The sequence below is a fragment of the Melitaea cinxia genome, chromosome 13 (assembly GCF_905220565.1).
Source record: "Melitaea cinxia chromosome 13, ilMelCinx1.1, whole genome shotgun sequence".
In the NCBI taxonomy this organism is placed as follows: domain Eukaryota; kingdom Metazoa; phylum Arthropoda; class Insecta; order Lepidoptera; family Nymphalidae; genus Melitaea; species Melitaea cinxia.
Window position 1 is genome coordinate 16201572 of NC_059406.1, and position 144179 is coordinate 16345750.

Below are 144179 nucleotides of genomic sequence, written 5' to 3' on the forward strand. Positions count from 1 at the left end.
GAAAACTGACTTCTATGAAAAAGTGGGGTAGACGAGATTTTTTTCATAATTGTTGTGAGATTGTTTAATGAGTTGCATACGAGTAATATTTGCTATACATACATTATACAAGATTGTAAACATTTGCGTTATGAAACTGTTCAACTTTGATTACAATAGAAATGTTTCGCCGACGTGCATTTCAATATTTTGCTAGCAACGTATGAGTTGTGCGAACAAATTTCGAAGAAAAATTTATTTATTCCCTTTCGTATTTCTCTGAATGCACCGTCGAAATAAAGTTTAGCTTTTGTGTATCGCATGTTTACATTTCAGTTGTATTTATTTGGGATAATATGAATAATTCTGGAATACAAAAATATCAATTTTTGTCAGTAATCTCACTAATAGCAAATGCGAAAGTTTTTGATGATGCATGGATGGATGGCTCTTTATTATCTACTCTTTCATACGATCTATATCTATATTAACAAATGTACGGAAATTATATAAAATATGTATATTATAATCATACTAAAAAATATATTAAAACAAAAAAAATATTGTAAACTAACTGAGGTAGGGCACAGCAGGAATTTCCTGCTCAAAATATGGAGCAGCCCGACTGGGGTAGTACCTCGACCTTATAGAAGATCACAGCAAAATAATACTGTTTTCAAGCAGTATTGTGTTCCTGTTGGTGAGTAAGGTGATCAGAGCTCCTGGGGGGGATTGGGGATTGGGTCGGCAACGCGCTTGCAATGCTTCTGGTGTTGCAGGCGTCTATAAGCTACGGTAATCGCTTACTATCAGGTGAGCCGTACGCTTGTTTGCCGACCTAGCGTTATAAAAAAAAAATTTGTAAATAAAACATGTATCTTTTATTTAAATTCGGTCAAATTGCAATAAATTCCAGTAACATAGTAATGGCTGGTAACACACTTCCACAAAATAATATATAAAAAAAAACAAAACCTCGAACCTCGCTTGAAATATTTCTCCATTACAATGAATAAGAGAGCCCATGATTAATGATTCGCGGCGGAATATTAACATAAATAATAAATTATCCTACAAGAAGGAAATTATAACTTCACTACGGACTATTTGTGAGGAAGTCGAGAAGTTTTTGTGCGAAATAATCCCTTTTATATAACTTTATTTGTTAGTTGTTTCTGGAGATTTTTAAATTAGGATTTTACGATTTCGCTATTAATTTTTATTTCTTGGTGTGCGATTTGAACTTTGTCCGAAATCGGTCCATCCAGTAAAAAGTTCTGGAGTCTATTACAAAAAAACCGTCGAATCGAGAACCTTCTCCCTTTTTTTGAAGTCAGTTAAAAAAGGTTTTTCGGGAATTTTTCACGTTGTGACTGATACGATTGTGTTGACCTAAGATTAGATTTGAAGACCGCAAATTTGATACAAGTGACAAATGCTGTTATTTTCTATAACTTTTATTTTATTTGGTTTTCTTTTCAAAAATAAATAAAACCAACAAAGTCCAAAACGATAAAACGCACAGATTTGAATGTTTTATGTATACAATTTATTTTCTTGATATTGTATGTAAGCGTTTTATTAATAGTTACATTATTAAGTGATCATAAATATAAAATAATAATAATAAAATAATAATAATAAAATAATAATACCGATTCACACTCAACGGCCGCCAGTAGGATTTTCTCCCGTGTTAGGGGTCCGGATACACATACAATACACAAGCACAAACGCCCAGACAACGACAAGATCTATATGGCTAATACAAATGTTTGTCGCGAGCGGGGATCAAACCCGCAACGGGCAACGCAACAGTGAGTGCTGTGACCGCTACGCTAACGCGTCGTCTAATGGTCGTTAATGGTTGATTGTTTTCTGTGAAGAAACAAAAATTATTTCCTGCAATGTCTTATTGAGTGTATGAACATTCGATAACGATCTTTACGCTCGGTAAATAATGTATCTACCCACCAGTTCTGGAGTAACGTGGCGACAAAACTTAACTCCTCTCCTATACCACTGCCCAAGTGATACAGTTACAGACTAAATAAGTTACTTTAAATAATAAATTATGTAACAAGTAACTTTACTTTTAAAAAAATCTTAGGACAATAATAGGTCGAAGGCAAAAATAAATCGAATGATTTCATCTATCACTTCCGTTAAATGGCAGTCTATTGTACGTAAGTCGTTATTGTTCCGTTTAATCGATTAATTTCAACGTGTACGTGATAACTGAAAATACAGACATAAAACTTCCGCTATTGTGTTGAAAACTTTTATGAGTGTACAATGCACGTTGACGTGTTCGATTTTTTTTTTTTGTAAATCTAGGTCAGCAAACAAGCTTAGGGCTCACCCGATGGTAAGTGATACCCTTAGCTTATAGACGCCTGAAACGCCAGAAGCATCGTAAGCGTGTTGATGACCCACAATCCCCCCAGGCGCTCTGGTAACCTCACCACAGGAACAGAACCCTGCTTGATAGCAGTATTATTTAACTGTGATCTTCTGTAGTCAGTCTGATTGACTGACTGACTGACTGACTGATCTTCTGTAAGGTCGAGGTACTTACACACTCGGGCTGCTCCACATTTTGAGCATGATATCTCCTATTGTGCCTTGCCTCATTTAATGTGTATTTATATGTTAGTTTGTGTTTGGTGAGGCATGAAAACTTTGACTTAATACAGTTCTTGAAACGCTTCTTCTGTAAATTATGATATATATATTTAACTGGTAGGGCACAGCAGGAATTTCCTGCTGACCATACAGAAGATCACAGCTAAATAATACTGTTTTCAAGCAGTGTTGTGTTTCTGTTGCTTAGTAAGGTGACCAGAGCTCCGGGGGGGGGGGGGGGGATTGAGTCGTCAACGCGCTTGCGATGGTTCTGGTGTTGTAGGCGTCTATGAGCTGCGGTAATCTCTTGTTAGCTGACCTAGTGATATAAAAAAATATATATATGATCCAATATTTTAAGACCACTTTTGTGAAATTATTTAAAAGTAATGTGATAAGAATGCTTCGCACTCATCGGTAATTAGTAAAATATTTTATATTTTTCGAGGGTCTAAAGACAAATATAACGCAAAAGCACAAACACCCAACCAGAACATTTGTGATGTGTACTATCGAACCCATGTGTTCATATCATCATCATATCGAACACATGAGTTCACGTTATTTTTGGCGTAAGCTTGTGGAGGCCTATGTCCAGCAGTGGACTGTATAGGCTGTAATGATGAATGATGATGATGACTATCGAACCCGCAACCGCTAGTTTACCCGTCAGTTGAGATCATTGAGATCACTGCATTAACGCATTGTAACTATAATATACTAAAACCAAATTGAAATGAAGAAGAAAAAATAAATTTATTATTGAATTTTATATAATAGAAAAAAAACCGTATGTCGTTAAACAGGCGTGTAATAAACAAAACATAATGAAAAAAAAAAAAAAATGTAAACAATTTCAAATAAATGTTACACATTGATATTGAGAGGCTCTGAAATCAATTTCATCGCTAAAATGTTCGCTTCGGGTTTTTCGAATACGTGTAGGTACGTGTACGAGACGTTTCCGACGTCGATGGCAAAAGAAACGGCGATTAAGTCAGCAAATAATAATAATAATAATTAAATAATAATAATAATTAAATTGCCTAAAATCGAAAAATAATCTGAATTACCTGTATACTGTACTGTGTGACATCTTCTAAATATAATTCTCATTTGAGAGACAAAGGTAGTGAGCTAAGAAAATGATGTAAGAATCGTACGATTTCTTTGTTTGTCAATACACCAGTCATGTAGGATATAATGCAAATTTTTTGTTAAATGACAGTACCTTTGTCCCGTCATTTAGCAAAAAGTAAAAATTGATAAAATAGGATATTTTTTTTTGTTTTTATCGCTTCTGCTTATAATTTACGATGCACGTAAAAACTATAAGATTATGACATAGCACTGCCCTCGTCAGCCGACAGGCTAATCAAATTTCTCCCTCACCTAAGTAGCGTGGTTTCGGTCAAAGTTTTTACCTGATTCGATCGAAATTTCATTAGTCTATGATAACCTATATCAGGTATCCGAAATACGCTTTGGTGTTCTATCTCTTTTATACTTAAGGAATTCGGCAGGGATAAAGAGGGATAGCTAGAGTACCATTAAATCTTTTTTTTTCGTACAGTGGGAATAATCTACTTAATGAAACTGGAACGACTGACAGTGTCGGTCTAGTGGCATGAAATTTTCAGGAGCTTGTTATATTTATTCATTACATCATTATTTTCACGAACTTTCTCCATTAGTTTTATTTTGTTTGAATTTTAAAACTCGTTTGAACCATAACTCTTAATCTGAGAAATAATTATGCGAAAACATATTTTTTCAATTTGATTCGTTTTGTGATGGCTATCACTTTTTTGTCGAAGACTATTTTAATCTTGATCTGCATTTTAAGTCCTCTACGGACTTTTTACTGTCTTTAGCATCTCAGGTTTAATCCACTGGCTTCCATCCAGCCTTTGTATCGTTAGATTTACTTCTCGAATTAAACCATTCGAGACAGATATATCAAGGTACTTTCATCGGACATTCTGCCGTAGTGGTGCGAGAAGTACCTTGATTCCGAAATCTTCAATTGTAATTGATTATACTTAATATGGAGCTACACTTTGAAATAATTCCAAACATTATATAATAATATTAATGAAGACGTGTTGGTGCAATGGTCACAGCACTGGTTTGTGGCTGTTGTATAACAAACATTTGTATTGGCCATACAGATGTTTGCCGTGGTCTGAGTGTTTGTGCAGTCTTTGTGGGTCTCCCCACTGTGCTTAAGCTTAAACCGTCGGGCCCGGTTGTTATTGTGTACACCTAATAGTGATCGTTACTCATAGTAGGGAATGTATCCGCCAACCCGCATAGGAGCAGCGTGGTCGATTAAGCTCTGATCCTACACGGGGAAAGAGGCCATGCCCAGCAGTGGGATATTACATTAATCGTAAGCGTATTATAAAATCAGTTATATATCATAAGCATATAACGTCTAGCGTTTTAAGTGTTTTACTTGAAAAGATAAGTCGATAAGGTAAAATAAAAATTTCGGAGGTTTAAGAAAAATATATCATAGGTATAAATACAAATCGCATGAATAATGTAGGATAGTCTTTCTTTGCACGACAAATCAACAATAGGCCATTGTTGGCGCCGCTTTCGATCAACCTCTGATTTAGTAAATAAAAACGTCAATAAGCGTTCCTGGCGATGTCTTGTGAAGCAATTTTTTGTCTTTGATATTGATAAATATATTTGTATCGCTTTTTTTTTTCGTCGTGACCTAAATAAAAAGCTTATTGCGACACAGGAATATCGGTGTTAGTGTGGGTTTTTGTGTATGTTGACTTATATATAACTATGTATTGGTATACCTTTATTTTTTTTTTATTTTAGGAAAAAATATGAAAGTAGCTCGAAAAGTTTTCACTACTAGTTATTACAAAGTGTGTGCATTTAAGAAGCATTGCAGAGTTTTATTTTAATATTTAAATATACAGACTAGCGCTTGACTGCGATGTCACCTGATGGTAAGTGAAAGTGCAACCTAAGATGGTGCGCGCTTACTCAGAAGATGCCTATTCACTCTTGCAGAAGAACACAGCTAAATAATATGGCTTTCAAGCAGTGTTGTGTTCCTGTGGTGATTAAGGTGCCCAGAGTTTCTGGAGGGGATTGGGATCGCAACGCGCTTGCGATGCATCTGGTGTTGCAGGCGTCTATAAGCTACGGTAATCGCTTACCATCAGGTGAGCCGTACGCTTGTTTGCCGACCTAGTAGTTTAAAAAAGAAAAAGATATTATATAATTTTAAATATAAATTTAATTTAATAAAATATCTCACTAAGTAGGCCTCAATGTCTCTTGAGTAAATCTAAAAACTTATGGCCATGTAAGAACTACCTAATTTTAGAGCTATAAACAAAACAGTACCATAAAACAAAAATTACAATAAAAGCAGGAACACTAAATCAAATTTGTAACTTAAAAGCAAAAGCTAAAACATAGCAACAATAGATTTGAAAGCGAACTTGCATCAACGAGATCAGAACACAAAACCGCATTGACTCGTATTGCCGTTTCAGTTTGACCGGTTTGTAAGCAAAGCGCAAGGGATAGCACAATATGGGGTGAACGCTTGACAGAGCACGTTCGACGCCGATATTGTCAATAGCAATGGAGAACAGGCGTATTGTGATCGCATGCATTCGCACAAGAGTTTGTACCATACAAACAAACAGTTGAAAAAGTTGGATAACTCGAAAAACTTAGATAACTCTAACTAACATACTCTGGCGATTCTATCCAAGTTTTCTCTTGTAGATTTTTCTACAAATATGAAAATCATAAGCGTAGGTAGTCGAAAATATAGTTAATTAAATACGCATTAACCCTTGAAACATCAACAAATATAAGATAAGCAAAACAGATATATAGCTGTATCTTTTTAACCGACGCGTTTCAAACCTCGTGTTTCCTTGCCAACTCTGTCGTCGATCAACATGCCTGAAAGGTGACCACGGCTATTTAGTTAGTATCATAGTTTACGCGTTGTGCCTGAGAGGTGCATGCTTATCATTTGCGTATCTTTTGAGATTTGTATGTGATTTTGTTTTTGTAACTTGTCACGTATGAAGAACGTCCTCCTTTCTTTAAAGTTGGCAAAAAGTGTTGTTAAGCACAACACTCAAGGACTAGACCAATTCTGATTTTTTTTTGTAAAAGGTTCGTATGGAATAAGAAAAAAAAAGTGTGTGTGTCAGCTCCGACGCACGACTGGAGTTTTCTCCTTCAGGTCGATTGTCCAAATAGGCACAAAAAAGGCTTACTAGCTTAAGAAAAAGATTAATACCATATCAAATGGCAAATAAACTAATCAAATAACGCCATCTATCGGAACTCTATTGGGTTAAGACAGATGGCGTTACGAGAAACGTAACGAGGTCATTCGTTCAGTAGATTTTACTCATCATATTTTTTTTCATACCGAGGGCTTTAAATGAATATCGATTCTTTAGGAGTAAACTAAAGATTGTTTAATTTAGAAAACATCACGAATTATTTAAACTTAACGCGTTTGACACTTCACAAGATAGGACGGTGTCTTTTGGGTTATCTAATAGTAAATGATAAACAATTGTATGTTCATGTAAGCGATCTAGATTAATGTAAAATGTGACCGAAGATCTGGTAGAAAAACTATACCGTATAATAAAAAGGTCATAAGCAATGATAAAGATAGTATACTGCACCATAGATATCTCGCAGTAGATTAAATAACTCGGATTTATTACGTGCTCTGAATGTCTAACGGATAAATAGTGAGCTCTGTACAACGAATACAAAATAGTCGTAGGCCAAATCCTCTAACATTGGGCTTTCACAACGTTCAACTATTGAATATGTAACATACAACAAAAATTAACTTCAAGAGATACATTGCCGGGTCACTTATAATTTGATACATCCACACGTCATACGATAGAAGCAATGGATGTTGTAATAAATGATGATGGGTATATATTTCCAAAACGCTATGTAAAATAATATATATGCTCGAGGGTAAACCGAAAAAATTAAATTAGCGAAGTTCCAGAATAAGTTGGTACGCGTCGAGATAAAAGTAAAGACAGAACGAAAAACGAAGACGATCACGCTTTGTTTGTTCCGATATTTTTTCCACATTATCCAGTTCTCGAAACGATTATATTAGAAGTTTTCGCGTTTCTGTTATTTATTTCATTTAGCCGGCTGTGATTGGAATACATTTGAGATGTTTTGAAACAATTGTATTGGCTGTTTTGTTTAATTTAACTCGAATAAAAAAGTTTATTTCCGATTTCGTGTATGAAATACTTTTAATTTGACTTGCCTGTTGGCGCAGTTCGTAGTACCTTTGGCGCTTTCTGCTCGAAAGGTTGTGGGTTCGATAAGTGGGAACCTAGAGTCTGGGTGTCATATAAATATTTATTTATATATTTATATATGTATTATTTATAAGTATGTTTATCGAAAAAAAAAATGTAGCTATACCAGTCGGCTATTACCTATAACACAAGCATTAAGTTGCTTACTTCAGGAACAGACGACCGTGTGTGTATTATGAAGATATTTATTTGTTTATTATCATACGTTGAATTTTTTTTTCTTGTAATATAGATTATGTTAATATGCATAATGTGACAGTAATGTACTGATGTACTTGTAGTCGTGGGTTCGATCTCTGAAAATGAAAAATTGTCTATTGCAGCTATATATGTAGATGTTCGGCGTTGACTGAGTTTGCCATTGTGTTGTGTGTGTACTTGACTTGTCAGGGACCTGACTCAAACCCTGACTCACATTGATAAATTGATATTCTACTAGGGAGCGACACATTAAGCGAATCATTTTATTATTTTTCGTTAATTAAAATTTACGTGTTACAGCAAATATATGTCGTGTTTTTATATATATTAAATAACAAATACATTTTATCTTTTTTTTTAAAGTAAACATTTCTAGACGGTAGTTATGGAACCTTGAGGCCACGAATATGCTGACGTACCAAATTCATGGAATCTTCCCAAGTGACCACTAGGCGACCACCTGGGGACCACCTGGCCATCACCCTACGATTTTCCCACATTAGCCGACTTCCCCGTATTAGTCTTTCAATGCCCCACCGCTTTAATTTCTAAATTTATTAATTGTAATATTATTTTGATCACTCTTTAGTCCCACTTCGACTAAAGCAGGCCTTAATTATAAGATTTAGTTATAAGATAATTAGTGTATTAATATACATATAATTAATAATTATTGGTTTTTTTTTCAACCTCCTGACTGCTGCAAACGTAATTCGGTTATACATATGTTCAAGTGTTGCAAAAAAATTTAAAAATATACAAAATAACGTAAAACATACTATCAATATTCGAAAGCCCTCAGCATCATGATAGCCGTGTCAGAGTAATTGTCACTAAACTTTTTTTTTATAGTGAACTCAGCGCTCGTAAATCATGGACGAATTTACAGCGAGCCTTGTAAACTATAGCTACGGTCGTTCTGACGTCCAGCAATGACGTAGAAGGATTATACTAGGTCTGGAAGCACTTGTTTCGTATTCTGTATTTATTAAGGTGTTTCTCTATCCTCATTAATTTATTATAATTGATGACAATCTTGTCGATGTAGATTTGTCGGATCAAATAATACCATTCGTTTCGTGTATTCTTTACTTTTATCTTCCTAAAACTTTAATCAGTCAAGTGACAGTCAGGTAAGTGACATTGAAAACAATTATGAATTATACGTAAAACGGGATATTTAACATGTTTAAGGCCTATCTTGATTTTTATTTTTGATAGTTAATTTAAGCGAAATAGCGAACTTGAAGTTCTAATAAACTGAGTTCTTAATATCTTAATTCTCTAATCCTAATTTCCAGAAAAAAATCTCTTTCGTCGTGTATTTTCTCATCGTAAAATACAATTAATATTGCTTTCAAATCAATTTGGGCACAAGAAAATTACGGAACTTGTGACATAAAATCAAATCCTCAGACATTTTATAGGTCTACGAATATCACTCGGTTGACAGAGTTTATTACGTTATATAAAACCTTCTTAAAATCTGAAATATTTTTTTTTTGTCTCCACGGGCTTGAGTGTATTAAACTTAGTTTAAGAGATAAAATAACAAATAAAATGAATATATGTTTTTAGTTTTTGATTAACTTGTTTAAAAACACTTATTTATAAGCCTGTCGTGATAACTGCTTACTTGGACAAACCGCCGCGTCGCTACATTATTACATATTTGTACCGTACCATATTATACCAATAACTAGAGTAATTACCAAAGTTTTGTAACTAATAAACGCTTGAAGATTTTAATAAATGTTCTTTTAGTGATCTTCTATATTTGCGTTTGTCCAGATATAACTCTTGGTCTTCGGGAAGTTCATTAACAAATGCGGGTATAATGGTTTTTAACATTCTAGCTCCGTAAAAATTTCTAGCATTCGGTACGACAATTATTTTTTGAGTGAAGTAAATGAAGATTAAAATTGACTAACACGGTAACTCTACACTCTTTACCAGTTATGAATTTTCAGTATTTTTGAGTTTAGAAGACCACTTTCCTTTTATGAATTATGGTCTCTTATACATGTTAGTTCCCTCTTAATTTAATTCTTACTGAAGAAATATTTGAGATTTTAAAGATTTTATGTAATATTAGTCAATATTTGATTATTTGTTCTTAACGGTTGATTTAAGCTTTAATCATTAAATTTTATAACGGATCAAGTACGTTTTATTTTCAAAAGGTTGTAAATAGTTAAAGTGAACCATCTCTAATAATTGTGTTTGATCACGACGAAACGAAAAAAAAAAACCGAGTTCGGTTTACATCGACAAGTAACAACTTAGGTAGTCGAACATAAAATCAACAAAATACTTATTATTACGGACAACTCAAAAAGAATTCATCAGATGTCGATCAACTTTAAATGGAAACGCATGACAAGTACCAGCTTTCGATTAAAAAAGAATCATCGAAGTCGTTTCATCCATTAATAACTCTGAGGTAACACACATAAAAATACAGTCAAATTGAGAACCTCCTCCTTTTTTGTAATAGGTTAGAATATTGGTATCAAAATACCTGTCGCTTCCATAGCTCCACATGTTCATGCCTTCAGCCCCGCTTGACCGGTCCGTCGTTAATCACCACTCGCCGTTGTTAACTCTGTTAACTGTGTTAACACGAATACCGTCCGTGTGTTTAACGTGTCGAGATCATCGCTTCGCAGTTCCGCTTCTATATTACCGTTTTATTACCCGCCGTCAGATTTTGTTAACTTTATAAAATTACCTTCAGCATGTTTCCATTGGCGATGACTTGTGAAATTGCTTCACATTTTTGGTTTCTACGTTCTTACGTGGTACAATGTTTATAGACAACTTCATCCCACCAAAAACATTTTCATGTAAAATGTTGCCAAGACGAGATCATATGGCTCGCACTGTCAAAAAGTTATCAGATCTCATGTAGAGCCAAGCTTCTAACTCTACACGCCCTAACTCTACAAGCCGTAACTTCACAAACTCTACACCTTAGTCAAAATATGTGGCTTGGCCGTTTCGCTACCGTCACGTGGGTGTAAGGTGAAAAATGTTTTCACTGTTTTTTGCTTTTCTGTCATACAATAGTTCTATTAAAGAAAAAATAAAAAGAAGAAGAATAATTGATATACATATAATACAAATAAAAATAAAAAGAGAAAATATATTTATATAAATGAGACAGGAAAGTCGTCATCTACAACATCGGCAGCCGGTAGTAACGAAACGGCCAAGCCACATATTTTGACTAAGGTGTAGAGTTTGTGAAGTTACGGCTTGTAGAGTTAGGGCGTGTAGAGTTAGAAGCTTGGCTCTACATGAGATCTGATAACTTTTTGACAGTGCGAGCCATATGATCTCGTCTTGGCAACATTTTACATGAAAATGTTTTTGGTGGGATTTCACTTCTTTTTGTAAGTTGCTTATGACAATATCATAGTTGCATTTTGCCTCCGACACATTTTATACCATAAATATCATCCAATCTTCACCATATTCGGTTTAAGCACGCTGTTTTTGATTTTATGTTGAACTGATATGCAAACGGTGATCTCCGCCAAAACTTAAATACCAAAATTACAAAATGTAAATTTTCGACATAAACTAATAACCGATTTTTATTTTTTTATGTATTTTATTATTATTATTAATAACAAGGAGTCCCTATATCAATTTTCAGACCTCTAGCATCAAAATTTGCGGAAGTCTCATACAAATTTCCATCTCCTAGTTTAAGGGGTTGGGGGGTAAAAGTTCCAAGTTTTAGAATTTTTTTGTTGTTTGTGTACTAATACTAGCTTACATACCAAGTTTCAGCTTTCTGGGACTTCAGGAAGTACTCTATGAATTTTGATGATCATCAGTGAGTGACGAAATCGGGGTTTTTTAGATATCAATAAAATCTAAAGTATAAGAGCTATGCAATTGAAACTTTATATGTTTTATAAGTTCACTATTGACATCATATCCCCAGAATTTTGTTTATCTAGTATAATCCAAACCCAAGTTATGAGGGTTCAAAAAAACGACGAAGCACTTCGAGAAAAGATAGGTAGTGCTTTTCGTTTTTTTTTTTTTTTTTTTTTTTTGTTTCGTCTTGGCGGGGGCACTACCGTGCCCCCAGATTTGGCAACATTTGTTATGTCAATTTATGTTCTGACACTGTTTAGTGGCATACTATATATCTATTAGACTAGCCCGTTGGCGCAGTTGACTAGCCCGTTGGCGCAGTTTGTAGTGACCCTGCTTTCTGCTCCGAGGGTTGTGGGTTCGATTCCCACCCCGAGTCTGGGTGTAATATAAATATTTATTTATATATTTATATATGTATTATTTATAAGTATATTTATCGAAAAAAAAATGTAGCTATATACTAGTCGGCTGTAACCTATAACACAAGCATTGGGTTGCTTACTTTAGGAACAGACGACCGTGTGTGTATTGTGTAAATATTTATTTATTTATTTATTTAAACTATTATGTTGGCAAACAAGCATAACACTACTTGACAGTAGTGATTTTCTATAAGGTTGAGATACTTCTTAAGTTGGGTTGCTGTAGATTTTGAGCAACACATTTTTAAGCTACCTTGAAACATGTTTTTAATTTGAGGGTGTTTAATTTGAGATGCTGAATAGAGATTACTTCTTTATTCAATAACGTTTTTTAAGTAAGTGTTAAGAAAAGTAAGCAAAATATATTCGTAAATCTTAAATGGAAAAATAGTGTAGTAGAAATTTAATAATAAAGAAACGGAAGCAGGACAAACTTGAAACTTTTAAAAGACATCAGAACCAAAGAAGTTTGGAATCGGGAAGAACAGTGAAAGTCAATGATACAAACACAATTAAAGTTTAAATAATGAACCCCTTTATTGCGACACGTAGAATTTGAAATAAGCCTGAATAAAACGATTAAAATACAAAACTTAGATCAGTTCGCTTTTCTACTAATGATGTGGTTCAAGGAACAAACGCTGAGTGGATAATTTTTTCTCAACAGAATCTTGATTCAGAAGATTGAAACAGAAGATTGATTCACCTTGTAACATTCCACTGCTGGGCATAGGTATCTTTCTCCACCTTAGGAGAAGGGTCGGATTCCACCACGTCCACTACTCAATTCACCACGCACGGGGATAGAAGCTAAATTATGAGAAAAGTATTTGATATCTACAGGAAAACTTTTAGTAAATGCTTAATCTTCTATAAGGAAATCGTCAGAACGTCAGTTGTCGACCCTATCCCCATTTCCCCCAGGAGCTCTGGTCACCTTGCTCACCAACAGAAACACAACACTGCTTGAAAACCGTATTATTTAGCTGTGGTCTTCTGTAAGGTCATAGTATTACCCTAGTCGGGCTGCTCCATATTTTGGACAAGAAATTTGGTGTATTGGTTTTAGGTAAATCAGTCTCCTCTGACTTAAGCCAGGCAGCTAGAGCTCCTTGAGACAATAACGCTGTTTGGCGAACTCCATCCCATCAATTTTATTGTATAAGTTCGCAAGTTTGCCCCGACTTGCCATTTCGCCGCGTCACTCGAACTGTCGAAGATGATCCTGCGGTAATCACAGACTGTCGATGTTCGAAATCTTATGTAATTAAATGTTAGGAACATGAAACGCTAATTTACTTAGTGAATTTCAAAATTACTTCGATATTAATTTTTATTTCGTATAAAACTCGTTTGTTCTCTAGTTACTTTATCTTCTTTCTACGGAGAAGTCTTGCCTGGCTTAATTTTTTTAACTAACCTTGCTGTACTGTGGTTTCTGTAAATATATACTTCAAAATTTAGCCTCAAATATGCAGCGTTTTCACTATTAACTAAAAAAAAATTAAAGAACCAATTATAATGATGAACTATTAAATGATTTACCCTGCAAACTGTCAAATATCGGCTAATATTTTGACAAAAACTTATATCTCACTTAAAACTCAGATAGAAAAAAAAAGGTAAAAAACCCTTTTCTTCTATTTTAAGAAGAGGTTTACAAATTTTTAAAGTATAACCAGTACAAAAAGTCAAGGAACAAATTCTTACACTCATACATACATATGTAAGTATAAGAGTATAAAAATCGATAACGTTTCTCGTAACATCGCACCGTTTAGATAAACCTTATTATACAAGTAATAATATTTAAGTAATTAAACAAATTGAAGCAAAGGGCGAAATATATAAAATTGTCTAATCCTATGACCTTAACCAAGACGTCAGAAAAAGCCGAGGCTTTAAGGATTAAGAAATCAAGAGTGTAGATGTGGAGGGTATAATCCGCGCTGATGGATCGCTGACCCCAATCTGTTTTTGCCTGAACCCTGTTTTTAACGTTGTGGACTCCTCCTTGGATTTCTTTTTATGGTGGCTTATTTGGAAGGCAAATGACGATGGCTCTTTAGAATTAAGGTTTTTTCTGTAATGTTTTATTGTTGCTGATTTAAATATCGTTTTAATGATAATTATTTATACTGTCGAGTTTTTATAAAAATAAAATAAAATAAAAAAACACTAAGTCTTAATACATTTAGTTTTTTTTATACTTTTACTTTTATATCTATGTTTGGTGTTCATGTTCCAGATTCTTTTTACATTTAGGCCCACATCTTAAAAATAATTTGACCAATGAAATATCATCAAAAAATGCTTTTATAAAGCCTACATCCACCAACCCGCATTGGAGCAGCGTGGTGGATTAATCTCTGATCCTTATCCTACATGGAGAAAGAGGCCTATGTCCAGCAGTGGGATTTTACAGGCTGAAGCGTAAGCTAAAAGCCTACATCTGTGTACGGAAGTATATTTCTATGATTCATTAACCGTCAACATCCCTTTAAAAAACATCACATCCCTTCACCACGGGATGTATTTATAATAAATGTCACAAATAGAATGAGAAATAAGGAAGCTCTTAATAAAGTAGAACATTTATACGTATATAAAAGGATAGTTGCCGTCGTAGAGAGCGAGGTGAAAGAGTTAGTAATTTATTTGGGTAATCGAGTAATTTGTCGTTGAAGATTGGAGCCATTTGTTCCCAGGTGAGTGCCTTCATTATACCCTGGAGTCGTCATGCGTGCTGTTCGGGTCATTATTTGTATGAGGGTTAGGAACATTTCCGTGGAGCATTTTATGTTCATGATGTTTTATATTTTTGAGCGGTAAATATGTTTTCTAATGCTATGTTGTTTAGATATTTTGATGTTAATTGTTTTGTAATTGGGTTAGTACCCAGCAATTTTGTAATATAGCTCGAAAATATTAGAATTTTTCTTTTGATATAAAATTTTTGAAAGAATATTAAATAAATATAATAAATACTATAAATAATAATTAAAATATTGAATAATATAATTAATATGAACTTTGGTCATTGACATGAACGATGACCGTTCATGTCAATGACCAAAGAACAAGACCTATTTCCCTCCGGCGCGGGGTAAGACAGGGGGATGTAATATCACTGAAACTGTTTACCACTGCGCTAGAGGATGTTTTTAAGACCTTGGATTGGGGGGAACGGGGCATCAACGTCAACGGTGAATTCATCTCTCACCTTCGTTTCGCCGACGATATTGTCATCTTTGCGGAGACGCTGGATGAGTTAGGCCAAATGCTGGCCGGCCTAAACGAGTCCTCCCGACGTGTCGGTCTCTGTATGAACTTGGATAAGACGAAAGTTATGTTTAACAACCAAGTCATACCGATACCGGTATCGGTCGATGGTACCCTTCTCGAAGTTGTTCAGGATTATATTTACCTAGGCCATACTATCCAACTAGGCCGCAACAACTTCGAGAAGGAGGCCGATAGGAGGATTCGGTTGGGCTGGGCGTCGTTTGGCAGACTCCGTCGAGTCTTCACTTCGAAGATTCCGCAATGCTTGAAGACAAAAGTTTTCGAGCAATGCGTCCTGCCTGTGTTAACATACGGAGCCGAGACGTGGACACTGACCAAAGAACGGGCTATGCTTGGGGTCTCTCTCAAAGACAGGATTAGAAATGAGACTATCCGCGGGAGAACGAAAGTAACCGACATAGCCCACAGAATTAGCAAGTTGAAGTTGCAGTGGGCTGGTCATCTGTGTCGCAGGACCGATGGCCGTTGGAGTAGACGGGTCCTAGAGTGGAGACCGCGTCTTGGCAAACGCAGTGTGGGACGTCCTCCGGCCCGTTGGACCGACGATCTACGTAAGATTGCCGGTGTAGGCTGGATGAGGATTGCGGAAGACCGGGATGTGTGGCGCGAACTTGGGGAGGCCTATGTCCAGCAGTGGACTGCGATAGGCTGAAGTGGAAGTGGATAATTAATATTGAATGGATTTTGGTGCATAATTAGTGACTTTATTTTTGATTAGCAACCAAAAGGTGACCAAAAATTTTGAAACAGTCTTGAATCATTCGTCATCTTGAAAGTTCCGATATTTCGGTAACGTTTCAAATACCACGGTCATTGGTAACTGTAACCGTATCCTAGTGAAACTAAAATTCCAACCCTAAACTTGTGACCGTATAAATAATTAAAACTAAGGGAATAACTCTTATACGTCGGCTTAGATTTAACTCATTAGCACTGTTTAGCCTATCAGGTAAAATGTTCTTCTATCAATAATCAACTTAGCTTATAATCACAAAATTGGACCTAGGAAGAATGACATTCATATCAGCAATTACAATTTACACCAAAGGAACCTTTAGCTTATTCGCGTCGTATCATTTCTTATCACGATGTATCACAAATGATGGATGGGTCGCAGGTGTGCGTAGTGATGTATCATCCTATCGCTTGTTTGGAGCTTTTGACTAATAATATAATAGCCTCTTGAAAAAAATAAATTTCAGATGATATCCTTGGAAGACAAAGTAGATGAGACAATGAATAAAACAACTGTTCATTATTACGCTTAGTTTAAATTTGAATTTGATTTTACGCTTAGTTTAAGTTATCAACTTTATTTAGTTAAAAATCATTTACAGGAGTTAATATGGAGGCTTTGATTTATATTTTTGGATGGGATCTATAAAATATAAAAGATTAGCGAACTTTGTCCGTTCATATTTTTTACACGATAAGTTATCACCAACATATCATATATTAAAACCTTCTCAAAAACACGCTGTATCTTATGGTATAAGTATTATTCCGATCGGTTCAGTAGTTTTCGCAGTATAACCAAAAAAAAAACGGCTCGCCATTTATTAGTAATACATATCAATAATCGGATTTCGGAACATTAAATTAGTATTTTAAAGCATCTCAAATTTTACAAATTAAAAGTTTCGCTTCAGCCTGTAATATCCCTACTGGGCCTCTTTCCCCATGTAGGAGAAGGATCAGAGCTTAATCCACCACGCTGCTCCAATGCGGGTTGGCGGATATATTCCCTACTATGAGTAACGATCGCTATCAGGTGTACATGATAACAATCGAGACAGACGGCTTAACGTGCTCTCCGAGGCACGGTGGGGAGACCTAAAAGGACTGCACAAACACCCAGACCACGGCAAACACCTGTATGGCCAATACAAATTTTTGTCAATAAAAGTTTATGTAATATATAAATTTAATACCAGACTACACCTTGGCTTGAAGATATCGTTACATTAGTCCAAAAGCTACAACGCGGTAATAGCACTAATGGACAAGCCTGAGAAGTGCTTTTGCGAGATTTCGCATCTAAAAGCTTAGATTCCAATCTCGTTATTAAGGAGAGGTTCTTGTATCGTAATTTGTAAATGCATAATGGTATCATTATTAATGCAAATTCAGTATAATATCTAATATATAAAATTCTCGTGTCACAGTTTTCGTTGCCATACTCCTCCGAAACGGCTTGACCGATTTTGATGAAATTTTTTGTGCTTATCCGATATCTATGAGAATCGGCCAACATCTATTTTTCATCCCCCTAAATGTTAGGGGTAGTCCACCCCTAAATTTTTTATTTATTTTTTAGACAAAATTTTTAATTTCTATTTTTTTATGATACAACATTAAAAAATACATACAACCCTAAATTTTCAACCCTCTACCATCAACCCCTATTTTTAATAGCGTTTAGCGGCAAGACAACGATTGCCGGGTCAGCTAGTAATATTATAGTTATGTAACTAAACATGTAAGTTTATTATACATCTACACCACCTACCCAATTTAGATAATAAGTTTCCTTTCTATGTATGGGTTGTCTGGAAGAAATGGCTAATTAGACATAAGTCCGCCCATTGTACTTCAGTGTCTGTAACTATCTTTATGCTTTTTTGTAATATATTTGTGGTGTACAATAAAGTGTAAAATAAATAAATAAATAAATAAATATGCTTAACAAACTCACACGATCGACTGTTATTAAGATATCCAACCTATTATTTTCAATAATAATATATTTTTTATACAACTCAAAAACTAACTTATTTAGACCCTAACCCCAATCTTACCAGGAGCTCTGGTCACCTTACTCACCACAGGAACAAAACACTGTTTGAAAGCAGTATTATTAACCGTGATCTTCTGTAAGGTCGAGGTAACTCCCCAGGAGGATTGCTCCAGATTTTGAGTAGGACATTTCCCGCTGTGCTCTACCTCGGTAACTATCCTACCTCATACTACAACCTATTGCAGATATATATAAACATATTACAGAATATGAGTAAGAAATATATGAAAATACTAGCTGACTCGGCAAACGGTGTCTTGCCGCTAAACGCTATTTAAAAATAGGGGTTTGTGGTAGAAGGGTGAAAATTTAGGATTGTATGTATTTTTCAACGCCAAATCACAGTAAAATAAAAAAAAAATTATCTAAAAATTAAAAAAAAAATATGAGTGGACTACCCTTAACATTTAGGGGGATGAAAAATAGATGTTGTTCGATTCTCAGACTTACCCAATATGCACACAAAATTTCATAAGAATCGGTCAAGCCGTTTCGGAGGAGTTTAACTACAAATACCGTGACACGAGAATTTTGTATATTAGATTTCAACAAATGCTTTTAATAGTTTTAACACCAGCAGGTAATAAGTCATCCCCAATACTGTATAACGGGAGAGTATGGAAACATTTCCGTGTTACATCTATTAGGCTATAGAGGCTTGGACTTTTTTTCGCCCCGGGTTTGTATCGATTAAGCCGAACTTATTTACTATGTAGTGAACATAGTTTAATGGACGATGAACGGTGGATGTAGTTACAAAAAAAAAGTCTATACTCAAAGCCTGAGGGCTTATTTTATTTGACTAGCCCATTTCCGCAATTGGTTGCGTAATATTTGTATTTATATATCTACTAGCTGTGCCCGTGACTTCGTCCGCGTGGTGTTTAATAAAAAAGTTATTGTTCGGTTCGCAGAGTTATAAAAAGAATTACAACAAAAGTAGCCTAAGTTACTCCTTATTACATCAGCTATCTGCCAGTGAAAACCTCGTCCAAATCGGTCCAGCCGTTTCAGACACAGAGAGACAAAAATTGTAAAAAATGCTATTTTGGTATATGTACCGTGTATACATACATATGCATGTAGTAAAAAGCGGTTATTGTAGTATAACAAACAGACACTCCAATTTTATTTATTTGTATAGATTACAATGAAACTACCATTCCGTATTATTATTTTTCAGCAACCATGGTCACGGGAGGACTAATTGGGAGGTTTTAAACATATAATATTTTTATTTAAAAATAGCTATAATTATCTGCTTTTACCTATAACACAAACATGAAGTTGCTTACCATAGGACTAGACGACCGTGTGTGTTGATATTAATTATATTTATTTGGTCGAGTCGTGATTTTCATTGGAGCAGTGTGGTAAATGAAGTTTCAAGCCTTCTTTTCCATAAGAAAGAGATATTTGGCCAACAGTAGGACGTTTACAGGTAGACTTAGATCCTTTCCATTAATTTTAATTCTTATGATTAAATAAGGATTCGATATTGTGATTTACAAAACACAAACATTTGATCAAATGTTTGTTGGAAAAAACTTTGAAATGAAAACTTTCAATAAAGGTTAAAACTCCTAAACCAACATTCGTCTAATAAACACATATTTGCCTAATTCAACGCTAGTGCTATTTGGCCGGAACGTATATGTACAGACTGCAGATCTGAGCTTCCACGCAAATGGACCACTTGCCATTTGTCCGCCCCGGGGAGACTTATTCTGATTTCAACTATTTGGTTTCAAGTTGAAAGTCTCGTTTTGAAGGTAGTTTTGATTGTTTTTAAAATTAAATTAAGAACAAATTCTTTATTTAAATTTATCGCTGCTTTTTTTAGTAGTAAAATACAAATCACACGTGGAAGGCAAAAATATAGTGGGGAGAGTGTGAAAGTATGAAAAAATATTTACATAAATAAGTTAATACTTAAAATATTTCTATTTTAGGATAAAACATTTTTATAAAAACATCAATAGCTCGAAATAAGTTTATCATCCTGAAAATGATAGAATCCTTAAACAAATTTATATCTCCCAATTAAATCGTGATTACAATAATTCTTAAATTTTAAGTCGAGAATAATAGGTGTATTCACAAAAAAATAGAAAATCGAATTAAATCAACAATACCTAACTCCTACAAATTTATTTATTTATTTACCAGATATATGTCGGTGAAGGATTGCACATAAAAAAGAAGTGTGAAATTAGTAATGCTGGTTATTATCTCATCACGTGTAATTTTGTTTATTTGATTTAATATACGAATTGTAGATTAATTCTTTATATACGACTCATCATTGGCCTTAGTCCGTCTATTGCAGACGATTTAGACAGAGTCAGACAGACACTATGCTGCCTAGGACACTCTTTAGGAAAACGCATAGTTAATATTTTAGGAAACTGTGTTAATATATACGGCTAGGTCGGTAAATAATCGTACGGTTAACCGGTGGTAAGCAGTCACCGTAGACTATAGAAGCCTGTAACACTAGAAGCATCGCAAGCGCGTTGCCGACCTTACCCTCAGGAGCTCTGGTCACCTTACTCACCACAGGAACATTATATACTTAAAGCTGTGCTATTTAGCTGTGATATAATTAATTCAGACCCAGAATAAGTCCACGAATCGTAGTCCGAGTAAATAGCAGGAGCGTGGGAGCGACACGGTGCACGCATTAGCGGAGGACCGCTACTAGCGAGCTAGTGCTTGTAAGAGGAGCGCTTCACTAACAGCGGGGAAAGCAGGTGGAATACGATTTGAACCTTTATTTAAGGAAACTGTGTTAATTTATTTATTTTATGGATGGCACACGGCAGTAAAAATTATAATACTCAATAATAATTGTGTTTGCTCGCTAACGAAAAAAACCGACTTCAATTACATCGACAAGTAACACAACGTAAAAAGACGAACCAAATTTTTAACAAACGCACTAGCCTCTGGGATTCCAGCATCAGATCCTGGTTTCTTTATCATGGTACACTTGGGGTATCTCCTTTCCAACGAAAAAGAATTATCAAAATCGGTTCATAACCGACGAAGTTATCCCCGAACATACATAAAAGAGATATACGGTCGTATTAAGTAACCTCCTCCTTTTTTAATTCGGTTAAAAAATAAGGTTAACATGTATTTTAATGTAAATACAATTACATGTTTCGTTTGATTGCAACGGATGCTAATAAAATAATCCGCTGTGAGCTCAAAGAGGGAATCGAAATCTCGATAAAAATTCCTTCACTATCCGAACGGTCATCGCTCACGTAAACTAATAATAATAAATTCGAGGTAAAGAAAACTCATTTACACGTATGTTACATAAAGCTGTAACCTCGTCCCGACCTCTGCGCGATTTTATCTCGTAAGACATAGTGAAGGCGATCTATCTCTCCGCAGCATCTCCCCTCCGTCTGCGGACATCCATCAAATCGCTGATTTAATATAGGGTCTGGTAAAGTCGGTTCCATATTAATATACTGACGGAGCAGAAATAATTTTTTTAATCCGGCTCAAGGTTCTGAGGACGGGGCTTTTGAAGAAGGCTTTATAATATTGAAATATACGAGTACCTAAAGCCTATGAGTATGAAGCCTAGATATATTATGTATTATTTATCATATATGTAGCTATATCAGCCAGGAGCTAACACACCGCCATTGCTAACCTTATGAGCTAACGAACTTGTTATAAGATATTTATTTATTTACAATCAAAATATACACGAAAAAAATTAAATTTTAATTAAATTAAGAAATAACAGCCATGGATTTCAATTACAATTACTTTTTATACAATAACTACTAATATGTAAATTTTTATGTTATTGTTCGGTACTGTTGTGAATATAGACATTGTAACTGTAGAATGCAAGATTTGATTTATGCTCACCTACTTTGTATAGGACTCATTAATAAATGTCCAATTTATTTTTGTATTTTCGAGATGACTATGGTTTCGACGGTACATAGTAAAATTCGTATGGATTTATGTGTGCGCATTCATTGTTGTAAAATCATTATTTAATAATTGTGGTGTCGGATAAAGAAATAAAATTAAAATTATGAATCTGAATCAAAATAAAAAACACTCACTTGAGACTACTTAGGCTTTAAAAGCACTTTATAATCGTCATTATAGATAAGTACATAAATAAATAAATGTGTTTAATATACGTACACTGTTTTCTAATGCTCTCAATTCTACTCATTATAATGAAACAACTGTTTCGGATTATAAACTATATAAATAAGTAGAAGGGAACCACGCTTAACGCAAGAATGGAACCAAAACCCCTGGGACAAAAAGGGTCACTTCAAAATGCGCCAACGAGCTATTCAGAAGTGTAGACTTTGGTCTAAAAATTGCATGATGCATGATGTGAAGAAAATTGCAGTCATGAATAAGATCTAGTCGATATTGTGTCACTAAATAACAAGAAAAATTAATAAATTAAGTGATTAATTAACAAAAATATCAATAAATATGTTTTATAAATGAAAATAAAGAGAAAAGTACAAAAGATTAAAAACGTAAAAACCCAACGGCACCAAGGTTCTCTGAGTGTCAAGTGAAGAGGGTTCAACACTTTAGCGTTGTTCGAGTTAATACGAGACGTCCAATCAATAAGGATTTCGCTTACTAAAGCCTAACTCAACTAAGTAATGCCGGCTTCTCCACACTCTGTTAAAAGACCATTCAGTTGGCACATTATTCGTCGGGACAAAAGAGATTCGGCCGTATGTACTCAGATAGTTGTTTATACCATGCGACACGATAGGAAAACTAAAATAAAAAAATTGTATTTGTTCGCAAACGAAAAAAAAAAACCGATTTCAATTACATCGACAAGTAATACAACGTAGGTAGACGAAAAAATAGTCAAGTAACGTTACGTACGCGTTATCAAGGACTACTCAAAAAGTTGTAATCAGATCTTGATGAAATTTAAATTTGACCACAACATGATAAATATCAGCTTTAGATTAAATTAAAAATAATCAAAATCGGTACACCCAGTACAAAAATTATGCGGTATAATACAATGTAGGTCGACGAAAAAATAGTCAAGTAAAAACGCATTATTAGATATAACTCGAAAAGCAGTTGTTAGATTTCAAATAAATTTAAATAGGACCAAATGACACGCACCACCTTTCGATTAAAAATAATTTTGTTGAAATCGGTCCACCCAGTCAAAAGTTCTAAAGTAGCATACACAAAAAAAATACAATCGAATTGAGAACATCCTCTTTTTTTGGAAGTCGGTTAAAAATATATATTTTTCTACTCTGATATTTCCATAGTTATAGAGGTCAATTACTATTATTATATTATTGTATTCTAATGTTTACGTGAATTTCACTCATTATAATTAAACAACTTTTTCAGATTTAATCGCTGTTTATTAAGTTTTTTAATTGCCCGACGTTTTGGATACTCCACAGCGACTATGGTCACGGGAGGCCTGATTAAAAAAACTTGATTTGAAATAAAAAAACTTGTTTCATTATAATTATTACACTAGTTATATCTATAAGCAATTGATATACGACAATTCTAGATACATACAAAAAGAATATTAACTAATGTCTTAACTGTGATTTATAAGGACAGTAACAATTTAATACAGTCAAATGAGATGATTAAAGCTGGAATTTTTAATTAAAAACGCTAGACAGCTAAATAGAGCCAAAAACTTTTAAGAAATTGTTTAGGTTTTATAACAGAATCAACATTAGGATTATATTCTAATTAAACTTCAAGTGATTAAGTCAGTCAGTTGTAAAAGGTTTGTCAACTTCACGTCACTCACTTTCAGCCTATCGCAGTCCACTTTTTTTTTTTTTGAAATTGTGGAGTGCTGTTGGCCCGGCCCTATCGGCCTTTACAGCGTCACCGGTGATAGGGGCCGGGTACTATAGACACCGGCCGCGAAGGAAGAAGGCCCTATGGGAGGGCTCGGGTCCACTGTCTCGCAGTCCACTGCTGCACGTAGGGCGCCCAAGCTAGCGCCGAACTTTCCGGTTCTTCGCTCTCCTCATCCAACTCCAGCCGGTGATCTTACGTAGATCGTCGGTCTTCGTGTAGAGAAAAACAAAATGCACATATAAAATGTAAAAATAAAATATTTATCACAAAAATCTTGTCGAATCAACATCGCATCGTCGATGGTAAAACGAATGAAGGTCGTAATACTTATTATTTCGCGCGGAGTGACAAATGGCGCGGAGATAAAACGCTCCGCTTGGGAGTTCCTTTATTTCAGTTCGGACGTCGCGGGCCGGCGCTGTGCCCATTAAAGTACAAGTTGTATCTGGATTATTTTAAAATCATATATTTAAGATTTATTTTAAAATATTTGGAAGCTATGTGGCTACGGCATGAAAGTATATAGCCACCCCCTCTCTTCCCGTGGGTGTCGTAAGGGATAATACAGTTCCACTACCACATTGGAACTTATAAAGCCGAATCGATGGTGGGATAACGATCCAATTGCTGGCTTTGAAATACACAGGCCGAAGACGGTCAGCAGCGTCTTCGGTGCGACAAAGCCAGCCCTGTGGTCGTTAACGACAACGAACAACGACGATTTGACGACGCGTTGGCGTAGCGGTCATAGCACTGGCTGTTGCGCTTGCGGTCGCGGTTTCAATTCCCGCTCACGACAGACATTTGTATCGGCCATATAGATGTTTGTCGTGGTCTGGGCGTTGTGCTTGTGTATTGTGTATTTCCGGACTCCCGACACAGGAGAAAATCCTACTGGAGGTCGTTGAGTATGAAGCGTACAAAAAAAACTCGCCTGCGCAGCGTGGTGACTTTGGGCAAAACACATGAGCTCACGTCATTTTTGGCGCGAACTTGTGGAGGCCTATGTCCAGCAGTGGACTTCACTAGGCTGAAATAGGCTGAAATGATGATGATGATATGTATTATTTAGATAATACAAATATAAATACAAATATACTCAGGCGGGAATTGAACATGAAATAACTAACACGATCAAAGGTGTTTGTATATTTCTTAGTTCTATTAACACTGAGATTCGTGATATCTATAATTTATGAAGTAACCAACCAGAGACATTAAAATGTCTACGAGGCAATTATCAAAATCTTCTCCTTACTAATAAAGAATAAAATATAATTTTATTTCTCACAAAGGAATTACAAGTTCAGTTTCGACTTCTATCCCCTCTCCCGAGGGAACTGTGCCAAATTTTGTGTTTAAAGAGTATTCAAATACTTTTTTTATTTATTGTCCTAGCTCGCTGATAAATCTGAACGAATTTTCAATTGTTTCAGCTTATTGCACAGCTAAAATACGTGAAAACGTTCAGGCAAAAAGATAAATAGAAAATGACACTTTTTTTTGTATCAAAATTGAAGCGAAAACCTGTTTAAAACATTTTATTATGAGATTTTTCCCATATAAACAAATCAAATTTTTGGGATGCGGAGAACAGGGTGTGAATTTCTCATCCGCCATCGCAAAGGGAGGATCCTCCGACTAGACAGGTGTTGTGTCTGGTGGGCTACCACCCCAACGATTGTTGTCGGGTTCTTGTGTATATACTTAACCCTTAATTACTCGCATGGGGTCAAACCATTATTGGATTAAAAAATGAAGCACTTGGCGCGGCCCGATTTCCCCCGCGTCCTCGCTAGCTTCATAACGCGGGTCTAAGTTTGTATTTTACTAGCGACCAAGTCACAGGAGTGGAAAGATGCGTCGCTGCACTCTTCAGCGGTGACCCCGTGCGAGTAATTACGTTACTTTTTTGGGAGAGGTAAGTTTTTTATTTTATGTATTTTTTTGTGTATTATGAATTATATTTGTGTTATTGTATGTTCAGTGAATAAATGTTTGTTATAAATATGTTTTTTTTTTCATCTTTATACAATGAAATTACCAAAAAATTCCGTTTTACTACGAGTTTTGTCTTTTTGTCAGAGTTAGTCATGGATAGGAGAGAACAGCAAATTGCGCAATGGTTGGTGGTTCTGATGAAGAAGAAGTGGGAGGGTCAGGTTTCATATGTTCAAAAAGCAAATAAAGCTGTTGTTTTGTTATCTTCCATGCATCATGTAGCTCATATCGACCCAGCCTCAACTGACAAGCAAAAACCTGAAATAATAACATTTTACAACAGCACTAATGGAGGAATGGACACCAATGATCACTTGTGTAGTACATTCAATGTAGGGAGGTGTACCAAACGGTGGCCGTTAGCCATTTCCTTCCATCTGATCAATGTTTCAGACATAAATGCACTTATTGTACATAGAGTAAATACCGAAAAATCACGTACTTACATGAGGCGTAATTTCTTGTGGCAATTGTCTGTTAAACTTATTTATAATAACCAAAAACGACAACTTGAAGTCAGAGCAACTCCTAAGGAGGTAAAAAAACAAAAAATACGAGTATTTACTATGATCTCAGTATACCTAAGTACAAATTGTTGATTATTGATAATAATTTTAGTTTAACTTGTTTTTATATAATTAGTTAGTAATTCATGTTATTACTTATAGATATTATAGAATAAACAAAGCACTTTAATAATAAAATAGTTTCATTTACTTGTATATTTCAAAATATATTAAAAACTACTTATACTGTTTGGGGTCATCTGTGACCCCATGCGAGCAGTAATGTAATATTCTTTGTGCGAGTAATTAAGGGTTAATCACTTTGATAACTTTGATAGCGCGATGTAGAATACGTCAGTTTTCTCTAGTTTATATGCCGCGTGATAGATGTCGCTACAAATTAATCTAATTTTCATATTACATAAGAAATTAACAAAATACTTAAAAACCTTCACTGATAATCTATAGACTAATTTCTAAACACGACACAGCAATAAATTAAGGGAATCCCGCGCGTCCTTACTAGTGCTAACTGATAGCGACCTATTAGACAACTTCTGCATAGTTGGTAACTCGCTAGCAAACATACTTCACTAACTGCGCTCAAAGCATCGTTTGAATTCCGATATGGAAAAATTATAGCCTTCAACATTTCTATTATATACTTATGGTATTAGTGAAAAATTATTAAACCACAGAACGAAACATATAACTTAATAGCTAATACACTTTTGTCTAAGATCTCCAACATCATCACTTCAGCCTATCGCAGTCCACTGTTGAACATAGGCCTCCACAATTCCGTGCCAAAAAACGGCGTGAACTTATGTGTTTTGCCACTCAGGGTAAGCGGGTTGGTGACCGCAGAGCTGGCTTTGTCGCACCGAAGACGCTGCTGCCCACCTTCGGTCTGTGTATTTTAAAAAAGATATACTTAATATAAGTTTGATGTTTTTCGTATTTATGAAGCATGATACGGAAACCTTGATCTAATGCTGCAACCAGGCTGGTCTGCAGACAACCCAAGTCTACGATAACTTACAACAGACATATCGTAATTGGATTTACTAGGTTAATTTCAATGCGTACTTTCCTTGCACGTTATGATCTTGCGATATGGTCACGTTGACCTGGTGACCACGCTGATACCCATATGGCCTAAAGAGAAACCAAATTGTTAAATTATTTTTTAATTTTAATAAAACTAATTTGTTACTGATTTAAGTTATATTTGTACATCATCATCATCGCCATCACTTCAGCCTACTGCAGTTCACTGCTAGACATCCACAAGTACGCGCCAAAAATGGCGTGAACTCATGTCACCATGCTGGGCAGGTGGGTTGGTGACCATAATTATTAATAATCGAAAAATAACTGTGGCACAATTTTGAAATAATTCTCATGAAACTGTTTTTTCTCTCTCTTTGTAAAAAATATTAGTATTTTGTAACTAAAACAACTACATCCTTCTCTAAGCGTGGAAATTTCCAAAAACACTGATCAAATTTTATTTGATTTTAAGTAAACCGTTTGTCAAAACTTTCGAAGACGTTATGATAATAGTTAGAAAGTTAGGACCAATAGCAAATAAAATAATAATTCTCCCATTACTTCAACGATTATTGTCTCATACTTTAGCAACAACCGTGACATAAATTCCGATGGTATCTTGAAAATAATAAAACATTGAAATGAATATAAGATGTTATCTATATATATAAAATTAATGTTTGTCGGTATGTCCTTTATAGAATCGTAAACAATGCATTAGATCATGTCATGATTTTCAGCAATGTGTTGTGTCAGTCAGTCAGTTCAGTATTGCAGTCCACTGTTGGACGTAGGCCTCCTCAAGTTTGCGCCAGACATCCCGGTTTCCCGCAATCGTCATCCAGCCTACACCGGCAATCTTACGTAGATCGTCAGTTCAACGGGCCGGAGGACGTCCCACACTGTGTTTGCCAAGACGCGGTTTCCACTCCAGGACTCGTCTGCTCCAACGGCCATGGGTCCTGCGACACAAATGACCAGCCCACTGGCACTTCAACTTGCTAATTCTGTGTGCTATGTCGCTTACTTTGGTTCTCTCGCGGATAGTCTCGTTTCTAAACCTATCTTCGAGAGAGACCCCAAGCATAGCCCGTTCCATTGCACGTTGAGCAACTTTAAGCTTGTGTTGTGTATGAGCCCACAAAGGTTTCTGAGTTGGTACGACCAAAAAAAAGCGTAGCAACGCGCGCAGGGTTCAGGTAGTATTTTATAAATATTCATTTCATAGAGTTTATATTTTACTAGCTGAACCGCAAACGTTGTTTTGCCATATATGTTATTAACCCCCAAAATTCCCCCCCTTATAACTGAGGGGCACGAAAAATAGATGTTGGCCGATTCTCGGACCTACCCGATATGCACACAAAATTTCATAAAAATCAGAACAGCCGATTTGGAGGAGTATTATAACTAACATTATGACACGAGAATTTTATATATAAGATTTTATTTTATATCAAGTAGGCAACACCAGCGCCATGCACATTTTATAACAAAATTATAAATTGCATGTGTTCAGTAAACAAGATATTTTGATATATTTTTAGAGGGTATTTTACAGTTGAACATGCCGCCAAAATTGTAACCTTCAGTTTTATATGTATATGGGGAAGTACCTCGACCTTACAGAAGACCACAGCTAAATAATATTGTTTTCAAGCAGTATTGTGTTCCTGTTGGTGAGTAAGGTGACCAGAGCTCCTGGGGGGATTGGGGATTGGGTCGGCAACGCGTTTGCGATGCTTCTGGTGTCGCAGGCGTCTATAAGCTACGGTAATCGCTTACCATCAGGTGAGCCGTACGCTTGTTTGCCGACCTAGTGACATAAAAAAAAAAAAAAAAAAAATATATATATATATATAAATATATTTCCATAGGCTTATAGTGCTCGTGCTTTTGTAATTCCAGTTTTTATTTTTATTAGTAATCGTTACTTGGTACTGCAGCTTACATTAAGAGAACTAATTATTTTATCTTTGTGTCCCTAATGCAGACGTGAGTCCACCGACCAAAATTGATATATTACATGCAAAAAGATATAAATTTTTTTCTTTTTTTTTTAAATATTGTTATTTTCTTATCTATGTTTATATATACGTAACCTTCAGTTTGTGTTACTTTTCTTTGTCTGTCTGCTTATATCTTTCAAAACTACAAAATAAGTTAGAATAGACTCGATACGATTCGAGTCTTTACTATAAACTATACTCTATACAAACTAGGAAAATAGACATTATTATTGTTAAATTCAGTTAGTTTGTAGTAAGTATATTATATATATTTATATTTGTGTAATAAGCATATCTGTATGTGTACCATCCTACTAATATTATAAACGCGAAAGTTTGTATGTATGGATGTATAGATGTATGGATGTATGGATGTATGGATGTATGGATGTATGGATGTATGGATGTATGGATGTATGGATGTATGGATGTATGGATGTATGGATGTATGGATGTATGGATGTATGGATGTATGGATGTATGGATGTATGGATGTATGGATGTATGGATGTATGGATGTATGGATGTATGGATGTATGGATGTATGGATGTATGGATGTATGGATGTATGGACGTATGGATGTTTCTTCCTCTTTCACGCAAAAACTACCGAATGGATTTAAATGAAAGCTTACAATAATATAGCTTATACATTAGATTAACACACAGGTTATAATCTTTAAAGATAGTGTGTGAATTGTCCAAAATATAACGATAATTGTCAAGTAAGTCGGAAAAAAGTCTGCCATCTGCGAGCTATTCTGGCGTACGCTGCAAAAACTGTAGAGTTTACCTATAATGTATAAGAGAAATGTTTATCTTAATTAGTCCTACAAAAAAGTCCGCGACAGCATATATCATATATCTTTTATGAGTAAGCAGTAAAAATTGATAATAATTATATTTCTAATGCACATTTGGTTGTAACAAATTGATTTTTATGTCACAGAACCAATTTGATGAATTTTGTTTTGGTATAAAGATAGATATTGAGAAGATAATAAGCTACTCGAAGTACTTACTAATCCTGCGCAGACGAAGTCGCGGGTACCAGCTAGTCCTATATATATTTGTTGAATGTTAGTAAAGAAGTAGTATTATTTCATCGCTCGGTTGCTTTAAACTCGCATCTCCAAAAGTTTATATGAATAAAAGTTAATAACTAGAAACAAAATAATAACAATAATTGGAAGAAATTGGTAAGACCGATTCAGTCAATTCATTTGTGGCGTATCCGATCGCGCACGTAAAACGCCGTACGTGTATCCGAACGCAACGCGGAAGTGAGTGGTCTCTATGACATGTCCGGGACCTTGGACTCTCTCGTGCCGCTCCGAACACGCAATTAATGCAAAATATTTTGTGGTTAACGAATAACCAAACATTATTTTATTTATTCTAATAGTGTATAAAGAACAACGACGGTTTGACGGTTTGCAACACAACAGACAATGTATGTCAGATTAGTTAATAACACCACTACCCTTGATACGTATAAAGGCGTTTTAATTACAATATTAATTGTCACTATCGCCACATTTAATAAGGTTTACCTCAAATTCCAGCATCAACAAATCCGGTCGATGCGTTTAATATAACGTGTAACGGGTTCAGTTTCCAATTATCGTTGCATTGCAGCCGCGTTGAATAGCCAGCTATTTGCACAACACACATTAGCCGGTAAATTAGAGACCATCTGTGCACCTGAGTTCAGATAATGGTCCGCGCGCTCAGCGCCGTAACAACTGCTCTATATTGCACACATACATTTGTTTGTTCACACCGTTAACAATAATACAATGAAGTTAAACTCACGCTTTGTTCTAACAATCACTTATGACTTGCATGAGTATTTATAGCTTGTTTAATTAACTATGCCCGCGGTTTTATCTGGTGTAAGCGACGCAATATTATCTGTGACCCACGTATAAGTAATCTGTCATATTTTTATATACATGTAAATTTGTATGTTGGTAATATTATAAATAATAGTGTAAGGTATATTGTAAGTCGTTATTGTAGTCATCCAGTAACCATCGCTGCGATCGGCACGTTTTAATTTAGTAATTTGTCAAATCTCATATCTGTCCTCAATAAATATATCCTCAACACAAGTGTTTTATATCCGTCCAAGATCAACCTTCTACATCTGGTATTTGAGATAAAAAGGGATACTAAAATACAGACCTTCCTCTTAGTCGCTTCCTTACGACACCCACGGGAAGAGAGGGGATGGCTGTATTCCAGACTGCCGTAGCCACACAGTGTGAGATAGTCTTATATATTTATTAATGCTAGTGGTCGAAATTCGGCCACAAATAATTTAAATTACAAATTAAAAAATTATTGAGGCTTTAATGAATTTATTATAGTTATATTTGACATTCAGTATAGACGAACTATAATCAATATTAATCTATAATCTATTCTCAATTTGACGTCAGATTTAACAATAAACAAAGCAGTATATATGCGTGTGTGTCAAATACGTGTATATTTTATGTATAATAAAAAAAAATAGTATTCTGCCCCCCCCCCCCCCCCTCCATATAAACTATAGGTGCGCGAAATTTAATACTCCTCAGTCTCGTAAAAAAAGTACGTTTTTGCTTAGATGTTGGAAAAATATCATAGACTAATATGCCTAATTGGAAACCTAAATTGAATATAACAATTTTTTATTACAACCTTTGCTTAATTTAGTTAATTATACGGTTAAAATTATTTGTAAGATTTTTATAAAGGAATCAAATTACTGTGCCTCGGGGATCTAATATTATTATAGCGTTCTTGAAATATTTTTATATTTAGTTTCTCTTGTAGAATTTTTTTTTGATGAATAATTAATATATTATTATAATAGGGATAAAATTATGAGCTTAATTTACTTTGAATGTCTGAATTAAAAATTTTATTTCATAAAAGATATTCGTCTAAGAAAGCTAAAGTTCGCTAAAGTTGGAGATTTTTTTTATAAAGTTTTTTTTGAATAAAATAAAAAAATATAAAATCTACATAAATAAAATGAATGTTGTAAAGCGCACAACTCGAGAATGGCTCGACTGATTCGGCTAATTTATTTTTTTGTATATTCCAAAAGGCCATGATTTTAATAAAAATAAAACAAAAATTGCTTTATTTTTACAGAACGAAGTCCGTCCGGGCACCTAATTTTATTATATTTCAATATGTGTAGTTAAACAAGTGGTTACTATTTAAGTAGAGTCCCACTCTGCTTAGGGATAATATTACCATTTTCTGATAAAGTGACAGATAAGGCATAGCAGGAAATATGCTCAAACTCTGGAGGAGCACTACTGGGGAAGTATCTGGACGTTACAGAAGATCACAGCCAAATAATACAGCTGTCAAGTGTTGTGTGTCTGTGGTGCGTAAGGTGACCAGAGCTACTGGGGAGGTTCGACGGAAGATACGGCAGCGCGCTTGCGATACTTCTCGTAGTGCAAGGTCGGCGGTAATCGCTTACCATCAGGTGAGCCGTACGATTGTTTACCGATAAAAAAAATAACATTTATCTGACATGAACTATTCAATGGATAAAAGTTCTAAAACGTTTTTTTTTTAAATTAACATTAACGGGCTTTAAAGTGCCCATGACTTTTATTAAACACCATGCATTATAACTATGCATATCCTATCGGCGATTTGTTATTCAAGATTACAGATCGACAGCCCTGTGGCGGTCTAGTAAATCTAGGACGTGATTACTTACATAAAAAATATTTTGAATCAATAAAAAAAAAAAAGTTACACACACTACCATGTATTTGACACACACAAGCGTATATACTCTTTTGTTTATTATCATCGAATAGTCTTTGAAAGAACCTTAATAATGTCCAAACTTATAATTTAAATTAATTTTCGTCGAATTACGACCACTGGGCGACCACAAGTTAGTATTAATGTATGCGGTAATGTCTTGAAACCCAAATCCTATTTGTTTTTTTTTCCTGTTTTCCCTCCGCAGTATTTTTTGTGAAGACGAGCAGATATACATTTTTATTATACAACAGGGGAGAGGCAGCTGGTCCTAAGTTGTAATTTATTTTTAAGCTATATAATATACGATTGTATATAATAAAACAAATCCCTGTAAACACAATATACCTATATCTAATATATAAAATTCTCGTGTCATGGTGTTAAACATTGAACAACTCCGAAACGGCTCGACCGATTTTAATAAAATTTTGTGGGCATATCGGGTAGGTCTGAGAATCGACCAACATCTATTTTTCATACCCCTAAGTTATAAGGGGGGGGGGGATTAAGCGGGTTAATAACATTAGTGGCAAAACAACCTTTGCGGGATCAGCTAGCTATATATATACATATACATATATATATATATATATATATATATATATATATACATATATATATATATATATATAAGTTTTTCACAGTGGAAGTTGACTACATAATTTAATACGTAGAGGTGGTTCAGAGTTCAAGAAATGAAATAAAATATACTATCTAAAAAAAAAAGGTTACTTTAGAATACAGTTAGTTGTGTACTAGCTTATTATAATAGCGGTATATATGAGCATGTAATAACCTAATATATAAAATTCTCGTGTCGCGGTGTTTGTAGTTAAACTCCTCCGAAACGGCTTGACCGATTCGCATGAAATTTTTATGAATATTGGGTAGGTCTGAGAATAGACCAACATCTATTTTTCATCCCCCTAAATTGTAAGGGGGGAGGGTGTAGAGGGTTAATAACATATATGGCAAAACAACGTTTGCGGGCTCAACTAGTTAATGTATATTAGTTGGTACAAAATCCAATTATTGTAATCGGAATGTTCTCATGTCGCTATTATAAATTATACCATTATAGGCGTATATGATATGTTACTAGCATTCAATATCTATGCTTATTTAATTTAGAATTTCATCATCATCATCATTTCAGCCTATCACAGTCCACTGCTGGACATAGGCCTCGACAAGTTCGCGGCAACAATGGCGTGAACTCATGTGTCCCATAGTCACCACGCTGGGCAGGCGGGTTGGTGACCGCAGGGCTGGCTTTGTCGCACCAGCAATTTAGAATTTAGTTTATTTGAACAGTTTAAGAACTGTTAAAATGGTACTGCTGAGTCATTTGACGGATTATTTTAATGAAGATAATCTTTCAAAGCGGAAGTAATGACATTAAATTAAAATACTTCGTAAGCGATACATAGTTAACTAATAAATTAAATAATACAACAAGTAAATGTGTGTTTGACATTTTTTTTTTTCGAATTAGAAACGGTAGTTTATTAAACATTAAATACATCAAAAATGACCCAAATCTTCACACGTGTATAAAGTGAATATAAATCTCGAATGCAGAGTATACAAGTTTGTCCAAACATGAAAAGCGCACTTGACCGCAGAAAAAAAAACTCGCAAAAAAATTTCCCTTGCGACGGACTCTTTTGACAACTGGCAACATTACTCCGCCATTTTGAGTCGTCGAGTCGGAATAATTTAATAGAGCAACGGCTTTTGAATTCCCTCCATTCCTGTTGCTTAACTTTCTGATGAAAAAAAAAAGAAAGAAAATTCACTGTAGCGTTTTAACTGTAATATTATTTCTCGAAAGCGGGACATAATTCACTTAACTTTTCGAGTGATCTATTTTGTCAATAGCGCGGCCATTTTGATTAACCATATTGAAATGGCCATTTTGTTTGTTAATTATTTCGTTCGAAATTTTCATTTTTTATTTTTCTTTTATCGTGAGGAAAATTCAACGTCCTCGTCGGCGTTAATTGAACTCTTGTCAAAATTATATTGGAACAATATCTTTTATATTACTAGAGACATCGCTACATTGTAAGTCATCATAAATTTGCCTGTAAGCCTATTTTATCATTAAACACGAAGTATTTCTTTATTAACTTCTATCTTAAACGATTATTTATCTCATTAAAACGATTTAAACGTTTATTTCAAGATTCATTTTTGTCTCTATTCTAAATTACGTGTACAACAAAATACCACGAACGGTTTTGCATTTTTCAGAAAAAAACCGTGTGGTGTCGTGGGGCACCAGATAGGAACAAGTTTCCTTATTATAAAAAAATATTTTAGGCTCTATTCGAGGTATAAAGTTAATAATCATTCGGGTATACAATTATTTATAAAAATATATAATAATAATTACGACAGCCACGGGAAGAGAGGGGGTGGCTATATTCTTACGTAACGTGTATACATCCATATGCATATAGTAAAAAGCGGTTACTTTAATATTACAAACAGACACTTCAATTTTATTTATTTGTATAGATGATAGCGCTTGTGAAAGATATATAAAAAGTTAGACAGCTACGTTCTTGATGAAAAAGCAACATTTTAAATAGTTTAATAGCTTACATCATGTCGGCCAGCTGTCCTTGTTTCTCTTGTAATCCAACTGTCAGTGTTCGCGCACATCCATCACGGCGCATTAGCGCGTCAGGTGCTGACCGAGCCAGGGAAACGGTTTTCGTAACTTTTACAAGAAATTAAACCAGACAAATTAGCCCCGATAGTACTTTGAGACTTCGTACGAAAATTGCTTTGGTGTCAGGAGGATCTTGAACAGATTGATAAGTGTTTAAATTTTTCGAATATTATAAAATATATCTAGTAAAGCTACGAACCCAAAAGGGAGGGAGGTGGAGGAGTGGGCGCTTGCTGCCGGACTATCCCTGCTCAATGTGGGGGCAGTCCAGACGTGCGTGCGTTGGTCGGGAGGTTCCGTGGTAGACGTCACGTTTGCCACGCCAGCTATCGCACGCAGAGTGGAGGGGTGGAGGGTGGAAACGGAGGTGGAGACTCTCTCGGACCATCGATACATAAGGTTCGAGGTGTCTCCAGCTCCCGTCCGTCCGGCGTCATCGTCGTCGTCAACGTTGTTCAGGGGGTGTAGCCAGTTTCCACGTTGGGCACTCTCCAAGCTCAACCGGGAACTGGCAGAGGAGGCCGCAATCGTCGGCCGCTGGAGTCTCCCGCCATTGCTGGAGTTTGGGGTGGATGAGGCGGCTAACCGGCTCTGCGACACATTTACCGCTGTCTGCAGAGCGGCCATGCCGCGCGCGAAGCGTCTACCCCAACGGCGGGCGCTCTACTGGTGGTCGGCTGAGATAGCCGGTCTCCGGGCCGCCTGCAACGGGGCCAGGAGGCAATATACTCGGAGCAGGCGGAGACGCCCCCAGGATGTGGACAGGGACGACAGGCTGCGCAGGATCTACGTGGAGAAAAAGAAGATCCTGCAGCAGGCCATATGCCGAGCCAAGGAGGAGGCCTGGCTGGAGTTAGTTGGGGGTCTAGAGAGAGACCCCTGGGGCCGACCGTATAATTGGGCGCGGAACAAGCTCCGCGCCCAGTCGGCCCCCATCAGCGAAACGCTCCAGCCGGAGCAACTGGGAAGGTTCGTCGGGGAACTCTTTCCCGACGAACCCGAGGGTTTCATGCCCCCCAGGATGGCTCGGCAGACGCCGGACGAGGAGGAGAGTGTTCCGCCACCCGTCACAGAGGCTGAAATGGAGGCAGCTCTGTCCCGCCTTCAGAGTAAGAAGAGGGCGCCGGGTCCAGACGGGGTGCACGGGAGAGTACTTGGGATCGCTCTCGGGCACCTCGGCGATAGCCTCCGGGAACTGTTTGACCGCTGCCTGCGGTCGGGCCAGTTCCCCAGGGCCTGGAAGGAGGGTCGGCTTTGCCTACTTCCTAAGGCAGGGCGGACCCCGGACTCGGCTTCGTCGGTGCGACCGGTAGTGTTGCTGAACGAAGCTGGGAAACTCTTGGAGAGAATAGTGGCTTCCCGGCTCGTTCAGCACCTGGAGGAGGGCTCGGGACCCGGACTCTCGGAATCCCAATTCGGGTTTCGAGCGCGCCGGTCGACCATCGACGCCCTCAAACGCCTACGGGCGGTGACGGGTGAAGCGGAACACAAGAGGGAGGTGGTGCTCGCGGTGTCGTTGGACATCGCGAACGCCTTCAACAGCCTCCCGCATGCAGTGATTCGGGAGGCACTCAAATTCTTCGGAGTACCCCCGTATCTAGGGAGGCTGCTGGAGGCGTACCTCTCCGATCGCAAAGTAGGCCTCGAAAATCGGTCGGGGTCCGTGGAGTGGCGGCGGGTCGGCTGCGGTGTCCCACAGGGATCGGTGCTGGGCCCGATCCTGTGGGACATCGGATACGACTGGGTCCTGCGAGGCCGTCTCCTCCCCGGGATGGGTGTCATTTGCTACGCGGATGACACTCTCGTTTACTCCCGGGGACGAGACTATAAGGAGGCGGCGCGGCTGGCTGAGGTCGGACTCGACCTCGTGATCAGCCGCATAAAGAGTTTGGGGCTTCGTGTCAGAATTGAAAAGACCGAAGCCCTCCTCTTTCGCGGGACCGGACGCAAGGGACCCCCACCGGGGGCTACCCTGCAGATCGGAGAGGGGAGGGTCAGGATGAGCTCCCAAATGAAATATTTGGGGCTCATCCTTGACGGAGGGTGGACCTTCGGTCCACACTTCGCTATGGTGGGACCGAAGGTCGTGAAGGTGGCGAGTGCACTGGGCAGACTCCTCCCGAACCTCGGAGGACCCAGCGCCGCCTGCAGGCAGCTATATTCCGGAGTCTGCCGGAGTATGGCGACGTACGGTGCCCCGGTTTGGGCGGATCGCCTCACTGCGAAGAATAAGGCCGCACTGCGGTCGGCGCAGAAGATCATCGCGGTGAGGGTGATTCGGGGGTATCGTACGGTATCGTGGGCTGCAGCTACTGCTCTAGCTGGCGACCCCCCGTGGGAGCTCGTGGCGGAGGTCCTTGCCGAGACCTACTCATACGTCTCGGGTAGGAGAGCTCTCGGTGAGAACCTCACGTTGGACGGGATCCTACGGGTGCGCCGGATGGGGCAAGAAGCATTAATGCGGAGGTGGGGGGAGGACCTGGTGGAGCAGCCGTATGGCACACGCGTAACGGCTGCCTTGCACCCGGTCCTTGAGCGGTGGATGCGCCGTAAGCGCAAACCCCTCACCTTCCGTCTGACGCAGGTTCTCACCGGGCACGGCTGCTTTGGTGAATACTTGTGTCGGACGGCCCAAAGGGAGCCGACGACTGAATGTCACGATTGTGGCGCGGCGGTGGACTCTGCCCAGCACACCCTCGAGGTGTGCCCGAGATGGGCGGCGCTACGTCGCGATCTGACGACAGTCCTCGGAGGGGACTTGTCACTGCCGAGCGTTATCACCGCGATGCTCGGTGACGACGAGTCCTGGAAGGCGATGGTCTCCTTCTGCGAGACAGTAATGTCCCAGAAGGAGAACGACGAGCGGATGAGAGAGGGGGCCGCCGACGAGGCCTCCGTCCGCAGGCGACGAACGGGGGTGCGTAGGAGGCGCTACTTAATGCGTCTCCAGTAACGCCCCTGTGCCCATGTCGGGCCGGGATGGGAACCCGGTCCTGCTAGACATGGCGTCGTCGGGATTGTTCAGAGGTGAGCCGGACAGTCCCATGGAGGAGAAGTCTGGTCTTTTCGCCGAGGCCAGCCTGTCGCTGGAGGGATCCTGTTGCCTGCAGTTCCGGGACCCTCCAATTAAAGCGGCTGAAGGCTCCCGCAGGGGTTTTGGTCGGTAGTGCACCCCCAAGTGCTAAGCCGACATATGGTCTAGGAATGCCTACCCGGGCATCCTGGATATCACCCGTAAATGGGTTACCCTGCGATATCAAAAAAAAAAAAAAAAAAAAAAAAATATCTAGTAAAGTTGTTATAGCGACGATAGCTAAAAAGATAATAAAGAAAATATAATTGAAATGAAAAAATATTCATTCTTCATGCAAGAATCTAATGAATGCACGTCAAAGCCGTCGGTCCCGGTTGTTATCATGTACACCTGATAGAGAACGTTACTGATAGTAGGGAATATATCCGCCAACCCGTCTTGGAGCAGCGTGGTGGATTAAGCTCTGATCCTTCTCCTACTTATGGAAAGAGGCCTATGCCCAGCAGTGGAATATTACAGACTGAAGCGTATATGTATTCGCGTTTGAACTGTTACATATTGTTGTCTGAAAAAACTAATAATTAGCCTCTTTCGTTTACTTTTTTGAATAGCCCGTTGGCGCAGTTGTAGTGACCATTCTTACTGCTACGGGGTTGTTAGTTCGATTCCCGCCTGAGACTGGATATATTATTCCTATGTATACTTATTTCTTAAAAAACAATCTGGTGTTGCATATAACACAAGCATTGAGTTGCTTATCATAAGAACAGACGACTGTTTATGATTGTTATAAGATATATATTATATTTATTATTATTCAATTATATTCTAAAATAACTATGAATCTGTTAATTCTATCAGCGAATTATGAAATAACTTCTAACTCAACGAAAAGTCATACCGAAAAAATAACAATAAAATAATTCGAGAATATTCTAGAGTTTTATTCAAAAAAGGCCCGTTAGAGTCGGAAGCCACGTCACCGGTTCTGTGGCCGCACTCGAATTTCAACATGGCTTTTATTTTTCACCAATATTTCCGACGTTCGTTAACCGACAGGTTTTACTTCCAGCAACGAATTGGCGCGTTTTACGTATGTCTGTATAAAAATCTTGTCATTGGCCGATATATCTCTACACGAAACAATTTGCATACTTTAAAAAAAAAGTTTAAAAATTTATCTGGAAGCGCTCGGATTTTGAATATGAAATTGCTACATATCACCTGGCTTCAGTACATGACTTTTCTATGTATGTATGTATATGTATGTATAGGTATGTATTCTATGTATTTTTATCCGACTGCAAAAGGAGATTAATGTTTTTCGTGTGTGTATTTGGATTTCTATGTTTTCCAATACAGCCTAATCGACTTGAAGGATTTTAACGTTTGAGTTGTCGTTAGATTCGTCTTAATGGTCCGAGACACAATGGATACATAAAAAAAACAAATTGACGGATTTTTGCACTTTCATTAAAAAAAAAATACAAAACCTATCATATTAAAGGACTTGATTAGCTGATTTCAGAAATATATCGCTACCCGTACATCCAACGTGGCGCTCTCAAGAGATCAAAAATACTTTTCAGTTAAAAATTGTCAATATTTTCATGTCATCACGCTGTCGCTGTGTAATTTAGTCATGCAAATTATCTCACAAAATTATAATTTAAAAAAAATATATATATCTGATTTAACATACTAACTACGGAATACTTGGAAGTTTCAAATTTCAATGTTCACGTACTCTTATAAATATTTAAATATAATTTACTAAATAAGCTTGCAAATAAATGAGTCGAGTGAAACATAACAATACTCGTAATTGTATAAGGAAGATTTATGTCTGAACATTTTTAAATAAAATAATCATCATTACAATAATTGTGTTTGCTCGCAAACGAAAAAAAAACCGACTTCAATTACATCGACAAGTAATACAACGTAGATCGACGAAAAAATAGTCAAGCAACTACGCGTTATCAAAGATTACTCAAAAAGTAGTTATCAGTCTCGATAAAATTTATATGTGACCACATAATAAACATCGGCTTTCGATTAAATTAAAAATTATCAAAATCGGTACACCCAGTAAAAATTTTCGGATTTTCGAGAGTTTCCCTCAATTTCTCTGGGATACCATCATCAGATCCTGGTTTCCTTATCACGGTACCAAACAAGGGATATCCCCTTTCCAACAAAAAAAGAATTATCAAAATCGGTACATCCAGTATAAAGTTATGCGGTATAATACAACGTAGGTCGACGAAAAAAGCGTCAAGTAAAAACGCATTATTAGATATAACTCGAAAAGTAGTTGTTAGATCTCAAATAAATTTAAATGGGAACAATTGGCACACACCACCTTTCGATTAAAACAAAATTTGCCGAAATCGGTCTACCCGGTCAAAAGTTCTGATGTAACATACATTAAAAAAAAAAAAAATACAGTCGAATTGAGAACCTCCTCCTTTTTTGGAAGTCGGTTAAAAATCGACAAGTAATACAACTTAGGTCAACGAAAACATAGTCAAGTAAATACGCATTATAATAGATATAACTCGAAAAGTACTTGAAAGATCTCGATTAAATTTAAATGGGATCACATAACAAGCACCACCTTCCGAATAGAAAGAACCATAGAAATTGATCCACCCAAACATACATACAAGAAAAATACAATCGAATTGAGAGCCTCCTCCATTTTTGGTAGTCAATTAAATAGAATAAAGTATTCAATGTATTTGAAATGATCCCTTTTTTTATTTATTTTTTAATAAGCCAAATGCTAACAGAATGTTTGTACGAATAACATTTCTCGAACATGTTGATAATAGACGACAAATCGATGGCGTCTAACACATCCACTTTGATATTCAGGCACGTCTTCCTTCCCTGTATTCCGGTCACGAAATAAATCTTTGCCTTATTTATCATCCATTGTTTTTTTTTCATCTTAATTTCCTCGGCTTTTTGAATGCTTGATTTTCGAACAACCAATATTTTCGCGGTTTTCTCCGTCTGTTTTCCTGGTTAAATAAATTATAAATTTGAGGATCGTGAATTTGGAATAACCGTATGTTACGGGAATACAAAGAGGCTGTTTTTCCGTTAGGTGTAATACCGGGGTTCTGTATCCAAATCCTATTTTTCCTATATCTTTAAGTCCATTGTTACTCAGAGGTTTTTTTTCTAGCTGCGTTAGGTAGGTATTAAAAATTCACATGAAATCAGTTTATGTAACGTTAACATATTATAAAATAAAAACTTGTTTGTTTGTTTCGATAAGCGACTGAATTCCCAGAGAACGATTAATTTAATAACAAAACTACGTTTAAAAAACTGACTTCGAAAACTATAATTGTGTTTGATCGCAAACGAAAAAAAAAAATCGACTTCAATTACATCGACAATTAATACAACGTAGATAGACGAAAAAATAGTCAAGTCAATACGCGATATCAAAGATTAAATGGAACTACAATACAAGAATAAACTTTCGACTAAAACAAGAGTCATCAAAATCGTTAAGCCCAGCGGAAAATTATGCGGTATAACACAACGTACGTCGGCGAAAAACCAGTCAAATAAATACGCATTATTAAATATAACTAGAAAAGTACTTGTTAGGTTTCAATTCAGTATAAATGGGAGCGTATAAATAAATAATAAATAAATAAATATCTACACAATACACACACGGTCGTCTGTTCCTAAGGTAAGCAACTTAATGCTTGTGTTATCGATAACAGCCGACTGGTATAGTTACTTTTTTTTTCCGGTAAGCATGTTTATAAATAATACATATATGAATATATAAATAAATAGTTATATTACACCCAGACTCGGGACGGGAACCGAACCCACAACCCTCGGAGCAGAAAGCAGGGTCACAAACTGCGCCAACGCAGTTTCCAGTCAAAAAGGTAACATACATAAAAAAATACAATCGAATTGAGAACCTACTCCTTTTTTGGGAATCGGTTAAAACAAAAAAAAAAATAACTTCACAAAGATTTATTTTGAAACACGTCTTCTAATGCAACCCTACTTACTGCCTTTTATTATTATTTGTATGTGCTATCTACTGAATTACTAATAGGCTTAAAGTCGGTGCCAGGCGAAGAACATAATAAAACAGAAAAAATAATTGTTTAAAATTCCCTAATGTGTGGGTAACACAAAAATAAATAGTACGAATAACAAAACTGAATATTATAAACAGCTTAAATGAATACTGGTAAGTGTTACATAAATGAAATGACTACGCTTGGGTTGGTTATTTCTTGACAAAGTTATGGCAAGTGTGGCATTTGGGTTGGCGCCGTTTGTTTCGTAAACGTAGTTTTTTATTTTTTTGTTTTCAAATTTTTAGTGTATATTGTAACCTTTTTAGTGTGATGTCAGTGTGTTGGTTGTTTTGTAACTACATGACTTTCTAGATTAGGTCAGGTAGACTATAATAGGTTTCGTCGACTCCAAAAAGCCGTACACAAAGTATCGTGAAAATTGTATCGTCCAAGTGAACAAAAATAGTCATAAAATGAAAACTGCTGGGTCAAACTATCAAATTTTTATGGGACCAAATGGCAACTAATCCGCATCAAACAAATAACGAATCACGCGAATCGGATGAGAAATATTCAAATAATCGCACACCACTCCCCGTATTATTTTCACACCACGGACGTTATAGATAAATAAATAAATGCTTCACAATCAATGTCCAACAATATCAATTTCCCCTTTGTTGGGGGTCCGAACAGACACACAATACACAGCACTAATGCCCAGACAACGGTAAACATCTGTATGACCAATACAAATATTTGACATGTGCGGTAATCGGGGAGCCAGTGCTGTGACCGCTGCGTCAATTTGTCGCCAAATTATACATTTTATTGTTTCAAAGAAGTAAACTAATAAGTAAATAGCGATAGAGAGTGACAGATCTAGACAGAAAAAGCTATGCTGAAGATGGTATCAATGCTAAGCTGAAGAAGAATGATGATAGGGTTTTATACACACGTAAACAGTTTTTTTCAGCGGTTTAGGTCGTCTTTGGTAATGTCTAGTCGTTTGACAATTGATTCTCAGTGGCCAATCCAACTTGCTGTTGCAATAACGGTCATCCTGATCTCAATCAACTCACAAACTCAGGCCTTTAGTTTACAAGGAACTTCTACCTTCTACTTTCTTCAATCTCCCACGTGGAAAAAGAGGCATTTTGACTAGCCCGTTGGCGCAGTTTGTAGTGACCCTGCTTTCTGCTCCGAGGGTTGTGGGTTCGATTCCCACCCCGAGTCTGGGTGTAATATAAATATTTATTTATATATTTATATATGTATTATTTATAAGTATGTTTATCGAAAAAAAAATGTAGCTATATACCAGTCGGCTGTTACCTATAACACAAGCATTAAGTTGCTTACTTTAGGATCAGACGACCGTGTGTGTATTGTGTAGATATATTTATTTATTTATTTATTTATTTATTTATTTATTTATTATTACACAGAAGTGTGACGTTACAAGTTCAATCAATTAATCAATCGAAAAAATAGAGTCTAGTTTAATTGAAACCTATAAAAAATACACACAACAATATACGAATATCGAAACTCATCGATATCGACGAAATGAAATATCCGAATGAAAAAAATATACTCAACATGAAAGAGGCATCACTAATTAGAATGAAACACAATTAATCCGCTAACGAGCCGGAGTCGAAAATACTTGAATTCGTTCCGCTGTCGAGATCTTTGTTGTAACTTTTCAAATTATCCCCGCTCTGAATTTGATTGCCCTTTGCAAAAGTTTGCCGGGTATTATGGGGACACGGTTTCCCTTTTTTATAATCAGGAGTGTAAAAAGGATTTTATGTTCTCAAAGGACTTATTTTATTGGAAAAATAATTTTGGTTACTTTCTATCTACTTATTATTTATTGAAAAATTTGTATTTCTATTTTTTTTATGTCACTAGGTCGGCAAACAAGCGTACGGCTCACCTGATGGTAAGCGATTACCGTAGCTTATAGACGCCTGCAACACCAGAAGCATCGCAAGCGCGTGGCCGATCCAATCCCTAATCCCCCCAGGAGCTCTGGTCACCTTACTCACCAACAGGAACACAATACTGCTTGAAAACAGTATTATTTTGCTGTGATCTTCTGTAAGGTCGAGGTACTAACCCCAGTCGGGCTGCTCCATATTTTGAGCAGGAAATTCCTGCTGTGCCCTACCTCAGTTAAAAGTTCTATTATAGGACTTAGTATTTATGAGGACTGTCTTTGAGAAGTTTATAGTATCTACTAAATACGACACCCCTTTCCCTTCTAGTTTTCACGTAGTAATCTACGGTTTAAATCATTATTACCTAGTACAAAACAAAGTCGCTTCCCGCGGTCTGTATGCTTAGATCTTGAAAACTACGCAACGGATTTTGATGCGGTTTTCTTTGGTAAATAGAACGATTCCAGAGGAAGCTTTATACATGTAAGTATTATACATGCATGATATAGAGGAACACTGATGGTTTTTGCAACCGTGCGAAGCCGGGGCGGGTCACTAGTATTTTATATATGTTACATAAAAAAAATGAAAGATTATTTGAAGAATTCGAGACATTCATTTTCTTTGTATTGGTATATATTAATACGTTTGATAAAAAGACGTTAAACACTTTATCATTCAATTCAGCTGTAAAGATTAAAAGATTTTCTGACAAGATATTGACTGCGGGAGAAATATTTTTCAAGAAGTACGAGTAGCATTTGTTCTCCTACCAGCAGCGAAGCATGGTGAATTAAGGTTAAGGTAAGGTAAATTCTCTTCCGGGGTGAGGTGGCGAATGCTAGCGCGATCCTATCTCGCCTCGCCCGGACGACTGAGCACACGTGGTGGTTTTTTAGTCAGTAGGAGTCTGACATAACCCTCTGGCGCCCCCGCGCTGGAGGGTATCCATGATGGATTTTCGCCACGTAAAAAAAAAGGTAACTTCTCTTACATGCAGAAAGAAGCCTGATGCTCAGCAATGGGATGTTACAGTCTGAATAGATCGATCGAACTTTTAATGTACTCACTTCATACTGATATTTTTTACTTATAAATCAATTCTGTCATTAACAAGCCTTTACCGATAGATTGGATACAAAATATTTTCATGGAATAAATTAATATCGGAAAATATACATTTTTTAAAACCAGCTTTTCATTTGAAGCCTAAAAAAGGTAATAGAATTTGAATTTATAAAATCCATCACTTTTTTTTTGCTGTAACATTTACACGAAAATATATTTTGAGAACAAGAGGTTTTCACACGCATTTGATAATTTTTTTTACTATTTATATTAAATGCAAAACTCTTTGTATATTTTTTATTTAATCACACCAGAAGATCTACCAAAAAAAAAAAATAAAAATAAAAAAAAAAACAGTCACATTGTAGGATTTCGATAATAAACACTTTTTTGAGGTTTTTTTTATATTTGAGATATTATAATCTGGAGTAGCACAGGTTACTTTTTATTCCGTAAATACATCACCATGGATTACTACGTGAAATCGATGGCAACATCTAGTTAGTAACAAGTCTCGACATCGACACGATGTCTGAAATGATAGTTCAATTTTATTCAAGTTACATATTAATTAGAAAATGTCACTGCTCTCGAGCTCTAGCCGATATTGATGAAAACAGCGATAACTGTTATTCAATGTTATGTTCAGTAATAACGGGTGTGGGAACGTTCACGAGCGGTAGCGGTGTAATACTGACTAAAACTATAAAAAAAATACATTACTAGCAAACGCCATGAAAAAGAATTAAAAAGCTGGGTATATGCACAGAAGTGAAAATTGAATCAATAACCCCAAAAGTAGAAAGCAAGGTCACTCCAAACTGCGTCACTGGGCTAGCATAGTCACTTAAAAGCTACTCACATAGAATGTCATAATGTTAAAAGTTATAGATTGAATATTATATTAATCATTTATAATAATTACAGACTTCATACCGCTACATTTTTTTATTTGTTATTGTTTTTATTGATTTTTTTATACAAACTTTGGCCTGACATAACAAAATCAAACAAAAAAATCCAATTTAAATGCAGTTATTAGAAAATTATGCGCGTAAATACATTTTTAACCAACTTCAAAAAAGAGAAGGTTTTCGAATCAATATTATTTTTTATGAGTACTACCTCATATCTTTTTGAATGTTGCTTGCTATGTGGTCTCATTGAATTGAGCGATATGTGACAAAACAGTTTTTAAATGATTCCTAATATTGAGTATTCAACTGTCTTCAACTACTTGTATTACGAGTAAATATGTTTTCATATTATTACTTGTATAAATCATAGTCGTTTTTTTTGAAGTACAACTTCTTTACGCACGCTGGACTTTGGGAGTAAGCTAGTGAATGCGAGACGAGAGCGTTACAAAAAGTGTGATCGGGCAAAGCGAACGGAAGTTGAGAGGGAGATATTAGTTGCTAAAGATAGATAAAGAGAGAGTTACATTTCGTAAGTTTTACTTCAGTCGTGTGGTCTAAAACACACTCGTTCTTTTTTTTTTCTTAAATAGATGCTTCTTATTTAGTCCTCTGCCCAAAGGATGCCTGGAAGAGATCGCTGTATTAGCGATAAGGCCGCCTGTTGCAATTGATGCAAATTCTATTTTTATATATCATTTGTTATGCTGTTAAAACCTTGTAATAGTGTGCGAAAGTGTAAATAAATAAATAAATAAAATGCTTTTGCCCGCTTATCGGAGTCAATAAAATCTCACCCGAAATCTTGGAATATACTGCGACAGAAGACGTAGTTGTAATAACGGCAAATTGCCATCAAATAGTCGCCAGAGCAATTTGCCAGTCGCACGGAGCTCCGCTTTGTCTGACATTAACCCTTACATTGACCAAGTAAATTGAAATGTCCCTGCTTGCTATTATTTCGAATATAATATGTTATCTCAACAACCACTCTGCTGAAGTGGTGCGAGTGGTCGCCTAAAACACCGACACTGGCGGGTTTGATTCCCGCTCGAGATGGATATTTATATTTGTAAAAAAAAATTCCGGTTTGGATGTCTGTCCTTGTCCTCACCATGCCTTGAAAAGTACGTTAAGCTGTCGGTATTGTTATCATAAATACCCGATAGCAATTGTTTCTCATAGTAAAAAACATATAAGCCTAACCGCAGCATGATGGATTGAGCTCCAATCCTTCTCCTACACGGGGAAAGAGGCCTATTCAAACTAATAAATGTAATATTCTTAGTGCAAATATAAATCATAATAACACGAAAATTCCAAATGTAGAATCGACATCTTTTTTAGGGACACAAATAGACAAGTACCGTGATTGGAAGGTACATGTGAACAAAATGTGTGAGAAACTTGAGAAATTTTTCTACGTCTTAAAACGGCTTAGGAATGTGGCAACTGAGAAAGCGGCAATGCTGGCTTAACATGGCTATGTCTCATCAGGTCATTATGTGGAGCCGGTTACCTAGAAAGCTGTAAGCCACTCTTTAAATTTACGATACAGGCGTATATGTAAGGAAAAACATACATTTATTTAAAATTAATAATAGTTTACTTCGGACCAATTTTTCGTTACATATATATTTGGCCATATACAAAAAGAATGCTTCTCACCGTCCAAACTTTCCCTGAGCCTCAACAAATATTTCAAGATCAAAATTAGCCAATTCGGTCCAACCATTCTCGAGTTTTAGACTAACGAACAGCAATTTATTTTTATATACAGATTAGCTGACCCCACAAACGTTTCTTTGCCATTATTTTATTAACCTTCAATCCCCCCCCCCCCTTTTAACTTAGGGGAAAGAAAAATAGATGTGGGCCGATTATCAGACCTACCCGACATGCACACAAAATTTCATAATATATTATTAACCCTCTTAACCCCCCCCCCCCCTAACTTAGGGGTATGAAAAATAAATGTTGTTCGATTCTCAGACCTACCCGATATGCACACAAAATTTCATGAGAATCGGTCAAGCCATTTCAAAGGAGTTTAACTACAAACACCGCGACACGAGAATTTTAAATATTAGATTTTCAAATGTATGATTAATTACTTAGTGATAGTATTAAAGTTCGGAGGCAGTACATTAATACGAAAACATTAATAATATATTTTAATACAACGTAGGGGTTTAATAATGAACATAAAATTACAGCATAATAAAAATCTTTTAACTAAATGAATTCAATAAATCGAATATTCGAAATCGGTACATCAGTGTGAATTATCCGCATTAACAGCGTTATGCGGGATATCTGTCAATAAATTGCAACGAAATGACCGCGCCGAGCTATATTTATACCCAAAGTTCCGCTGCGAAATTACAAAATTGTCAACATACTCACCGAATTCTCTATTTGCACGTAACTTGTGTTATATATTGTCAATTATTTATCTATTGTCAATTATTGCCTACATTGAGTCTGCATCGAGGTATGGTACAGCACGACATATACTGATCATAATCTGGAGCAATAGGAAAATATCCCAACTTTACAGGAGATTACAGGCAACTATTGTTTTTAAGTAATGTTGTGTTCTTGTGATGAGAAAGGTAGCCAGAGCTTCTGGGGATAGTCAGGGGTAGGGTTGGCAACGTCCTTGCGAGGTCCTCAGTTGTTGCAGGAATAAAGACTACGACAAACCAGCAACATTCGTAGGCCTTACAAGAATTTTCCATGCTTTGGGCGTTTGTGCTCGTACTTCATATACTGTGTACTTTTGGACCCCCGATACAGAAGGAAATCCTTGGGATTCCGCAAAAATTGCATTAAAAGGCGTTCCAGATTTAAATTTATTTCTACAAATAACCGGCATACACGCAATACGATTTTATACGCACATGAAAATTAAGCAATTAACAATTATTCTTATTCAAAGTCGATCGAACGAAGCCAATTTCATTTCGATGGGAATATTTTTTCGTACAAATATACATTCAGCTCACTCCAATTATACGGACGTACGTTTTAATCTTCCAACGTAAACAAGAGTGGTTTTATTTATGTTTTTTTCTTGATTTTTTGATATTTTTATATTTTTGGAAAAATGACAGAAATATTTTTGAGGCACAAAATGTTTTCGTGCGTTATGTTGCAGTTAAGAAACTATTTATTATTTGTTAATTTAAACATAATTAAATAATAACATTAGACACTGTACACTACTAAAAACTAAGTTTATTTTAAGGGTGTTGCACTGGCCAGACAAAAATGGCTGTATGTGTACAGATGGTACCACATCAAATGAATCAAAACTTTAGAGATGATTCTGTTGTAAAATTTAAATCCCAATCAAACTTAAAACGTAGCGTTTAGTTGTTAAATAATAAAAAAACTTTAATCAGACATTATTTTCTAGTGCTTACACGAATTCCACTCATTATAAAAAAAATCGGATTTTATCGCGATTTATTAAGTGTTTTATGTACCCGACGTTTCGGATCCTTTACAGCAAGCAGAGGGTCGTCCCGTGACCATGGTTATCATAGTTTCATTATAATTTTTAATCAGCTTACAATTGTCGACAATTAATGAAAACATGCAAAGGAAAAGTACAGCTGAATGTAAAATATACATCTTTACGTTATTATACTTGACATCAGTTACAAAGGTGATGATTGGAAAGAAATCTTTAAACTAGTTTATAGATTAACTAACTTTATATGTGTACCAACGATAGGAGTCCAAGCAGACCTAAGGTCAGGTTGAATGGAGTGGAACAGAGCATAAAACATATTGGTGTAAGGATTTAGAAAGAGAAAGCCGTAGATAGATTGGGCTGAAGATGTATGTTCTTGATCAAGTTATAGTACATTCGCCGCTATAGCATTTTAGATGATGGCCTTTACACAAGACTACTGAAGCTTACTTGATAGATTCAACCTGGCACATCACACTACCTCGCATTAGTCTTTTTCTTTATGTAGGTTAAGAATCAATACTTGATCCACTATGCTGTTTATTTGTTGAATACATTTTCTACTATAAAAGATAAAATCCGGGAATTACAGATTTACGTGCTCTCCGAGGCACGATGGGGGAACCCAACTAAAGTTCATATTGCTAAAATAAATTTCGATATTTCATTAAAACAAAGAACGTAATTTGTCGATCGATACGTGTAATATCGTTGCCGCAGAGCTCACGTACCTCGGCTGTATATTGTAGAGTTATCAGTGTTGTATCTACAATATGCATTAAAGATAACAGGACTATAGTTATTTTATAATTGTGTTTGCTCACAACCGAAAAAAAAACGACTTCATTTACATCGATATATAATACAACGTAAGTAGACGAACAAATAAACAAGTAAATGAGTGTTATCAAAGATTATTCGAAAAAAATATCTATCGTATCTCAGTAAATGAAAGTACACGACAAGCATCAACTTTTGATTAAAATAAACATCATTAAAATCGGTGCGATCAGTAAAAAGTTATGCGGTATAATACAACGTAGGTTGACGAAAAAATAGTCAAGTAAAAACGTATTATTAGATATAACTCAAAAAGTACTTGTCAGATCTGAATTAAATTTAAATGGGACCATTATGGGAAACCATGGGAAAATATCAAACTCGGTCCACCCAGTCAAAAGCTCTCTATCATACGTACAAAAAAAAACAATGGAATAAAGAATTTCCCAATTTTATCCTCTTCCTATTTTGGAAGTCGGTTAATAAAGTATTGTTACAAAACGGAAGTGGTTGTGTTATTAAAATCGGATTATAGTTTGTAACGTTATACGTACATTATTAATAAATATACGTACATTATTAATAAATATGCTTAAATTTAATATTTTAAATACGTGAAATGATTTTTCTTTTAAAAAAAAAACATTAGTTTATTATAATTAAATGAAATGAAAATCTACAGTAATTTATGATACACTATTTTATCATAAATTATTTTTTTTTTCTACAAAAAAAAATAATAAATTCATCAACCGGCATTTATATATTCGCGCGGGTAACATTTTATCTTTTTCAAAAATTCAAATGAATCTTTTGTCTCGGCTTATAAAAACGGCAGTACTGGTCGCCGCCGCGTCATTCATTTTTGGAATTTTGTCTCAAGAAATAGTTAACGCACATCACACCTTTTATTACGGTCTCTATACGGTGGCTAATATATATTTAAGCATCGTAACCGTACTTTATAAAATTGTGTGATCCTTGCTTAGCGTTGTCTCGATTCAACAAATATTATAGTGTCAGTGTTTATCGCCCCCAAACTGGGTAAGTGGTATTTTTGTATAGCAGGCAATTTATGTAGTTAATGCAAGTAATCATGCCTATTGTAAAATATAATATTTGTATTCAGTAGCATAAATCTCATCTCAATTATGTTCTTAGATTTCATCTTTCAAGTCTACCCTCATTTTTAATATTTTTTATTATAATTGTATATTTAAATATAAGTTAACCTACTTTTAAAAAATAATTATCTCCGCTTCTGGCTTTATGATTCCACGGCACTACTGCTACAATTTAGGTGCTTTCTTTTATAACGCAGTGCCGTGGATGTTTGCAAATAGCGCTGGAACGCTTATTTTTATATTTTGATGGCGCGTTCCAGGGTTCGACGTTTGGCTCACCAATTTCGACGTTTGGCTCACCAATTTCGACGTTTGGGTCACCGATTACGACGTTTGGGTCACCAATTTCAGCAGTGTCACGGTTCCCCTGATCACGGATCCGGTGATATTCCCGGGAGTCGCGTGGCAGGATTCCACTATCGACCGGGGGCGGCAGGAACGGGTAATTCAAGACCCGGCGGAGTGCACTCTCGTCGTTGGGGTTAGGTGGAAACGTCGAATTTAATTATAATAAACTAATGTTTTTTTTTGTTTTAATTATTGAACAACGCCGAAGACTGGCCGGTGGAGAACTGGGATGTTAGAGCGAAACTGGGGTGGCCCATGTTCAGCATTGGACTGCCATGGGCTGAAAGGATCTATGGAATTGTGTGTAATAAAAAAAAAAACGAGTGTGATTGACACTAGGCCTGCACTGTGTCTTAGATATACGAAACACTATGAAAGAAAGAGAGAACGAAAATGTGCGCTCGCTCTCTCTTGCTCCGTTCGCCTTACCCGATCACTCTTTTTGTAACACTGTCGTCACGCATTCACCAGCTTACTACCCAAATTAAGCGTGCTTAAAGAAGTTTTACTTCAAAAATAGAGAGTAGTCAAGTATAAGAGTGACATTTACTGTATTACAAACATTTTTTATGTGATTGAATTACAAAGCTGTTTACCGTCGACTAGCCCTATAGAATTACCTTCCTATATGGTGTACCACATGATGTACACAACCAGAATCTAATTAAAACGGAAACAAACCAAAAGACTATTTACCTTTCAATATTTTAGAACGATTTCATTTCATCGTTTTAATTATATGTGAATAAATATTTTACCATTATAATTTTACTTGATATTCAGACTGTTTGGTTTTGGCAGTGCCTTGTCTGTTTTAGTGATGTCATGTATATTGAATGAATAAAATTATTATATGAATAATTTAAACTCATTCATTTTAGATGCATAAATTTTAATAGAGGTGAAGTAAAAATGATATCGTCAATATGAAAAAGGATAATTCATTTTTAAAGTATAATTACGGAGTTTCTTGACGATTCTTTTTGGTAGAATCTTTGCTCCCAATCGGCGGTAGCTTCACTTCAACTATGTTTAATTTAATAAAAAAAAAAAAAAAAAAAAATAATAATTTAAAAGTGTTTATTTTTTTATTGGAAAATACACCATGGAGATTCGAAGTGAATTATATGCTTTTTAGCGATAAGGCCGCCCTTTGTACCGAATGAATATATTGTTGAAAAAATTTCTTTCATTGCTATGTATTTATTTCTGTTTTTGGTGTATAAGATATATAGACTAGCCCGTTGGCGCAGTTTGTAGTGACCCTGCTTTCTGCTCCGAGGGTTGTGGGTTCGATTCCCACCCCGAGTCTGGGTGTAATATAAATATTTATTTATATATTTATATATGTATTATTTATAAGTATGTTTATCGAAAAAAAAAATATGTAGCTATATACCAGTCGGCTGTTACCTATAACACAAGCATTAAGTTGCTTACTTTAGGAACAGACGACCGTGTGTGTATCTATTGTTTAGATATTTATTTATTTATTTATTTATAATAAAGTGTATTATTTTTATTATTATTATATATTTTTCAAGGAAAACATAATGTGAGGTATTCTAAAAAGGTTATTTTTGTGATTGTTAGGACACAGCAGAAAACATCTGGTTCCAAATCAGGAGCGGTCTTATTGGGTAACTACTACAACAATAAAAATCAGAACCAATGTACAGAATATGCATATAGCAACGGCGAGAGGGTCAGCAAAGTACCTGTGATACTCCTGGTGATGCAAACGATGATAGGCTAAAATAACTATTAGGCGGAACGTACACTCATTAACTAGTGGTCTAAACAATGTACAGTTTTTAATGAAATATAGTTTTTTTAGCCTTTTCATTTATTAAAAATACATCCTAGTAACGAAATCCTACGATAAAGAAGTCACGTTAAATTTCAGAAATCAAACATTTTTTATTGTAAATTATATAACAAACATCAACATTTAGATACTTCAGTTAAATCTGAATTCCTCCAAAGAACACGTATATCTCGGCTTGTTGTTCATTTGTATTCATTTCTGTCCGTCCGTCACCCGTCGATGAAGATTGATGAGCGTTGCAATAAACACTTCCAACATACATTGATCTGTCGACTAACGTTTGAGTGAGGGTACAGAGGTTTGAAGGTTATCAAACAGTGAAACATGAGTAAGTACAATATAATTTATATACCTATCATGGCTTATGTAGTATCCCCAACTGCAGATGATGTAGTCATCCCTTGGGTAAGTAAAGGTTCAATATAGAAGAACTCTTTAATATGCCTATCATGGCTTATGTAGTATCCCCAACTGCAGATGATGTAGTCATCCCTTGGGTAAGTAAAGGTTCAATATAGAAGAACTCTTTAATATGCCTATCATGGCTTATGTAGTATCCCCAACTGCAGATGATGTAGTCATCCCTTGGGTAAGTAAAGGTTCAATATAGAAGAACTCTTTAATATGCCTATCATGGCTTATGTAGTATCCCCAACTGCTGATGATGTAGTCATCCCTTGGGTAAGTAAAGGTTCAATATAGAAGAACTCTTTAATATGCCTATCATGGCTTATGTAGTATCCCCAACTGCTGATGATGTAGTCATCCCTTGGGTAAGTAAAGGTTCTATTTAGAAGAACTCTATATATCTGTACATGACACATGTCAAAAATAAACAGCAGAAGGGTCCTTTATATAGGTAAATAGCAGGTCCCCCCTCTATTTAGGAAAAGTCAAACTTTTTCCTGTATCCACCAGAAGAAACAATGGTATCGTTAATCTGAATGTTTTTTTAATAAGAAGGATATATTCCAAAGGTTTTTTGTCGATTTCAAGATCTTTATTTTGATAATTCAGACGTTATAGATACTATAACCCTTAGTAATAAATTACAATATTTTGTTTTATTTGTTAAATGGGATTTTTATTATTTTTGTTCTTGCTTATTTTGAGTTCCAGTGCATAGTTCATAGTCACAAGTTCACTACATAATGTTGTAAATACGAAACGGAGAGAGAATTATTGATGAAACGATATAGTATAAATAAATTTGTTATGGGTACTTTTTTTTCTGTGTTAACAGAACCTTTGTCTGATGCAGCAAATTTGCTAGTTAATATGATCTTACATCATCAATGATTCTTTCTCCATTTCTTAGACATAGTGAGAATTAGGGTATGATGGGGCTGGCATGTCTGTGTAGACAAAAGTCCCTAAAAAAAAAATTAAAGAATTAAAAAAAAAAAAAAGTTCACTACATACATTATTCATCATCATCATTTCAGCCTATTGCAGTCCACTGCTGTACATAGGCCTCCACAAGTTCGCGCCAAAAATGGCGTGAACTCATGTGTGTTGCCCATAGTCACCACGCTGGGCAGGCGGGTTGGTGACCGTAGGGCTGGCTTTGTCGCACCGAAGACACTGCTGCCCGTCTTCGGCCTGTGTATTTCAAAGCCAGCAGTTAGATGGTTATCCCGCCATCGGTCGGTTTTATAAGTTTCAAGGTGGTATTTGTGTTATCCCTTAGTCGCCTCTTACGATACCCACGGTAAGAGACGAGGTGGCCATATTCTTTAATACCGTAGCTACACAGCCAAAATGTACAAAAAGCTTTAAAAGTACAGCAAGCATATCTACTATCTTCGTAAATCGATCGATGTTTTCTTATATTTTGTTTGAAATTTAATGCGGTGCAGTAGTTCGAAAGTAATGCGCGTAGTATTTCTATGATTAATTTATTTACAAAGATTGAGGGATGGCAAAAGCGAATGAAGTCAAGTAGGTAGCTAGTTAAATGTTAGTCCTATATATAGTACTAGCAGTGCCCGCGACTTCGTCAGCGTAGAATTCAACAAAAAGTTATTGTTCAGTTCGCAAAGTTATGAAATCAATCAATTTCTAAAATAAAACTCGTCTTAGTTACTCTTTATTACATCAGCTATCTGCCAGTGAAAGTCCTATCAAAATCGGCCCAGCTGTTTTAGAGATTAACCGGAACAAACAGACAGACAGACAGGCATACAGACAAAAAATTTAAAAGATATTATTTTGGTATATGTACCGTGTATACATACATATGCATTTAGTAAAAAGCGGTTATTTTAATATTACAAACAGACACTCCAATTTTATTTATTTGTAAAGATATATAGGTTTGGCTAATTTACTTAATTAAATAAAGCAAATGAAATCGTATACACCTATCTGTAAAGCAATACAGCGTATAATTTATTACAAACCAAACTCCGATTTGTATCAATCCAAACGCGTGCTGACGAAGATTCATGCGAATCCACGCGCTCTAACACACTGAATTATTGATTAAATTGCGAACAAATTGACCTATTTCGCGATAAACAGCTTTTACACGAATCGTTTGCGGATTGCGAGTTGCAAGGTTTAGGTAGATTCTGAAATTACATTAATTAATAAATAACATTAAATCAGCAGTTCGTATTTGAAATTAACGTAAATGAAACTTCTAATAAGACTAGAGCAATAGCTGTGGCAACTGACTTTTATAGTAGGAGTCCCAGATTCGATCACAGAACATGACAAATATTTATACAGATATACCGATGTTTGTCGTGCTCTGGGCATTTTGTGGGTTTCCAACAAAATTGAAAATTAAAAACATAACTTACTTTACTCGAGCAAACTTCGAAACTACTTTCGAATCATGATTTTACAAATTAAATTATTTTACAATTTTAATAAATAAATTATAGTTAAAATGTTGATACCACCGATTTGGAACGTAGATTCTGCAGAGGTGTACATAACTTATTGTAGCTGGTTTTGAATAACTTTTACTAATATTTTAACCATCCAACTGCTTCTGGCTTTGGAACACACAGGCCGAAGATGGGCAGTGGCGTCTTCGGTGCAACAAAGCCAGCCCCGCGGTCACCAACCCGTCTGCCCAGCGTGGTGACTATGGGCAACATACATGAGTTTACGCCATTTTTGGCGCGAGCTTGTGGAGGTCTATGTCCAGCAGCGGACTGTGATAAGCTGAAGTGAATATTTTATAAGCGAAAATTTGTGAGGATGGATCGATATTTGTTAATCTTTCACGCAAAAACTACTTAACAGATTTTAATGACACTTAATACTTAGATAGCTGGAAATTTAGTATAGCACATAAACTACTACTCATCCCTACATTACCACTGGATCGAAAATTACGCGGCTGAAACCGCATGAGGCAGTTAGTAAACGGGTAAATTAGAAACGAATTCGATTAGAAGATGCGTTATACTATATTCTTGTCAAAGCTAGTGTATTTGCTTCAAGTGGCCTACAATGCTTGCTTACAGAAACCACCACAAGGGCTATTGTCATGTTAAATACAATAAATTGAATGTGTAATTTGCAAAACTAACCGGAAACGTCTTGTAACAATTGATCTTATTTGACTTGATTGGATTTTGCATAATTGGGTTTAAGACGCTTCTTTTTAATTGGTATTTATAAAGCTTAAGTAAAAAATTACTATATTCAAGTCTTCAAAAACACTTCTGAATTGTTGTTTTTCAAAAAAAAAAAAAAAATGTAATTATAACCTAATATATAATTACCACAGTATATAACATAATATTTAATTACCACCGATTCGGTATTTAATTCTGCACAGAAGAATGGGCAAAAATCTCTGCAATAATTCTCTTAAAAAATACCCTGGTTCTGACCTGGACTGCCTGATTCGTCATCAATGAGTCTAATTATTGAAGGTACACTCATTAATTTTGGTGAGTATTGAGAAGTATTCGCTGAGTTAGGACACAACAGGAAATTTCCTGCTTAATATATAGAGCAGCCCTACTGAGGAAGTACCTCGACCTTACAGAAGATCATAGCCAAATAATACTGCTTTCAAGCAGTATTATGTTCCTGTTGATGAGAAAGGTGACCAGAGCTAGACAGAATTGGGGATAGGGTCAGCAACGCGCTTGCGATGCTTCTGGTGTTGCAGAGGTGAGCCGTACGCTTATTTGCCGACCAAATTATATATAAAAAAATATATTGAGCAAATAACAACTAAAAAGGAATTATTAGAAATTCTACTACCATTACGTATTCCACGACCAATGAAATAATTGTAGCACACGAAAGTGAACACATGAACTAAACTTCAATTATTTTTGTTTAGCCCGTTGATGCAGTTTGCAGTTTTCATGAGATCTGAAGATCTACGTTTCTATCGAAGTATTCAATTTTTAATTACACTTTGTTTTACAAGAACATTAACTTCGCAAGTTTCATAAAAGCGATAAAAGGAGCTTATAAAATATACAAATAATATTGGCTCGTAAGCACCGGCGGTGCCTTCGGCTAAACTAAGCATTTTCGAGCTAATGGATCCGAAGCTCCGCTTAAGAAACAATTTTTTCTCTTCGAAAGCGATTACACTTAAAAAGGACAGTAGGGCTGTCAACTCCAGCGCTGTTCAATTAGTTTCTTTTGTATTTTAGAAAGGGAATACGTAATTTGAGGAATTATAAAACTTTTTGAAGTTATACTTCTTTTGATGTGTTAGGGAAAAATGATGTGAGTAAATTTTGACAAAGCGCTCGCGCCAAAAATGGCGTAAACTCATGTATGTTGCCCATAGTCACCACGCTGGGCAGACGGGTTGGTGACCGCGGGGCTGGCTTTGTTGCACCGAAGACGCCACTGCCCATCTTCGGCCTGTGTGTTCCAAAGCCAGAAGCAGTTGGATGGTTAAAATATTAGTAAAAGTTATTCAAAACCAGCTACAATAAGTTATGTACACCTCTGCAGAATCTACGTTCCAAATCGGTGGTATCAACATTTTAACTATAATTTATTTATTAAAATTGTAAAATAATTTAATTTGTAAAATCATGATTCGAAAGTAGTTTCGAAGTTTGCTCGAGTAAAGTAAGTTATGTTTTTAATTTTCAATTTTGTTGGAAACCCACAAAATGCCCAGAGCACGACAAACATCGGTATATCTGTATAAATATTTGTCATGTTCTGTGATCGAATCTGGGACTCCTACTATAAAAGTCAGTTGCCACAGCTATTGCTCTAGTCTTATTAGAAGTTTCATTTACGTTAATTTCAAATACGAACTGCTGATTTAATGTTATTTATTAATTAATGTAATTTCAGAATCTACCTAAACCTTGCAACTCGCAATCCGCAAACGATTCGTGTAAAAGCTGTTTATCGCGAAATAGGTCAATTTGTTCGCAATTTAATCAATAATTCAGTGTGTTAGAGCGCGTGGATTCGCATGAATCTTCGTCAGCACGCGTTTGGATTGATACAAATCGGAGTTTGGTTTGTAATAAATTATACGCTGTATTGCTTTACAGATAGGTGTATACGATTTCATTTGCTTTATTTAATTAAATAAATTAGCCAAACCTATATCTTTACAAATAAATAAAATTGCAGTGTCTGTTTGTAATATTAAAATAACCGCTTTTAACTAAATGCATATGTATGTATACACGGTACATATACCAAAATAACATCTTTTACAATTTTTGTCTGTATGCCTGTCTGTCTGTCTGTTTGTTCCGGCTAATCTCTAAAACGGCTGGGCCGATTTTGATAGGACTTTCATTGGCAGATAGCTGATATAATAAGGAGTAACTTAGACTAGTTTTATTTTGGAAATTGATTTATTTTATAACTTTGCAAACTGAACAATAACTTTTTTGTTGAATTCCACGCGGACGAAAATGCTTTCCTGTGGCGCGCGAGTAAAGGCTTAAATAATCTGTGTAGACAGAGCGATTTTGATGTATTCAGTTCGGGTGTGGTGGTGGCGAGGCGATTATTGAACCAGAATTTCTTTGCATTGTTTAGTTGATATATGTATATGTAATATTTAAAAAAGGTTATGTAATAATATCTTGACGTGCAACTACTCTGTCCGCATGATATGTTAATTTATGTACTAGTTCTTATACGTGAAGACCTTTCATTAGCCAAATGTTGTTTAGTTCAATTTGCTATGTGTTGTTATTTGTGCTGTTGGTTTTCCGAATATTAAATAAATAAATAAATAAATATATATACGACTAAAATTTAACTAGCTACCCACTTGACTTCATTCGCTTTTGCCATCCCTCAATCTTTGTAAATAAATTAATCATAGAAATGCTACGCGCATTACTTTCGAACTACTGCATCGCATTAAATTTAAAACAAAATATAAGAAAATATCGATCGATTTACGAAGATAGTAGATATGCTGTACTTTTAAAACTTTCTGTATATTGTGGCTCTGTAGCCACACTATTAAAGAATATTGCCACCCCATCCACCCCAAGCCAGCCCTGCGGTCTCACCAAACCGCCTGCCCAGCGTAGTGACTATGGACAACACACGTGAGTTCACGCCATTTTCGGCGTGAAATTGTGGAGGCCTATGTCCAGCAGTGGACTGCAATAGGCTGAAATGATGTTGATGAATGATGTATGTAGTGTACTTGTGACTATGAACTATGGCACTGGAACTCAAAATAAGCAAGAACAAAAATAATAAAAATCCCATTTAACAAAACAAAATATTGTAACTTATTACTAAGGGTTATGGTATCTGTAACGTCTGAATTATCAAAACGAAGATCTTGAAATCGACAAAAAACCTTTGGAATATATCCTTCCTATTAAAAAACTTTCAGATTAACGATACCATTGTTCTTTTGGTGGATACAGGAGAAAGTTTAAGTTTTCCTAAATAGAGGGGGACCTGCTATAAGGGACCCTTCTGCTGTTTGTTTTTGACACGTTTCATGTAACAATGTCATCAAAGAGTTCTTCTAAATAGAATCTTTACTTACCCAAGGGATGACTACATCATCTGAAGTTGGGGATACTACATAAGCCATGATAGGCATATTAAAGAGTTCTTCTATATTGAACCTTTACTTACCCAAGGGATGACTACATCATCAGCAGTTGGGGATACTACATATTGGGGATACATACGATCGGTATATAAATTATATTGTACTTACTCACATTTCACTGTTTGATAACCTTCAAACCTCTGTACCCTCACTCAAACGTTAGTCGACAGATCAATAGGTATCCGTGGAAGTGTTTATTGCAATGCTCATCAATCTTCATCGACGGGTGACGGACGGACAGAAATGAATACAAATGAACAACAAGCCGAGATATACGTGTTCTTTGGAGGAATTCAGATTTAACTGAAGTATCTGGATGTTGATGTTATATAATTTATAATAAAAAATGTTTGATTCCTGAAATTTAACGTGACTTCTTTATCGTAGGATTTTGTTACTAGGATGTATTTTTAATAAATGAAAAGGCTAAAAAAACTATATTTCATTAAAAACTGTACATTGTTTAGACCACTAGTTAATGAGTGTACGTTCCGCCTAATAGTTATTTTAGCCTATCATCGTTTGCATCACCAGGAGTATCACAGGTACTTTGCTGACCCTCTCGCCGTTGCTATATGCATATTCTGTACATTGGTTCTGATTTTTATTGTTGTAGTAGTTACCCAATAAGACCGCTCCTGATTTGGAACCAGATGTTTTCTGCTGTGTCCTAACAATCACAAAAATAACCTTTTTAGAATACCTCACATTATGTTTTCCTTGAAAAATATATAATAATAATAAAAATAATACACTTTATTATAAATAAATAAATAAATAAATAAATAAATAAATATCTAAACAATAGATACACACACGGTCGTCTGTTCCTAAAGTAAGCAACTTAATGCTTGTGTTATAGGTAACAGTCGACTGGTATATAGCTACATATTTTTTTTTCGATAAACATACTTATAAATAATACATATATAAATATATAAATAAATATTTATATTACACCCAGACTCGGGGTGGGAATCGAACCCACAACCCTCGGAGCAGAAAGCAGGGTCACTACAAACTGCGCCAACGGGCTAGTCTATATATCTTATACACCAAAAACAGAAATAAATACATAGCAATGAAAGAATTTTTTTTAACAAAATATTCATTAGGTACAAAGGGTGGCCTTATCGCTAAAAAGCATATAATTCGCTTCGAATCTCCATTGTGTATTTTCCAATAAAAAATAAACACTTTTAAATTATTACTTTACAATCTTTTTTTTTATTTATTGAATTAAATATAGTTGAAGTGAAGCTACCGCCGATTGGTAGCAAAGATTCTGCCAAAAAGAATCGTCAAGAAACTCCGTAATTATACTTTAAAAAATGATTATCCTTCTTCACATTGACGATATCATTTTTACTTACCTCTATTAAAATTTATGCATCTAAAATGAATGAGTTTAAATTATTCATATAATAATTTTATTCATTCAATATACATGACATCACTAAAACAGACGAGGCACTGCCAAAACCAAACAGTCTGAATATCAAGTAAAATTATAATGGTAAAATATTTATTCACATATAATTAAAACGATGAAACGAAATGAAATCGTTCTAAAATATTGAAAGGTAAATAGTCTTTAATATTGGCTCGTAAGCACCGGCGGTGCCTTCGGCTAAACTAAGCATTTTCGAGCTAATGGATCCGAAGCTCCGCTTAAGAAACAATTTTTTCTCTTCGAAAGCGATTACACTTAAAAAGGACAGTAGGGCTGTCAACTCCAGCGCTGTTCAATTAGTTTCTTTTGTATTTTAGAAAGGGAATACGTAATTTGAGGAATTATAAAACTTTTTGAAGTTATACTTCTTTTGATGTGTTAGGGAAAAATGATGTGAGTAAATTTTGACAAAGCGCGCGCACCGTTACAAAAAACCGACACCCTAAAGTTAGCTAGTCAATGAAGAAGAAGTTAACAATGTGAATTTAGCTAGCCAATGAAGTATAACTTATTACGTGCATAAGTACACACATACTTTTTTTTCGTTTGTTATTATAAATCATTGGCGCAGTTTGCAGTGATACTTTCTGCTTCAGTGGTCTGGGATTCGATTCACGCCCTGAGTCTGAATGTAGTATAATGACAATCGCGATAACTTTCTTATAAGTAAAAGTGTTTTATAACACCCATTTAACTAACATTAATAAGTATGCAAGCATTTATACAAAAGTTTACAGGAATACCGTTCAAATTCTAAACATACTTAGATTTGGAAATCACATTTCTAACTCGATTCAACAAAGTGTAGGTAATAAAAATAAACATTCTATACATCAATTCAAGATCCGTATGATATCCTAGATATTCGGATACGATATCCGGATACTAGTGAAGCCGGTGTCAAGTTACCAGGTATAAATAAAGTTCCGGGCAAACTTACTCTGTAAGGCACGTCCTGAGTGGAGATTACGATACAAGTGTGTTTGGTACAAATTAAGAAATTATTTTTTATACAACTGAGGTCACAAACAAGTGTACACGCCACCTGATTGACAGGACTTGCATTGCCGACCTTACCCCTAACACTGCCAAACAGCTCTGGCTTTCTTACTTACCATAGGAATTAAAAAACTACTTAAGACCAATTTTATTTGGCTGTGGTCTACTGTAACATGAGGTACTTCCTTAACTGGGCTGCTCCATTTTCCTCCATTGGTCAAGCAAAATATGTCCTCGCCTCATTATTTCTAGTTTCATATTTCGCCTCCTATAGGTGCGACTTCATTGCCATCCTTTTTATTAGCCTGTAACGTAGTGTTCATAAGACGTCATTCATCTTAGACAATTTATGAGATGTTTGATTATTTCGTTAATTTTCATTGAAATTCTGAGATATCTGAGTTAGTATTCTCAGAAAATTGCCTGGGTTCACTTGGGATAAATCTATGGATGCCTGCAACACCAGAAGCATCGCAAACGCGTTGTCGACCCTGGAGGAAATAGGGGAATTCCCCCCAAGAGTTAAAAATTATTTTCAGGCCCCTTTTTACAAACGCGTGCTGTTGCATGCTTAGGGATGATGCGTGATTTCGATTAAGAAGGACAAACGATAAAAAAATTCGCCTCTGTTTCAATTATATTGTATCAGTGGAACGTTATTATATTCGCTACAGTTTGTCACTTATACCACGCACAAAACTCGAGATTACAAACACAACGCCCACCTTACATCTACTATTTATACCACTCACACATACACGCGATCAGTGAATTTAATTACGTTTGAGTTGTGCATGTGTGTATATATGTGTGTTTTTAAAATTCCAATGAATTCTTTTGAAGATTCTGTATTCAATTTACTACGTGATGTTTTTACTATTGGATATTCATTAAAATGTTGATTCATTGTCGTTGAGGAAATTAATGTTGTATTAAATTTATTCAAATTCAATGTATATTTTCCTTTTTGTATCACTTCAACCTGTAATAGCCCACTGCTGGGCATAGGCTTCTTTCCCCATGTGGGAGAAGGGTCAGAGCTTAGTTCTCCACGCTGCTCCAATGCGGGTTGGTGGATTCCTACTATGAGTAACGATCGCTATCAGGCGCACATGATAACAACTGGGATCGACTGTTTACCCATAAGGACTGCACAAACACCCAGATCACCGGAAACATCTGTGTGGCAATGTTTGTCATGTGAGGAAATCAAACCCGCAAAAGCCAAGCCAAGTGCAATAGACAAACCAGCGCTCTGGTCGTTGAGCTAACACGTCGCCGTTCTTTTTTGTATGTTCATTATTACTTCGATATGTGTTTGTGTGGATCAAGACTTTAAGAGTACATAATATTAGGGTATCCAATAATAAAAAGACTAGCTGCCGTGATTTTACTTGCACGAAATCAGCATAGTTTTTATATTTTTACTATTGTCCGCGAATTCGCTTTTGAAATATTTTTCATCAATGGTCATATTGATCGTAGCGTAACGTTAGATATTTTTTTGCCTTTACTAAAAAATAGGCTATCCAACTCCTTAGTTGTTAACGCTCATCAGCTCCGACATACAATTGGACTCTTACAAAATCAACTCATTAAAAACGGATTACCACGACATTTAAAATATTCCGTTAAATTAATCATATTATAAATAATTAATTTAATTTAACACTACTTTTAATTTGACACTTGCTATTTAATTTTAAAAGCAAAACATTAATTGACACTTGATATATAAATATTATGTTTTTATATATTTTGCGTACTGTGTGGCTACGGTACTAAAGAATATGGCCACCCCCTCTCTTCCCGTGGGTGTCGTAAGAGGCGACTGAGGGATAACACAGTTCCGCTACCACCTTGGAACTTAAAAAGCCGACCGGTGGCGGGATAACCATCCAACTGCTGGCTTTGAAATACACAGGCCGAAGATGGGCAGCAGCGTCTTCGGTGCGACAAAGCCAGCACTGCGGTCACCAACCCGCCTGCTCAGCGTGGTGACTATGGGCAAAATACATGAGTTCACGTTATTTTTGGCGTAAACTTGTGGAGGCCTATGTCCAGCAGTGGACTGTATAGGCTGTAATGATGATATATTTTGCATGATCTAAAAACACTATAAAGCATCACATTCCAGCGTATTTCCTCAGCGTTATTTCTAACGATTTCACTCTCCACATTTTCTTACACCGCTTATGGAGTAAACTTCATTAATATTACTAAATAAATCGATTTTTATAAAAAGATAACCAACAGGGACTGCGTATGCAAATAATGTGTATCGCGGAAAACTCTCACGGCAACACAACGGGGGAAAACGTTAAAAACATACAAACTAAAACTCAATTTCCCGCTGTTCATAACTTCCTGTTTCCAGTGGACGTAACGTTGTATAACACGGTATGTTTCACTCCGCCATACGTGAATATATTTCGAAATATTTTCTATGAAAATCCGCTTTGAAATCTACTGTTTCTTATATCTGTATTAATGTTATAAAAAGGAAAAAATTATGTGGTGTCATGGGACACCGGGTAGGAACGAAGTTCCTTCAGATAGTATAGAAGCAACACTATTTGAAAAAAAAAAATATATATATTTTCTAGTTCTTGATTTTTTAACATTTTGTTGATTGGTTTTTAATTAAGTAGATAAAAGTATTTAGGAAATTTAGTATTTTAGAAAATAACAAATAATTTTAAAATAAATAAATCAAACAAAATAATAATAATAATAATATTCAAACTATTAAGTGAAATAAAGAAACATATGGCTTTACTTATTTTTGTCGACAGTATAAAATTACATTAATAATTTAAAAAAGTTTACTAGTAATATTTTATACAGTCATAGTCATAGTCAGTTTCATATTATACAGTCGCGTGACTGATATTACGTCACTTCCGTTATATATTTTTCTTACGGTCTTAGTATCACATTTTTTTCAGTTAGGTCGCCCAGCCAAATGTCAAGCCTGCCGTAAGGAACTTCGTTCAAATAATTGTCATATCGTAATTAATAATGTTTATAGAGACTAAAATTCGTGAATAATTTTAGAAAATTGTTTAGCAGAATGCTACATTTTTTTAAAATCTAGGTCGGTAAACAAGCGTACGGCACACTTGCTGGTAAGCGATTACCGGAGCATATACACGCCTGCAATACCACAAGCATTGCAAGCGCCTAGCCGATCCTATTCCCAATCCCTCACTACACCTACAATCTCTTAGCACTACAGGAAAACAACACTGATTGAAAGCTTATTATTTAGCTGTGATCTTCTGTTAGGTCGAGGTACTTCCCCAGTCGGGCTGCTCTAGATCTGAACAGGATATATTCTACTGTGCTCCTCAGTTGAAAACGTTATCATAGGTATTTCAATAAGAGATAACACATCAAAAATTGTGTAACCCACGCAGGTAAAGCTGCGGGCGAAAAATTAGTTAATTATACTATAAAAAGTGGCTGAAGATTTTATACAGAACAGTTATGATATTATGTTAACATTACCTATTTAACTGAGCTATATATAAATATATATACATTTATACTACAAATAAATATACATATATATTTTTTTTCAAATTCGAAATATCCAACATTAATCATGTCTATTTAAAAAAATAAATTTACGAAACAAACAGTGCCATTAAAACTACGCTCATGCTATAAAGTTAAAAACATTTTTTTAATTTCCATCGCCAAAAATACAAAAATTTTAATTTAAACTTTCGTCAAAAACCGATAGTAATATTTCACTGTTAATATACTTTTTTTTTCACTCAACTCCGAAACGAAATTTTCCAGTTTAAAAAAAAAATACCCGCCGAGCTCGTCACAGATGTGTTCCCAGCTGAAATATCGCCGCCTGTCCCATAGTTTTATATTAAATTTCTCGTAATTTCAGTTGGAGCACCGCATTCGCCGTTTCAAGAGAATTCAACAGCGATGTAGACTTGTATTGCGTCTTGTATTGCGGTTATTACTATCTTGTATTATGTGTAATCTATCTTTTAATCAAAGTAGCTCAGACGCTTAAGTTCTTGACTTTTACCGTTATTGTTACGTTTATCGACTTATGGTTCTTAATAGTTTTAACTGATTTTGATAATTAATTTCTCGTCGATTTAAAACATAGCGGACATTCAAATTTTTAGAGAATTCTTTCTATAGAAAAGAAATTTCTATTATATTGATCATAATTTTATTACTATTTGATTTTTCTTATTCGAAGATAATATTTAGATAATATACTTTCCGTTGAATCTAGACTTATTGGAACGAAGTTTCTTATGGGGCGTTGTGGAGGGGTACCTTAGCCGGCAAAAAACGTCCGTAACGTAAAAAAAGCGTAAGATTTTTATTTTCTGCTCTCGTCGCCTCGGCAGTCTTGAAGGTGGGGACCTCTCCATCCTGTGGTTGCGCATAGACAGCGACGACCATCCCCGCGTCTATGCCTGCCTATATAGGTCCCACAGCGGTAACGACGAAACTGATCGACTCATGGAGCACATACAAATGGCTACAGACACCGTGCTACAACAGATCCCATCCGCAGAGATCGTGATACTTGGTGATTTCAACGCCCATCACACCGAGTGGCTCGGGTCGCGTACAACCGATCATGCGGGAAGATCTGTTTACGACTTTGCCTCAGCATATGATCTGACACAATTAGTAGCATCACCAACGCGTATCCCTGATGTGGAAGATCATACGCCTTCCCTGTTGGACCTTCTGCTGACGTCTCACCCGGACAACTATGTAGTTTCCGTGGACTCTCCACTTGGCTCGTCGGACCACTGTCTGGTCCGGAGTTCTGTGCCAGTCACACGCCCACCATGGCCCCGCTTTGCGGGCAGCCGACGCGTTTGGCACTATAGGTCAGCTGATTGGGATGGAATGCGGTCCTTCTTCGCATCCTACCCATGGGGGCGAATCTGCTTTTCGCTGGATGATCCAGACATCGTTGCTGATTCTGTCGCCGAAGTGGTTCTGCAAGCCATGGAACTTTTTATTCCGTTCTCTGCGGTGCCTATAGGCGGCAAATTCAAGCCCTGGTTTGGTCGACCTTGCAAAATAGCTGCACGCCATAAGCGGGAAAGCTACCGAGCTTGGGCTAATGCGTCGATGTCCCAGGATGTAAAGACCAGCGCATTAAAAAAGGAGTATAACTTTGCCTCCAGGTCCTTCAAAAGAGTCATCGCTGAGGCAAAAGCGGAGTACGTGGGCAGAATTGGGGAGAGATTGGTTCGACTTCCTTCGGGAACTCGTGCATTCTGGTCACTCGCCAAAGCTGTCCAAGGGAATTTTTGTAAGCCATCCCTACCATCATTGCACAGGAGGGACGACTCGTTGGCCCACACCGCGAAGGAGAAGGCCGATCTTTTAGGCTCTCTTTTTGCGTCCAACTCGACTTTGGATGATAGCGGAAAAATACCACCGACGATCCCTCGGTGTGATACAATAATGCCGGAAATAATTTTCCAACAGAGCTCCGTACGCAAAGCCCTTTTTTCGTTGGACATCAATAAATCGAGTGGGCCCGATGGCGTCCCTCCGTTAGTGCTACGAACTTGTGCTCCTGAGTTGGCACCAGTCCTCACGCGTCTTTTCCGGCACTCTTATTCATTAGGCGTTGTCCCACGCTCGTGGAAGATGGCTTTGGTGCACCCGATCCCTAAGAAAGGGGACCGCTCAGATCCGTCCAATTATAGACCAATTGCTATAACTTCCTTGTTCTCAAAGATTATGGAATCCTTAATCAACTGCCAGCTCCGACGGTATTTAGAGGAGCACCAGCTGATTAGCGATCGCCAATATGGCTTTCAACGGAGTCGCTCGGCTGGTGATCTTCTAATATTCTTAACTCACCGATGGGCGGAGGCGGTTGAGAGCAAGGGAGAAGCGCTGGCGGTTAGTTTGGATATAGCGAAGGCCTTCGATCGGGTGTGGCATAGGGCACTTCTAACAAAGCTACCATCCTATGGGCTTCCCGAGAAACTATGTAAATGGATCACCAGTTTTTTGACAGACAGGAACATCAAGGTCGTTGTTGACGGTGCATGCTCGGACCTCAAGTCTGTCAATGCTGGCGTTCCCCAAGGCTGTGTACTATCACCTACTTTGTTCCTCCTGCATATCAATGACCTGTTACAAACTAGTGGCATTCATTGTTATGCGGACGACAGCACCGGGGACGCCTTATACACAGGCCGTCCTAATATTTCTCGGGAACAAGTCGATGAGTGTCGGAACAAACTTGTGTCAGAAATCGAGTCTCTTTTAGCCAAAGTCTCGCAATGGGGACGACATAATCTGGTCCAGTTCAACCCCATTAAGACACAAGTTTGCGCGTTTACCGCAAAAAAATCACCCTTCGTCGTTCCTCTCGAATTTGAAGGCACTCCCCTAACAGCCTCAGCCAGTATTGGGATACTAGGCGTCGACATATCGAGCAATGTGCAATTTCGTGGTCATCTGGAAGGAAAGGCTAAACTAGCCTCGAAAAAACTTGGTGTGCTCAGTAGGGCGAAGCAGTATTTCATGCCCTGCCACCGCCTACAATTATATAAGGCACAGATCCGGCCCCACATGGAATACTGCTCTCACCTATGGGCTGGGGCGCCCTAGTACCAGCTCCTTCCATTTGACCGTGTTCAACGCCGAGCGGCTCGAATCGTTGGCGACAAGATTCTCTCCGATCGGCTCGATTCTTTGGCGCTGCGTAGAGATGTCGGGTCACTGTGCATCTTCTACCGTATTTACCACGGGGAGTGTTCTGAGGAATTGTTCGGACTAATACCTACAGCAGAATTCCACCACCGGACATCGCGTCAAAATTCAAAATTTCATCCACATCACCTCGATGTCTGGAAGTCTACGACAGCCCGATTTTTGCGCCATTTTCTGCCACGCACGACCCCTCTTTGGAACCAGCTACCACCTACGGTATTTCCGAACAAATACGACCTAGGGACCTTCAAAAGAAGAGCATATTCCTTTTTGAAAGGCCGGCAACGCGCCTGCTAATCCTTTGATGTAGCGGGTGTTTGTGGATGTTGTTTTCACTTACCATCAGGTGAGCCAACTGTCCGTTTGCCCCCTCTTCTATAAAAAAAAAAAAAAAAAAAAAAAAAAAAAAAAAAAAAAAAAAAAAAAAAAAATATTCTCATTATTATTTTTTATTTAACAGGTTTACCTACAGTTATTACATATTACATAAAAATCACACAATCAGCAAACTTAAATAACAAAATATTCAAAACTAGAAAAAAATGTTGTCATTTGACGGTACCAGACAATAATTAAATTACAAAAACGATGTCAAAGACTGTACATATATTTTAACACATTTTTACGATAGGAATAGATGGAGTTAGCGTGAAGGTCAACCAAAGCATTACATTTTATAGTCTATGTCATATATGTATGATAACTATAGTGTCTGTGTATAGTCTACGTGATGATTATTATTGAATTTTGCTATTATTATTATATCATTCGATAAAAACCCCAAGTATGTGCCCCAATAATTATTTTGTTTATACCTCAAATAGAACTTGAAATTAATATTTTATAATAAGGAATTTCGTTTCTATCTGGTGTCCCACGATAGCACACGGTTTTTTTTATATGATTTCATATAGTATACAGAATATATTTATTCAGAATCAACCCTGAAAAACATAGAAAAAGATTCGCAACAATTCAAAGTATTTCATGAAAAATTCTCGCTAAGATTAGGAACGAAGCAAGCGAACTCCATTCGAACGCACTCAAGCTAACACTTGAGATATTTACTCTAATTTTTCATTCTTAACCCTATGGGCGTTACAACTGCTCCTTAGCGGGGGCAAGGGGGTTATAACCATGTACTAATAATGTATTGTTAGGGCGATGAAGAACAGTAAAATAACAGTTTTTTTTTCTGAAACAAATCAATTAATTATTTATTTATTAAATATATTAATTTATTTACTAAACAATAGACGACAACTCAAAAACTACTCACCATCACTCATCATCATCACTACAGCCTATTGCAGAACACTGCTGGACATAGGCCTCCAAGTTCGCGCCAAAAATGGCGTGAACTTACGTGTGTTGCCAAATAGTCACCACGCTGGGCAGGCGGGTTGGTGACTGCAGGGCTGGCTTTGTCGCACCGAAGACACTGCTGCCCGTCTTCGGTCTGTGTATTTTAAAGCCAGCAGTTGGACGGTTATCCCGCCATCGATCGGCTTTATAAGTTCCAAGGTGGTAGTGAACTGTGTTATCCCTTAGTCGCCTCTTACGACACTCACGGAAGAGAGGAGGTGGCTGTATTCTTTAATGCCGTAACCACACAGCATAAAAACTACTCAAGATATAGATAATATTTAAATGTGACCACATGCCAAGCACCTGCTTTCAAATGTAAAAGAATAAACAAAATCAATACAGCCAGTCAAAAGTTATAAGGTTATTACACTTAAAAATATATTCGAATTAAGAACATTGTCCTTTTTTGAAATCTTTTGAAGTTATACTTCTTTTGGCACGTTAGGGAAAAATTATGAAAATAAATTTTAACGATGCGCGCGCACACCATCACAAAAAACCGACACCCTGAAGTTAGCTAGTCAACGAAGAAGTTGGCAACGTGAAGTTAGCTAGCCAATGAAGTATAACTTCTTACGTGCGTACATAAGTACACACACACACACACTTTTAAATATAAACACAATATTTTTGATAAATAATTCTTAATACATGCTTCAGCCTGTAATATCCCACTACTGGGCATAGGACTCTTTCCCTATGTAGGAGAATGATCAGAGCTTAATCCACCACGCTGCTCTTAATACATATTCGCAGTCATTTCATGTATTTTTACAAAAATACTAATTTTTTTGGTATAAATTGCACATTATTTTTAACATATTCTTTTAAATGGAGTGATTTTCTATTTTTCTTTATATAGTAGAATCTACGTTCTAAGTCAGCGGTAGCTTCACTTTTTACTCGAAAAAAATCAATTTTAATCAATAAACAAGTATTTTATTTATTTATTTATTAAGCTTTATTGCACACACAAAAAAGAAAATACATTTTAGAACGATTACATACAAAAAAACAAATAATGTATGCAAAGGCGGCCTTATCGCTAATAGCGATCTCTTCCCAACCTTTAATAAAAGTAGTATAAGAAAAATTTGTTGGTAGTAGTGCGCAATCAACAACGCAAGTTTAGTACATATAATTAAAATTAATTTACAATACATTAAAAACGGTATATACCTACATAAACATATAAACACATATTTATAATTTTTTATAATTAATAAGCGTTTCACACTCAACAGCCCACAGTAGGATTTTCTCCTGTATAAACTCCGGAACGAACTCTAACGTCCGGAAACACACACAATACACAAGCACAACGCCCAGATCACGACAAACATCTATATGACCGATACAAATGTCTGTCGTGAGCGGGAATCTAACCCGCGATCGCCAACGCGTCGTGATTTTCTATACTAATATTATAGAGGATAAATTTGATTTGATTGAGGTTTGTTATGCATTGAATAGGCTACGGTACTAATGATCCAATTTGAAAAAATTCTACCACTTTTGGGTACACTGTCCGCGGATACATAGGCTATATTATATTTTCAAAAAAAAAAAAACTAGGAAAAAATTATTTGAACTTTTTGTTAAATATCCATGCGACGTCGGGCTAGGATACTAGTAATTTATAAAATGACGAGTCAAAAGTGATTTTCAAGCCTAATAAGGTAACTTATTATTTTGATTTTGCCACGTGCACTGATGATGATGATGATGGTGAGCAAGTCTGGTGATTATAATTTAGAAAAACATTCAAAAATACGGAAGAAATATCATCAAAGGTAAGAAATAACCATCGGTCGCGTTGCCGTCACTCGCCTGTAACTTTTTAATTACTCGTACGTCACATTCCAGACTCGGTAATTCCTTGGTGAATATTTAATGTTATTTGAGCAAGCGAAAAGAATTTCATACTACCCTACAAAGGGCTGCTTTTTCAAAGTAATTTAGTAACAGTCCGATGGCCTTTAACAAAAATTTCCCTTTTTTGCTCGAGAACTTTAGAAGGATTAAATTTTATTTGAAATGGATATCCTTAAGGGCTTGGTAACAAGGAAAATGGATCCACAATATTTTTTCCCGTAAATAATATGTTTTTTAAAGATGCTACTTTAATGTCAAAGGGATCTTTATCATCTTCAGATACTCAATACTTAATATATATATTTACATCAGAGGTGATTTAAAACTTTTGGGTAACACTTTTTCATTACCTATCTATTTATGAAGTAAAACTTATTTACGCACGCTTGAATTTGGAATAAGCTGGTAAATGCGTGACGAGAGCGTTACGAAAAGTGTGATCGGGCGAGGTGAACTTTCTTTCTCCCTTTCTGTCATAGCCAGTTCATTCATTCAGTCAAATTCATTTTTTTTTTATTCTAGACTATCTGAATTTGAGACAGTCTTCATACATCTGTTAAGTGTGTGAAATAGTAATACACAAATCGCGAACGGCTGAGAAGGTCTTAAATAATAATAAAAAAAAAACAAAAACGAAAACCTCATTTATTTGTTACCAGTTATCAAAACTGCGTTAATTTGAGTAAAAAACGTACCTACTAAAATATTATGTAGCTAATAGCATTCGTCAATAAATTGTCTATCCAGCACAAAGATAAAATTCAAAACAGTAATGCCAACTTTTAGCTTTATAATATTAATATAGATATATGATAACATAAATATACTACATATTTAAAATGCTAAATTAAGTCTAAAATTGGTTTTAGCGTCACAAACTGAAATCAAGTCAAAACCGTGAATCGACTACGTAATAATGTGGGTATAATCCTGAACATTTTTATTTTCCGAGCACGCGCTTTGAGATATTAATTTTAAAAATAAAATATGAATTTTTATATTTTATCCCGTTACTTTTTTTAGTAAATTAAAATTATATTCAGAACAATTTGTTCCCTTTATTAAAACATTTTCGCATCTCTTAAAAAAATATTATTAATTTTAATGTCGCTCACGTAAATGACTGGTTATGATATGAGATCCGAGATTTAAAATGTATGCTGAAAGTATAAAAAGTAAAAAATAATATATTTTTTGTGACAAATTATGTAATAACTAACTGACCTGGCGAACTTCGTACTGCCTTAATTTTTTTCTTAAATATAATAATAATTATAGATATCAAAATAAAATAATTATAGATACAAAATTGGGAGACATTATTTAATAAAAATCAAACAAAAAAAAAAACGACTTCAAATTACATCAACAAGTATTGTACAATATACATTAGTAGGGATATTTCTAAAAATACTCGTCGGACCCAGCTGAAATTTAAAAATCGAGAACCGTGTTTTGCTGTTAAAAATTAAATAACGTAATTTAATGACGTTTTATTTTTGTAAAATAACTAAGGCGAGGGCACAGCAGGAAAGTTCCTGCTCAAAATATGATACCTTACAGAAGATCACAGCTAAATAATACTGTTTTCAAGTAGTTTTCCTGTTGGTGGGTAAGGTGACCAGAGGAATTGGGCATAGGGTCGGAAACGCGCTCATGCCCGCCATGCTTCTGTAGTTGCAGACGTCTATAACATACGGTAATCGCTTACCATCAGGTGAACCGTATGCTTGTTTGCCGTTATAGTTGTATAATAAAAGCAATGTAGTAATAACCCATCTAATGTACCTAGGAAAAATTTTAAGCCTATTAATTAAGTTTCCAATGTACAACACGAGCTAAAAAAATTCGATCACAAACCGAGCATTTTGTAATAAATAACCGCAATACGCGAATACCCCAAACGTTTTCATAACAAAAAAACTGCCTCATTTATATATAAATATATATAAAAATCCGGGTTTGGCGTCGCAGCAATAAAAGTTTATTGTAGCGTATGCCGCGATCATAAAAGGCTCTAGTCCTACCTTTTACGAAAAACTAGAACGAATAAAACATAGCACTCGTAATTCAATGTGTTGTTAGTAGCACCTTTTCGATTTTATTGAACCGTTTCATCTGAGATTCGACTTAGTCGTCGTAAAACGTTTGATCATTTAAAAAAAAACATGATTCTACAGATTATGTGAATAGTTTTGTAGAATATTGTCGGGTAGTTCTAAATTTGAATTAGTGACATTTGAGGTTCGACGTAGTCGCCATAAATATTTGATAATGTTATTTTTTTTTTAGTTTTACTAGATTTTTTAGTGGTTTTTGAAATTTCATCGCTCGAGATTTACATAGTCATGATTAAATATGCGATAGCTTTTTTGGAATCGATTTTCATATAAGGCTCCCGGTATGAAAACAATATGTGGAGTGAAATCTACTGAACGAATGACCATTTTTGTTAACGCCATCTATGAGAACGCAATAGATGTCGTTACGATGTTTTCTTCAAATAACGCCATCTATATCCGATAGATGGTGTTATTTGATTTGTTTATTTACCATTTGATATGGTATTAATCTTTTTCTTAGACAAATAAGCCTTTTTTGTGCCTATTTAGACAGTCGATCTGAAGTTCCAGTCGTGCGTCGGAGCTGACACACATACTTTTTTAACTCAGAAAGAAGAAAATCGTTAGTCGAGTATACGATAGTTTTAATAATTATGTTTAAGGTACAATTGTCAAGGTGTTCCGATTTCAAATTCATCTTGGAATTGGTTTTTTTTTTCAATTTCGACGATAGTAGAAAACCACATTGTTTTGTTTGAGAATGTAACGCGATAAGCTTTTTTTATGTAGCAACCAACCATATGTCAAAACTTTTAAATAGTGTTTTTCTTTTTTATGTAATTAGTTTTAAACTCAGTCTCTGTACACTGTTTTCCAAATAAATCAAAACAAAATAAAATAAAAGTAAATACATTTTTATCGACCTTTCTGGTGTATGTTTCGGGTGGTCGCGGGTTCAATTTCCGCTTGAGCTGGTATTTTAAGTATGAATATTTCATTTCCTTATATATAGTCCTGATAGTTATCACAAACCTTTTATAACGATTGTGACAGACAGGAACCTCGTAATCTAATTGAAGCTCTTTCTGTGTAATAAAATTCAGTTATATTTTATAAGGAATAAAAAAAATATTTTTTTTATTATTATTGAGGATATAATTATGACGGAAGGACGAGAACGAAACATAAAACGAAAAAAAAAGATTTTACGTAAATTTTAGACGTAATTGAATTAATTCGTTAACTTTTCGACGCGGTCATTAGTTTTCATCGGGAGCTGAGTGCCACCAATCAATACGAAGGTTTGACATCCTCTCACTGAAATTTTGTTTATTTCAATGTTATTTTCGTGACCTGTTTTTAGTGTACGTTAAAATAAAAGTTATTTACAAAAGAAATTATAAAAAAAAAACAAAAACAAAAATTTTCCATCTAATTAATCATTTTCAGAATAGTAATATTTTTTTTTAAAATTACAGTAACAAAATCCAACAGAACATCACTAGAAGAAACGGTCATACTATTACCAAATATTTTTAAACTAGCTACTGCCCGCGACTACGTCCGCATTGAATAGTTACTTGAAAAATAAAACCTCCGATTTTAAAACATTCTTCATTAGTGTTCCGTTCCTATTGATCGTGATGATATATAGCCTATAACCTCCTTGATAAATGGACTATCTAACACTTAAAGAATTTTTCAAATCGGACCAGTAGTTTCTGGGATTAACGCATTCAAACAAACAAACAAACAAACTCTTCAGCTTTATAATATTAGTATAGATACAGAATAAAAATTAGACCTGAGAGTTATTTGAAGGATTTTATTACCACTAGCACAAAGGTCATCTACAACTTAACAAAGTGAATTGTCAAAGAAAAACCGTGAATAACATAACAATATTAGGGGAGAGAAAAAATAAATTTTATATCATAAGGAAAAATGTCCATTACAAACAATTATTAAGAAAGATTTACGATACAGTCCTGACAATAGAGACGGAGCTCCACGCACCATTACACATAGTGTCCAGTATATTATTTATCCCTGGATCCCTAATCCCTTACTATCCTATGGTTCTTTATATGGGAGATTAATGGCCCAAGTCACTGGACCGGGACACCCTTGATAAGGAATCTATGGGATTCTAAACGCCATCTTAAGTTTCGCCAAATTGTTTTTGTAATGTATGGCACTTACAACGCACGTTCAAGGTTGTTTATTGGGCTTATAAATTTAAGTGGACGAGGATTACTTGATATGTTTAGGGTGTTGTATGTTGAATAAGAGGTGACAGTCTATTAATTCCCTTTGAAGTTTCTTTCCTGTAGGAAAAAATCGAGTGTGCTTTAGATCACTCGACTCAAGTATAGCTTCTGCACAATAGGCCTGCAATGTGTCTTAGATATATGTGACGTAGCTGGCTATGTGCTGTGTGGCTACGGCACTAAAGAATTTAGCCACCCCCTCTCTTCCCGTGGGTGTCGTAAGAGGCGACTAAGGGATAACAAGGTTCCACAACCACCTTGGAACTTAAGAAGCCGATCGATGGCGGGATAACCATGCAACTGCTGGCTTTGAAATACACAGGCCGAAGACGGGCAGCAGCGTCTTCGGTGCGACAAAGCCAGTACTGCGGTCACCAACCCGCCTGCCCAGCGTGGTGACTATGGGCAAAACACATGAGTTCACGTTATTTTTGGCGTAAACTTGTGGAGGCCTATGTCCATGTCGGACTGTATAGGCTGTAGTGATAGTGATAGCTGGCTATGAGAGAAAGAGAGGAAGAAAATGTATGCTCACAGCTCTCTCTTGCTCCATTAGTCTCACCTGATCACGCATTCACTAGCTTACTTCCCAAGTCAAGCGTATATAAAGAAGGTTATATCAAAAAGTTGGAATTTACAGGCTAAGTCCAATGGAGAACAAAATCCTACTATGTGACTTATAAAGACCAAGCGATGGCAAACATTGCTAAAAATCACTGTAATATGCCATTCCATAATGAAAGTCGAGCTTGCGATAGTGAGTTCCCAACTGGCGAATAATTAAAGAACCACAATAGGCCAGGATTTCTATGCAATTATGCGAATTTTACGTAACTTGCGAAAGATATTCACTATTTCTAGCTTATGCACAATTTTCACCGATTGCTTTGTGTTACATAATCACACGGCTGTTCTGCTGTAGAAGTGACAAATGCTCCGTTAATGTTGATAGCCGCAGTTTTCAAATCTAAAACGACGCGTAAATATATGGACGGACAGATGTCGCTAGTATAATATAATATATATGTATAAATAATTAAATAAATAATAATAATAGTAAATAAGTAATGTAAAAATGCTTAAAATGTTACGTTGTTAATGTTTATAAAATAATTTATTATATACTTCACATTATTTACATTTATATGTGATCGATAGTAACTGTCTCGGTTGCTTTTTATTTATAATATATTATTTATTATTTGTAGTTTGGTAAAATATTCTAATATTTAAGAAAACTTAGACTTATTTCTGTTTTATGGAATTATATTACTTACCTTTTTTAACAGTGAAGTTACTTATCAAATTTGACTGATTTTCTTCCAGACTATACAGCATTAAAATGCCAGTTAAATATTCACTAACTGATCTTGATCTTCACTAACTGAGGTAGGGCACAGCAGGAATTTCTTGCTCAAAATATGGAGCAGCCTGACTGGGGATGTACCTCGACCTTACAGAAGATCACAGCTAAATAATACTGCTTTCAAGCAGTATTGTGTTCCTTTTGGTGAGTAAGGTGACCAGAGCTCCTGGGGTATTGGGGATTGGGTCGGCAACGTGCTTGCGCTTCTGGTGTTGCAGGCGTCTATAAGCTACGGTAATCTCTTACCATCAGGTGAGCCTTGTTAGCCGAACTAGTGAATTAAAAAAAAAAAACTAACTTATATTTCCTTCTCAACTTCTGTTCACCTCGCCTGATCATACTCTTAGTTACGCTCTCGTCACGCATTCACCAGCTTACTACCCAAGATGAGCGTGTTTAAAGAAGTTTTACTTCAAAAACCGCGACTAAAGCGTATCAAAATTAATAGTCTCAAATCGTTTGTAACGAAAACAATACTATATTATGAGGATTTGTTAATGATATTTCACCGTAATTGTACCTAGTTCCAAGGGCTCCGTATAATCTAGAAGCAATTTATTAATAATTCATGTTTGTATTAATAAATAATTCATGTCAGCTTAACCGCTAAGCCTCGGAAGGATTTCCGCGGGATTATAGTACAAAGGTACAACCTATTTGGTTAATATTACTCATTGTGTAATGGAATCAGGAAACCTATATTGGTGGCACCAATTATTAGAAAGCTATATGAGGTTCCTTTTATTTTAGATCCAATTTTCATGTTCCCAGATAATTTATATATATTTTATTTAATTATAATGGTTTTATCGGATTAACTTCTTTATAATCGTTGTGATTTGAAAAACGAAATCCCAGCTCCTCGCTTGTCAAACAATGTCACACTTCATCGACACGACCCTCCCTTCAGGTGTGATGTAATTTATGGACGGCCCGAATTGATGTTTATTCAAGGGAAATAAAATCTTAAATTGTTATAATAAAACAGACATAACGCAAATTTCACAAAACTAAATAACAAAGAACTAGTTCTTAATATTGTTATAGTAGAAAGTTATAAGAGTACTTTACTTTTGTACTTTTTATTAAATTGTTAAAAAAGTTACGAACGAACGACAAGTGATCAACTTGTCTCGCGAGGTATTGGCATACGGATGTTAGTATGATGCCAAAAAATTTGCATCAACTTGCTGTAGTTTTTTCCCGCAACGCGCTCGATACTAATTACTGTCATGAACTGAATTAAAATAACCTCTAAGAGTCCTATTGGCGAGCCAAGACGTAATCGCCATGTTGTACGCCTGCGAATTTCAGCAGATAGATAGATAGATACTCTTTATTGTACACAACAACAATCAACACAATAACATATTACAAATAAAAAAATAAAATAAAAATAAAACAGTGTACAAAGGCGGTCTTATCGCTAGAGTAGCGATCTCTTCTAGACAACCTTTGGGCATATAGGACACAGCGTAGTGAAAAAGCGGTAGGGGAAGTGTATACAGAGAAGAGCAGATTCAGCCTGTAACATTCTACTGCTTGGCGTAGGTCTCTATCTCCAGGATTGGAGCTTAATCCACCACGCTGATCCATCGCGAGTTGGTGGATATAATCCCTACTACGAGTAACAATCGCTATCAGGTATTTGTGATAACGATCGGGACCGACAGCTTAACATGCTCCCCGTGGCGTGAATGGGATATCCACAAGGACAGACATCCACAATTGAAAGAAATATTTGTGTAAATATCCACCCCAAGCGGGAATTGAACCCGCAAACCGTCGGTATTATTAGGCGCTTACTCGTACCACTACACCAGAGAGACTATTTATAAATATTTATTAATTTATCAATTTGACTAAACTACGTAAACTAAATGATAACATAAGGGCTAAGCTCTTGTTTGCTCACAGAATCGGTAAAACGATTCAACGGGGAAACGCCACCAGAATTCTCGACAGTATTTTCCGCGGGCATGATACATATTATCGTAATTGTCTGTAAATAATTTTTAAATCTTTGAATCAAAGTTTTTATAATAAAGAATAAATCCTACATTTCAAGTACATACTATTTGAAATATGATAAATATTGATGATTCAGCAATATTTCTCCTCGTAGCTTGGTCACGGAAAAGAGCGCTGTCAGCTTTATTCAAAATAAAAGTCAAACCATAACTGCAAACGCGCAAGATCGTTGCAATAATCTAATGTATAGAGATTGAATGGCTTAGAGAGTTAACTGATGACTTTTTATTTGGTTTGGAACTACGAGTACTAGCAGTAATTCATCGTTTTATGTTCTGTGATCAAAAATAATAATAATAATCTTTATTGCCATGAAAACTATACAATGGTACTTATTTCGTTGGTGTTAATGGTTCTTTTTAAATTGCCTAAAAACTATTAAGTCTTAGAAAAAATTCTAATTCATACAGATATTACACACAAATACAGGCGCACACTCACCAAATACATTCGCACGTGCAGATAGCCTATCTCAGAGTGGTTGGGTGTCAAATAAGTTACTTTTTTTTAAACTGAGGTAAGGCACAGCGGTAAATTTCCTGCTCAAAATATGGAGCAGCCCGACTGGGGTAGTGCCTCGACCTTACAGAAGATCACAGCTAAATAATACCGTTGTGTTCCTGTTGGTGAGTAAGGTAACCAGAGCTCCTGGGAGAATTGGGGATAGGGTCGGCAACCCACTTGCGATGCTTCTGGTGTTGCAGACGTCTATAAGCTACGGTAATCGCTTACTATCAGGTGAGCCGTACGCTTGTTTGCCGACCTAGTTATTTAAAAAAAAGTTTGTGTGTTAACTCCGACTCACGACTGGAGTTTACTCCTACAGATTATCGACTATCTAAATAGGTACAGAAAAGGCTAACTAGTCTAAGAAAAAGATTAATACCATATACGAAATGGTAAATAAACTAATCAAATAACGCCACCTATCGGAACTCTATAGGGTTAAGATAGATGGCGTTACGAGAAACGTAACGAGGTCATTCGTTCAGTAGATTCTACTCCTCATATTTTTTTCATACCGGAGTCTTTATATGAAAATCGATTCATAAGGAAAAAACCTCCAAAAAAAACTTCTTGAAAAACGTATTCCTTAGCGCTAAAATTTAATTTCGCCAACTGATATCTATACCGACGCGTACAGCGGGCGAAAACTGAGGTCCATCGCGGAGCTGGAGCCGCGCCAAGTAATAATACCGGTATTTATCTCAGCTGTCTCTAACTAAAACGTCTACTTGCAGTTACAATTTGTTTAACTGTTTCTGAATGTGACGGTTATTAAAAATAATTTTTATCTTGTTGGTCGTCCTTATGCTAATTAATTCTTTGCCGATTAATCATTGTAATAAATAACATGTGCTGTGTATTTGTGATTAATTTTATGTAGTTTTGATGTTGCCTTAGGACTTTTAGCTGGATGTGTTGTATCTATGTTAATCCCTACTAATATTTTAAATGTGAATGTAAGTTTGTTTGTTACGCTTTCACGCGAAAATTACTCAACCGATCATCATGAAACTTTGTACACACATTCTTGATACATTTTATCAAAAAAAAAAAAAAAAAAATAATGCGAACGAAGCCGCGAGTAAAAGCTAGTACTTTAATAATAGCCATTATGTTTTGTTATTGGAAATGAAAATGTCTACATGCTTCACTCTCAATCGAATTTATAATCGTCGACAACGCAATATTTCCTTCCCTTAAATTATCAACAATTAGGGCTCAGCTGAAAATGTCCTGCTTAAAATTTGGACATCTTGATTGAGGTATTCCTCAATCTTATGGAAGGCTTTAGTTAAATGGTACAGTTCTTAAGCAGTGTTTTGTTCCTATTGTGAGTAAGATTGCCAGAACTTCTGGGGAGGGTCAGGGGTAGGGTTGGCAACGCGCTTGCGATGCTTCGGTTGTTGCTGCCTTCCATAGGCCTGGCAGCCACTTACCATCATGTGGACTGTACACTTCTTTGCCGCTATTGTGGTATATAAAACCTACTTACCACAAAAGGAAGGATCCTTGAATATCCTACTCGAGAAGTGTAAACAAGAGGCGAAGTTTTTCCAGGCATCATAAAATTTTATAATGATCCTCAAGCATTTCTTTATGAATAAATAATAGCATGGCAGTGTTCGTTGTTCAAAAATTCAAAGTTTAAGAAATGCGAGCAATAAGTTTTATTTAAAATTTGAAGTTTCTGTAACGCGAGCAAAGTTGAAAGGAGAGAAAGTAATATAACTTAACATCTGCGAGTCATAAGGAAGAACGTAAAGTATGTAGAATATCTTACATAAATATTTCTTACAGATATTACATATATGTATATATATCGTGTCACGATGTCTGTCGAGACTAATCTCCGAAACTAGTGGACCGATTTTAATGAAATTTTGTACAGATTTAAACTTAGTCCAACTTAAAATATATGTATGCTACATTTGATTTCAATTATTTACCACGATAATTATATTGCAAAATTAAAAAATTTGGGTGATACGAAGTTCACCAGGTCAGCTTGTTACGTAAATAAAGACAGGGCAGATAAATATATTTTTAATGCTTCAAATATTTACGGTCTGTATATTTGTCTATGTGGGACTTCCTAACTGTACTTTGGAGAGCATGTAAAGCTCTCGGTCCCAATTTAACAACAGGTGTTTTCATTGATAACTCATCAACATCTAATATCAATCGATAATCATGATATATAGCTGAACCCCCAACACAAGGAAGATGTAGGATACGTCAGTTTTCTTTAGTTTCTGTATGTCGCGAGATAGATGTCGCTACAGGGTTAAGTTCCAACACTTCACCTATATGGATAACGAAGCCTCTGCCCAGAAATGGGACTTTAGAGGCTAAATCAATCAGTTAAAATAAATAAATAATTAATAATAAATCAGTCAGTAATCAATCAGTTAAAAGCGTAAATAAGTATGATTATTCTGTGTTTATTTAGTAAACAAAAAGAACATAAGTGAAACAAAGTAAAACCAATTGAAGGCTTATAAAGCTAAGCTATGAATCAGTTTGTTGCTACAATTTTTATGTATTAAATTAGTTTTTTTACAGATTAATTACGGATACGAATCTTAAGGGCTCTTAGTAAATCCGCGTCCGATCTGCTCAACCGTCAAGACTCATGTGGTGTAATGCAGTTAACTTCCAGTGATAAGGCATGTTCGGGAGACGCTGGCGGACGGCCAAACAGATAATGTTTACCACAAATGTCGTTGTAACTGTTTTATATGTTGTTGTATTTTAAATAAAAGACTTCTTGGGACAAGCCATCTTTATTACATCTTGATTACATAGTGTTCATATTCTAACTTATTAATGTTGCCAGTGCCATCAACCTTATTATTAACACTAATAATAATAGAGGTGTGTTGCCATATACAACATCCCCCCTTTTTAGTTTTAAATTTAACTTAAACATAAATTCAACTTAAATTAACAAAATTTTAAGACAAGACATATTTTTATTTTTTTTTATTTTTTTATTTTTTAAACATTACTATTGTGTGTAATCTTTGAAGTATGAGGGTTGTTTTATTAATCTACCATACCTACTGACTTTATGACTAACATTTTCAGAACTCTTACTATTTTGTGAAGGAACAGTAATCAACGGAGTATTAAGTATTTCTGATTTGACATTAAACTGATTAGGTGAATAATTTATGTGCTTTTGATTCCTCCTGACTTCTGTTCCATCCTCCCTTTTGACAACAAAAGATCTCGGGCCCTCTGGCTTTATAATTTTGCCTGGATACCACACCCTGTTTGGTCTATTCTGTACCACAACATTTTGACCTGGTTTAAAATTTACATTTCTAACTTTACAAGTTTTATTATAATTAAATTCTGTTTTTTGTTTGTTGAGTGACATTTTTTTCCGCACATTAACAACTTTAGGTTTTAAATGATCTTTAGTACAAGGTAAGTTAGTTCTCAAAAGTCTAGACATTAATAATTCTGATGGACTATAATCAAATCCTGCAACTGGTGTAGATCTATAATGTAACAGAGACAAACAAAAATCATAGTCATTATTGTTTTCACATTTTTTCATCATGTTTTTTACAATTCCTACTGCTTTTTCACTTAAACCATTAGACTGAGGATATCTAGGACTTGAATAAATTAATTGAATATCTAATGAATTTGTAAACTTTTTAAAAGAGTAACTTCCAAACGGCATATTGTCACTTACAATATATTTTGGTATGCCATGAGTAGAAAAAATAGTCAATAAATTTTTAATTACACTATCAGCTGTTTTATCATTTAAATATTTTACTTCTATCCATTTTGAATAGTAATCAACAACAACTAGGTAATCTTTTCTGCTGTAAGTACATATATCCATACCTATCTTGTAGAACGGTAAGCTAGGAATATCATGAGACATAAGAGGTTCTTTACTATTAGACGGTCTATACTTTTCACAAGAACTACATGACAACACAAATCTCTCTATATCTTGTGACATTCCCGGCCAATACATAACATTTCTAGCTCTCTTTTTACACTTCACTATACCTGTATGTCCTGTATGTATAATCATAAGCATTTCTTTTCTTACATGTTTTGGTATAACTATTTTATTCTGTAAGTACACAATATTATCTTTTACATGTATATATTCTTTTAAACTGTAGTATATTTTTAATTCTTTATTATGTATTAGTTTATTATTTTTAGGCCAACTATTTTTATACCAATTAATTACTTGTATTAAATCTATATCATTTTTAGTTTCTTTTTGTAACATTTCTAATTTACTATCTGTTATAGCTAAATCTGTTTCAAAACAATGCACTATCTCCTGTGTTGTTGGATCTATCTCAGCATTATTTTTTATATAATTTCTTGACAAGTAGTCTGCAATATACATTTTATTACCTGGTATATACTTTATATTTATATCGTATTTTAACAATTTCAAGATCATACGCTGTAGTCTAGCACTTATTTTATTTATATCTTTATTAATTATTGTGACCAAGGGTTTATGATCAGTCTCCACTGTTATGTTCCTGCCGTACACGAACTGATGATATTTATCTAATGCAACACAGATAGCGAATAATTCTTTTTCTATTGGTGCCCATCTAGTTTGACATTCGGTATAAGCCCTTGAGTAAAAAGAAATAGGTTTACCATTTTGTAACAAACACGCTCCCATGCCAGATTTAGAACTATCAGTTTGCAACACTATAGAACCTTTACTGTTTAAGACAGCTAGTGTAGGTGTATTACTTAACTTGGTTTTTAATTCTTTAAATGCTTTATCTTGTGGTTCAGACCACTCCCACAAAACATCTTTTTTAAGTAAGTTTCTTAAAGGTTCTGTAATTACAGAACAATGAGGTATAAATCTACTCAAATAGTTACACATGCCTAAAAATTTTTGTAGCTGTTTTACATTACTAGGCTCCTTCAACTCTAATATAGCTTTTACATTATCGGGATCAACTTGTATACCTTCCTGTGATACTATTAAACCCACATACTTAACATGGTCCGACTTATATTGTATTTTATTTTTATTAAATTTTACATTATATTTTCTGGCTCTTTCTATCACTTTATTTAATATATCATCATGCTCAGAGTTATTTTTCCCTGCTATTATTATATCATCATAGTATATTTCTACTCCTTTAATATCTCCAAAAATGTTAGTATTTGTTCTTTGCATAACTTCTGGAGCAGATGATATACCAAACGGTAACCTCTTAAACCTATATCTACCATATGGAGTGCCAAAAGTACACAATTTATCCTTATCACTTAACATTATCTGAAAAAATCCATCTTTCATATCTAAAACAGTAAACACTTTCTTACCTGCTAAGTTATTATAAATTTCTTCTGGAGATGGAATAAAATATCTCTCTCTTACTATATACTCATTAAGCTCTTTAGGATCTAAACATAACCTCAAAGATTTATCTGGTTTTTCCACTATAACTAGGTTATTACACCACTCAGTAGGACCTTCTACCCGCTCTATAATATTCCTGTTTTCATAATTATTTAATGTTTCCTTAAGTCTATCTTTTATGGCTAAAGGTATTCGTCTTATAGGTTTAACAACAGGTTTTGCATCATCTAAAATTTTTATTTGGTAAGTACCTATCGTCCCTAGACCCTGAAAAATATCTTTATTATCTTTTATAAATTTTTCCTTTTCTGTCAACTTATCACTTTGTATTTCATCAATCCTTTTTAACAAGTTTAACCTAATACAATCTGGTAGTCCTATTACAGGTTGTACATCTAAATCAATTACAGTAAAACATACCTTTTTATTTATCCCTTTTACAACACAGCTTAGTTCTACTTGTCCCGCTGTCTTAATTCTCTCTCCATTATAAACAACAAGAATAGCAGGTGTTTGTTTCAAACTTAACTTATTATTTTTATTAATACACTTGAACAACTTTAAAGACAATGTATTACAGTCCGCACCCGTGTCTAGCTTAAACTCTATATTTAAACCTAGAATATTTATTTTTTCTCTCCACTGTAACTTAATATTGTCTATATAGTTTAAACTTCCTATTGTATAATTATGATCGCTGTCACTTTCACTTTTATTTTCCTCCTTTTCCAAGCTGTACGCCTGCTTCTTCTTCCTGAGTATGTTTTTATTCCTACACATCACAGCGAAGTGATTCAGTTTATTGCACAACACACACTTTTTACCAAACGCTGAACATTTTCTCGGTTCATGTACTTTACCACATTTCCCACAGTTATTTCTGTAGTTCTTCTTCTCCTTCCTGTAGTTTACTCTCTGTTTATGTATACTGTCTATTTCTTTCTTTTCATTTAATGCTCCTACCTGTATCTTCCCTATTTCTGCTGCTCTTCCAAACTGGATGGCTTGATCCAAAGTTAAGTCACTCTCCCGTAGTAACCTTTCTTGTACACCTTTGTCCTTTATTCCAATCACTATCATGTCCCTCACAAGCCTGTCTTCTTCTTTGAACTCACATAGTTTAGCTTGTTTCTTTAATTCTGTTACATAGTGCTCAAAGGTCTCCCCTTCGGCTTGCGACATGTTAAAAAACTTATAACTGTTAGCGATTATGTTTTTTCTCGGTTTTATGTGCTTTTCAAATAATTCTAAGAGTTTTTCTAAGCTTTTTACCTTTAAACATTCCATCGACGTGGTATAGACATCCATGGCGTCATCCCCCGCTAAATTCAGAAACAACGCCATTTTTCGCTCCTCTGACTTTTCAGTCAAGCCCGCAGCTTCTATGTATTTTAAAAATTTTCTTTTAAACATATAAAAGTTTTCTGATGACCCTGATAAAATCAGATTAATTGGCGGCCTTAACCCCTCCATCTTTGCGTATATTTTTACACAATTTTAACTGTTTCTTTCTCCTCTCTATGTTTCTCCCTGTCGATTTCTTGAATGTTCGGCTATTATTTCTTTATTTTTACACCTGACACCATGTTTTATATGTTGTTGTATTTTAAATAAAAGACTTCTTGGGACAAGCCATCTTTATTACATCTTGATTACATAGTGTTCATATTCTAACTTATTAATGTTGCCAGTGCCATCAACCTTATTATTAACACTAATAATAATAGAGGTGTGTTGCCATATACAACAGTAACTGAGTATTTGTACCTATTATTTAATTCTTGTGCGATTTTTAAACAATCAAATCACAATGTATAAAAAAAATATTTTATTTCAGTTGCTTAACGCTGCAGTGGTCGGACAGTAAAAGTTACGCGAGTGGTCGCGTGTGGATTAAATACGTAATACATGTAAAAAAAATTATTATAGATAGAATTTTTATGAATTATATAAAGACATCACATGCATAAATCAACATTGCATCTTTATTAACTAAATATTATTGATAATCAATTAAAACTTATTACAACTAATGAATATAAATAAAAAAAATCTCTAAATTGATCCAAAAATCACCTATTGATTTTAATTGCAATCACAAAATGATTAATGCTGGGAATTAACGTCAAAGGATCCCCTACAATCTACATATACACTTGTTACACGCGGTGCATATCTTTCGAATGCTTTTACAACGCGTTCTTTTACAGTTATCACGACGACATATAACATTATTCGATGATGCTGCCGAGGCACTGGGACGAATTTTTCTGTCTCTGATGCTCAAAAAGTCTCAAACTTGAATGTTGGGATACTTAGTACATTTTTTTTTCAACCCTCTTATGAAATAATGGTTTATCCAACAAACAAATCAATCCAAAATTCACGCCTGCGAACGCTATTATAGTTTTTACTCACAGTACATACATTTTTTAATTGTCATTTTTTGTCTTGCTGTTATTTTAAGCCCAGGAGACACATATACTATACAGTGATATTGCGTAATTTTCTATTGAAAGGAATTGTTCTGACGGTATCGTCAAGTAAGTGCAATGACGTCTCTGATGCCGGCTAACCAACTTTAGATCTCTCCTCAAACTTGTCACCAAGGATGTCCTGCTCATTGGACTCCGATTCAGATTAATGATTCTGATCTTTCAAATGATTGATCTCCTCGTCAAGGCTTACCCCAGCTTATAAAACTTTGTTTTTATGATTGACTTCAGTCAGCCATTGCTAAATATTTGTGATTTCTCGATTATTAATTTTGTTCTAAAAAAACATAAAGTAATATAGTGTTATAATAATTTCATGGTAGTAGTTAATAACCACAACACGACAAAGTTTACTTTGCACTTAGTTTTATCCCAAAAAAATATATTAACAAAAATAATAAATGTGTCAAAAATACTAACGTATTTCGTCGCGTGGAGTACATAATATGTAATCCATGTATGTAATCCACATGTTTGCGGAGATCCTATGACTCAACGAAGTGAAGCTTGCGCTCGTGCTGTGCGAAGTTGCTCGAATATTCATTTGAAAGTGACTTTAAAATGAATGGGGAGGCACACGAAGCTGACCGAATTTTAGAGGTTATCGATTTTGTATGGGTGGATTACATATGCAATCCACGCGACCACTCCAGGGTTAATTGTATAAACGTGATAAAATGTTTGTTTTAATAATAAATACGTATTTTTCCTGATTTTAAATAGCTTAAAAACACATTTGTGGAGCTTCCGGCGTTTCGAACAATAAAAGTAAAATATATTTTTATGTTATAAATAAATTAATATTTTTTCAATGTTTATTTTCTGACGGACGTTGACAAAACTCTATTTAAAATATTTTACCTTTTTATTTTTTTATATTTTGAAATGTTTAAGTAAAAATAAAAAAGTTGAAATGGAAATATATTTTATTTTGATATATTTTTGTTATAAGCCGATAAAAAAAAGAGTAGGTTCTCTTCGACTGTTTTTTTTTAAATGTTTGTTACCTTAAAACTTTTTACTAAGTGGACCGATATCGATGATTTTTTTTTTAAATCGAAGTGGTGCTCATGTCATGTGCGCGTGTTATGTCTCATTTAAGTTAACAAATGCTTAAGCTATTAAGGATTGGGAGAGTCGATGTGAAACTTAATAATTGAATAACACTAAACATCCTTCTCCTACTCTCCAGCAGAGGGATATTACAGGGTGAAGCGTAAACTCATCTCATGTGTTCTCTAATGTTTTGAAAAATGACTCCTTAATTGGATTTAAATCGTATTTGAATCTACGAGTAAATTAATATAATTTGTGGATAATATTAAAACGTGTCCTGTCTTTCAACATATTCCGCAAAGTTTGTTACGTAATAATAATTGTATAATTTGAAAATCATTATATTATTTAGTTATAATTGTTAGAATACTTCTATAAAGTAAAACTAGATGGCGCTGCCCTGTATTAAACCATGCTAACGTTTGGTTTTCTAAATTACATATAGTTTAAGAATATATTTAGGAAACTTACAGACCGTACAAAGACGTCCTATGCATGTCTTAATCGACCCTGACGATAGGATCACGGCGCTTAACGCCATATACACCACCACACACAAGACACACACACACCGCCCCCGCCGGGGAGGGCGAGGTCCCCGCGTTCTGACGGCCCGCACGCGCCTAGGCGCGTAGCGGACCGTCCGTAAGCCGTCTCAGCGCTCCGCATAGCGCCTCCTCCACTTCGACGACGCTCTAAGCCGAGGTGCGATCTCGCTAGGAGACACCCTTAGGGCGGGCGTTTTTCCCCCCCGAGCCCTCCAAGAGGGCTCTCCTTCTTCCTTCGCGGCCGGTTTGCCTTAGTGCCCGGCCCCTCTCACCGGTGACGCTGTAAAGGCCGCTAGGGCCAACAGTACTCTACAATATGAAAAAAAAAAAAAAAATTGCTACGCGTTTTCCGGGTAGACAGTAGTTTCATTGCCCTGCCTCTATCGACTGATAAACAAAGGTCGATATGAGTCGGAACGCTTTTTGAAAAGCATATTGGTACACCTAAGTATTAGTTCTAATTGAGTAAAAAATAGTTCAGTGTTAGTTGACGAATTAAAAAGGTCGCCGTGATTGTGCTAAGCTTACAAATTAAGAAGTCGGTGCAGAAGTGGCGCCACCTGGTGGAGAATTTTGGAACTAGCTGGAGGAGGAATTAAAAACTCTTTATTGTACACCAAGAATTAGAAAAATTACAAAAATAAAAACAGGGAAAAGTACAAAAGACGGCCTTATCGCTAATGAGCGATCTCTTCCAGGCAACTTTTGGGCAGAGGAAATGATATATATCTAGATGGTATAGTTTTTATCTAAACATTTATGATACATTTAGACAATAACTGTGTTTGCTCGCAAAGGAAAAAAAACCGACTTTCGAGGGTTTCCCTCGATTTCTCTGAGATTCCATCATCAGATCCTGGTTTCCTTATAAACCAAGTACCAAACTTGGGATATCTCCTTTCCAACAAATAAAGAATTATCAAAAAGTTATCCCCGAACATACATAATATATATATATATATATATATATATACAGAGTTGAATTGAGTAAACTCCTCCTTATAAACTAGTTTTTTTATGATCTTTTTGCATGTGGCCAAGTAGACTTCCGACTAGCTTTTACTATGGCCAGGAATTCAACCAATACGTTAATAGCATGGTCTAGCGGGCTCGATGACGGTCTCAGTCCGGGTGGAATCACTTGTCCAATAAACTAGGGTTTAGACTATTTAATGTTAAGAGTAACCGAGCGTAAAACTGTCGAATCCCTAGTCACTTCTTATAAAGCATTATTATTACTTAAACTTTAATCTAAAATCTTTAGGTCTTAAATCGTCGAAGTAAAATTAATAATTCCTGCCCGTCGCCGCCTTGAAAGCCCTTCTACGAATTTCTCGAAATTCGACAATTATTCGGATCGAGTCAAGGTATTCAAGCGTAGTTTATTCCTGTCAATTATTACGCTGTTGTTATTTGATGAAACTTTTTATTTTAGGACTTCAGTCAAAAGAGACAAATTTCAGTCGTTTCTGCCTAAATTTATGCTTAATGTGATGTTTTAAGTGACACTCGTATGACATGCTTAAAGGTAGGAATTGTACTTACAATTCTGAAGCGGAAATAAAGGTTAAACTACCATATAACTTTACAGACACATAGTTTGATATATATTCTTCTGTGGGCTTGTTTATTTTTTAAATTTAGAAGTTTGAATTACAGCAATGTCAGCGACCTCGTTGACGATTTGGTTGCTTATTTTCTAATCATCATCTTTCCGCCCTTATCCCACTTATGTAGGGTCAGCACAACATGTTTTCCTCTTCCATTCCTTTCTATTATTCGTCACTTCAGTGCTTACTCCTTTCTTTCTCATATCCTCACTCACACAATCCATCGATGGATGCTTTTTCGGTCTCCCGATCGCTCTTCGTCCTTCGACATTTATCCCTAACATTCTTTTACCAACATAGCATTCACCCCTTCTCATTAATGCCCATACAACGGTAACCTATTGCTCCTCATTTTCTCTGTCACGGGTGCTACTTTCAAACTTTCCCTTATATACTCATTTCTAATCCGATCTTTGCTTTGCTTGCTTATTTTCTAATACCAATACCAAAAAGCGTATGGTCCACCCAATGGTAAGCAAGTACCCTAGTAGAGTAAGTGGGTTGCCGACTATAACCTCGGATCCTATTTTGAATCGATAATATGAAATCTATAGTAGTAAAATCTCCCATTTTTATTTCATTCAAGAGCTGTGCCTTTGTCAATCGTGCCTCCTTCCTCGTCCTTTTTTAACTGACTTCAAAAAAAGGAGGAGGTTACTCAATTCGACCGTATTTTTTTTATGTATGTTCGGAGATAACTTCTTCGTTTATGAACCGATTTTGATAATTCTTTTTTTTTTGGAAAGGAGATATTCATAGTTTGGTACCATGATAAGGAAACTCTTAATGATAAAAAATCGTAAGGGTGACTAGTAAATTCAATCATGTTTTCATTAAGTACTATAAAGCACTACTATTTAATAAAGGTCTGGAGTCGATCTGATGATGGAGAGGAAAGATAGTCGAGGGAACTCTTCAACACTCTATAGTAATTACCTTCTTTTTGAACTTAATTCGTTTCTATTGATGAGAACTTTGCACCTGTATGAGTTATAAGTGCCATTACAGTCTGATGACGGAGACAAAAGTTAGTCGAGGGAACTCTTTAACGATTTATAGCAATTACCTGCTGTTTGAACCTAATTCGTTTCTGTTGATGAGAACTTTGCATATATATGAGTTATAAGTGCCATTTCAGTCTGATGATGGAGACGAAAGATAGTCGAGGGAACTCTTCAACGACTTATAGCAATTACCTGGTGTTTGAACTTAATTCGTTTCTATTGATGAGAACTTTGCACCTATATGAGTTACAACTGCCATTACAGTCTGATGATGGAGACGAAAGATAGTCGAGGGAACTTTTCAACGATTTATAGCAATTACCTGCTGTGTGATCATCTGTGTCGCAGGACCAGGTTTGATGATGGAGCCCATAAACACTCGAGGGAATTTCTCAACAATTTACAGCAGTTAATGGTGCATGTGCCGTGTCGGTGGCGCCTAAACACCGACGGTCGCGGGTTCTATTCCCGCTCGGAGTGGATATTTATGTTTATACAAATATTTATTTTCGGTCTAGTTGTTAATCCTTGTGGTTCTCCCAACCTAGCCTCAGAGAACACGCTAGTCTGTCAGTCCCGGTTGTTATTACGTACACCTGATAGCGAACTTTACTCATAGTATGTCGACGCGTTAGCGCAGCGGTCACAGCACCGACTGTTGTGCTGGCGTTAGTGGGTTCAATCCCCGCGCACGACAGACATTTGTATTGGCCATATAGATGTTTGTCATGATTTGGGTGTTTGTGCTTGTGTATTGTGTATGTTTCCGAACCCCCGACATAAGAGAAAAAGCATCCTTGTTAGGTCTACCCATCACTAAAAATTGTAAAATAAAATAATTTTTAACAAAAAAAAAACCGACTTCAAAAAGGAAACTAAAAAGTGAAAAATAAATTTACTTAGTACAAAGTAATTCGTATTTTGATTTAGTTAATCAGAAATGATTAAATAAATATTTTATAATTTTGAAGTTGGTGCCAAGTAAATACTACAACAACTTGGCTACAATAACAAATACACACAACACACATACACACGCAACAAACAAGTACAAAAAATATTGTTAGATATGTCAAAACAATAACAGAATAATAACAGTATTCAACCTAATAGTCAATGAAACAAATTATGAAAGAAAACTGAACACAACTTACGAGTAGATACTAGAGTAGTTATTGTTTTACTTGGCACCGACTTCAAAATTATAAAATATTTATTTAATCATTTCTGATTAACTAAATCAAAATACGAATTACTTTGTACTAAGTAAATTTATTTTTCACTTTTTAGTTTCCTTCTTGAAGTCGGTTTTTTTTTGTTAAAAATTATTTTATTTCCTATCTTCTGCAATAAATACCTTTTATTTTATAAAGCAAGGACTAACAAGACAATGTACAATCGTTTGATGGAGTTAAACAACAGAAAAAAGTTACTTCGGTTTGATATAGACACCGTTAAAATTAAGCTACAAATAAATTAGCAAAGGGGTGATTTATGTACATAGTACACTAAAAAAATGTTGTTGATAAATAATGAATTTTATAATAAATAAACGCCTCACACTCAACGGCCCCCAGTAGGATTTTCTCCTGTGTCGGGGGTCCGAAAACACACACAATACACAAGCACAAACGCCCAGACCACGACAAACATCTATATGGCCAATACAAATCAAACCCGCGACCGCCATCGCAACAGCCAGTGCTGTGACCGCTGCGCTAACGTGTCGTCAAAAATTTGTAGATGTTTTTGAAGTTTATAAAAAAAAAACTTTATTTAATTAAAAATATTATTTTATCTGTTCATACGTTACTTCATAAAATTTCTCTATGAAATAATTATAATGTCAATTTTCTGTTTAATTTTTAAATTTGAGTATTTTTTTTTATCAATGCAATGTTTGCTCTGTGGCTACGGTAGTAACGAATATAGCCACCCCCTCTCTTCCCATGGGTGTCGTAAGAGGCGACTAAGGGATACACAGTTTCACTACCACCTCGGAACTAGAAAAGCCGACCGATGGCGGGTAACCATCAAACTGCTGGTTTTGAAATACACAGGCTGAAGTTGGGCAGCAGCGTCTTCGGTGCGACAAAGCCAGCCTGCGGTCACCAACCCGCCTGTCTAGCGTGGTCACTATGGGCAACACACATGGGTTCACAACATTTTTGGCGCGAGTTTGTGGACGCCTATGTCCAGCAGTGGACTGCAATAGGCTGTAGTGATGATGACGATGAGTGATGAATGCAATGTTTAATAATCAGGTAATCATTGTCGTGATTGTTAATTGTAAATTTTACAAGCTTCAAGTAGTTGAGAGAAGCAAGTAATAATATATAAGTGAAAAATGAAATTCTTCCAGACGGTTCTTAAAAGGGTCTGTCGGCTGTTATCTAGCGGGAATTTTTCAAAGAATTTTCTTTGATACACGTTAAAGAACGTCGCCTCGAGGTTAAACATTTATATTTTTTCATATTTCAGACCCTTCTTTATTTACATCTAGTAAATTATTATTTATTTTGATCAAAATCAAAGTATACAAAAATATTTCTTAATTTTTAATTTAAAATCTTATATTAAGGCGTTATTGTAGCAGTCTTTTCTATTACTAATCAAACCCAAAAAAAAAACTTTATTCAAATAGGCGCCAAAAGAACACACGAATCGTCAAAAAATTGAAACTGAAATTTTTATAACCAACTTCAAAAAATGTTACTCATTTCGACCGCATTTATATATATTATTAATGTTCGGGGATTACTTCGTCGTTTATGAACCGATTTTGATAATTCTTTTTTTTTTAGAAAGGGGATATCCCAAGTGTAGTACCTACTATGACAAGGAAACCAGGATCTGATGATGGAATCCCAAAGAAATCGAGGGAAACCCTTGAAAATCGTAGTGACGACTTGTGTGTTTGATATTTTTTTTCGTCTACTTACGTTGTATTACTTGTCGATGTAATTGATGTCGGTTTTGTTTTTGTTTGCGAGCAAACACAATTATTAAAAGTGAAGCCAACACCGGTTCAGAATGCAGATTCGCAACGAAGAACCGCAGCTACTTTAAAAAAACATAAACTATGTATGTTGTTTTTATACAAATTTGTTACAATACAAATTTAAATAAATTATAAAGATCAATCCATCACACTACTCCATTTCTTTTAAGACATTCTGTTTTTTTATACATGATATGATAGTAAGGGAATACGTAGCTTATAGACGCCTGCAACATCAGAAGCATTACTAGCGCGTTGCTGATCCTAACCCCAATCACCTCAGGAGCTCTAGCCATATTACTTACCACAGGACCACAATTATTACATTTAGTTGTGGTCTTCTCTAAGTTCGAGGTACTTCTCAAAAAATCGGTCGAATTGAGAACTGTCAATTGTGGTCGAATTGTGAAATCGCTGTAAAAAGATATGTTTTTCAAATAAGAATATCTTTAAAAGAGCTTAACACTTATTCCGCGAAACTATTTCCCAAAAAAGTTTCATAAGATATTTCAACAATCATGTGATTAGGGCACACGTACGAAAATCGTTACAGATTTATTAACTTACGTGACATAAAAAAGTATACTTTCCTTTCAAAGTCGGTCGTAATCTCATAAAAAAGACTTGGATTTCCAACGAGCTGCTCGCTAGCTTTCCATTATTCTCTTAAGTCATTTCTTGAAAAATCCTTTCAACAGTCTAACTGCATTACCATAAATAGTTTCTTGAACGAGATTTTAAGTTGGAACTGTTATTTTTTTCAAATTCTTTTCGAAATGTGTCTTAAGAATCAACTAAATTTGGTGAAATGTGTTTTGGGAAAAAAATATTTTTCTGTTATTATTCTGCGTCAAAGAAAAAAGGGTGTTTACCATGTTAATGTAATGTAAAAGGGTTAGATTAGATCTACGTTAATCTAGATCTGTAGTACTTTTAACAAAAAATCATGGTCCCAAGATCATAGACGTTTTTTAGCTTAAAAATAATAACGGATACGAAGAATACCTTGTAAGAAATAACACAGCTGCATACATTCCAACTTCGAATACTCCTTTTTAAATAAAGCTCTTTTTATTTTTTTGTTTCTGTTCACCTACCATGCTACCACGGGCAAAACCTCAGAGTACAAATAACAGATGGATGTTTTAAACCTTAACCTTGATCGCTCAAGGTAAAAAAATAATACAAAAGCAAGTTTGGTTGATCCAACAGAAAAATTCATGTAAGAACAACGATCGACTTTCCTTCTAAAAACAAAGACAAAAACAGATAATTCCATTCATCACGATTACATGATAAGACCTCGTACGATCTAGAATCATTAGCTAAAGAAACCGGGAATAAATCATTAAGTATTATCATAAATAAATATGTAGTGGCGTATTAAATTTCATCCCTAACTGCGGGCGCTTGGCTGCCTTCCAAAGGCCAACTTGTCTGTCCTTGGATACAGAAGACTGGATGGTGCAACAGTGTTTTGTCGAACTATATTTCTAAAATCAGTACACTACCGGATTCGGACAGGAATTTAAAGGTATTTGGAGAAGTAAGTTTCAATGAGGTACATAGTAGGATATATCCTGCTAAAAATTTGGAGCAGCCCGACTGGGGAGGTACCTCAACCTTACAAACGATCACAGCTAAATAATACTGCTTTTGGAGTAGTTCATAGGGTAGCTTGTTCTGCTCACCATTAGGTTGATTGACCGTTTTTTGCCACCTGCGTATGAATTGCACATTCACACTTTTTTTGAAAAAAAATCTGTATGTGAAATTCAATAATTGTGTTGTTCAAGAATTCATACGCAGCAGAAGTGAAACTTCTAAAAAGTCATAGAAAGGAAGGCCATTGCGATTGGTTCTATCGACGATGATCACGGTCTGTGAAAAAGGTCGTAAGTGCCATGCAAAACGCGTCGGTTACGCGTATATGTGACTTTCTTTATCATGACGTATTTTTTGTTCCATCCAGTTTCAAATCACAACCATTCTAAGGAACTTCGAAATTCACTTTCACTTAAAAAAACTTCTTGTAGTTGGAATATCTAGCAGAAATTTATCTCCAATATTGACGATGCAAAATTGACTCCGATGTTTTTTCCGCACTATCCATTTTCTATCCATTAAGATTCTTTGATTCTTGCTCTGATTGTTATTCCGGCGGCGCGTGGCTTCCTATTTTAAATGACCTGTGCACTTTTTATTATTTACGATCTTTTAGCGTTTTTATTAAATTTTTGTTTTGCACTATTTTGCTATGTTTGTGTTAAAGATATTGGATTGGTTAGTTAAGCTTCCGATGGAGTTAGAATAATTCTTTTTATTCTTACGTGAAGCAAACATTGTGGATTAGTAAAAGTTTAGTTTCATTGTTACGTTTTCAAAAGCTGTTACGTTCAGCGTAAAATAGTCTAGTTGCTTGATTGATTCATTGATTCCTGTAAAACTCCACTGCTGGGAATGAGTCTCTTTCTCTATGTAGGAGAATGGTCGAGAAATCCACCACCTGCTCTACTGTGGGTTGGCGGTATGGTAGCTTAGTTCTTAAAAAAATTGTTATTAGGCATTAATGATAACTGGGCCAAGTTTTACATGTTTTCTGTGGTGGAAAATCCTACAATAATAAATAATATTACTAGCCGAAATCAAATCCGCTACTCTCAGAACATTCTACACCACACACATAAGCGTTGACAATCAAGGATCAAGGCCAAAGTTTACGAGAATGAATATTTATCAGTCTTTTACGCAAAAAAAAAACTACAGAATTTATTCTAATGAAACGTAGTAGGCTGATAGTTAAAAGATACAAAATAACATATAGCTCTATGCCCAGCAGTGGGATGTGAAGCCATGAGGCCTAGCTTGTAAATATGTACGTAACCATATAACAAAGTTAATCAAATTGCACTAAAATATATTGTATTTAATTACAAACAAACGCTCAATCAGTATCCTGTTTTAATAACGCTAATTTAAACGATATTTCAAAATGTCAGTTTGAAATAAAATTATTCCAATCATTAATACAATTTAAAATATAATTATTTTGTTTATATAATTATGCGAACGTGTAATGAAAAAGCGTATTTCATTATGCATCACGTTATTCATACTAATATTATTAATATTTTATTTTATAGTTGAAAATATTTTAATCGTTTTGTACAATTGTGGATTGTAGATATATGTAAATAAATAGTTGAATATTTGGGAGAGTAAATATATATATATATATATATATATAGGCCTCTTTCCCCGCGTAGGAGATGGATCAGAGTTTAATCACAAGCTGCTCCAATGCAGGTTGGCGGATATATTCCCTACTATGAGTAACGATTGCTATCAGGTGTACCTGATAACAACCATGATAACAACCGGGACCGACGGCTTAACATGCTCTCCGAGGCACGGTGGGGAGACCCACAAAGACTGCACAAACACCCAGACCACGGCAAGCATCTGTATGGCCAATACAAATGTGCTTTATGTGCAAATGCTGTGACCGTTGCGCCAACGCGTCGTCATATCGTTAAATTTTGCCTAAATAACACAAAATAATTATAAATTGTAGCCTATGTGTTATACGCTATATTACTGCAACGTTTCATACAAATCCGTTCAATAGGTACTCATATATCCTCACAAACTTTTACATTTATATTATTATTTGGATTTGTCAGATAGTTGTTACATAAAGAGTCAATTATGTAATGTAACAACTGTTCTAGGACATTATTTCGAGAGCACTAGAATAGAGTGCTATTAAACTATTTTAATCAGCATTTAGAGCCAGATGCGGTCAAATGATAAACCGCAATTAACAGGCGCGAATATGTATTTTAGTATTATACCTACGAGTAACTGCAAGCGGCGATTATATTATTTTCTGTCTTCTATTTTGTAGCCGTATATTAATCTTCACGTAGGTCTTTTCGCCAATTCATCTCATTGTCGCCATCGAAAAAACCGCTTTGGTGTAGTGGTGCGAGTAGACACCTAAAACCACCGACGGTTCGCGGGTTCGATACTCGGCATGGATATTTTTGTTTGTACAAATATTTCCTTGTAATTAAATATTTCCTTGTAAACAAACTGTTTTACAGTTTGGCAGAAGTATTGTATAAAAGCAACTTGTAAGACTTATTCTGAAATAAACATTTTTATTATTATTATTATTATTATTATTATTGTGGGTCTCTCCGCCGTGCCTCGGTGACCACGTTAATCCGTTGGTCCCGGCTATTATCATAAATACCTGATAGCGATCGTAACTCATAGTAGGGAACATATAAGTCAATCCGCAGTGGATTACCGTGTTGGCTAGTCTTTAGATTAAGACCCGTCAAATTATCTTTGTAACGAAATTATGCCGATAAACGGTCATAATTTAAACTTAGGTTAGGTTAAAAAAAAATTCAGTCAGTCAATTCAGCCTATTGCAGTCCACTGCCACCTCCACCTATATCCAGTAGGCCTCCCCGAGTTCGCGCCAGTCATCTTGACACAGATATTTTTATTCGACGGGTCTTAATCTAAAACTTACCTCCAATCCTTCTTCTACATGGAAAAAGAGGCCTATACCCAGCAGTGGAATCTTATATGGTTACTTATATCCTAAAGAAGAAATATTTGACTTTTTGATAGATATAATAAAAAACAACTGAACCGGTTTTGATTTTTATTTTACCGGTAAAATGCTACATTATCACCTCGTGATATAGAGTATATTATTTTTCAGGAAAAGACGGTTCTATGCCAAAATTTACTTTAAAAAACGTGTTTTAACTCACAATCCTTACTTCCTCTGTTTTATCCCTCGGCTGCCGATGTTATATACTGTATAAAAGGAATATAACTTTGTTACCTTGTAAATAGGTAATTATGAAGCGCTTCATCTGCAATTAAGGGGAATTTGGGGCTCAAGTGATAAACTTGAACCACCTGCTTGCCAATTTATTGCTTTGATGTAAAACTTCCCATTAATTACCTGGTGCGACCAAAATGTCGCAGCGAAATTAAATGTAAATAAATAAATATCTTATAACATTCACACATGGTCGTCTATTCCTAAGTTAAGCAACTTAATGCTTGTGTTATAGGTAACAGCCGACTGCTATAGCTAAATATTTTTTTGATAAATATTAATGGAAATGACACATATATAAATATAAATAATACACGCAAACTAAGGCGGGACCAACCAACCAACAACACGTGGAGCAGAAAGCAGAGCCAACGGGCTAGTCATGTAATTTTAAATAATGAATTAATCCAAAATAGATGGATTTCCTGTCATAATTATGTATGCGTATTAACTTTATTTTATTCGTGTCGCACTATTGTGTCGCGTTATTGTTTGCGCAAAATAACACACCGATTGTTCGCAACCGTTCTCCAGCCTTTACTAGCGATCTTATGTAGATCCAGTCCGGTGTGCCCGAAGACGTCCCACATGTCGAGGATATCTTTCTACAATACTATAAATCAAGGTAGATAATATTAATAATAATAATGGGAATCATCATTGAAAGAGTATTGATGCATGTTAGGAAAATGTTTCAAGTAGGCACATTTTGATTTGAATTTTTTTATATGCATTGAAACGAAGTACAAGTAAATATTTAAGAATCAAGACAAAAGGATAGTGAAGAGGTCGATGTATTCAGTAAAAATATCTGAGTAAGTAGTGTTAACAAGGTAGGCAGTTTATTTTACTGATGAATAATATAGAAGTCACATCCAGGAAAGACATTTGAGGCTCTTATAGCTTAGAGTAAATTTAAAGTAATAGGAGTTTATGTGTACCAGCGTTGTGGCATCCGGCTTTAACAACAGTGAATTTATTTATCAATAAGAAACCACTTCAGAAAATGACACACATTCAAAGAAAATTGGTGTCGTAAAATAACATTACACGAACCACCTGAGTTTAGGCTGGAAATGAATATAAAAGAAATCCAATACCTAGAAACTATTACAATTTTTTTTCCAGAAAAATCCTTATTTTTCTAGAAGTTTATTATATCATGATACTTATAACAATTGACGGTTCAAATACATACAAACATATTACCATACAAATATCTTACCTCACTTTCAATCAATTTAGAATTTAATCCCTAAATCATAACAAACGGAAACTCATTTCCAATTAGTGAAATAAAAATAACATCTGAAGACTGATTTGTCGGGAATTAAGACTAACTGAGGTAGGGCGCAGCAGGAAATTAGGTAATACCTCGACCTTACAGAAGATCACAGGTAAATAATACTGCTTTCAAGCGGTGTTGTGTTCCTGTTGGTGAGTATGGTGACCAGAGCGCCTGAGGGGAATAGAGGATAGGGTCGGCAACATGCTTGCGATGCTTCTAGTATTACAGACGTCTATAAGCTACAGTAATCGCTCACCATCAGGTGTGCCGTACGCTTGTCTGCCGACCTAGTTGTATATAAAAAAAGACACAAATAAAAAGACTGTCGTACCATGAATAGAAAACTCTAAACAGTAAGTAAATGTACCCCGGTTAATCGCAGCGAAGCTTTGTCTGAACTGACAGAACAATGTGGGCTCCCATTCACGGGCAGTCTCTTGTGAAGCGACGGTTAATTTATAGCACCTTAGTTGGATTCTACGACTTCTTAACTTTCGGCCGTTTAACTTCGGGATTAATGACTCGGTCGGAAGGTATTTTGAAATAAAGTGATTTTGATTTTTTTTTCTTACGTTTCAAGTTGTTCTTTGTTTTGCTTGGTATGTTTTTTATTACGCAATTTACGACTCAGTCTATAATATTGCACTGCTGGGAATAGGCCTCTTTCTTCATGTAGGAGACGGATCGGAGCTTAATCCACCACGCTGCTCCAATGTGGGTTGGCCCATTTTTCTATGTGATTAATTATAATCATCATGGTAAATATAATTTCTGTGGAAACGGCTTTCATATGATATTAATGATAAAAAAGGGTACATTACAAGAAACTACACGTAAGAAAGGGAAAAAACTACTCCTGACTTGCGCTTTTATTAAGTTTGTTTTATTATCTGTATTTTTATATGTATCTGAAATTTGGACTATCTTTCAGTTTTTGCTGTATGTTTTATAGCTTTTATTACTTTCTATATTTATTAGTAACAAATGTTAAGTATATTTATTTATATCTAATGTGTAAATACACACTCTGCTAAACGAAATCATGCTCGTGTTATAAGTAACAGCCGAAAAATATCGCTACATATTTTTGAAGTAAAACTTCTTTAGGCAAGCTTGACATGGGGACTAAGCCGGTGAATGTGTGACGAGAGCGTTACGAAAAATGCGATCGGACGAAGCGAATGGAGCAAGAGAGAGAGGTGCGAGCACACATTTACTTTCTCTCTTTCTCTCATAGTCAGTTACATTTCATATATCTAAGACACAGTGCAGGCCTATTGTGCAGAAGTTTTACTTCTAAGCACAGTCTTCTTTTATTTCAAAGCACACTAATTTTTTTTTTCTATACATATACATGTAAATAATATATAAATATTACAACCAGACTCCGGATGAGAATCGATCCCACAACTCCCATAGCAGACACCAAAGTCACACTACGACAACGGGCTAGTCAAATCTATAGCGTTTTGTGGCACGCGTAAACCTGCTGGTCTCGCTTGTTACCAAAAACATCTGATAGCGATCATTATCTACTCATAACGGGAAAATTATCCATTAACTCACAGTGGAGCAGTGTGGTTAAAGCTCTAACTTCTATCACACGTGGGAAGCATAGAAAAATAAAACAAAGAAGATATTTATTGGTAACATTACAAATAGGGAGGGAGACCTACGCCCAGCTGTGGGACTGGTTCATACTGTTTTAATCAATTTTCAGTTCAGTACACTAATTTTATATAATAATAATAAATTTTCCTATTCCTCCCGTGTGTGTAAATCAACTCCTGAAATAGACTCATACACAAAAGGACCATAACTCAGACATTTTTGACAGCTCTCCTTTTTTGTTTCCTATTTCCATTGTTATGAAGTATTCAAGCCCAATCTGAATATTCTAACCGACTTTGAAATGATAAAGGTTCTGATTTTCTTAAGCGTGTCGTTTTAATGTCGATAATAATAACAAACACGTGTATAATATGCATTCACCCTGTAACATCCCGGTGTTTGGCATAGGCCTCTTTCTTCATGTTAAAGAAGGATTAGAGCTTAATCTGCTGGTTCATTGCGGGTCAGGGGACATGTTCCCAACTATGAATAACGATATCAGGTATATGTGATAACAACCGGGATCGACGGTTTAACATGTTCTCCTAGTTACGGTGGGGAGACCCACTAGGACAGACTTCCAAAACCTAAAAGAAATATTTGGAAATACAAATGTCCATCCTGAGCGGGAATCGAACCCTCAAACGATCGGTGTTTTAAGGCGAATACTCGCTCTACTACACTAGAGCGGTTGTGTGTATAATATAACGTAGGTATTGAAGGTATTCGTACGATTTTATTTTTGTGTTACCCACACATTAGGAAATCCTAAACAATTTTTTAATATCATATCAAAAATCGACCGTTCCAGCGCGGATTGAACCTGCATCTCCGACTTACCGTGTCGGTGCTTTAGCCAATTAAGCTCCATAGCTTCCATAATGATGTAACCGCTAGATCGAAATTTTTGATATGATGATTTTTATATTCAGTCAAAGCGACCGTGGCGCCGCCTATAGTGAGCCCTTTACAGCTTATTGACTTATTGAAGGTAGTTGAAAAAAGCTACCTTCAAATGCCACACATAACTCGTACATGAATACATAATATTTCATATGTTATCTAACTGAGGTTAACTAATGTTTTGTTTAACTGATGTATGGCAAAGGAGAAAATTTTCTGCTCAAAATATGGAACAGCCCGACTGGGATAGTACCTCGACCTTACAGAAGATCACAGCTAAATAACACGGTTTTCAAGCAGTGTTGTGTTCCTGTTGGTGAGTAAGGTGACCAGAGCTCCTGGGGGAAAATGCTAGCCCGTTTTGAGCATTAATATATTCTTTCATTCTCTCCTGTACATTCATATGTTTCTTTCTTCATTATTACAAAAAAAAAAAAAAATCCGGTAGACAAGTTAGCTAGTAATAGATAATCAGAAAGAAAAGTACATGATTTTATAACTACTCGAACAAAATTACTTTAAAAATCTTAACGTAAAAACGCGAAGTTAGTTAAAAGCGTTTGAACTCATAAAACTCTCGTGTAATAGTCAAAGACCGACAGGAAAGAAAAACACTCCATGTATAAAAGCTCGGGTAATTTCGCTAGCAACTTGCGGGTAGCTCTAATTAGGCGAGGTAACACTACCTCGTGTTAATTGAATCAAATTGCAGTGCCTCGTGTAGGGTGGCCGTGGTTGTGATACTAGCTGGATAGTATTGGGATTGCTCAAAACTAATTTGGAGTACAGTTTTATTAGAATTAATTGAAAACTAATAAATACAAAATAAGAAATTAAAAATAAATCAAAATGAAAATTAAAATCACTTAGCAACTTTTTCGCTTTTTCACATTATCTTCTCCAAGCTGGTTGTCTGGAAGAGATCGCTGTTTAGCAACTAGACCGCCTGTTATATATTTCTTTTTGTGTATTGTATTACAAACTGTAAACTTCTTTTTATGTGTACAATAAAGAGTAAATTATTATTATTATGCTAGAAAGTGAAAATTTAATTATTGTTAAAAGTGAAGCTAGCACCTATTCTATTCTAAGTGTATACTATGTAACAGCTTCATAGGACCCAGTAAGCTATATTTAGTATAAGTTCCATACTTCCATAAAATTTTAAGCTAGAAATAAAAATTTGATGTGTTTTATAACAAGTGGTCTTAATCAATAATCCTGTATTTTGTGAGTTCTAATCACGCTCTCGTCGCACATTCATCAGCTTACTCCGCAAGTCAAGCGTGGGTAAAAAAGTTTTACTTCAAAAATTACAAATATGCTTTAAATATTCTCGATTCCATAAGGTATCTGAAACTATGGTCACATTATTTCGCGTGCGCGCAGACCGCATTCCTTCCTGCGACCGCGCGCCGCACCGACGTCTAGCACCGCTGGCAGCCAATTTGCACATTTTGAATTCGAACGCCCCTCCAAACTCCAATTTATTCAAATTTCACCTCCATCACAAATTCTACCTTATTTATATGTGATAGAATCAGTTTTTGCGTAACACGTTACGTAATGGAAAGTTTTTAAAATGAATATTCTTGGCTTAGTTCGAACATGGCACGGTTGCGGACGCATCACTCATTTCGGTTTCAACGGTTAACACCATGAGTTCATGTAACTAAATGTTATTGAAATTCCTAGTATTAAAATTGTTTTTGAAATGAAAAATGACTTCAATTTAGCCTATTTTAAACGGTTTTATTTAGCTCACCCCGTTTGTTTTATTTTTTATTATTCTTGGGTCAAATTTAGTAATTCAAATTTCACCCTCTTCCTGTCAACCGATTAATCTGAAATTTTGTATACACTTTGGATTTTAGTGACAATACAATTATGTTTATTCATTATCATTATAAATTCAAGATGGCCGCCGCTACAAAATGGCGGATAATTTATGTTTTATTAATCCCATCAATATGGGTATTAAATAAAAGGGCTCAACAAGCAGAATACAATATACTATAAAAAATTGAAATCCAAGATGGCGGCCGCTACAAAATGGCGGATAACGTAGGTTTTATCAATCCCATCAATATGGGTATCAAATGAAAGGGCTGAACAAGCAGAATACAATATACTATAAAAAATTGAAATATAAGATGGCGGCCGCTACAAAATGGCGGATAACTAGGTTTTATCGATCCCATCAATATGGGTATCAAATGAAAGTGCTCAACCAGTATAATCAATGTACTATATAAAATTAAAATCCAAGATGGCGGCCTCTACAAAATGGCGGATAACTTAGGTTTTATCAATCCCATCAACATGGGTATCAAATGAAAGGTCTCAACAAGTAGAATACAATTTACTATGCAAAATTGAAATCTAAGCTGGCCGCCGCTACCAAATGTCTGATAACAATTTTTTATCAATCCCACCAATATGGGTATCAAATAAAAGGGCTTGACAAGAAGAATACAGTGCACTATACAACCTCAATATTTAAGATGGGCCTTGCAATAATGAAGCACTAAATGAATTAAACAGAATGCGAAATAAAAACTAAAAACTAGAAAATAAAAATAGGTAAAAAAACTTTTTAAGTTAAACGGTTTTATGTTAAACATACATTGCAATGTTTAAGATAAATGTACTAAAAACCAAAAAATAATAAAATAGATACAGTCGTGGGAATTATAAACATATGCATAGACTAGACTAAAATAAAATCGTGGGGCACGTCAATGAAGAGTGTGAAAAGTGGGTGAAAATTAATCATAATATGCAATGGCAAACACAGACGCTACTACTACTAGTAAAAATATGCACATACAAAACATATAATAATAATAATGATCAATACGCTTTATTGTACACCACAAAGAAACACTACAAAAAAAAAGTGATATATGCAAAGAAAGGTGTATAAAGGCGGTCTTATCGCTAAGAGCGATTTCTTCCAGACAACCTTTGGGATAGGACATAGCGTAGAAAAAGAGAAGCGGTAGGGATGTGTACAAACAGTTGACAAAGAATTGGCATATATTTAACAAGCAATATAACATATATAGTTACATAATTTTTTATAACATAATATTTGATTAGGAAAAGAAAATCACTAACATATAAGAACTTGTTACGTAGCCCACTAATTATTTTCCTCGAGAACTGCAACGAAAACACTCCACGCGTCCAAATGATCATTTCGGCACTCGAGTGTGATTTGCCTGAATAATTTATCGAAGTGAAGTAATTTCCTAAAAGCACAAGACGCTGCCTTAAAATATTCATCTGCTACAGCCAGCTGCAGCGTTCCAGACCAATCTGGACTATAACGTACTTAGATTATGGATAAGTTAAAACCTTAATTCAGCATGTTCTGGTTGCTTTTGTCTGCTCATGGAATTAAATATGTGATTATACGATTATGTAATAGTTAACGAAGTGAATTACAAAAATGGTGGTGAAGTTATGTCTGTTTTCATTTTCTTTATTTTCTTTTATGGTCATGTACTCGTACAAAAAGAGTTTTTTATTTCGAACCAGGAGACTTATTTTTTTTCTTTATTTAAGGAGTTTTAGTCCATAAGGACTACGCCACTCCATAGGAACATCACACATTTACATACATGAAATTTATGAGGTCGTCGTCGCATACCAATATTTACAATTTTGTACAACAGTATAGCTAGTTTTGAGAGACGATACGCCAAAATTGAATTACAACCTCCAAGTTCTTAAAAATTTTGAGTTATTTGCAGCATATCATTTCTAATATCCTCATTTCGGACACATTCCACCATGATGTGAACTGCATCTTCAATGGTGCCGCATTTGGCACATAATGGAGATGGTACCTTTTTCATCAAATAAGCAAACTTATTAAGTGTAGACATTTGTGGTACATTACTATAATAAAGTTGAAAGATGCTGGAACATGTTTAAATATATTAGTTGTTATTAATGCGCATTTAATTGAACCTCCTTTAAAAACAACAGCAGCAGGACTTCTCCATTTTTTATATCATGCATTTAATATTGTATAGACATCTATAGACTAAAGTCATCAAATCAGGAGTACACATAAAACAAAAATAAAGCAGAAACTAAAATTTGTATTGTAGCAGCAGCTTCTTCGGTGCGACAAAGCCAGCCCTGCGGTTACTAACCCGCCTGCCCAGCGTGGTGACTATGGGCAACATACATGAGTTCACGTCATTTTTGGCGTGAAATTGTGGAGGCCTATGTCCAGCAGTGGACTGCGATAGGCTGGAGCGATGATGATGATAATGACAAAGTAAAAAAGAGGGAGCTCTGGTCACCTTAAACACCACAGGAACGCGACGCTGCTTGAGAGCAATATTTTTTAGCTGTGATCTTCTGTAAGGTCGAGGTACTTTCCTATTCGGGCGGCTCCAGACTTTGAGCAAGATATTTCCTGCTGTGCCCTGCCTTAGTTGTTACATTATTGATGTGAAACATCAATAGGCGAGGGTAAGGGATTGTTGGCGTGGCGATACAGGCTGTGGCGACGCATCGTCACCCTATATGATGGAATATATGCACTATACAAAGGCATTTTTGAATTAAAATCTTTTGTATAAATGTTTATTAAAAGTTTCACATTTGCCAGCCGTTACGTGACGACTCACATTTTTTATGACTTTATTTTCATTTCTAAATATTAGTATACAAGTGAACAAGTTATAAATCGCGCTTAACTTAGTTTTCTTCGATGAAACTTTACTAAACTTGACTGGGCACTGGATTACGCACATAACTACAGATAAGATAAACATTCTCTCTAAATTTCTCGTAAAGTCAACTTCAAGGGACAAGGAATTAGGAAAAGATTGGGAGACTTAGAAATTTTTATAAATATCTTATTTCATTTATATATATATACTTGGCTTGACTTGGCATATTTATATTCGAAGTTTTAAATTTTAAAACTTACAATAAGAAAAGTTAAACTTACAAAAAAAAATCTATAAGTCACAGTTGTTTTCAATATTAAGTAAAGGAATACAAATCAAAATATAAATAAATCAAAATTATGCAGTATATGGGGCAGGATAATCTTAAATACTCTGTGGTTATTTATTGAACAAAGATGCCTCCAGTTATTGTGCTCGACAAATACGATAATTAATTAATGAAAACATTATGTAAAATAACAATTCAAAAGAGCCTTAGCAGTTCTTTTAATCGATTGTAATAAAGTAATGTTGATTTTTTTTAAATATATTTATGGTTTGATGTTCTTACTTAGAAAAATCTAGTATATTATGTATTTATGCTTAAAATATTTCTTACCCTTGACAGATGGTATTGTTTATTTTATTTTAATTTGGGAAACATACAATTTTATATTACAATCTTATATTATGAATAATTACAATAACTGAAGTCAGTAAAGTTTCAACTATTAGCTAATACAAACAACAACACTATGAGATTGCGTGAAACATATTGTTTGGGGAAAAAAAATTAAATAAACCAAAATTGTTAAATTTAGTGTTAAAGAAAGGAAAAATCTCTAATCTAAAGCAAATATTTAAGCATTTGCTTGACGTCACGCTTGTATCTTCCTATTATGCAATTAAAAAAATTATTATTTATTATTTTTATTATTGTTAATATTTTTTGAGAGTACGTTTTTAAGATTTACCAGATTCATTATAAAAAGTAAAAATAGTTAGTTAAAATTTTGCGTATCACACACATAAAATTTTAATTGATTTTAGAATAAAATTTTTAAAGCCCGTTCATAACAAGCAGTAATAAAGCTAAGCGTATAAATATCCCGCAGTCAGTCAAAGCGTCTTTTATTCCCCGGAGAGAACAAAGCCGTTAGGCTTTTTGTCAAACTACTGCTTACGAAACAAAGGTACTCGCTCTACTAAACCGTTTCAACTATTCGTACTTTCAGAATATTTACTCATAACATGGCAGGGATTAAAACACTGCAATTCTCAGAATGCAAGAATATTGCGAGAAAATTCTTATCGTTTAGTGTCGCGTGCAAGGTTACATATAGTAGGAAATATGTCCGCCAACCCGCATTGGAGCAGCGTGGTGGGTCAAGCTCTGATCATTCTCGTACATGGCGGAAGAGACCGGCTCTTGCGTTATCAGTAGAGCTAGTGTTGAAAGTGATAGTCTCCCACTTGAACTAAGGATAGTTAAATAAATAAATATAATATAACATAAGTTCATTATCGTTTTTTATGTAAGTCTGTTTGTTTTCCAACCAAAAATAAAATAAAAAAATAAATAAATTACATAAAACACTGAAGCAGAAAGCTGGGTCGTTTCTAAGAGCGATAATAGGCTAGTCAATCAAGTCAAAAAAAGGTTGTGTAAGGGATGCGGTTAAGGCTCTCTTGCCATACGTAATAGGTATACTATGTTACTAAGAACTCGATCGATTCAGCCGTAGTCTTGTATTACATCTACTCACAATGAAGTTAACAGCAATGTGTACTTTCCGAAGATATGCGATTCTGCGGTAATATATGCATTCATAATGCTTACAACTTGGTTCTTTAGTTCTGTATTTAAATGTATATGTCTAAATTTGGATATTGTTATACTTTGAAATTTCCTTGTCATTATTTTTGAAATATCGCTATAAATAATATTGCCCTTATTATGTGATGACTTAACTGGTAAATGTATGTCACTTAAATTTATTTTTAATGTATGTCAGCACTGTATGTCCTTCAAATAAACATTAATAAAAAAAGATAAACTGCAAGTTGCAGAAATAATATTAACTTGATGGACAGCCTCTCGTTACGCTCATTGTACGCTTGCGCCGCATCTATTTTTCTTCCACTCGGTTGGCCTATGCGTCCGAGGAGATGTTTTGTTATGACGTTGTCACGTTAAACTGTCGTCCGTAAACCAACTTTACATACAACTATTTTTTTTAAATATATAACTTGGTCGGAAAACAAACTCACGGCTCTCCTGATGGTAAGCAATTACCGTAGCTTATAGACACCTGCAACACCAAAAACATTGCAAGCGCTTTGCTAACCCTTTTTTTTTACGTGGGGAAAATCTATCATGGATACCCTCCAGCGCGGGGGCGCCAGAGGGTTATGTCAGACTCCTACTGACTAAAAACCACCACGTGTTAACGCCTGAGTGGGGCGAGAGGGGTCGCGCTAGCATTCGCCACCTTGTGCCTTAAGCATACAACAAGCACCACGATGATTATTTTGGTAATCGAAATAAAAGAATTATTAAAATCGTAAACAGTAACAAGTTTATTTATTTACACTTTCGCACACCAATACAAGGTTTTAATATTATTACAAATGATATATAAAAATAGAATTTGCATCAGAAAATTATGATCAATGATGCGAATTAAGAACATTCTCCCGTTTTGAAGTTGATTTAAAATACACAGATAACTTCAGTATACTCCTGACTTCCACTTCAAATCCAAAACCATTCAAACACGACTGTACTTCCCAAATCTAAATCAAAGATATGCAACAAACTAGTTGCCTCGAATCGATTTCAGTTTTATATTACGATACAGAATAATACTGACGCAAATTGTTCCACTGCGGATCCAATGCGGGGTATTACTTAGCTACATGCTCAAAGGTAAACTATGAAACGTGCACGTTGATTTCAGATATGCTTTAATTGAAAGCGTATTATCTTTTAATAAAAGACTAAAACTTTGATTGAACATTATGAATTACTTCACTGTACTAAAACTTGGTTGAGCATTTTATTGCACAAGTATTATACTGATAAATATAATAATTCAGCAAACACTGACTATTTTGTTTCAGTGGTAGCATGCTGTATCTTCGTGAGTAGGTTTGGTACTATGAGACGACCCAATTTAATGTTCATGCTAAAGTGCATATTATCACGGGTTTCTAGAGCAATATAATTCGGCAAAGGCATCTTGTTTATTTATTACTGTAATATATTTATTTGTTTCATTTATAAAGTATATTACGTACAATAAAATTCATGGCTTTCTGAAATTATCTGATTAATTTGAAATGGCCCTCAAAGGTTTTAGAGGAATTAACTGAGGCAGGGAACAGCAGGAAATTTTGCTTAAAATCTAGAGCAGCCCGACTGGGAAAGTACCTTAAAGAATATCACAGCTAATTAATACTACTCTTAAGCAGTGTAGTGTTTCTGTGGCGCATAAGGTGACTAGTTCTCTGGGGAGGGGGGGGGGGGGGGTGTTAAGTAGGGTCCTTGTTTTGAACTTTATACGAACCTATTATTCAAAATATTAGATTGTATTGTTGACTGAAATAAATGTTTTCAGTAACAACTGTTTTAAGTTGTTGAAAATTGGTGGTTTGGCGACTGTTCATGTCTCGAAATAATTAGCAGCTCACAAAGGGGCCCGTCGAAGGGATGCTAAGCAAAGCTACTTGGGAATCGGCACCAAAATTTTCAATATTGTGCCACTATCCCAAATAATTCCATAAATAATCGTTTCCAAAAACATGTGCCAACGCCAACATGCGACAAAGCCAGCCCTGCGGTCACCAACCCGCCTGCCCAGCGTGGTGACTATGGGCAAAACACATGAGTTCACGCCATTTTTGGCGTAAACTTGTGGAGGCCTATGTCCAGCAGTGGGATATTACAGGCTAAAGCGATGATGATGACGATGAAAAACATGTGCCAAAACACAGCGTCTAATACTCAAACAAAGCCTCGAAAAAATAATGTCAGTGAATTCTAAACGAGTTTTCTTTCAGTTGTAATCGTGTTTCAACTTCTTCACAGAGTATAGTTCGAATTTCATCCTTAAACCTAAATTATTAAAGCTTAAAATCACTCGTGGTGTTGTAGGTGATATTTTCAAAGACTCCTTAATAATTCACGTAGCCTGTGTATTTACTAACCGTGACCCCAATAAATTCATTTACAATGTTCGCTTCGCTTAAAATACAGAAAGATTACCAATGTTTTTCAAAATATAAAATAAAATGGCTAAAATTTTTGAGAAAAAAGTTGAGCTGTGGAAAAATAAAAATGAATGTATAAAAATGCTGATGAGGCTCACCTGTACAAAAAGCAAATTTTCTATACAGTCTATAACTTTCCACAGCTGGGCATAGGCTTCTTTCCCCGTGTAGTAGAAATGTCGGAGCTTAATCCACGCTGCTTCACCGGTTGGTGGATATGTTCCCTAATATGACTAACGATCGCTATCAGGTAGTTATGATAACAACCACAGCTTAACGTGCTCTCCGAGGCACGGTGGGGATATCCACAAATAAGACAAACATCCATACCGGGTGATAAGCGAACCTTGATTCTGGTGGGATCAGGGGTAGGGTCGTCAACACACTTACGATACTTCTGGTGTTGCATGCGTCTATAAGCTACGGTAATCGCTTACCATGAGTTGAGCCAGCCTAGCCGTACGGCTTGTTTGTCGACCTAGTTGTATAAAAAACAGAGAAACCAAAAGCTCCTAAAATTTTAACGCCTCAGTGCCTACCCAGAGCTTAATGTCCAGAAATTACACGTTTTGTTAAAAGTTGGACGATGGAGATATTAAGGCGACCGGAAGGCGGTATTTATGATAATTCTCGGCGCAAAAAAATTACAAGCTTATCTCCAAAGCGATGAAGTTTATGAGAAAGAAATTATTCACATTTAAGGGTGGCTTAAAATATAATACTGGTGATTATCTTTCGAGTATAATATATAGCTTCCTCCCGTGGTTTTGTCCGTGTGGATTTTAACATTTTTGATTTTCCGTTTTGTTTTATTAAAATATAGCCTATGTCACTCAGTGATAACGTAACATGATTTTTTTTTAACCAGCCCAAGATTCTAAAGTTTATCCATTACTAGCTACACCACACAGCAAAACAGCCTAGGTGTTATCTAAATCTTCAAGTATCTACTTACCAAGTTTCATTAAAATCGGTTTAGTAGTTTTTGTGTAAAAGAGTAATAAACATACTTACATACATCTATCCGCAAAAAATTTCGTATTTATACTATTGACAAACAAACAGAACACTCTTCTGAATAATACATGGACAAAGTGGCTTATACCCAGCAGTAGGATAGTACATTAGGCTAAATTATATACAGTAAAGGATTTAGCAATCAAACAAAAAACAAGCACAAGTGAATTTTATTAGCTGATACAAGTCCTACAGTAATATTTGAAACGTAACTCCCACTCTGTCTATTTTTACTAACTTATATCTCTCTATCAACTTCCGTTCGCCTCGCCCGACCACACTTTTCGTAACGCTCTCGCATTCTCCACTCTCCCGCATTCACCAGCTTACTCCCCGTCAAGCGCGCGCAAAGTATTTTTATTTCAAACACAAAAAAAAATCAAATCTTTATGATTTTGTCACTATTTATTTATTTATTTATTTATTTATTTATTTAATTAGAACCACCAACAGAATTGCATGTTTAAAAAATTTACAATTAGATATATGCAAAGGTATTAAGTATATACATGTAATTCCTCTTAAAGGTAGTTACAGCATGCGCTTTAGACAATTGAGTCATCAGCATCAAAAGATTTTAAACATATAGGATTTAAATTAAAAAAAAATACATACAAAATAAAGAACTAAATACATAACTATTACTATTATAAATTAAGATAAGTTAATATTAGTGCTACATAACTTTTGATTTGAGGAATCAAATGACTTTAATAGTTTCTTTTTAAATACAGCTAAGTTATCTGCATAGATGTCTAATGACTTGTTTTTAACTGTAAATTCTCTGTAGAGCCTACTCAGTCTAGGGATGAGGGAATAATAACCGAGGTTTGTTCTCTGGGTTTTATAAGCAAATAGTGAAAGGGGATATCGTGGTATGCGAGAGGGAACGTTAATTGAAATTTTGCTTAGGAGTTCTGAATTATCCACAGTTCCATTCACTAGTTTGTGTAAGAATACCATATCAAGTAGCTTGCGCCGGTTAGAGAGTGAGTTTAACCGAAACTTATTTAGCCGTGAGTAGTAGGGCATTCTTTTGTCCTGTCCAATAGAATAAAATTGCGTAAACCGTCTCTGTATACTTTCCAATCTATCTTTATGGGTCTGGTAGTTAGGGTTCCAAATGAGCGTTCCATATTCTAGCTTACTCCTTACTAATGTAGTGAATAAAATTTTTTTGGTTTTCAGTTTTTTAAATTGTTTAGAATTTCTAAAAATAAACCCCAACATCTTGCGTGCAGACCTGCATATGTTATCAATATGTACATTATAACGTAACTTACCATCAATAGTGATACCTAAATCGCGAACATACTCCAATTTCTGTAATTGGTGCGTACCAATAAAATATTTTCCCTCAACCAAAAATCGTTTACGTGTGAAAGTAATATATGAACATTTGGAAGGGTTAAGCTCCATTCCATTTAACTTACACCATTCGAAAACTCTATTGATATCTTCTTGTAAAGACTTAACGTCATGCTTATTTGTAATTTCTTTAGCAAGCTTTAAATCGTCAGCATAAATTAAACATTTGGAATTCTTGATGCAATTAGTAATGTCGTTAATGAAAACATTAAATAGTAATGGTCCTAAAATTGATCCTTGAGGAACACCAGACACAGCGAGATAAAATAGAGAATTGTGACCTTTGATAACTACGTATGAGCGTCTGTTGGCTAAATATGAAGAAATCCAAGACAAAAGAGGCCCTCCTATGCCAAAAGTTGAGAGTTTTGCCACCAGCAGTTTGTGGTTTACCCTGTCAAATGCTTTTGAGAAATCTGTGTAAACTGCATCGACTTGTCTACACGCTTCTATAGATGTTGTAACGAAATTCATGAAATTAGCTAGATTTGTTATGGTAGATCTACAGTCAATAAATCCGTGTTGAGATTCTGAGAGAGCATGGTGAACGTGGCGTGACAAGATTGGATGTAGCAAAGATTCGAAGACTTTCGATAGTGTCGAGAGTATTGATATAGGCCTGTAGTTGGTTATAGATTCACGATCGCCATTCTTATAAACAGGGACTATTCTTGCTAACTTCCATATCTCAGGATAAACACCTGTGCATAAAGATTTGTTATATATTAAGTGAAGTGGTAGTGATAATGGAACAGCGCATTCCTTAATGAATAAAGGAGGCAAATTGTCCGGACCTGATCCTTTTCTTACATCAAGTCCTTTCAGCTTTCTGATTATATCCTCAATGGTAATTTTAATATTGCAAATGCTACCTGAGATAACATTCAAGACATGTGAGTAATTTTGTGAATATTCACTCGAGTCATAGACTGATGCGAAGAAATCCGCAAAGAGATTGCACAAGCTAGAGCCATCAGTGGCAATTTTATTACCAAGCTTCATCTTTGCGGGATATGTATTTGTTGACTGCTTCATATTTTTTAGATGAGTCCAGAAACTTTTAGGATTTTTCGTCAAATTATCTTCAATTGATGCAATATATCTATCATAACATTCCTTCATTAACTTGTTACTGTCGTTTCTTAGAGATTCAAAATGAATTTTATCAAGTTTGTTTTTGAATATTTTAAATTTTAACCTGTATTTATTTTTTTGTTTCAACATGGAAATTAGTTTATAGTTATACCATATAGGGAATTTACTGTTTTTACGTTTAGTCTTAGGAACATGTTTTTCAATGATTTCCCTCACTTTATTATAAAATATTGTGAGCATAGAATTGACATTAAAACAATTTGAAAATAAATTAAGCCAAGGTGTATTATTTAAATCATTGATAATATTACCATAGTTTGCCTTATAGAAGTTTAATCTTTCAGTAGTCTTTTCATCTATATTAGCTAAGTCGCTTTGTTCAAGACTAACTAATAAGGGTGGATGGTGATTGTCAACTATGCTGATAGGGTTTGGGTATTTGATGACATTGACATGCGTATTACAAGTCAGGACTAAATCAAGTAATCTTTCATTCGAATTGAAAATGTTATTAAATTGTTTCAAATTATTTTCTTCAATAAAATCAATAAGAGAATTACCAAGACAATTACCATATTCTGGGTACATATAATTTACTTCTGGTGATACAGACCATGATATACTACTTAAATTAAGATCACCTATAATGAGCACATGTTCATTTGCGTTAATTATTCTAGAGGTGTTAATTAAAAATGTATTCAGTGCTTCACTTTTGACTGGTGGTGGTATATACACAGCACAAATAGCTATTTGACTAAGTTTATTTTGTATTACTGCATCAACTGTCACCCATAGATCCTCGCAAGTACTATCCCACTGTGATAAACGACTAGAACTAATACTACTTTTTACTGCGATCATTATTCCCCCTCCATTACTAACCTTTTTAGTATTACTCTGTTTTCTGTCTCTACGATAAACTATATAGCGATTATCAATAAATTCACCATCAAATACTCCGTCATTAAGCCAAGTTTCTGTTAGTATAATAATATCAAAGTCATTAGATAAAATATTAAGTTTTACCTCGTGTGTTTTGCTTTTGATCCCTCTAACATTTTGGTAATATATTTTCAAATTATAGAATTTTATATATAATAAATACAAGACTAAATTATTCGAAATTACAGTTCTAAGATTTAAGTTGTTCCAGCTGTTCGATATTCTTTACAACAATACATTCAGAGCCATCCGTTTCCCTTAAAAATACACGTCCATTCTTTATCCATACGTATTTGTAATTTAGTTTTTTTGCTGTTATTCTAGCAAAAGCATGTATTTTTTTTAGTTCAGGCGTCAAGTGGTCCATGACATAGATTTGTCTTTTCTCACCAGCTATACCAGCATGGCTTGTATTTAACTTATCCTCTTTATTTTTTTTATTGAATTTAATTACTCCAGCCAAAAATGTGTCTCGAATACGCGAGCTTGCAAACTTTACGATCACGGAACGTGGGCGGCCATTTGCTGGATTTGTTTTGGCAATCCTGGTACATCTGTGAATATCAGTGTCCGATATATTATTGCCTATTATTTTACCTATTTGTAAAATAGTATTTGGCAAGTTTTCGGATTTATGCTCTGGTATACATTGAATTTCCAAATTACTCATCCTTGCGTGCTGTTCCATTAGAGTTAGGCGGCTATTGAGATCAACTATTTATATATTACTATTTATATACTATTTTTAACAAAGGTGATTAGATATGAAATTTGAAGTTTGTCAAACGGAGATCGAAACTGATCTGATTTCAGATCAGATTAGAAGACTTTTCAGAGCGGAATATTTCGTTTCGAAAAAGAGGATATTCTCTGCTTTCATATAATGGTATGTGAGTGAGAGTCTAAAAAATGGAACACATATTTTTATTGAATACGTATAAATTTAATGACATAATAGCAAGGCATCAAGTGTATAAAGTTTTAAGAACATCGTATCGTTTTGATTTTATTTCGATTTTATTATAAGTATAAATAAAAATCTCGTGCTTCGTAGAGCACGTTAATCCATCGGTACCAGTTGTTACGATAAATACCGGATAGCGATCGTTACTCATAGTAATATATATATCTGCCAATACTCAGTGGAGCAGCGTGGTGGATTAAGCTGTATTCCTTCTCTTACATGGATAAAGAGGCCAATGCCCAGCAGTGGGATATTACAGGCTGAATCGAGGTCGTGATTAAAAATAATCAATTTAGAAAAATCTGCAACAACATTAAAGTAAATATAATCTCAACTCTGATGGTGTAATTTTTCGACATTGTTAACTCTTAGTTTAATAATATCTGTTAAAATTGTTCGTAAGACGTCATCAGATATAATTGTCACGATACAAAGCAACTTTGAAAATTACTTTGTGATTTAACCCTTATTCTGTGGGGAAAATGAGTAAGGCCGGTGACGCAGTGAGAATTTGATTATGACATTAAAGAAAATTAATTTGTTTTTTATTATTACATGATAAAAAATGAACGATCTTGTCGTTTGGATCTTGATTTTTAGGGGAACCACCAGTTTGTATCAATTTAATTCGGAGATATAATTTAAATTTAGTCCGAGGTCCTTAGATTTTTGATACGTTTCCGTCTCTGCAAGCATGCCATTTCTACGCTAAGGCATTTTTTTATATGAAACTGTATGCAAGAAGTTTTGAAGTTTGTACTAAAAAGTTTAGCTGTAGGTTATTTCCTTGAGATGAGTAATCGTCGCGATAAGGTATCTGTGACAACAACCTGGACTGACAAGCTTACCTGCTCTATGAAGCGTAATGGGATATAGAAAAGAACATATTTGCTTCTTTGGAAATAAAATCCACAACCAATCAAGGCGACTTCTGGTATCATTAGATTAACAAGATAGATTAGACCTTGTATCCGTAACTATTTAAGGTTCTTTAAACCAATAATTTGAGTAAAGGCACAGCAAGGAATCTCCTCCTCAAAATCTGGAGCAGCCCAACTGGGGAAGTACCTCGACCTTACAGAAGATCAGAGCTAAATAATAAGGCTTTCAAGCAGTGTTGTATTCCTCTGGTGAGTAAGATCCTAGCTCCTAGGGGAATTGGGGTAGAGTCGGCAACGTGCTTGCGATGATTCTGGTTTTGCAAGCGTCTATGGGCTATAGTATTCGTGTATGAATTGTAATTAAGTTACGCCATCTCAGTGTGTCTTCAACATTGCGGTACTCGTGCAAGTATTTATCTGCGGTTTAGTTATTAGCCCTTTCGGGTCTTTCATGTACTTTTAATGAAACGAGATCATTACGTCTTTATTAAGGCTCTACTTATTCACAGACTCTTAATAAAGGGACCATATATATATATATATATATATATATATATATAGATATCGTGACATGATGTTTGTCTGGGCTAATCTCCCAAACACCTGGAACGATTTTGATGATTTTTTGACAGATATGTCCAACTTCAAATATAGGATATATTTTATCTCCGATATTTTTATTGAAAAATTAAAAAAAATCTATATGGCGGTACAAAGTTCGCCCGATCAGCTAGTATAAACTTATGTTAATGGAAAGTAAATAAGATGGACAATTGCCCCAGTGGATGGAATATGTCGATTGACTCCAACAAATGTCTATTCAAATCTGAACTAACAACACCAAGTTTGGTTTATATATTTATTTTTACTATAAAGGTACGGTCCGCCTGATAGTAATCAGATATGTAGCCTATGAAACTTCGGTACTCACCAGAAGAATACCTACTTGAGCTACGCGTGTGGTGCGCCCGCCTCCTGAGGGGATACGATTGGGTCAGCAACAAGCGCACGGCTCACTGATGGTAACCGATTACCGGAGCTCTGGTCACCTTACTGACCGATAGAAACACAACACCGCATAAAAGCAGTATTATTTAGCTGTGGTCTTCTGTAAGGTTGAAGTACTTACTTCTGTAAGGTACGGTGGTACAAAGTTTGTCAGGTTAGTTAGTTTACTATAATTCGCGAATCCTTTTTGTATTAATATTAAAACTTTTGTATAATACTGTAACTACTTCTAGATTGATACTTTTCTGCTGCAACTACTGGATTAAGATTAGAGTAATCTGAGGATAATGGTGCTGATTGTACGACTACACATGTGTTTCAGTTTTATTACTTGTTATTTAATCTACTGTACAAATGATTGTTGTTCCTAATAAAATAAAAATAAAATACTCCTCCAGTTGGGCTACTCCTGATTTTGAACAATATATTTCCTGCTATGTCTACCATGGCGTCTTGTCTAAATTTCTAAGACAAAATAAAAAATTTGATAGCTTGATAATCTTATCATCAGTAGTACAAGTAATTTAAAAAGTATTTTAAATTTTATTTATTCCAATATACACGTTTTTCTATAAGAACGTTAGATTTATTCAAATCTACGATAATACTTAAATCTGGGGAAGGGTTGGCGCTTCAACCTTACGCCTCCTTAATCCCATTTATATAAATATAATATGCATATTTTATTCCTTATGTTCAGTAATAATGTGAAACGCTGCAAAACATATTCTTTATAACGAATCGGTGTTAGAATTTTAAAGAGATCGTTTCGTATACTAAATGTGTGCCTCACTGAGTACTGCATTTTATATCATCTAATTTTACCAAGTGTAGCTCGGTTGGAACAGCTTTAAGTTTAGTGTTTTAGAGGTAATAATAAACATCTAGTATCTGTGTATACATGTATTAAAGAAATAATGTTATTTTTTTACTAGCAAAATCTTTGAATTGTTTTGAAAAAATGTGAGAGTGAAATATTTTCTTGGAATATGATGTTTAATTTTGTTGACTGAAACCGATTGCGGGGATCGAACCTGCAACCGCCAGCGCAACAGGTACAATCCATGGCTGTAACCGTTGCGCCAACGCGGCGTATAGAAATATTTAATATGTTACTAAATTTTACTAATTATAGCATTATTTAAACTCGAGATACTAGTAAATACAAGTGGATTTTAATTTAATACATTTTTTTATAAATATTTTAAATACATACACAGACGGTCGTCTGTTACTAAGCTCAGCAACTTAATGCTTGTGTTATAGGTAACAGCTGACTGATATAACAATTTTGTTTTTAGCTTTTACAGAAAATTTATTTTTATTTTTAACCAACTTCAAAAAAGGAGGAGGTTTCTTTTCTATGATAAGTAATTGTTGTCAGGTTTCTTCAGTTTAATGATGTAGCGACACAGGATTCTTAAATAATGTCGATTTATTTGTATAGGCTCATTGTTAGAGTGGAAATATCTGTGTAAGTAATAATGAATCCCTAAATATTTGCTGAAGATTACAAAAGTTTTTTTTTTCATATTTTTCTTAGAAAAAGCAAAAGTCTTAGTCCAAAAAGGAGAAGGGAAATTTACACCTTCAGGATTAACACTCAGTACGCCATTTTCATCATCCAAGGGCACTGCGGTACAAATATTTAAAAATTTCCACCCGTTTCAATAATCAATTGTCACAAAATAACATCTTTGTTGAGTCGTATAAAAATATTAAAAAAAAAATCTACGACAAAAGTTATTCCAACTCAACATTTATTATAAAATACGGGTCAACAATATTCTGTAGGACTATTAACGTGCCAGTACATTGAACAGTGGCGCGGTTCCGAATGAATCGTAATGGGAAAACCAGCGGAACGACGTAAAGGCCCATCAACGATTGTTCAGCTTCAATCACGATTCAATCAGCGTTGTTTTCATATCAGATCGAAATGTCATTGAAATGTCGCCAGCAGCGCGCGGAGACACACGGCGGAGTATTCTGGCATTATTATTAGACTAGTGTAACATCCCAGGTTCAAATGGTTGGTAAGAGAACTGTACATCATCATCATTACAGCCTATACAGTCCACTACTGGACATAGGCCTCCACAAGATTAAGCCAAAAATAACGTGAACTCATGTGTTTTGCCCATAGTCACCACGTTGGGCAGGCGGGTTGGTGACTGCAGTACTGGCTTTGTCGCACCGAAGACGCTGCTGCCCGTCTTCGGCCTGTGTATTTCAAACACGAAGAAAACTGTACAACTGTATAAATATAATTGTGTTTGCTCGCTAATGAAAAAAACCGACTTCATTTACTTTGACAAGTAATACATCGTAAGTAGACGAAAAAAATAGTTAAGTAAAAACGCGTCATCGAAGATTACTCAAAAATATTCATCAAATCTTTATTAAATTTAAATGAAATTATACAACAAGCACCAGATATCAATTAAAAAAAGGATCATCGAAATCGGCGTACCCAATAAAAAGTTATGAGGTGTAATATAACGACGGTCAACGAAAAAATAGTCAAGTAAGTACGCCTTATTAGAGATTACACAAAAAGTACGTGTTTCAATTTAATTTAAATGGGACATACAATAGTAACGATTACTTCTACACATATATGCTTGATTTTGTGTAAGGTACTTCCCGGACGGGCTTCTCCAGGCTTTGAGGAGAATGTACCCTACTGTGCCCTACCTGGATAAAGTAAAGCTGCGGTACGTTAAGATTACGGTAGCCACTTACCATCAGGTGGCCACACGATATATAAAAAGACTCGTGATGTAAGAAAACAAATTCGATAAAATATACATTCGTATGTTTCCGTGAACGATTTACGTAAAATAATGATGATAACGCGGAAGTAAGGTCAATTACACTGTATCCATTTTGCGGTATTCAAAATATTGTTTAACTCTGGACAATCCACGTGGTTTTACTTGCGTCTACAATCTTATCTGCTGCTAATACTTCTGTTATTGGTAACAGGAAATTGATATAGCAATTTTTTTTCGATATATATACATAAAAATAAATACATACATTACGCCCATACTTAGCGGGAATCAAACCCACAACCCGGGGAACAAAAAGCAGTACAAATTGCGCCAACGGGCCAGTTGAATCAATAAAAAATCTAAGAAATAATCTTTTTAAGCTGTATTACTTAGATCACAGCAAAATAATACTGTTTTCAAGCAGTATTGTGTTCCTGTTGGTGAGTAAGGTGACCAGAGCTCCTGGGGGGACTGAGGATTGGGTCGGCAACGCGCTTGCGATGCTTCTGGTGTTGCAGGCGTCTATAAGCTACGGTAATCGCTTACCATCAGGTGAGCCGTACGCTTGTTTGCCGACCTATTGACATAAAAAAAAATAATTAAAATCACTTAGACCATTATTGCTTTGAGGAACTTGTATATACTAACAGATATACAGGCAATTTATTATTATTAATGATATATTTACAAATTTTAAAGTGTAACTATAAATTTCTCAGTCTAATCATTTTTATTTCGATTCTGATTTTAAGGGTAGCTTCACATTAGCGCTAATGTGATTTAAAATTAAAATTCAACTTTTTGAGTACTTGAAAGTTTTAATGAAAAATATATTAAATGATACATACGTTCATATGTACTTCCGCGTATTTAAAACTTTGATGTCGGCTATCATTGATTTTCGTTGGTATCTTCGGAATGACAACGATGAGCCATATCGCTTGTATACGATTTCATTTATATATATTTCAACACAAAATATATAAGTATCATGTCATTTAAATAAGTGTCAGCCTGTACTATCCCACTACTGGGCATAGGCCTCTTTCCCCATGTAGGAGAAGGATCAGAGCTTAATCCACCACGCTGCTCCAATGCGGGTTGGCGGATATATTCCCTACTATAAGTAACAATCGCTATCAGGTGTACATGATAACAACCGGGACCGACGGCTTAACGTGCTCTCCGAGGCACGGTGGGGAGACCCACAAGGACTGCACAAACACCCAGACCACGGCAAACACCTGTATGGCCAATACAAATGTTTGTCATGTGCGGGGATCGAACCCGCAGCCGCCAGCGCAACAGATACAATCCATGGCTGTAACCGTTGCACCAACGTGGCGTCATAAAATATATGTTATATATTTATTTATTTGTTTTACGATCTTATAAACAGCGTACTTAAAGCCATACAGCCTTTTCTATTGGTCCGTGAGTATGTATGTATGATGATGTATTTACCTTATGATGTAGGTATCTTTGTATTCTACAATATAACAAATGACTTATTTATACTCTTTTGCATGACTTTACGGCTACATCTAACTATCATGGATTGACTGGAAGATATCTCATTTATTAATTTTTAGGTTCGCCCTTACCTACTTTTAAACTGTAACTATGTCTAGTGCAATAAAGAATATAGACCTTGACCTTAAGACGTATTAGATAATTGTATAGAAAAAATAATTTATCTTAACTGAGGTAAGGCATAGCAGGAAAAAACCTGCTTAGAACCTGCAGCAGCTGGAGTGGTGAGTTAGGCGATTAGAGTTCCTGGGGTATTGAAAGTAAGGTCGGTAACACGCTGCGATGCTTTTGGTTTTGTAGGCCTAAACAAGCTATGGTAATCTCTTGATGCCGACCGATATATACAACTGTATAAAAAAATATAAAAATAAATCAATAAAATAAAGAAAATAAAAAAATAAGTAACATTAAATTTACAAATGTCAATTAAAATTATAAAACGGTTCGCAGGTCGTGATCCATCACACCGGTTCCCAATTTATTGAGGAACTTAGTCAATAAATACTTGTCAAAGATTCAAAAAGTGCTGCTTTCAACCGGCTATATTAATAGAACTTTGACTACGTAGCTACGAACGCTACGAAGGCTACGAGTGCTACGTATTTAGCGATTTGGGCGGCCATTTTGAATTGGCGTTGGATTTTGAATTTGGCGTATTTGTTTTTGATCTTGAATTCTAGATTTAAATTTATTACAGAAATATTTATGTATTGTATTATAAAGAAGAAAAATTCTGGTAGTTGCGTTTTTTTAATGTTTATAATGAAAATTTAAAAAGTCAAACTTCTAACATTGTTTTTTTCTTTAGTTTAATTCTAAATATGCAACAAAGTATTTAATAAATAAATTAATGATCCAATTTATTTAATTTTTTGTTACCAGAAGAATGCTACTTTGTCATGAAGTGGCGTAGGCTATATTTAAACAAAAATAATAATTGGAATAACCAAAAATAGTGTAATTCACGCGGTAGCCCGGTGTGAGGAAAGTTAGTAGGTATTATAAAGTATTTTATATTAGACTAATGTTTTTAGACAAATTCAATCATCAATTTTCAACTAAAACTATGATTTATACATAAAACGATATATTCGTCAAGTTTCTTTTTATTTTGTTCGTGTAACTGTGGCTCTCGCAATAATGCAGAACAAATTCCAAAGGACTGTTACCAAACCATGTTAAATATACCGGTTTACATATAAATCAGAGGGTTAGTGACTTGAAATTTTGAAGAACCTCCTTACATCGTTAATATGTTTAAAAAGTGCTTTAATTACAGTAAAAATCTAATATATAAAATTCTCGTGTCGCGTTGTTTGTAGTTAAACTTCTCCGAAACGGCTTGACCGATTCTCGTGAAATTTTGTGTGCATATTGGGTAGATCTGAAAATCGAACAAAGGTAGGGTAAGTAAGTAGTAGTAGTTAAGGGTAGTCCACCCGTAATTTTTTTATTTTTAGAGAGATTTATTCTTTATTTTATTATGATTTGGCGTTGAAAAATACATACAACCCTAAATTTTCACCCTTCTACCACCAACCCCTATTTTTAAATAGCGTTTAGCGGCAAGACAACGTTTGCCGAGTCAGCTTGTATTTGTATATGTTTACAATGAGAACTGACATACCATCAAAATATCAAATAAATAATTAGTTTTCAAAATGGCTAAAAATATAATTCCTAAACACGGGTAAAGTTAGGAATAAAACTTTGTCCATCACGAATTAATATCACTGCCTTTTTCAGCGCTTAGTCTTTTAATACAGCCCCTTCATGATATGACCGACCTCAAATATAACGCTTAAGATAGCCACCTAACGAAAACAGCACAATTTACCTAATATCTCTAGAAATAAAGTTCACTTTGCCTTGGGAGAGTGTCAAGTATAGCTGGGCGGTTCCGGCCACAGCTGTGCAGAGCTAGATCCAGTCGTTTGCGGTCGTTGCCCAAACACATACAAACTGAGGGTACTGTTATACTTGTAAAGTGATAAATTTTGGGGTATCCTTCGAAACATCTACGTTATAGTATAAGCTACGACCGGGTTTATTAAAATCCGTCTTGAAATTTCGCTTGTTATTTCATCCCTAGTAACAGTATATGGTTGAAGTTATTATTTTTTTAACGAGGTTTATTTAAGAACTTTTTAGGAATTCGAGTTCGTGCTACATATAATGCGACCTGAACAGAAGTCTGGGTTCTTTAGAAAACATCACACAATGACTAAGAAAGCCATTGTAAAGATTAATTTAAAAAATACTATTACGATTTTTTCTTATTTTAGTTAACTGATAGTATATTTGGATGCTGATGTCATCTAAGACACGTAAAGAAAGATTCTCATTACATTATCTAAAAAAATTATACAAACAGTAAAACAAATAAATTAATCACTATATAGTATAAAACAAAGTCGTTTCCTGCTGTCTGTATACTTAGATCTTTAAAACTACGCAACGGATTTTGATGCGGTTTACTTCGGTAAATAGAGTGATTCCAGAGGAAGGTTTATATGTATAATACATGTATAATATAGTAGAGGAACACTGATAGTTTTAAAGGGTTTCTAATGTGATATTATACATTATATTTATTTTATATTTAGTATCAGGACTGCACTCGTGCGAAGCTGGGGCGGGTCGCGTGTATTATATATATGAGTTGTATATAAAACAATTATCGTACGAAATAATCTATACTAATATTATAAAGAGGAAAGATTTGATTGTTTGTTTGCATTGAATAGGCTCCGAAACTACTGAACTAATTTGAAATATTCTTTCACTGTTGGGAAGCTATACTATCCGCGGGTGACATTTTTTAATTTTTGTTTAAATACCCGAAGCCGGGGTGGGATGATAGTTGTTCAATAATATCGAACTAGACTGATGTGACTGAGAGTATATTTTTTAGTTACATTCAGAGGTACATTCACAGTATTTTTTTATACGACTGGGTCAGCTAATAACCGTATGTCTCACCTGATGGTAAGCGATTACCGTAGCTTATAGACGCCTGCAACACCAGAAGCATCGCAAGCGCGTTGCTGATCCTAACTTCAATCCCGCCTAGGAGCTTACTCGCCATAGGAACACAACAAAGCAGTCTGCCTAAAATTAGATTTTTTAATTTAATTATGTTATTTTGTTGTACTAACCCAATATGGACTTAAAGTCTAGTCTGAAATAAAGTATTATTATTATTATTATTAAAAGCGTGTTATTTAGCTGTGACCTTTTTTAAGGTCGAGGTACTTTCCCAGTCGGGCTGCTCAGATTTTTAGCAAGATAGCTGTACCCTATCCCAGTTATATAAATAGCAGTTTGTTGGAAATATCACGCTACTTACAGGGTTAAAAGTTTACATACAAGACCACAGCTAAATAATACTATTACCAGCAGTAGTGTAGGTGTCTATAAGCTACGGTAATCACTTACCACCAGATGACTCGTACGCTTGTTTAATTGTATAAAAAAAGCAAAAAGCCATTGATTTTTTTTAAACTTTTTTTTCACGTTCCCAATTAATTTTATATTTTAAGTATATAAAAACCAATATAAAACATAAATTTAGTTGCGTAGAACAAACAAAAAAATGTCAGTTGTCTGGCTTCGTACCAAAATATGCTACGACGCCATTCCCCTGGTTTCCAGGTCACTGAGCACATATTGTGTCAGCCTCCTGGGATACCTGTCATATCTAAGCTTACTATTTAATTTATTTTTACCAGCTCGATATTCGATGTATTATTATATGATTTAAGGTAATTCTTGTAATCTTGTAATTAGGCTATACTTATTTAGTATTATTTTCTGAAATAATAATGATTTTGAATTAAATGGTGAAATACTAATAACAGGCTATTAGGCAGACGACCGCTTTGGTGTAATTAATATTATCATGTACGCCTGATAGTGATCGTTACTCATAGTAGGGAATATATCAACCCGCAGTGGAACAGCGTGGTGGATTAAGCTCTTATCCTTCTCCTACATGGAGAAATGCCCAGAAGTGGGATATTACAGGCTGAAACTAATAATAATAGGAAAACAAATTAGTATAAAGTCTTGAAATTCTATATTTAATCTCGTTTAAAGTTTGTTCATCAACAATACTTAAAACTAGCTTTAATGTATAAATGCATTAAACATTTAAATGCAATAATTATGTGTTTACTCTGTAATCTTTCTATTGGTTCCACAGAACTTGAACATAGACATACAAATGAAAGCCACGAGTTTAATTTTTTAATGATTAAATATTAAATTTACCGACTATTTTTGTAAATCCCAGTGTTGTCTAATTGTTTTCTAAGTCCTCCTGTGATCAGGGTTGCTGTAAAGTATCCGAAACGTAGGGCATGTATAAAACCTAATAAGCCGCGATAAAATTCGAAACAGTTGTTTCATTGAAATCTATAGTATCAGTCGCTGTCATTCTTCTGGTTATCCGGGTCAGTGAACTGATATTCCGCGACCCAGGGGACTAAGGATTTCATATCTTAACACGTGACACGAACAGACGGTTCCGTTTATTAAGTATTAACGATTTTGTAATATGTTATATATGTTTATAATTTGAAACAATATGTTACAAAGAGTTAAATTTTTAGTTACGTGTTATCGCAATAGTCTGATTTTGTGATTGGATATTGGATATTTTGAATTAACCTTTGGCTGCTCAGGCTGTAAAAGGAGGGTCATGTATTTCGATTGTATGTATGTATGTTTGTAGTTTTCTATATTTTTCACTATAGCCTATGCGGTTTAAAAAATTATCGTTTGAGGTGTTGTTAGATTCGTCCATTAAGACGAGTAACATTGGGTACATAATAAAAAAAAAAAACAATATGACCGATTTCAGACACGATAATACAGAAAAAGTACTAAACATATTGAGTGGGGTATCAATTTTAGGAATTGACTAGCTAATTTCTGTAATATATATTATTAATAACCCGCAATCAAAAATGTCTAGGTTTCAAAAACACTTTTGAACTGTCTTGCAAATAATCTTTATCCACATATCTTCACTACTTAATTGAGTCGGGATAAGAAATTTTACTCTTTGAGATTATTCATAGCTCATCCTTTAAATACTAATGCGTACATGCGACTTTGAGACCTTTACCTAGACCAGGGGGCTCCAAAGTGTGGCTCGCGGACTTAACCCAGCCCGCCAGTGTCACCAATCGGGCCCGCGATAGCTGATGTCTTTTTATTTATTACTCGGTTTTACTTATTTGTAAGGTAAAACGTAACGACACAAATGATGACTTACAAAACTTAAGCATATTAATAAGTAATAAATAATCTGAATAAAGTCCACTAATCACAGTATACCAAAAAACACCAATGGGATGTATGTAACCTCCTAACCACTATCGCTTTTGCCTAAGGGCCTTGCCATAACCTCTTGGGATAAGAATATATTATGTAGAAATGGTATTCTTATATATAAAATTCTCGTGTCACAATGTAAGTTAGAATACTCCTCCGAAACGGCTGGACCGATTTTTATGAAATTTTGTGTGCATATTGGGGAGATCTGAGAATCGGCCAACATCTATTTTTCATCATCATTACAGCCTATAAAGTCCACTGCTGGACATAGGCCTCCACAAGTTTACGCCAAAAATAACGTGAACTCATGTGTTTTGCCCATAGTCACCACGCTGAGCATTTTTCATACCCATAAGTTATAGGAGGGGGGGGAGGGATTAAGCGGGTTTATAACATATATGGCAAAACAACGTTTGTGGGGTCAGCTAGTTAATTATATAAATTTATAAATGTATATATGTATATGTGTTAGTATGTAATGCAATGTAATGTAAGTATGTGTGTATGTCTGTGTGCATGTATGAGTGTGAGAATAAAGATACATAAAAAAAAATCCATCAGCGCGAACCACGTCCTAGCGTTACTAGGCAGTCATAGGACTGTCGATTTGTAGTTCGAATAATAAATCGCCCGTGGTCTTATAATGCATAATGTTTAACAAAAGGCATGGGCATTTTAAAGCCGATGGATATTAATTTTAAATAAAAAAACCCTTAGCCCTTTGGAAAATACTGAAAAAATCATTATTGCCTTATGAGTTCAAAGTTTGAAGACCCCTGATCTAGACTTAAACCACTCGAGAATTCGTAACATTTCCTTAGCAAGAAATCGCATACTTTAACATACCATCCTCGACTTCATCAGAATAACATCAAGTTTTTATTTTACAACTTCTAGTATCAGATCAGTGAGTTGAAAGTTTAAGTGGTATAAGAATAAGTGCTTTGGATCTTAGCCAAGGAGTGGGTTTACTATATTTATACCAATTTGTGAAGCTGTTACACGTTCCATTTCACTCGAGAACTGACTTGCTGAAGTGGTTTAACCCAAAATTATCACTATCGAAAAATTGTTACAATGTTTCACAAAATATTTTGATGAAAATATTAGCTTAATTCTGGTTTAATGTGTGGTAAGTATGAAGTACAAAAAAAATCTTGATGACCTACATATTTTACTTATTGACTTTTTTATAAATTATAATATGAAACTACTTATGCTCAATTATGCACACTTACAAACGCCTGCTCTTGTACGTCCTAAGGTTGGCTGGTAGAGAATGCTGTTAGCATTAAGCCCGCCTTTTGCACAATTGTCTAATGTATTGTGCAATAAAGAATTAATAAATAAAATAAATAAATGAGTGCTACAAAAAATTTAATTGTCTGTAAATAAATTTAAAAAGTATTTTTGAATATCATATCAAAAATTGACCGCTCCAGCGGGATTCGAACTCGCGTCTCCGACTGACCGTGTCGGCGCTCGCTTTTTGATATGATATTCAAAAATGTTTAGAATTCCTAATGTGTGGGTAACACAAAAATAAAATCGTACATATTTAAAAAGTATATTAAAAATCAGATGAAAATAAATACGGGTAAACGTTTTTTAAATAATCCCCTATATTAATGAAATGAAGAAACGGTTAGACTATGATAAGCAAACCAGCATTCCAGTGGCTACTAAACCAATTTCCCATCTATCAATTATAAAGGTACAAATAATAAGCCTTTAATTTTGAATTACATTAATTGTAAAAACGACGCGTTGAAAGACATATAACGCGGGGTGCTGTCGCAAAAGCGTGCGATTCACCGTCGAATCCCAAATCTAATTAGGCGAAAAATGAACTAGTATTATCTCCTTAGTCATATAAAAATGTCCACTTCGAGCACAGATTAATAATAAGCCTCAATTATATCATAACTACATCAGAATAATCAAAGTATTAAAAAATTAAATACAGAATCGATCATTTTAAATCTAAAATCCAAAATGTTCTAAGTCCTCATCAAACCAATAGATACTTCTAAATTTGATACAATAAACAAGAAATAAAGCGACACTTCTCGTATCGAAAGTCCACTTAGAAATATATATTATACCGTACGAATTATGGTGTAGTTTTATGTAGAAAATTGGAAACGCTGGTTGGATATTGCAAGTTTCTAATGCCGCACGTAATTTATTTTCCTTCGGAGATTGGTTGTGGATTCGTTCGAGAATTGTCCGGATCTACGGCGAAATGGAATTCTCTCAACATTAGGTCCTTTACAAATGCTGGATATATTTAAACTAATAATTGAACGGAATAGTTATACTTGTAAGAATTTAAATTAAAATATATTGTGTGAGATCGGTTTTGGAAAGTAATTATGGTATACGGTATGTGTATCAGTTATGTGCCTAATCTAACTAGCGCAGTCGGTTTGATCTCTGCTCGTGATTGTTGTTTGACCAGGCTATAAAGCTTAAACTATCAAAATTCATTATAGAAGAAATTTTTTATTTATTTTATTTATTTATTTATTCCATCATCTTACATCTAACACTACAGGATATTATCCTTATGCGTTAGTGTCGTTGTCGTATTAAATACATGTACAAACCGTACATACAAGTCGTACACTATCTGTATTAAGATGAATGAAATACAATACTGCTACGCTGAATTTTATTTAAAAAAAAATACGACTTGCATATAACGATATAAAGAGCCTTACATACTGTAGATATCTATGAATAAAAATAAATAGTCTAACGCAACTAACAGACACGGTTCAGTGCGAGGATATCCGGTCATATATCCTGAGGCCGTAATAAAAAAACGTTGTAACCTTAGTCCGGATACCGGGAAATGTGGGGACACCGGCGGAGAGAATCGTTCGACTACGGTCGCTATGTACGACTTTATATATATTCATGGATATGCTTATTTATTGGTAAAAAGTGTTCGCTATTATCAAGCTTCATTCTTTTGTCTAAATTTTTAAAATTAAAAAGGTTGCAAGTAATCGTACAGTTCGCTTATAGGTAAGTGGATAACGTAGCTTATGATCCACTGCAGCACCAGGACTATTTGAAGGAGCGACGCTAACCGTATCTCAGATCCTGAGCTCTCAAACCAGGAGCTCTGACTATTTGGCAAAATTTCAAAATTTATGAAATTTGGGTCCAGTAGGAAATACTTTGGTTACATCTAGAGCATTCTGCGTAGAGATCTTTACTTCTCAGAAGATCATAACTAAACAATACCACTTTCATGTGTTGATATTTTACTGTGGTGAGTAAAGTCAGTATGTATGTGGAGAAGTTTGTGGGTAGAGTGCACGATACAACTTCAGTGCTCTTTGTATAGCAGGACCTAGTCTGCGGTATCCACTTACCATCTGACGTAAAAAGGTATTTAAAACAACGATTTATTAAACAAATATTATAAAGAGAAAACGAAGCACGGGGAAGAAGTCTTGTAATGGACTAACTCAAAAACTAGTCTTCAATCTGGTAACGGTATACAAAGCGTACAAACTCGCGAGAAACTAGATCGCAATAAACAGAAAAGCGATAAGCGTCAACATATATTGTGCTTAAAGACTTTACCGATATCCTTGAAAATATCAAAGCATCTTATAGTGAACGTAACCAGGAAATTGGAGACCACGTTTATCGAACGCATCGGCAATTCGAGCGTGATCGAGTGGAGATTGTGAGAAGAAAAACATAAAGACAGCGTGAATATTACCGCTCGTATTGAAAACGGTTGTTTGAAAAATTTTTGCAATTTTGGGAGTGTTGGAATATAGTTGATGAGGGAACAGGTAAATTCGAAAAATTAAATAAATAAATAGCTTGTCTGAATTTTGGTAATAGCTTCTTACTATAGCAACAACCGCTCTGGTGTAGTGATGCGAGTAGTTGCCTAAAATACCGACAGTACGCGGGTTTGATTCCCGCTCGGGTTGGATATTTGTACAAATATTTCTTTCCGGTTTGGATGTCTGTCCATATGGGTCTCCCCAACGAGTCTCAGAGATCACGTAAAGCCATCGGTGTCGGTGCTATCGTAATAAAGGATGCTCTCATTTTACTGTGATACTTGTTGTCTATCTACACAGATTTATCAAAGTTTAGATGAATTGGAGCTATCGAAAGTACACCCACATATTCTGAGGCTTTGTAATTATCTTTTGAAACTTATAATTTTATTAGCGATAAATGAAAAAAAAATGTAAATACTAATTGCTTATCGATACTTAATATAAATATTCCATAAAACAATAATCAAACAAATATTTCCAGCTACTTCAGACAATATTTTGACTATCTATTTTATTCTAAGCTATTATAAATATAATTAAATCTTATCTGTGATAAGAAATTCTGTATATCAATAAACTATTAAAAATGCTGCCATGAAAACAAAAGGAAAATTGAAGGTTGTCCTATATTGAAGCGTAAAAGTCTTTTATCATACTTTTCCACGTTGTAGGCGTCCATATATAATAAAAACTATTCTAATTTAATTTAAAATAATTTTGTAAATAAAATAGAGTCTCATGCAAAGTTTTGACTTTGAATGTACAAGAAAATTCAAGGTAATCTTACCCATAAATTTTGAGCTAACTAACTTTTAAGTTTTAGCAGTAATTCTTTTAGTAACGACCCTACTATGATTCTCAGTAATGAAATAGGCTAACTTCAACCTGGAGCCGTCACTAATTACTGATAACTTTTCGTGAGCCAGTCGCGGGTCAGAGTATTTCCGTTGGCTGTTAAGCATTCCTTAATGACCTCCGCTCGTTAAGAGGAAAGGATTCGGCTATTCTTGGAAATTAACAGTTACAACGATTCCCGCGACCAATTTAACCTGACCTACCAACCCTCCCGAGTTCCTCGACAGCTACAGAATATTTTCGGAGCGTTGGTACAATTGCTAAGTTCAAGACTATTTGGTTACGGGTTTGGCGGTGAGACATAAAGTTTTATGCATTTGAAATAGCCCGAAAATTGCTCATTTGACGTTTTCGAAGCGGCAAACATCAGTTCGTTCGTGCTCCGAACTAGAAATCTTGATTAGATTTGATATAGTGTTATGTTCGTACGTTGAACTTTACGTGATTTCATATGAATTTAAGAGGGTTATGCGAATTTGAATACGTTTCATTATTCGTTAAATTTAATTGGTATATCTGGATTTCGACAATATATCGAATATTATAATTATTATCATTTCGAAACCCAAATTGCAATAATATTTATCAAAATCGACTTTGAATCGAAAATTTGTGGTTTGTTAGAAGGGGCAAAATGGTGCACTTAAAATGAAATTGTACTAAAATACATAATATATAAATAAGTAAATAAAAAATTCCCACTCAACACCCCCAGCAATATTTTCTCTTATATCGGGGGTCCGGAAACACATATAGTATATGAGCACAAACACCCAGACCAAGATAAACATCTGTATGGTCAATACAAATGTCTGTTGTGAGCAGGGATTGAACACGTGACCCTATCGTCACAGCCGGTGCTGTGACCGCTGCACCAACTCGTCGTCAAACTCCTACAACTTATCCAAACATGTCTCTAAATATATACTCTAGTATATAGTTGGCGAGTTTATAGAAGGCGAGTGTAAAATTTGAATAGCAGAATATTCTCTGTCTTGCGTAATCCGACAGCTGAGTGAGTTCCGGTCCCGCCGGTCGGGACATTGGTTTTAGGGTGATCGTCCATCAAATTTATAGCGAAATCTGAAGATAGGTTATGGTTGATTGATTAGGCCGTAACGTCACCGGATGCTCTCAGAGCTCGGAATAAGTTCCTCCTGGGGAGACCGTAGAGGGTCATAGCGGTGAGAACTATATGCGAGTACTGCATGGCACCATGGGCGGATGAAACAGTTTTAGCGAGCAATCAGTTTTGGGAACTCCAGGCACAGATACTCGCGGAAGTGTACCGGTACTGGTCGAGCGTCCAAGCTCGAGGAAAAATCCCGAGTGCGAACCAGATACATAGGATAAGGGGATCAGAGTCAGAAGCCCTTATCAATTGGTAGATGGAGGGCGTGGGGTCCACAGTAGCGGATTCTGTGACAGTGGACGCCATACGTTCCCATCTCAAAACAAAAAACAGCACGGGACGATGAGAGACCTCTCCCGATTGTGATGTCTGAAAATATTTTTTCATTATAAATATGAAAATAAGCTAAAATTACCCTAAGCTAAACAACCTTTTAAATCGTCAGCGAAAACATTAGAGGAAATAGTCAATACTCAATGATTTTACTAATCTACTCATCGTATTACATCGTCTATTTTTACACTGATATTGCTCTGTATAATAAGCAAATGTTGTTGTTGACACTGTCATCCGTGACCATAGTATCTGCAACTTCTCCAAAATATCTGAAATTTCAAAATGACAATACCGGTGAGTTCCATAGAAGTTAAAGTTGTTGGTAGTCACCGTGATAGTCTAGAATTTACGTAAAGTGTCGTATTTAGGTCTCTGGACAATCATCTGCTGCATATCTCTCTGTATGCGAATCGATCAAATAAAATAAACACTTCACACTTAACGGCCCCCAGTAGAATTTCCTCCTGTGTCGGCGGTCCGGAAACACGCACTTTACCCAATGACAAACGCCCAGACCACGACAAACATCTATATCGCCGATACAAATGTCTGTCGTGAGGGGGAATCGAACCCGCGATCGCCAGCGTAACAGCCAGTGCTATTACCGCTGCGCCAACGCTCGTCGTATAGCTTTAACTTTACTACAAAATTTTATGGATATAGACATTTAATGACTACTATAAACTTTTATATTCCTAGTTTTCATTTTATACTGAACAAAATCTATTTTAAGTTTGCGACCCCTGCACGATACGTAGAGTAATCCCCACTCTGACGCCGAGCGCTCAATATTCTCAAAATACTGGCACTAGTACATATTTCAGTTAGTTAATTTTTCTTTATTCGAATAAATTACTAGCCTTGGGTAAATAAGTGATAAGGAAGACCATGACTTAATTCTCATTCCGTTTCGACACTTTAAAGTTGTTTTTTATTTAACTTTTTAAACGTTCGCGATGTAAGTACATCGCTATATTTCAATGGATCGCCACACCGCACTAAGTGGAATTAAAAACAGGTGCAGAGGAAATGTTTTCAGAATTTTTACTTCTCGTTGAATATTTACAACCGTAAAAACTGACATTAGAATTTTGTCAGATTTGTTCTGGTATTAGGGGATACTAAGAAATATTAAATTTTTTTGTTTCATTTGGATTTTCTCTTCCAAAAAAATGAAAGCTTTCAGTCACTTGAATTACTATATATTTTTTTAAATCTTTTTTCTTTTTGTTTCAGAAATTAACATTTTGTTTTTATATAGGTTAAGGTTGCTCAAGTCGTACTACCGCCTAAGTTGTACCTCGGTGATATCCCAGCTGTCGCGTATAAAAATTGTCATGTGATGAGGTAGATCTGAACTAAATAGCCAAGCAAGCACGTGAAAACAATTGGACGGCCGGCCGTGTTGCGGAGCAAAAATAATCAAAAAGTGAGTTTTTTCAACAGTTTTCAATTAAATTTTTAGCTCATTCGTAAGTTTTTTATAAAAGGAATGTAATTTTCAACTTATTTTTTTGTTTACGTCTATTTTTAATGATAATTTGGCAGTCGTTTAGGTACACCTAAACAGTAGATTTTTTTTAGGTTATAACCAAATTTTGTTTTGAAACTTAGAATACCTCACTGCATAAGTCGTACCTGTGCAGAATTCTTTACTCGTACCGGTACGACTTAGGCATTCAGAAAATTGTGTGTTTAATTTACTTAATTTTTTTAACCTTTATAGTAGTTGAAAGCGGAAAGATATGAACGAAACTTTAGAGAAGCATCGGAATGGTGAAATCGGATTTAATGAAGCTTGTAGAAGACATAATACACCAAAACCTACATTACGGAGACATTTGAAAGGATTGAATAAGACAACAAAATTTGGAAGACCTAATGATATGTCATCAGATATGGAGGAGATGTTGGCACAGAATTTGATAAATTTAGAGTCTTGTTTTTTCGGGTTAACTACGACTGAATTTAGAAAACTTGCGTTCGAGCTTGCCGAAAAATTTCAATTACCCCATCATTTTAACAGAGAAAAGAGAATAGCAAGCTAACTCACTTAAACATATTATCTCCTGTTCCTTACATAACAACATTTATTAAAAAAATTAATAAAGGTACTAAACCAGCAATAGAATTAACTTCCAGTCCCTACAAAAATGAATTAGAAACCAAGGAAAACATAAATAAAAGAAAGAAGCCTGTATTGGATATTAAAAAAATTAAAACAGAAAATAAACCCACAAAGAGAAGAAAGACGGACGGAACATCTAAGAAGAACAAATAGATAAAAGGAAAAGAATTGTGGCTATGTCAACTATATATCAAGAAAATATGATTCAGTGTCTAAAATGTAAAGGTTGGGTACATGAACGATGTGCTGGCATCGAAAGTAAAATAAAAAAATACGTTTGTGATATCTGTGTTCAACCACAATAATTGTCTAAGTTTAACTTTGTATGATTAACAAGTTATAATTTTGCTTCTTGGCTTTTTGCTTTTATTTTATCTGGCACGAACTTGGGGAGGCCTATGTCTATGTCTTAACTAAAGACTTATTCTAAGTACGATTTAGGCTATAGGTGGTACGAATTAGGCGACTAGGTGCCTTAATCGTACCGAAGGTAAATTTGTGAAAATCGTTAAAATATCTATGTTGCTAAGTGGCTTTTAAATTTCTATGAATATTGATTAAAAGGTGACTAAATGAAGATTATGTTCATGCAAAAGATTTTGTTTTATTTGAAATGCATTAAATACTACAACATTATTTCCTTAGGGGGTACGACTTGAGCAACCTTACCCTACATTTACTTACATATTCAGCTCACCCAAGCATATATTGTCAAGAATTTTGTAGTTGCCAAGAATTGTTATGTAATACGAAATGTAGGTCAAAGTATATATAGTATATATCTACAAATAGTAACTATATTTAATTACTATCCTCGCAAAAAATATGCTTTCATAAACGTTTGATCGCATGAAAGAGATATTGAACGATGTTTTTATTAAGAATCAAGAATAGGGCGGATACATACTTTAGACGAACAGCGACAAACCAGCATTAGAATGACTTTAAATACACGTAATTTCTATTGAGTCTAAAATCTAAACTACACGTGATCTTTACTGATCTGCTTAGTGAATTAAATTTTTTATAAATATCTTCTTTAGTAAGTTAGTAGGCAACCGCTATTCAAACCAGACTTTTAGTACGAAACTCTATGTCACCGTATTTGCAATGAAACAATGCTCATTTTAATGTAAGATTTATTTATTAATCATGTGGGGTAGTAACTAGAACAATATATATTATTAATGTACCTGTTTACAACTGCCACCTAGTACCTAGTTATGCCTGGAAAATAATAGGAAACACCACGTTTGCATTTTCTATAGGCTTCATACTGACGGTAGGTATACAATTTATTTTTTAAACTCGTAGGTGCCTTTTTAAATATAAATAAAAACTTAAATTTTGAATTAAATATAGTCTGGTCAGAAAAATTTCAGCCAACTCTTTCGCGATATTTTTGTAATATACTAAAATAAATACAAAATAATTTTCATCCGTTATACACACGGGTGAAGTTCGTCTTTAGTACATATTTCCTGCTTTAAAACAACTTTGATTTCAACACACGAATATCTCATTATACCTATATTCTTTCATGGTTAAATCACTACAATACGTGATCAAATTTCATTGATTTTTTTTATCTGTCTGTAATATCTGCCTTTGTATTTGAAATACACAGGCCGAAGAGGGACAGCAGCGTCTTCGGTGCGACAAAGCTAGCCCTGCGGTCACCAACCCGCCTGCCCCGCGTGGGGACTATGGGCAAAACACATGAGTTCACGCCGTTTTTGGCGCGAACTTGTGGAGGCCTATGTCCAGCAGTGGACTGCGATGAATATCTGCCTTTGTAAATTAAAATTACACGCCTATAAATTAAAAACTATCCTTAATATTCTATATGTACTCGTATTTGAAATCAACCAAGTTCAACCAAGAGAAAGCCTTCACGCAACAGTGAGAGATTAACGGCTAGTAAATTTTTTTTTATGTGATGTGCAGATCTTTTATATATATTTTTATATAAAATGTTTTTTAAGTGACAAAATGAATAAAAAAATTGTCTTAAGTCTATAGCCCGCTGAATCTAGGATGTATAGTCATTACCGTCTAATCGCTGATAACCGGCAGTTTTTATGAGCTTCCTTGTCCTTTTATCGCGGTAATGACTCCTTAATATACTCCCAGCGTCGTGCAGCGAAAGAATATTGTGTAATATGAGTTAGTAATAATCCTAACTAAAATTCTATATGAGGTGATTCTTGCAATTTGATCTACGTCTCTGGTACTTGTTTGCTTATTTCTTCCCTATTATATTTCCCTTGCTTAATCTGTATTTAGCGGTCATTCAAGTATTATGTTTAAGCAGAATTATTTATTTATTACTTTCGTGCATAAATATTATTAAACACTTTTAAATCGTAAAAAACAGCAGTACAAAAATAAAATGAAACAAAAGGTTACACTGAATTATTATTCCAGACAGCCCTAGAATTTTAGTAATTTTTAACCCCCTCCTTCTTCTTGTCATCGATAGTCAGTAAAAGTCTACCCCCTCTCCTATGCTTACGTAAACATTAGTATATATATATATTATTTCTATTCAGAAATAATAAATAAAGATTGCTGACGTAACTACCATCTAGAACCCCCTTGTCATCAAAAATTCAAAAATAAGACAACCCGCCCCCCCTTCGTTATTTACGTAATACTGGAATGACCCCTTACAATGAAGCTGTGACAAAAAACATTTTGAAAAAAGCCGTATATAATAAAGAAATATGAGAATGTCTCTTCGTGAAAGGTTCTCTACTGATGATAATAAGGCGGCTTGGCTTAACAAAAAAAAATTCGATACTTCGAAGTATGAAACTTACTCAGGCCTAATAAAATTATGAACAATATTAACAAACTGCTGTATGCATATTAATTATCCTAAAAAAGTTATAAAAAAAGTTGTCATAAACTAATAGAACTTCTAGGAGACTTCTTAGTGAATACCATTAGTCTTAAGAAGTGAAAGGTACTTCCACGGACAGCAGTATTAATAATTATAATCCGTTATTACATTCTTCATAAATAATTTACCAAAAGTAATTAGGTAACCTATGGGGATGAAACAGAAAAATGACATAATACTATGTAATTTTGATTATAATACTGGTTATAATTTTAAAAACAACATTTTGTGTTTTATAAAAGTTGAATTTTATGGCTTGTAGTAACGAAATCTATGTAGCCTCTATTACTCGGGTTCAAGATGACGAACAACTGGTTACAATTTCTTCGCAAAGTGAACCTTTAAATTAATTAAACACAATTGTTACATCAATTGTTTTCTATTATAAGCATATTATGTTAAAAGTAATTACTTGGAAAATAAAAAATATATATTGTTTTGTATGATATTTAATTTAATGCGGTATAACAAAACATATTACAAATACGTATCTGAAATTTGGTGATTAGAGCTGGAT

At 35.3% G+C, this 144179-nt stretch overlaps 1 protein-coding gene across 1 annotated transcript in view; it reads right to left on the reverse strand.

Moving 5' to 3' along the window:
• Positions 1-144095: 144095 nt before the first annotated feature.
• LOC123659020 (chondroitin proteoglycan 2-like) overlaps positions 144096-144179 on the reverse strand; it is a 3403-nt gene continuing 3319 nt past the window's right edge. The window contains exon 2 of the mRNA XM_045594302.1: positions 144096-144179. This exon is cut by the window's right edge and continues 1178 nt beyond it. The gene's annotated coding sequence lies outside the window, so the exon portion shown is untranslated.